We start from the raw sequence: 141948 nt of genomic DNA on the forward strand, positions 1-141948 counted from the left end.
ACATCCAATCTAAACCTCCCCTGATGCAACTTGAGGCCATTGCCTCTCGTCCTGTCACTGGTGACCTGGGAGAAGAGACCAAACCCCCCTCATTACATCCTCCTGTCAGGGAGCTGTGGAGAGCGAGAAGGTCCCCCCTCAGCCTCCTCTTCTCCAGACTGAGCAATCCCTCAGCCGCTCCTTGTCAGACTTGTTCTCTACAAAACATCTCTGCCAGCTCCAAGCTCGTGCACCAGCACAGCCGGCCAAGCCGGTCCAGGCTGAACCCGAAGCAGACGGCGCGAGCGGCCAAGCTGCCTCGGCTGCTCGAGGAGGGTCCCGCGGGTGGGGTTGGGGTGAAGGTGCAGCACCCGGGGCTGGCGCAGGCTGCAGACCCTCTCCAGGCACGTCAAAGCTGAGACGGGTGCTGGGACGGGAGAGCGCCTTGTGTAAAAAAACCAGAAACTCAAAGCGTGAGCTATCCCACTCCAAACCTCAAACAGTGTCGCAGATCATCCCTCGCCCCGCTGAAGTTCTCCCTCTCCCCTCAGGTGCCTCGATGGAAGGGGAGAGGGGGAGCAAACACCGTTGCCCCCATCCCAGCTCCTCGCACAGCTGAAAAAACCAGTCTCGCCCGGCTCGCTCTGCCCTCTGGTAGCTGCTGGATTTCCAGCAAGGTGCTATTTCTGCGCGGTGCCTCGCTCTTCTGCGCCGGCCTTGGGCAGGGGCACGGCCAGGGGGGTGAGGAGGGGGTAGGGGGTCACCAGAGCCCACCCTGGCTCCGCCGGCATCCCTGGCGCTACACGGGCAAAGCCGTATGCGAGTCATTCGTGTCCCTCCTTGGCCAGCCTGGAAAATCACCAGGGTTGGAGCATGGGCAGAGCCCGGGCAAGGGGTCTGCACGGGCTGGAGTGGCCTGGGAAGGGCAGAGCCCTGAGGGGGGCCGTTTCTGGCCACCCAGGCTCAGGTTCTGATAGCTCCAGCTGAAGGCTTTGACCTGAAGGCTTGAAGGCAAAGGCTTGGTCTGAGACCAAGCCGTCACCCATGGGCTATGGAGAGAGGGGGGCTCTTCTGGAGGTAGCTGGAGACCTCCAGCCCCACTGCCAGAGACCCCCGAGCGACGAGACGAAGCCCTTGCCAAGCATTCGCCCCGAATGGCACGCTCCAGCACTGGCTCCGGGGCACGGCCGAGGAGAGGACCGAAAATCCGCCGCCGGATTTCATCTTCTGGTAAGGGATTTCATCCGTTGGTAGCGGTGGTGAGGTGGGGGGACAACAAGGGTTCACTCGCTTCTCGGGTTCATCACCCACATGTGGGCCTGCCCGCGAGCCAGCTAGCACGGCGGGGAGACCCGAGGCCATCGCATGGCAGGAGGAGACAGCGGCGATGCCGAAAGTGGGAAAGAAAACGATGAAGAGGAGACGGCGGCAATGCCGAAAGCAGAGAAGAAGGCGACGAGGAGGAGATGGCGGCAATGATGAAAGCAGGGAAGAAGATGACGAAGAGGAGATGGCAGCAATGCCAAAAGCGGGGAAGAAGACAATGAGGAGAAGACAGCGGTGATGCCGAAATCAGGGAAGAAGACAATGGAGAGGAGATGGTGGTGATGCCAAAAGCGGGGAAGAAGATGATGAAGAGGAGACGGCGGCGATGCTGGAAGTGGGGAAGAAGACAATGAGGAGGAGATGGCGGTGATGCCAAAAGCAGGGAGGACGACGAAGAGGAGATGGCAGCGATGCCGAAAGCGGGGAAGAAGGCGACGAGGAGGAGATGGTGGTGATGCCGAAAGCGGGGCAGAAGGTGACGAGGAGGAGATGGTGGTGATGCCGAAAGCGGGGCAGAAGGTGATGGGGAGGAGATGGTGGTGATGCCGAAAGCGGAGCAGAAGGTGACGAGGAGGAGATGGTGGTGATGTTGAAAGCGGGGCAGAAGGCGACGACACGCCAGCTCCCTGGTGCCGGAGCACCCTCCCGGCTCCCCGCTTCGCCAGCCGCAGGATTTCCCACCCGGACGAGCCGAACGCGGAGTTTCTGGCAAATCCAGCCCGCGAACTACGGCGAAGCCCGCGTTAGGCGCTGGGGTCCGGCCGCGGGGTGCGGGGCGGAGCGGGGCGGGGGCGGTGGCGGGGGGGGGCGGAGGCGGTGGCTGGGGGGGGGGGGGGGGGGGCACATGCGCCGTACGCGCACTGCGGAGCGGCGCGGAGAGCCGCCGCAGCCCTGCACAGCCCCGCCGAGAAGGACCCCCCCTCCTTTAAAACCCCAAACCCACCCCCAAAACAGCGGAGGTGAGCGCGGGGGGGATGCGGGAGGGAGGGGGGGGATCGTGTATGTGTCGTGTCCCCCCCCCCCCCCGGTGTGTGAACTTGCATGGGGGGGGACCCCACCGCGGGGTATCGGGGGGGGGGGGGGCGATTCGCAGCGTTTTTATTCGCGTCCCCCGTGGCTTTGCGTCGTTTTGGGGGGGGCTTCCTTGCGTGGAGGGGGGCCCCTCCTCTCGGCATCCTTGTGTGGCGGGGGGGGGTCCGGGCCGCTTTGCATCCTTACATTGGCGGGGGGGGGGGGGTCCGGGCCGCGTTGCATCCTTGCACTAAGAGGGGGGGGTCTCCATCACTTTTGCATCCTTGCTTTGGGGAGGGGGGGGGTCTCCACTGCTTTGCATCCTTGCTTTGGGGGGGGTTTCCACCACTTTGCATCCTTGCATTGGGGGGGGGAGTGTCAGCACTGCTCTGCATCCTTGCACTTGGGGGGGGTCTCCATCACTTTGCGTCCTTGCATGGGGGGGGGGGTGTCCGGGCCTCTTTGCATCCTTGCTTTAGGGAGGGGGGGTTGTCCGAGCTGCTTTGCATCATTGTGGGGGGGCCCCTTGTCACTTTGCACCTCTTCTTTGGGGGGAGGGGGATCCACCACCGTTTTACACCTTTTCGTGGAGGGGTGGGGGTCAGGCTGCTTTGCACTTTTTTATGGGGGGAGGGAAGTGTCCCCAAACCACTCAGCTCATTTGTATCACAGTGCTCAGGGCCTCTTTCCATCCCTGCATTGGGGGGGCATTGCTTTGCACCTTGTATGGAGGAACCCCAGCAGCCTGGGGGGGGGGGGTGTCAGGCCTCTCTGCACCCTTTGCATGGCAGGGGGGTGCAGTCACTTTGCATTCCTGGGGGTACCTGGCTGCTTTGCACCCCTGCATTGGGGAGGGGGGGCATCACTTTACATCCTTGCATCCTGGGGAGGGAGGATCCACCGCCGCTTTCCATTTTTACATCGTTCTGGAGGAGAAGCTGGGCCCACGGTCGCCTACGCAGGGAGAGGCACCTATAGCCAGCGTAGGGCAGGGCTCAGCACCCCCCGGCTGGGGAATGTGGGGGGCACAGGGCACCCCGCAGGCAGGCACACACCCCCCAAGGGCGCAGAGCCTGGGCCTCCACGCTCCGTGATTCAGCTGCTTGCAGGGAGCTTTAATTGTATGGCTTCAAACTCGAGTTCTTGCTGCCTCGCGGTGGTGTCAGCGTGATAAAATACCGATGGATTAAGATGCTTTTTAGCGTAGTTTGTGGCTGCCTAGTCCGCGGCTGCCTGCCATACTGCAGCCGGATGCGCTGCCGGACCCGAGCCGGAGAAGGGGAGCGCAGGACCAGGATGTACAGGCAGTTGGGCAATGGCAGAATTCATAATTCATCTTTGAAACTTCAGCATGCCAAGGCACACCCTTCATTTGCTGTGCCTGGATTTTAGAGAAGTCACTATTCCTTTCTTTTTTTTTAAAAAAAAAAAGGTATTTTGCCAGCATATCTGTGTCTCGGTAGCATCCCCTGTGACAGGTTGGTCGGCTGGTTGGAGCCAGCATCGCTCCGACAGAACTTCGTCTGGCAGCTGGGAGGTTAATGGGCACCGTGCTCGGCTGTCGCAAACGTGGGGCATGCTGAGGGCTCTCGCATGGAACGCCCGTGGTGCAACTTCATCCCCAAATGTCCGCTCCTTTCCCCAGAAGCTGAAGCCCGCTGAGAAAACTCGAGATGAAGCATATTTTGCTTTGAGCTGTCATCTCGCTTGGCCCAGTTCTGAGCCAAAGATGCTCATCCTCCATTTTATGGCGGGTGACAGATCGGCCGCGGATGCCAAGATCTTGACAAGTTACGAACAACAGCCCTCGAGCCAAAAAGTGTGAAAATTAAAAAAAGAAAAAAGGCAAGAATGGTTGTTTTTTTTTGCGGAGCTGCTCATCCCAAAAGCCACCCTCCGAGCTGCGCCCCATGGGCAAGAGCCGCAGCCTTTGGCACGTCTCCAAGCGGAGGGGACACAGCCGGCTCCCAGGCAGGAGCTGGCCCCGCTCCCCCAGGTCCCAGCGGGATTTTTGCGGGGCTGGATGCGTACAGCACCGGGCGAAGCAGCCACGGTCAGCCTGGGAAGACGGCAGGGAACGGCGTTTGAGCTGGCTGGAGGGTGCTGGTCCCGAAGCCAGCGAGCGCTGGGTTTCCAGCGGGACCCTTGGTGCTCACCGAGGGTTCCCCGGGTTTATCAAAGCGCCTTCTATACTGGGGAGAAGAAGGGGGGTTTGTTCAGCAGGCCCCTGCTCGCGCAAACCCGCCAGCCAGCCAGAGAGATCCTTCTGTTAATGAGCTGAGCACAAAAAGGGGAAGAAAATGTCACTGAAGATTTTCCTTTGGTGATAAAGAGCCCATTAAAAACAAACACATGATTCCCGGGCCGGCGGGGATCTTTCCCAGCCGAAACAGAGCCGGGATCTGTGCTGCTGTTCCCACCATGTTGTCCCCTGGCTCCTCCGCTGAAGATCAAGGCCGGCATCGCTGCTCCTGGGAGCCGTGCACGGAGCACAGAACCCCAGAATGGTCAGGGTTGGAGGGGACCTCCGTGGGTCACCCAGCCCAACCCCCTGCCCAAGCAGGGTCACCCACAGCAGGCTGCACAGCACCGCATCCAGGCGGGTCTGGAATATCTCCAGAGAAGGAGACTCCACAGCCTCCCTGGGCAGCCTGGGCCAGGGCTCCATCACCCTCAGAGGGAAGAAGTTCTTCCTCAGGTTCAGACAGAACTTCCATCTGATGCAGCTGAAGGATGCTCACGCGTAGCCTCGTCCACACCTTTCTCGCTTTGGTGTTAGGGTATCAGGGTGCTGTGTTTGCGTGGATGTGGTTCGTACCCAACACAGGGATGAAGCTGAAGGGTGGTGGTGCCGGGGCTGGCAGCAGCTTCTGTGTGGTGGGACGGACCCGATGAAGCTGCCTGCAGCTCTGACCAGCACGGTGAGGGGGACACTGAGGGCTCCCCATTTCTGAGAAACCAGACAGAACCCAAAATCAGCTAAAACCTGAGGAAAACTGTCTGAAAAGCCCACTTGCCAGTTTACAGCGTTTGCTAGTTGCTTACCTGCAAAGAAACATCGTTTAGGTAAAAAACCATGAAGGAGCCTGTTTGCTTTAAGCCCGATACGCAGCAGAAGGGGGTTTTTATACAAACCCCAAGGCAGCGAGGCGGTCGCATTTTTGGCATCCTCCTAAGCAGGCTTTCTGGCGAGGGCTGGTGCTGCGGAGCCTTCAGAGGCGTGAGTGGTTTAGAGGCAATTTAGTCAAGCGCTGTTCCTCGAGCTGAAACGTTTTGCAGGAGAAGGGGAGGGTGGGAATACTGTGGCATTTACTAATAAAACTCTTCAGGAATATTTTTAGCTGCGATTTAACATTATGCTGCACTTTGCCGGGAAGCGTTTGCTCGCTGAAGCCTCCTGGCAGTTGTTAGCGGCGGTGGAGCTGCCTTTGGCCGAGTTAGCGGAGGAGGAGAGCTGCAGAAGGACCGGAGCAGAGATGCAGGCAGCACTCCCAGCCAGGGCAGCCGACGTCCTTTCCCTGCAGGGCACAGGTCACCAGCTCAGACCCAGCCTGGGGAGCGACACAGCTCTGCCCCAGGGCCAGCCAGGCATCCAGCTCCCTCCTCTCTTTGGCTGGAGGGCCTCACCCTTCCCCTGTGGTTGCAGCTCCATTCTTGGCTGACAGCAAATATTCCTCCATGCCACCCAGGATCAGGGCTGAGACCTCTCAACTCATTCCACGTGTGCTGCCAGAGCAGCAGGTCCACAGCTCCGGCTTGCAGCCTCCCCCAAGCCCATACCCTGCAGATGGAGGACCAGAAACAGCATCCCACCTCCTGGGGCTCCTCCATCCCCAAGGATGCGCTGACCTTCTCGCTCTGGATGGGGCTGGGGTGCTTTCCATCACCCCAGACCATTCGTAAAGCCAGACTCCTCCTGGGTGCGGAGACCTCAAGGTAGGGGCAGGCAGTGGCATTGCTTCTCCCATGCCCATCAGCCCCAGTGCAACCATGAGAATTTACTGGCACTGAAGACCTGCCCTCTGCTTTCTTTTAAGCAAGGGGAATGCTCGAGATCCAGCCGGTTTTAATATATTTAATTAACCTTTGGACAACAGCTCCGGAGTGATTATCAGCTTCACACAAAGCCATGACATTTGTCATGCCGGTAGCGTTCACAGTCTTTCGGGCTAGCAGCAAATTAAAAAGTGGTCACAGATGCGTTGTGTAAATTAGAGCAAGGAGTCCTTGTGGTGCAGCTCACGCTCCATTTTGTGCGAGGTACAGCAGCAGATCTGGTCCGGCTCGACTGAGCAGGTTTCTCCACATTGCAAAGAGCCGCCTGCACAGTTTTTGCTGGTTGATTTATTGTTTGTTTTTTTTTTTCCCCCCCAAGACCCCAAAGCTTCAGCCCCTGCAGCCTACAGGCTCTGCTCTCCCTCCTGAAGCCCACATCACGCGTGGGCCCACATCAACCAAGCAGGGAAGAAGACAAGGAGAAGTTGAGGACCACCCGAGCCAGAGGTTGCCCCTCAACCATTAGGTAGCTGCTGGTGGCCCTGTCTGTCCTCTGCAGATTTGTCCTGTTGCTCCTCAAACCCTCCTGCGCTGATTCCCAGCACGCTCTGTTGCCAAGCTCTGCAAATCCACAGCTCAGAAGCCTGGACTCAGCAGCGGGAAAGCCGCCTTTTGCAGCTACCGCTTATTTCTGTCTGCTGAGAAACGTCACGCAGCCCGGGGCTCCTTCCCAGCCCTCTCCTGCACCAGCCACATCCTGCCAAAGTTCCCAGGAGCAGCTCCTTCAGGCACCTGTGAGCCCAGCCAAGTGTCACCTCCTCCTCTTGGCCTTCTCCCCAGCTCGAGTCAGATTTTTTTTTTTTTTTTGCTTTCAATATTTCAGGACTACCCCGTGTCTCCTCCTCCTCCTCCCTCTTGCTGCCGCCACAGCTCTCCCCCACCTCACCATTCCCAGGGTTCCCATGCCAAAACATGGGTCACTATCCTGAACAGGCATTGCAAGGTTCTTCTTTTGATATTTACTATAAATTTTGTCTTTTGTTCCAGGATAATAGATTTCTGATACATCACTTTAGGTTTTTTTGTGCTACTCTGGCTCCTGGCATCCGACCAAAGCTTTTGCTTCCTTGCAAAAGCCTCCGCTTCCTGGCAGCAGCGTCTGGTCCTCGGGGCTCAGCAGCGCCCTGGGGACCCCGATTCGGGTAAGAGCTTTGATTGCAAGGGCCGAGCAAGCAGGCTGCCCCCGAAGCTGGGCCCAGGGCTGCGCTCAGCTGCGGGGGCCGACCCAAGCTCCCAGTCTTTAAGGGTTTGGCATGGCTGTGCTCACTGCACCCACATTGTCCCCAGATCCAAGCTCAGGGTTTGTCTTGGCCATCGGACACACAATGAATTAGGTTTCCCTTGGCTGCCTTGTGCCAGCCGAGCTGCTGCTTCACACGCCGTCCAGCCGTTTGGGTGCTGTGCTTCGGTACCTTCCCGCAAGGTATTGAAGATACCTCCAATGGTTGATTTGAACATGAGGAAGAACTTCTTCCCTCTGAGGGTGAAGGAGCCCTGGCCCAGGCTGCCCAGGGAGGTTGTGGAGTCTCCTTCTCTGGAGATATTCAAGACCCACCTGGACGCGGTGCTGTGCAGCCTGCTCTGGGTGGCCCTGCTTGGGCAGGGGGTTGGACTGGGTGACCCACAGAGGTCCCTTCCAACCCCGACCATTCTGCGATTCCATGATTTGTTTTTGCAAGCCAGCAGTGTGCAACACAGACATCCTTCCCAGCTCTGCTCATCTCTGCCATGACTCTGTTCCCAGTCCAGGCTTCTCCTCCAGGCAGCACCCAGCCATAGAAGGTGAAGCCCAAAATCGCCTTCTGTCCCACCTTGGCCCAGTCACTCGCCTTGGGTGACAGCAGGGGGACTTCTCTCATGCAATATCAGCAGGGCACTGGGGCTGAGACTGCAGGTGTCAGGCACTTACCAAACCAAACATCTGTCCTGGGGTTTAGCCAGTACCTGAGAAACATATTGTCACCCAGCTCAGCCCTCCAGAGCTTGCAGGATCCTCCAGGCCACTTTGGACTCTGTTGCAATAATCCATCTTGGCTTTACGAGTCAGAGCTCCATCCCCTGCCCAGAGGGAGGGGGGGAGCGGGTCTGGGGGCTCAGTGGAGGTGAGGAGACAGTTATGTACATGAAAAACTATTTTAAAGAATGTAAGGGGCAATGGCTGGACACAAAGCTCCATTTTTTGGACCTTCTTACAAAACAAGGTCTGCTTTTCTGCCCCTGACAGACCCCAAGGACTTAAGCTGCCAGATGTGAAGGCCACAGAGATGAAGGATGACATCTGGAAGGGGTCATCTGTGAGCCATCACCTGCAGGTCACACTGCCAGGCTGGTCTGCAGGAACAGGGGGGTTGGCAGTCACAGTCTGGGGCAGCACTTATTCTCCAGCCCTGCTGCGCTCTTCTCCTGCATGGTCTGGGAAAGCAGGGGCAGCTCTTCAGCAGCACTATTCTCCTTCTCTGGAGATATTCAAGACCCACCTGGACACGGACCTGTGCAGCTGGCTCTGGGTGACCCTGCTTCAGCAGGGGGTTGGGCTGGGTGACCCACAGAGGTCCCTGCCAACCCCAACCATTCTGGGATTCCGGGATTCTGCACCATCAGCTGTGGTGTTTGGGGTGCTGCAGTCGATTTGCCGATTGTTCTTTGGAAGAAATCAGCTTCTTAAGGCAGAAGATAAAGCCCTACCTAGTTTTATCACCTCCCCTGCCTGAGCATCTCAGCCGATCTTCCCTCGGGCAGTGGGGAGCTGGACACAGTTCCCTTGCAAGCTCCTTTGCTTGGTTTGGAAAGCAGGTGGGAGGCTGCACCTCTGCCAGCTGATGCCAAGCTGGGGTAGGATGCAGCAAGCATCAGGGTGGATTTGCAGCCGTGGAATGCCAAGGCTCATTGCGGTCTGGAGAGGGCTGCAAGCTGGCCCATGGGTGGTGGGGAACTGGGCTCCATCTCTGGGGGTCCGTGCTGCTGCCCCAGTGAGATGCCAAGGAGGTTTGACAGCTGTAGCATGGAAATGGCAATGTGCTACCGAGGGCAGCAGCTTTGTGCTGTGGAGAAGCAGGCGCTTTCCAGTTACCATCAGCTGTCACCACTGCCTTGCGCCTGCGACACTTCCCAGTGCAGAAAGATGTAGAGTTACCAACTCCTTCAGCAGTTGGGGAGAGAAGACGAGCGATGGGAGAGCCCCAGCCATGTGCCTGTGCCATGACAGCAGCTCCCAGCAAGCCCCTGGCTGGTCCTGCTCCTCCTGCCTTTCACCTCCAGGACATCCTTGCTGAGTTTGTGGCTCCCCCTTCCTCCTCCTGCAGCCCAACACCGGTGTTTTCCCACCAAGGGTTCCTCACTTCGACTCAGGAAACCACAAAGCCTCGGGTTTGATAGGCATGGTGATGATGGGTTGATGGTTGGACTTGATCTTAGAGGTCTTTTCCAAACTTGATGATTCTGTGACTCTAAGCGATACTGGAGTCTGGCTGATGTTCCCAAACCCAGCAGAAGAGACGCCCACCCTACAAACACCCCCCATAGAACTGCAGAGAAACATGAAAGCTCCGTTCACTGCAAGAAAGTTCAGCTGGTGGAGGTTGTGCCTTTGAGTACCTGCGCCCATGCAGCAACCAGCACCCAAAGAAACTGGGACCATGGCATTAGAAATAAAGAAGAGAAGCAAACTGTGCTAAGGGTGGTTGGAAAAGCCCATATAACCACCTAAACCTGAGCAGGGCTTTGAAGATGAAGCATCACCAGGGCTCGCACTGTTATCCCAAAGCGGCTGAAGGGTGGGATCAGAACCACCATGCCGAGCCAGGCAGGGCAGCGCTGCTGGCTGTAGCTGGGGTCTCCACGCAGCCTCAGAGCCATCAGCTGCACCTCCTAACACACTCTCAGCTAGAGAGGGAAGAAAGATCCGAACCCTTAAGGGCTGGCATGTCTCCCGAGCCACAATCAAGGAAGAGGGCAGGAGGGGAAGGGCTCATCCCCACCTAGAAGCCTCCATCACCAGGAAGGCCAGACACACCTATCCCCAGGGAGGATTTTGGGGTCTCCTTTTCACACCCTCCGCACCAGAGCAGGCATTTCGCAGCAGAGCCCAGCCCAGGGCTGCCTGGGCATGGTCAGACATCTTGCACTAAGCCTGGAGTAGCCCACCAAGGTGGAAAACCCTTCCCAATGTCCAACGTGAGCACAGACACTGAGGCCGGACATCCCATCTGCCCTGGATCAAGTCTCCCCCCTGCCAGCAGCCCTGGTGTAACCCCTCCAAGCTGTGCTTTTGCAGCACAAGGATAAGGTCACAGCAGCACACATCAAGCAAGCACTGGAAGCAAGACACTGCCCTTGCTGGGGGGCAGCAGGGCCAGTGGCCACAGAGAGGGGAGTGGGGGAGCCGAGGGTGACCCCAGCACAGGAACTCACCATCACCCCCACCCAGGGCCAGCAAACAGACCCAGAATCCAGTGACCAGGAGCCAAAGGGGCTGAGGACAAAGACAAGGCTGCAACACAGGTCCAACACTTGCCCTGAAGATTCTGCCAAAGCCAGGACTTACCCCTGGTGCCAGCACCCACCCGAGGGACCCACCTGGAGCAGGAGATGCTTGCAGGGATGAGGTCCAGCAGAGCACAGCCAGGAGCAGAAGTGGAAACCAGCAAAACCCTCCAGACCACAACTAGCACCCCCAGCTGAGCTTAAATAACCCCCAGGCCCATGGGTGGGGTGTGGGTCCCAGGTGAGGCCACTCAGGGCCATCAAGGGCTAATCGCCCATGGGAAGACGGCAATTTGACCCTGCAGCTGCCCAGATGGGGCTTTACTGGTTGCATGGTGATGCCCAGCTGGGCTGTACTGAGGGTATCACAGCAGTCGCTGCCGAGCCTGGTGCACACTGTGTCTTAGCGGTGGCCCATGGTGGGGTCCAGTGTGGCCGTATGTATGGAAGAAATCATGAATTGCTCTTGGCCAAACTCTGTCCATGTTCAGGCTTCTCCCCCTTGCACCGGTGAGTCACCCCCACGCCCGCCAGATCCCTGCTCCTGGGAGCCCTTTCCTGAAGGTCTTGAGGACCTGCCACCAAAATCAGCCCCTCGAAGGCTTGGAAATTACCCAAAATAGCACGAGCAGGAGCAGCGGTGGGCATAACTGAGCATGCCTTTGCCTGCAGACTCGGGCATAGCCCATCCCCACCCAAAGTGTTTTGGTCCCCTGAGTTGGGACAGGCCTTGAGATCGTGGGGTTTAGGTCAGAAGTTGGGTTTTCAACCCAGAAGTCGGAGGTTTGGTGCTGCTGGTACATGAGGAATGCTGTTCCAGCAGGTTGAGGTGGCTCTTGGTGCGGGAGGGGGTAGCAGGATTTTCTGAGCCCTGTGTTCACAGAATCACAGAATCCCAGAAGGGCAAGGGTTGGAAGGGACCTCTGTGGGTCACCCAGTCCAACCCCCTGCCGAAGCAGGGTCACCTACAGCAGGCTGCACAGGACCGCGTCCAGGCGGGTCTTGAATATCTCCAGAGAAGGAGACTCCAGAGATGCTCCAGTCCCCTCATCTTTCTTGCAGCTCTCTGCTGGGCTCTCTGAGCAACCTGGTGAAGTGGAAGATGTCCCTGCTCGTGGCAGGGGGTTCGGAACCAGATGATCTTCAAGGTCCCTTCCAACCCTTACCATTCTATGATTCTATGATTCTATGATCTTCCTTGAAGTAGGGAGCCCAGAACTGGACACAGCACTCCAGATGGGGCCTCACCAGGGCAGAGTAGAGGGGGAGGAGAACCTCCCTTGACCTGCTGCCCACACTCCTCTTGATGCACCCCAGGATCCCGTTAGCTTTCTTGGCAGCCAGGGCACACTGCTGCCTCATGGTCAACCTGTCGTCCCCCAGCACTCCCAGTCCCTCTCCACAGAGCTGCTCTCCAGCAGGTCCGCCCCATCCTGTACTGGTGCATGGGTTCCTGTTAGCAGCCGTTAACTGGGGGGGGGTGGTGGTATTGAAAAGCAGCTTCTCCAATGGCTCGGCCAAAGCTGCCCATCCTGGCTGCCCTACCGTAATGTGAGAGCCTGACTCCACCTTGGTTTCTTCTGCGGCAAGTTCCAAGGCTTTCTGGGGGGAGATGAAAGGGATCTTTCTTCTCCAGGGGTGCTCTCCCATGGCGTGATCTCAAACACTGTGACCAGACCGCAGACCCACCTTCTGCCCGTCTTTTCAGATCTCAAATCTTTTTTTTCTTCATTCCCCTCTGGGGTCCCGACGGCGGACGGAGGCACGGGTGGCCTCGATTCCTCCCGGGCCCCCTGCGCGGGGACAAAAAGCCCCGGGTGCCAGTGGCCGTGTCCCAGGCGGGTGCGGAGAATGGCTCTTTGTTCCCTGTTTCTAATTACTGGGCCCAAGCAGCTCGTTAACCGCTCTGCCCCGAGCCCTCACGTCCCTGCAGCCACCGCTCGGGGTAAACCCCTGCGGGGACGTGCAGGGGCTCAGCCTCTGAGCGCGGATTTTGGGGTGACGTGTAAAACCGGATCAAAGCGAGCTTGAGGTGAAGCTGGTGGCACTGCTCATCTCTTGAAGCAGCCCGGGGTGGGCTCAGAGGGTGCCCTGAAAGGGGGGGTCATACGTGGCCAAAGCAGGCGTCCAGCAGCAGATATCCAGAGCTTCCCCTGCAAACTCCATCGCAGTCTAGTGAGGCCTCATCTGGAGCACTCTGTCCAGTGCTGGGCTCCCCAGTTCAAGAAAGATGAGGAGCTGCTGGAGAGAGTCCAGCGGAGGCCTGTGAGGATGATGAGGGGACTGGGCTGGGGTTGGACTGGGTGACCCACAGAGGTCCCTTCCAACCCCGACCATTCTGTGATTCTGTGATTCTGTGAAAAATAACCCGAAGGCAGAAGCCCCTTGGTTTTTTTGGGACCCAGGGGCTTTGGGAAGTGCTGGAGGATGCATGGTTTGCTCCGATCCCAAAGCATCACGCAGGAGGGTTCAGGGCTGGGGTCCTTCCCAGGGCACCGCGATTGCCCTGGGGCAGAGCGGAGCCCAGCCGTTCACCCCCGCTCTTGTACGTACAGATCTGGGAGCACAATCATTCCTTTGGGAAGCTTGATATGAATGATGCTGAAACACGTTTTGGACTCTTTCACGGAGGGAGCTTGCATTTGCATTTGAAAACTGCTGAGGAGCTGGTGGTGCTGGGGGGGGGGGGGGGGGCTGTCAATGGGAAACTGTTCCATCTAACGCGGGCGGGGCCAAAAAATGTCAGCTCTGCAGATTTCTGGCTCCGCTCGTGGTCAGAATTGCTGGCTGTGTTGTCGGTGCCCCCCTCCCAGCTATCGGTGGCTCTGCTCAGAAGCTGCTTTTCCTGCGCTGCGGGTGGATGGGGGTGCCTGGGGTGTGAAACGGGGGGAATTCCGCTCGCTGCGTTCAGGAGCTGGGAAGGCTGTTCGTGTGCCTGGGTCCTTGTGAGCCCGGGATCCAATCTGCGGCAATTTCCATGCTAAAGCCATCAGTTTGCACCGGGAGCGGAGCTGAGGCCCGATGCGCTCGTGGCACGTAAGACCTCCTTGTGCAAGCCTGCGAGGCCACTGCCCGCTTCGTGCCTATCCGTGTCCCCGTCCCAGGCCGCAGCACCCCAGGAGACACCACCATGGTCACAGAATCACAGAGTCACAGAATGGTCGGGGCTGGCAGGGACCTCTGTGGGTCACCCAGCCCAACCCCCTGCCCAAGCAGGGTCACCCAGAGCAGGCTGCACAGCACCGCGTCCAGGTGGGTCTGGAATATCTCCAGAGAAGGAGACTCCACAGCCTCCCTGGGCAGCCTGGGCCAGGGCTCCGTCACCCTCAGAGGGAAGAAGTTCTTCCTCAGGTTCAGCTGGAGCTTCCTCTGCTTCAGTTTGTGCCCATTGCCCCTTGTCCTGTCGCTGGGCACCACTGGAAAGAGTCTGGCCCCATCCTCCTGACCCCCACCCTGCAGATATTTGTAGGCATTTCTAAGGTCCCCTCTCAGCCTTCTCTTCTCCACACTGAACAAACCCAGCTCCCTCAGCCTCTCCTCGTAGGAGAGATGCTCCAGTCCCCTCATCATCCTCGTAGCCCTCCACTGGACTCTCTCCAGTAGCTCCTCCTCTTTCTTGAACTGGGGAGCCCAGAACTGGACACAGCACTCCAGATGAGGACTCACCAGGGCAGAGTAGAGGGGCAGGAGAACCTCCCTCGACCTGCTGGCCACACTCCTCTTGATGCACCCCAGGATCCCATTGGCCTTCTTGGCAGCCAGGGCTGGCTCATGGTCAACCTGTCGTCCACCAGGACACCCAGGTCTCTCTCCACAGAGCTGCTCTCCAGCAGGTCCACCCCAAGCCTGTACTGGTGCATGGGTTAATAAATATTCCTTTTTTTCCTCCTTTTTTCAGCCTATTTTATGCCCTTTATGTCAGCGGGGTAACCTGCCGCCGGCACCCCTCACCCCACTGTTCCCGTCCTTTTTCCTTCCCAGCTCCCACGGGTGCTCTCCCTGGAGATGAGCCCCTTGGGTGCGGGGCATCTCCCTACATCTCCTTCAGCCCTGTGGAAAATCACCCACCCCCGGTTCTGGCAGGGACGGTAGCGGAGCGGGGGGCACGCGGGGATGCTGCGGAGAGCGGGGACGAGCTGACCGCGGCAGCGCGCGCAGGGAAAACCCCGGAGAGCTTTGCGCCAAGCTGGAAATAACGGCATCATGAGCGCTTGGGGGCTTCTGGCCACTGTTTGGGTCTGGCGAGGGTTTTCGGGGCTGCAGCGTGTAGGGGTTTTGCTCCTGGTTTGGGCACCGCTCCGGGAAGGCGAGCGGGAAAGGGGTCCCCGGGCATGGCAGCTTGTCAGCAGAGCATGAGGATGAGGAGGGGGCCGCAGCGTGGTCCTCGCCCCTGGCCTGGTGCTGCGCTCAGCAGCACCCGGAGGTTTGCGTCCACGCGGCAGCTCCTGCATGGCAAAGCCCTGCTGCCGCCGCGGGAGCTGCGTCCGCCGTGTCCCGGTGTGGAAAGGATGAGTCCCCTGCGCAGAGAGCAGGGGGGGGGAGAAAAAAAATAGGCAAAAACTGTGTATTTTCTTCTTTTTCTTTCTCCTTTACCCAGGAGAGGTGTGAGGGCTCGCCGGCAGCATGCCGCTGGTGAAGAGGAATATCGAGCCGCGGCACCTGTGCCGGGGGGCTCTTCCCGAGGGGGTGACGAGCGAGCTGGAGTGTGTCACCAACAGCACGCTGGCTGCCATCATCAAGCAGCTGGGCAGCCTCAGTAAGTCACAGCGCAGCTGCCCCGGCGTGGGCCAGGGTAGGGGGATGCTGGTGGGATGCTGGTTGGATGCCAGTGGGATGCTGGTGGGATGCCGGTCAGATGCCGGAGGGATGCTGGTGGGATGCCAGTGGGATGCTGGTGGGATGCCAGGGGGATGCCGGTGGGATGCCAGTGGGAGGCTGGTGGGATGCCGGTGGGATACTGGTGGGATGCCAGTGGGATGCTGGTGGGATGCCGGACGGATGCCAGTGGGGTGCTGGTGGGATGCCGGTGGGATGCCAGTGGGGTGCTGGTGGGATGCCAGTGGGATGCCAGTGGGACGCTGGTGGGATGCCAGTGGGATGCCAGTGGTCGCTTGCTCCGGTTCCAGTCACGGAGAAACAGGGGCTACGTGAGAGCCACGTGGGCTGCAGCCACTCCTAATTCCATGGGAATTATCCAGCTAATAAAAAAAAAGGGAGGGGTGCTCAGGGCCAAGCTCAAAGTGGGGACTTGGTGACATTTTTGAGACCTGTTTTCCTCCCGTAGCTGGTCTGCACGGTGGGGCACGGAAAGCCTTCGCGAGCCCCTTGCTTCTCAACTTGGCCAGAAACAGGAAGGTCGGGCAAAGATGAAAAAAAACCCGACCTGTTCTTTTTAGTCTTAGAGCTTTATGTGGAAGAGAGGTCTATATGAAAGGTCTAAATCCTCGGCTGTCTTCCTACCTGGGGACTGAGTTCAGCAGAAAAGGGGAGGATGAGAGCATTGCACACGCCAGCGTGAAGGTTTAATGGGGGCAACCTGTTTCACTGCTGAATATCGAATTAAAATAGAGAGAGAAGCACGGGCTCTTCAGAGCTCCCCCTCTTTTTTACCTCTCCAGAACCAGATTCTTCTCTAAATTACTCCCAGAAAAAAACAAAACAAAACAAAACTGTCTTTAGGGAGCTGCTGGAAGCAGCCGGTGTGAGCAGCACCCACGGGTGCTCAGCCCATGGCTGCCTCAGCCAGGGGAAAAAGAAATCAAATACAAATGGCCGAGCCGGGTGAGAAGCCGAGCAGATATCAAAAGTGCCTTGATCTCGGGAGCCGTTTGGTACGTGGGGTTGGAGGAAACCCTGAGGAGCTGGGGTGCTGAGACGGGATGGGTGCTGGGGCGGGATGGGTGCTGTAGCCAGCGATGCTCTGCCAGGCACTGCGCTCAGACCTGTGATAATAATAAATAATGAAGAGCTAAGCACGGCGATGCGCTGCAGGAAAAGAACTGCGAAAGTGAAACAAATTGTGGCTTCTCCCTGGTGCAGCGCTCTCCCCGCTGCCCCGTTCTCAATTTTCCACCTTCGGGGCTGGGTTCCCACAGATCATGGTGCACGATGGTGGTTTTTTGGCTGCGTCTGCTCCCAGTAAGACCCAAAAGCTTTTGGGGCACAGCCTGCCATGGTTCAGTGCCTCCCGCGGGTACCACTCTCACGGAAAAGGATGCTCAGAGGACGGGGCAGGAGAAGGGTGGATGGTTTGTGCTCCCCTCCTTTTGTGCCAGGTCGGGGGGAGGATGAGGCTCAGCTTCCAAAAAACCAGTGGTTGAGGGGAGAGGATGAGGGTCAGCTCCCAGAAACCCAATGGTTGGGGCGAGAGTCCCACAGAGCCGGCGGGGAGACGTGCGGTCTGGGCGAGGGGCTGGGAGAGGGCTGCCTGCCTGCCACCCTTGCCCGTGACGGGCACGCGTTGTCCTCTGCCAGGCAGGCACGCGGAGGACATCTTCGGTGAGCTGTTCAATGAAGCAAACAGCTTCTACATGCGGATGAACTCGCTGCAGGAGAGGGTGGACCTGCTGGTCATCAAGGTGACACAGCTGGACTCCACCGTGGAGGAAGGTGAGGACCTGGGGGTATTTTGGGGTGACGGCTGGGTGCAAGCGGGTGGGAGACACATGCCTGGGGCCGGACCACCAACCGTTCCCGGTTTGGCGTGCTGAGGTCACCCCTACATCCCGTTTTCTTCCCGCACCCCCAGTTTCGCTGCAGGACATCAACATGCGGAAAGCCTTCAAGAGCTCCACGGTGCAGAACCAGCAGGTCGTGTCTCGCAACTCCATCCCCAACCCCGTGATGGAGATGTACCAGCGCTGTGACAAGCCTCCGCCACTCAACATCCTCACACCCTACAGGTAGGGTGGCTGGCGCGTCGCTCCTTGGTGGGACCAAGGGGGTCTGGGGGGGGGTCCCGGGGGGCCCTTTCCAGGAGGGACATCGGAGGTGCACCCCATTTGCTGCTTGGTGGGGGCTGAGAGGCTGTTTTCTCTGGTTGCTGTGCTACTGTCCCCATTGCTAGGTTGCTTGGGACGAGTGACCCTACGCTGGGGTACTGCAGGTAGCGATCGCTGTGTTGGACATATTCATGGTGGGGCAACAGCTTATGGCCGTGATCGTACCAAACCCCCCTCTGTGGGGGAAGGAGGGTCATCTGTTGCTGATCATAGAATGAGAGAATCACATAACTGGTTGTGATTAAAAAGGTTGGAAAGGGGACCATAAAAGGTTGGAAGGGACCTTACAGATCATCTCATTCCAAACCCCTGCCGTGGGCAGGGACGACCCCTTCCAACAGACCAGGTTGCTCAAAGCCCCGTCCAACCTGGCCTTGAACACTTGCAGGGATGGGGCATCCACAGCTTCTCTGGGCAACCTGGGCCAGGGCCTCACCACCCTCATCGTAAAGAACTTCTTTCTTAAATCTAATCTAAATCTCCCCTCTTTCAGTTTAAAGCCATCACCCCTTGTCCTATCACCCTTATAAACAGCCCCTCTCCAGCTTTCTTGCAGGCCCCTCCAGGCACTGGCAGCTGCTCTAAGGTCTCCCTAGAGCCTTCTCTTCTCCAGGCTGAACAGCCCCAGCTCTCCCAGCCTTTCCTCGTAGGAAATATAACCCCCTTTCCTCCCTCCCCAATCGCCCAGGGATGACAAAAAGGATGGCCTCAAGTTCTACACCGACCCCTCCTACTTCTTCAACTTATGGAAGGAGAAAATGTTGCAGGCGACGGAAGATAAGAGGAAGGAGAAGCGCAGGCAGAAGGTAACGGGCAGGCGGGGGACACCGGGTGTTCCCCCCCGTTGTGGTGGGTGCATCTCATGGGGCTGGGCGATGCTCCCTGGGTACCACTCGTGGTCCGGAGGAGCCGGGCTGGAGATGGAGCCACGGCTTGTCTGTGCCCGCAGGAACAGCGGCTGGTGGAGGACTCCACCCGGGAGGTGAAGAAAGTGAGGAAAGCCCGCAACCGGCGCCTGGAGTGGAACATGATGGCGTATGATAAAGAGTTCCGACCCGATAACAGGTTCTCACCATCCCCCTATCACATGGCGTCATCGGAAGGATCACTGTCCCCAGATAATAGGCAGGTTTCACCTACTACGCGTTTAGCTCACCGGCTCCTCTTCGCTTTTCTCTTCTTCTCCGTCTCTGGGGGGGACCTGCTGCCCGCAGTGGGGTCGGGGTGGTAAGCCGTGAACCCGTGGTAGCTTCCTGGGCAGCTGGTGGCCCCGGGGTCGCATCCTGGACCTCGGGAGCAGCCTTGGTGTTGGGATAAAGTCGGAGCGCTTTCCACTTAGCAGGTAAGGGAAGGGACTGGTTCGGCTGTGTCGGTGCCCTCCTCCCCTCCGCTTTCTTGGACAGCTGTGTTTTTGTGGCCATTTTGTGTTTTGTTGTCTCAACCCCAAAATACCCCCAAAACCCACGTCCCCCCCTCCCAGGAGTACGACCGTTGGGTTTTCCTGTGCCGTAGATCTTACGCGTCGGACGCGGCTGACCACTCGTACCCCGCAAGCCCCAACCACCCCGCGCAGCTGCTGGCCCCAGCGTCCCACCTCACCCCGGCGGAGCACAAGGAGGGGGTGCTGGCGGCCGCCCCCCCCCAGGAGCACGTCTACCGCCCGGTGCCGGCACCCGGCAGCCGGCAGAACAGCCTCAACCGCCTCCAGCAGCCCCACGTGCCGCAGCCCCCTGAGGCTATCCTCAACGGGCCGAGACCTCACTTGGTCAAGGATTACGGGTAGGGCTTCAGCCTGCCTCTACTCTCCCGGCGGAGGGGGCAGGGGGGCTTGGGGGGGGGGGGGCTGACCCCCCATTTCTGGCCTGAGGTAGCAGGGAGAGAGCCTTCCTCTGTGGCCGCCGTGGTCTGGTGAGACCCGAGGCCAAATCAGTCGCGAGCACTTTTGGGGTGACCTCGTCCCAGAGAAGGGGGCAGGGTGGATGGAGGGGACCGTTTTCCCCTGCGGTGTTGGCTGCCTTCAACAGAATCACAGAATACCAGAATGGTCGGGGTTGGAAGGGACCTCTGTGGGTCACCCAGCCCAACCCCCTGCCCAAGCAGGGTCACCCACAGCAGGCTGCACAGCACCGCGTCCAGGCGGGGCTGGAATATCTCCAGAGAAGGAGACTCCACAGCCTCCCTGGGCAGCCTGGGCCAGGGCTCCGTCACCCTCAGAGGGAAGAAGTTCTTCCTCGAGTTCAGCTGGAGCTTCCTCTGCTTCAGTTAGTGCCCGTTGCCCCTTGTCCTGTCGCTGGGCACCACTGAACAGAGTCTGGCCCCGTCCTCCTGACCCCCACCCTGCAGATATTTATAGGCATTGCTAAGGTCCCCTCTCAGTCTTCTCTTCTCCAGGCTGAACAAGCCCAGCTCCCTCAGCCTTTCCTCATGTTAGAGATGCTCCAGTCCCCTCCTCATCCTCGTAGCCCTACTGTGGACTCTCTCCAGTAGCTCCTCATCTTTCTTGAACCGGGGAGCCCAGAACTGGACACAGCACTGCAGATGGGGCCTCACTAGGGCAGTGTAGAGGGGAAGGAGAACCTCCCTCAACCTGCTGGCCACACTACCTACTTCCCACCACCTCATGCCCCATAGCCCATCGCGCTGGCAGAGCCCCCACCTCCATGGGGACAGAGCTTACATGGGGGTCCAGAGCAAACCAAGCCACAGCTCAGCCGGTCGGTGCCTGGGATGGATGGTGGGACCCCAGGATGGGTGGTGGGTGCTGTCGTTCCTCGTACCGCTGACACGGCTTTGCCCTCCCGTTGCAGCCCGCAGCCGGTGCCGATGGCGGAGTACTTCGTGCCGCCCGCCCCGCCGCCCCCGCCGCCCATCATCCCCTCGGCGCAGACCGCCTTCGACAGCCCCATCTCGGCTCCCCCCGCGCTGGCCCCTGGCTCGGCTGTCCCCCCATCGTACGCACCCTCGCCACCCCCCGCACCCCCCGGCCCCTACTCCGCTTCCCCACCGCAGGCCGGCCCCATGGGACCCCCCGTGGCACCCCCGCCACCGCCGCCGGGGCCCCCCGCTGTCACCGCCTCGCCGGCACACTCGGCATCGCCGCCAGCCCCCGCCGTCGAGCCCCGGAAGCCGCCGATCCCGCTGATGCCCATGAGCGATGCCCGCAGTGACCTGCTGGCAGCCATCCGCAGGGGTGAGCGGAGGGGGTGGCAGCAGCAGGAAGGGGGTCGGAGGGGGAGATGGGTCCCCAACGCTGCCGCAGTCGTGGCAAAATACCTCTTGGTGTAGAGTTGGGTGGCACTGGCTTCGTTATGTGGAAGACGAGCCTTGGGTGGCCAGGTGATGCGTGAAGATGGTGGCACCCAGGTGGGACTGGGGAGGGAAAGAAACGCAGTGCAGGGGATTAGAGGGAGGTGGGGAAACCCATGATAGAACAATGGAATAATTAAGGTTGGAAAAGACCTCTAAGATCATCAAGTCCAACCATCAACCCATCGCCACCGTGCCTGCTAAACCGTGTCCCAAAGTGCCACATCTACACATGTTTTGAACCCCTCCAGGGATGGGGACTCCCCCACTGCCCTGGGCAGCCTGGTCCAATGCCTGACCACTCTTTCAGTACAGAAACTTTTCCCAATATCCAATCTGAACCTTCCCTGATGCAACTTGAGGCCATTGCCTCTCATCTTGTCACTAGTTACTTGGGACAAGAGACCAACCCCACCTGACTAGAACCTCCCTTCAGGTAGTTGTAGAGAGCGACAGGTGGGATGGAGACCCATAGGGATGACTGACAGCTCTTGTGCACGTGGCCTCCTTCCAGGCTGTATCGGATCATAGAATCATCGTATCACAGAAAGGTTTGGGTTGAAGGGGACCTTCTGGGCCATCTAGGCCAACCACCCCCCCGCCATGAGCAGGGACATCTTCAACTCGATCAGGTCGCTCAGAGCCCCGTCCAGCCTGACCTTGAACACTTCCAGGAATGGGGCATCGACCACCTCTGGGCAACCTGGGTCAGTGCCTCACCACCCTCAGTGTAAATTCCGTCGTTGTAAAATTGTGTTGGAGCGCAGATGATGTGCTCCGAGGCTTCTCCCATTTCCCCTTTCTGCAGATCTTCAGGTCGAAAGGCAGATTTAACCTTCAAGAAGGTTCAGCCTCTTCAGGTCGAGTGGAAGCAGAGGAGGAGCTTTACTCTATTATCTATAGCTTTGTAATCGCATGCATTGCATGATTATCTCATATAGCTTTATAATCGCCCGCAGCCTTCTGCAAGGGACCTGCAGGCATCTCGTTTCAGCCAACACTTTAAACTGGGGGGATGCCGTGCATTGTGTGCACCCATGGGTGCTGGGTACGTTGCCCCTAAAGCCTTCCCCCTCTTCCCTACCTCAGGAATCCAACTCCGGAAAGTCCAGGAGCAATGGGAACAAGAGGCCAAAAAAGAGCCCGTGGGCAACGACGTGGCGACGATCCTGTCCCGCCGGATCGCGGTGGAGTACAGCGAGTCCGACGACGACTCCGAGCTGGACGATAACGAGTGGTCGGACTGAGGGGCCCCGGGGCTGGGCTGGCGCGGAGCTCCCCGGCTCCGTACCAGGTGTGTATAGGCGCCTTCCCCAACCCTCGACGCCAACAAGCACGGGCAGCCCCGCTCGTTCAGGAGCTTTGCTTTTACACCATGTTGAAAACCCTTCAGGCAGCAGCAGCGCTGGTAGGATACACCTCGGAGGCAGTGAGACCAGAAATTAGCAGCACCTTCACATTTAATGACTTCGAAAATGCTCTGAAGGTTAAAGAGGATTACTCCAGATTTACACCTGGAGCAAGACCAGAGACCGGCCCTGAGCATGCTTTGCTAGAGAAGGGAAAACCCAGAGGCAGTAGCGCTTTTTCAGCTCGGTGTTAAATGCGTTAACGAGAAGCTCCTGGAGAAGAAGCTTGACTGCACGGCTGGTGTCACCATGGGCACGCAAGGATGGCCGTGCACCGGGTGTGGGGATGTTCTGCTGCCTGCATTTGTAGGATCGGGCAGCTCCAAGGGCTGCGTGTGGGCAGGAGCCTCCTTCCCCAGGAAGCGTTGCACCACGTCTTTGTGACATTTGAGTAGGGATGGTCACCATCGTGCTGGTGCTCCTTGGAGAAGACCAAGGCGTTGGTGACCTGAGCCTGTTTCCATCCTTAGGACCAGTTTTCTGGGAGAAACTGGCAGTTGAGTCGGGATGGTCACCATCATGCTGGTGCTCCTTGGAGAAGACCGAGGTGTTGGTGACCTGAGCCTGTTTCCATCCTTAGGACCAGTTTTCTGGGAGAAAAGCGTGAAGGCAAGGGGGAGCACAGTGCCTGTCCGGGCTTTGAGAGGTGCGATGTGTGCTGTCCTCGGGGAACAGAGATGGCCAGGGAGCTTCCCCAAGCCCAGCTCTCCTTGGCCTTAGGGCGATACTGTTTCAGTGTTATTTCAAAAAAAAAAAATTAGACAAAATGCTGCTTTTAGGTAAACTCTCAACTTGCACCGTGCAGCCCCACAAACTGCACCCGTACAATTGAGATCGACTTGGATCCAGGCACTAATCCCCTGCCCCGTCCCTCACCCCAGAGGTAGGCACTGATGGGGGAGCCGCGAGACCCCACCACGGTGCTGAAAATACCAGTTTGCTCATCAAAATAGAGCGTGACTCATTGAAGGCTGCGGAGGGAGGAGGCACGGGAAGGCGGAGCGAAGGGGTGGGGAATACTGAAAATATCAGAGTCAGGAGTGAGAGCCTGCCGAGAGCTGGGAGAGGTTTGCCACCAGCAGAACGTGGGCCAAGACCAGCCATGGACTTGCCTGACACAGTGTCCCGAGGTCCTCTCGTGCGTTCCCAAGTACCATGAGTCCCTGAATAGGGGAAAACTGAGTCCCCACCTTGCATCTCTTCTGGGGAGAAGCTGGGCTCTGAGCCCACCTCCCCCAGTAGCCACGTACGTGGTGGCTACAAAAGTAGTGTTTTGACTATCTATGAGTGCCCAGACCTGTGAAGAAGGTGGGAGGTTATGGCTGGGACTCAGAAGGCTCAAAGGCTGATGCTTAAATTCACCCTGAGAAATGCTGATGCTGAACGATGCCCCAGGTATCTGCTCGTTTTCCTGCCCGTGAGAAGCCCTTCATGGCAAGATGCCATGAACCCCCCTGCCCAGCTGCTGAGAAGTATCCTCAGGAGCCCCGCTGCCTCTTGACCAGTTCAAAACGGTCTCTTGTCCCTTGGAGGTGACACCCCCTGCATCTGGGGTGCTTGAACGGAGGAGCAGCGTGGATGTGGGAGAGGGCAGGGGTGGCTGGGGACAGGTTGGGCAGAAGGGTTGCCCTGCCACAGGCCATGTCCCTGGATTTGGCTCCCCACTTTCCTTAGGGAAAGCTCCCCTTGCCTTCAGCAGGGCTGACTGTCAGAGCAGGAACTGCAAGTAAAATCCTTGGATTTAACCCCAGAATTCCCCATCTGGGCAGCACTGATGCTGTTTAAGCTGCTCAGGTGCTCATCCAGGGCAGGGAAGACCCAGCAGTATGAGATTAGCTGTGTGGATCCTTCCAGTTCCCACATCAGCTTCCCGGGAGGCTCTGTGCCCCCCATTTTACCGAGCTCCTGCCGTGGGTGGGCAAGAAGCAGCAGAGCAATAGGACACGTGGCATAGCTCATCTGCAGCACCTAAGGAATCAGGATTGACCGAAGGAGGCAGGGAGACATGGTGTCCTGCAGGTGACCAGGAAATTCCCAATGCTCAGTGGTCATCAAGAGCTCTCATTTCTGATGACAGCCCTCCGAAATGCAGAGAACCAGCTGCCAAGGTTTTGGCCAAAGCCTGGCATCTCTGCCCGGGCAGCGAGCTCCTGCAATGGGCTTTCCTTGGCAAGGCAGCTGGGGTTTGACCTGGAGCAAGTTCAGAAGAAAGCCTTGTAAAAATTCAGAGTAACATTTAAGAGTTACCTGATAGTATTTATTGTGGAGTGTTGTTAATATGGATGCAATCATGATACTGTGTGTATGTGAAGAGAAATTTGATTTATGTGGATAATTTATAGAGAGTAATAACACTTTGTGAGAGAGAGACGAGCAGAGGGCTGTCAGAGCTGACCTGCTGCGGTGGTCAAAGGGCTGCAGAGTTGGCTGTGGGGACCCAGGTGGGACTCAGGGACAGCCGTGGAGTCCCACCGGCACATGAAGGCAGGGAAGGGGCTCCGGCTCATCCCCTGGGTCTGTGACTGTCCCAGTTCCAGAAAGCTGAGCTGATCCTGGTGGGAACTGGAGAGGAGCCAAGAGCCCCTAGAAGACTGGGTCCCTGCTTTTCATGCACTGGTTGCTTTGTGTGTCACACAGAACTCTGATAATTTTTGTAGGACTCCATTGGTGTGTCAGGATTGTCCCTGTAGACCCCGCTTCCTTGTCATGTCACAGCAACTTTGCTATGCTTGGGATTGGCAGCAGTCAGCCAACCCGTGCTGCTATCAGGGTCAACGCCATTGCATGGGAAAGCGCTCGACAATCACGGAGCTCAGGCCTTGCCTGCCCACAGGTCACATCCGCAGAGTGGATGCACAGCTGGGAGCCTCAGGGTTGTGGGGGGCAAGGCTCACCCTTGTTTCCTCATACTTTTACACCCTTACACCATCCTCTCCTCCTCAGGCATCCCAGCACACCCTCACCATTTGTGTTCTGCTTAAGGAAATTCCCAGCCCCTGACATCATGAGCCCATTTCACATGCTTAACTCCAAAGCAAGTCAGCAGGACCATAACTTCCTGGCATTGCCCATTGCTTGAAGACATCACAATGCAGCTCTTCCAGGGATCTGAATTGCCTTGGCTCCACTGAAGCTGACTTGATACCAGGGATAGGGCTGATCCATGGGTAGCATCTCCCCAGCGAGATGTCTATATCGGAGCTCGTTGCTCAGGTTTCTCATGTAGCTGGTGGAGAAGTAACCTGTGTAGTCAACACTGGCTGTAGATGTCCATTTCTGGTCCGATTGTGGTGCGTCTTGCTCTTCCCAACTCTCTTGTGGCAGCACTATGAGGCAGGCAAGCACATGATGGCACCAAGAGCCCCAGTCTCATGGCCACTCTGCTGGCAGGCCAACATCCTCAGTGCCTTTGCTCGAGGGACTCAGCCACATTTTGAGGATGACCATCTTTATTTTAGGTGCATTCATCTATTTTTTACCCAGGTGACCTATGAAATCCAGCACAAGTGATACCAGCTGCTTGGTTGGTCTGGGTTAGCTCGGCTGGAGTTGGTTGAGCCATGCTAATTAACACTGGCTGTCTGACCCGTATGCTGTGCACTCAGTGTTTTGTACATATGTGCCTATTTCTGTATACTCTTCCAAAAGTAGGCCATGCTGCGTTACACAACCTGAAACGCTCAAATCCCCATGCAGGCTGATGTAAAAGTGAATATTTAAATATTTTATCTAGCTTGGCAACCATTAAAAATACAATTCAGGTCACAGATGACTGAATTTCTCCTCTCTCAAGTGTGCCAGAAGTGGGCTGAGGAGATTGTCCTGCACCTTAAGGTATCACGTTCCATGTTAAAATACAGCAGCGACATTTCATTGCCAACAGATAATCACAGAGTGCCAAACATTTAATAAGTCCAACCGATCTCCTGAGAGTTCCTCTTTCCATTTTATCCGCTTTCTCCTATTTGCCAGTTTATGGGCATAGACTAAAAATAATAAATAAGACTGCCAACAAGAGGAAGTATATTCTGTGTGCGTACAAAGGAATTGGGCCAGAGTCAGTGAAAGAGTAAATAAATCAATTTGATTCTGCTTAGAGGTATTAATGGAAGGCTATAGTCCTTGAGGTCCATCAGGAGCCTCTTAGACATGTCCGATTTATCTGAAAAAGGACATTATGGGGGCCACTGTGCCCACAGTACACCAGTCATTGCCTGCGAGGGCTACATCAGGTGTGAAGTCTGGTCTTGCTCAAGTTTCATGAAGGTTGGTGGAAGTCTAGCAGTGTTCGAGTTCTGGCATTGCACCTTCTGCGTCTCCTTGATTTTGAATGAGCATTAGAGCTAGCTGTTGATGTTGGTGGATCTTAGAGGACCAGCGTCCTGAAGAAAGGAGGAGGGATTGGGTAGTTTCTAACACACAGGGCAGAGACCTTGACAGAGCACTGGCCCAGGCTGCCCAGGGAGGTGGTGGAGTCCCCTTCTCTGGAGATATTCAACACCCGCCTGGACAAAGTCCTGTGCAGCCAGCTATAGGTGACCCTGCTTTGGCAGGGGGGTTGGACTAGATGACCCACAGAGGTCCCTTCCAACCCCAAACATTCTGTGATTCTGTGAGACCTAGGGAGGAGCGAGCATCACATCCTACAAGAGCTCTTGCTTTTGTGGCTAGTTTATCCTGGGAAGGTTTTATTCTGGTGACAAACGTAAGGCTGAACACAGCTTCTCCAAAGAGCTCCCTTCATGTAAGAGCCCTCAAATTTCCTCCCAGCAATTTTTTCCATCTCTTTCCGCCTTTCAAGACAACCAACAGCCTGAACAGAAGCTCTGCAGACTCCTGCAGGAGCTGAGCCTGAATTAACACCTCAGCTTTAATGAGAAATGGAAGTTTAGCTTGGAGGGAGGCAGGTTGTAGCGCTGGAGGTAGTATTTTGGAGGGTGCTTTCCAAAGGGTGCATGGCCAGGAGGAGCACCGTGCCATTTCCTTGTGGATGGACATTGGAGGACTGTGGGAAGCACCACCCATCACGGGATGTCGGCAAGGGGAGCATAGGCTGTTCCTTTCACCATGACTCCTGTTTTTCTGTAGTAGTAGTTGTTATTTAGGGGTAAGGTTTTCTCGGCTGGCATGTCACTTTACAGATTTAAAAAAATAAAAGGGCAAGGACTCTGCCCCGAGGAGTTTACAGCAAAGACCATATAACCTGCACTGCACTTTAAAAGCCTCAAATGCTCACTGACCCATGAATTTACCCTTAACTGGGCAGCAGAACCTCGAGGACTGTTGTCCCTTCCTTAGGTGACCCCATGACTAGCACCGCGACCGCATCCCCCCGCTGATGGCAGCGGTGGGGCTCTCCTGCCCCTCCACTATCCCCATGCAAAAGTGCCTGAGCAAAGCACAGGAGTGCCGAGACATGCTGGTTTTGTCTTGGAACGGGTAGCCATGCCCTCGGAGTGGGCCTTCCCCAATCCCCACACAGCTGTGCTCCTCTGGGATGACCACACATGTGGTAGAAGACATGCCCTGGCACACCATTGCAGTTCCATGTTGGCACACGGAGCTGCGCATGCAATTCACGTGAAGCCCTCCTAGCTCGTAGAAGGTGTCCTCCTCCAGGCCCAAGTCTAGAGTCAAAGGGGTTTTTTTTGGTGAATCTGATCTTACTTTAACAAACCTCAGGTTTCCTAGGACCACTCTCTCAAGCTCTGCGTTCTCCAGGTGAGAACCTTGCCTGCATTTTGCTGGGGGAGGGAAAGAAAAAAAAACAACACACAGGCAAGAACTTCAGCAAGGGGTTTGCTCCAAACCCTTCAGTACTGTGCCTACAGGCAGAGTGTAAGGAGGACAGCAGGATGGTGGACAAAGGAGGACACCATCCTGGTGTTGTCACCAGGCTGAGCCTGCAGCAAGAGATGGGCTCTTGCTGCGGGAAATCCCCAGGCAAGACCTGGCTGGGTCATGCTTGGCCACCATGTCCCCTGAAGGCAATCTTGATGTGACATTATCAATATTAAGATCTGTCTTACATTGGTACAGGACCCTGAGGCCACAGATGTCTCCATAGCACTACCTGATGGTAGATCACTGATGCTTCACCCTCCCATAGGCATCCCTCCTCATAGATCTCTTCCCACGGGTGCCACCTTCAGAGCAGCACCCAGAGGTCTCTCTGCAGCCTTCTGCTCTTAGCAGGAACAGGCTTAAATCTGCTGTTGGCCGTCGTGTTTGGGAGCTTGTGAGCCCGGGGGGTGTGAAAGGAGCCTTTCCCCACACAGCGCTCCCACCATGGCAACACCATGGGACTGGGTTGGCCCTGGGGGACTTCCAGCCCACTGGTAGCTCTAACACTTCACTGTGTAGAAAGTGTTAATTGTACAGAGAGGAAGCAATAAAATAGAAAGGAAATAACCTGCCATTTTAGGTTGGTTATGCTCCTGCCACTCTGTGCAGTAAAACCCTGTGCAAAGCTGTGATGGGGAGAATAAACCCATTCTCCACGTGCGTGTTGGACTGAAGTGCAAGGCATGGGGTTGAGCTGTGGCAGAAAGGAGCCGAGTTGGATCTCGGGGAAAGCTTTCTTGAGATAAGGATGGAGAAACTCTGAAACAGGTCACAGAGGCTCTGCCGTGGGAGGGCTTTGAGAAACACCGGAGAGGAGCACTGCCCATGGCCCTGTGCTGGGCCAGGAGATGGTGGAGGTGCCCACAGGCTATCTCTTCCAACCTGGCACATTTTCAGTTCTATCTTGTCCCCTCCTCCAGGCCTCAGCACTGCTACTTGTGGATCTGTCCCAGGGGCTTACAGCCCCAAAGCATTGCCCAAAGCCAGGGCCGCCTGCTTGTGTTCTCCCTTAGCCCCTCTTCCAATTTTGGTGTTGACCCTCAAATACAATGAACATAAAACACGCTGCAAAATAAACACCTCAGAGGGAAGCATGTGAATTAACTGCAGAAAACCAGAACCCACAGCTGCTACTGCTGTATTTCAGTAGTTAGAAGGCAGCAGCTCCATCAACCTGCTCCTCCAGACCATTCATGGTCTGCAGACCACAGCATGTAAGCCATGTTCGTACATTAAGGTGAACAACTTAAAGAGTTATTCTTTGATTTGGGGTAGCACAGTGGAGGAATCCAAAATTAAACAACCACCCCTCCCCAGAACTAAAAAAATAAACAACTTACATGGGACTTCCAGAAGGAAAATCTGTTCTGTCTCCTTCCTCTGGACCTTGAGGGAAGGTCAGACCCAGTGTTGCTTCCAGGCTAGCCACCAAAAAAATGGAGTAGTTGTCACTATAACCACTTTCAAAAATCAGTTCTGAAGAAACCAGTGTTTAAGACCAGAGCAAGCAGCACACCAGCCCATGGTGCAATAATGAGATAGGTCTCCTGCTGCTGTAGCAGGTGCTTTTGTCTCTGAAGGCCCCACCTCAGCTCAAGTGTTTCAAATCCCATTGATTCTCACCTGTTCCCAGTGCTGGTGTATGCCTGATTCCTCAGCTGGGAACGCTTACTCCAAAGAAAGACACTTCTTGCCATGAAAAAATCAACCATAAAATTCTCCTGTGAGAAACAAAGTGGATTTTGAGCCCACTGACATGACCATGTTGCATGCTGAGGAGCTGCTGATTTCCCATTAGCCGCAGGTGCAGCTTTGGCTGCCAGCTCTCCAAAAATCATAGTTATGAGCATCAACACCCCCCCTTCACCACCACCACCAAAGTTATTTTTATACTGAGATGTTTCAGGTCTGCCTTTAGTTCTGGCCAGTGTTCCACAAATGGAGCCTCTCTTTGTGGTGCCTTTCATCTCAGATCAGAGCAGGTTAGGAAAAAGAAAGAAAACCCCCACCAAAAAGAAACTTTTTTCCCTGAAATGCATTTTTGGGAGCGTTTCGGGGCTGATGGCTCCTCATCTTAGTAGACTTTGTTCATTTTGGGGCTGCTTGACTTGCCCGGGGGAACCAGGATATCCCTGGCGTGAGGTTGGGTTGATGCTGAAGCCGAATGCCGTCCCCTCGGCGTTCGGCTCTGCCGTGTCACGTGGGGGGCTCGGGTCCGGTGTTCCCGTCGGGAGAGCAGCGGCGTGGCAGCTCCTCACCGACACAAGTGCCTTTTCTGGAGGTCCCCATTGCGTGGCCAAGGAGCGTCGGGCTTCACAGGGTGGGTGGGCTCCCCGAGCTGGGGAAGCGCAGAGCGTTTCCGAGCATTTCTGATCCACAGCCTGTCCTCACCTGGGTGGAAACCTCGACCTGCCCAGACCCCGAGGTATCCGCTGGGATTCCTCCTTCCCTGCGCACGGGGTTCTGCACCCGTGGCTCTGCAGGGATAGTTTTGGGAGCAGCTTTTGCTCTGATCTTGGCCAACCAAAGGAAGACTTGGATGGGGACAGCCCGCAGGGCTGCGGGGAGGGGACAAACCCTGGCACCACTTCGCTGTGGGACCTGCGTGAGCTGGGGGTTTTGCTCCATTGCTGCCACTGTGGGACGAGCATGCAGGCTGGAGAGCCTTCCTCCTCCTCCTCCTGCCCCAGCCCAGGGCTGTTGGGGCAATGCCAGCGGCTGTGGCAGGACAGGAGCCACCTCGCTGCCGGGTTTCCATTGCCTTCAGAGTGAGTAGGAGCAGGAGCACCTCTGGGTGAGACTGGGCGCTGCGGGAACGGTGTTTTGGGGAGCACCGAAGGCAGGCAAGGATCATCTCCTGTGCCCTGCACCCGGCAGCCCAGGGATCAAGGCTAGACCGATAGGGCTGGGAGAACTTCAAACACCCCCAAAAGCCCTCTGCACCACCCAAACTCAGCAGCTACAAGCTAGGAAGACCCCGTGGGGCACTGGGGCAACCGATCCTCCTAAAATAGAGCATCTGTGAGCGGCCAGGTTGAGCCGAGCGTTTGAAAAGCAGTTTTCTCCTCTTCTGTCACCGGCCGTTCACAGATAGAGCCTGGAGCTAGGGCTTTATGGAGGCTGGCTCCAGCTCTGCAGCGGTGGCACGGTGGGGACAATGAGGTGCCAGCCCATTGGCACCTTGCAGTTGGCTTCCCGGAGTGCTCGGCATTTTAATACCGTTTTTTAATACCGGCAGAAGTATTACCAATATTTCTTTCGACTTGTCATTTGGTAGGAGCAGCTGACAGAAGACAGGCATCTCTCCCCTGGGAGGGTCACCCATTACAGGCCATGATTTGATTTCCATTATTATAGAGTTGACATTAATGAAGAAGGAGATGTTCACTGTCTAATGGGGTCTTTTAACCATGTGCACTTAGTCAGTAGGTGAGTAGATGTTGCTGCCTGTATCTATCTACTGTACCCAGTTGCTACGTGTGAACAAGTGTATTTCTCCCCAGTGTTGTGGGTTCTGCCTGTCGTGACACGATGACGGAAAGGTAGGGACTACGTCGGTCGCGACGCGAGCTTTCTTCTGTACAGCGTAGAGAGGAAACCTGGAACGATCCGAAGCACTGCTTGTAACTACATTTGTTCAAAAAAATGTCATCCTAATCCCAAACTGTTGACACTTTATGCATGTGGTAATTAAAAAAAAAAATAAAATAAAGATTTTAAGAGGTTAAAGTAGACCTGGGTTCGGCTTTTTGTCAGCTTGCCCTCGCTGGGTCCCTTTGCTGTGAGTTATCGGCCCTGCGATTCTCCCGTCTCTGTCAGGGGCACGGGAGGAGCGGCAGAAAGCTGCGATGTCTCTGTAACCCCTCATTCGGAGAGCCCGACTCTCAGAGATCCATTCATTCCCATGGGTATTTAATCGCTGGCCGCCTGGGTGATTGGACTGGCTGGCTGATGGAGAAGCCTCCATCCTTTCCGTGGAGGCTCTGAGCGGCAGGAGCTGCTCCTTCCCAGCCCGCACCATCGCTGTCTCAGGCAGTTCTCAGCCTCAACCAGCTCGTCGCAATCCAAGCGGAAACGCAGACCCCGGGTGAGGGAAAGCAGGAACCTGTACAAGGCTCGCCTCGGCTGGAATAAAAACACAGACACGCACAGCGTGGCACGTACCTGGGACAGGAGCCCAGATCTTCAAATGTTTTAATTTCTAACACCCCCTCCCCCTATTTTTGGATATCCTCTTGACAAATCACTTCAACAGTTTTATTTACAGTAATAAAAATAAGTTACTCTTACAGATGAATGTATAATATTATACACCATAGAGATACAGTGCAATAACAGCATTGATTTGTTTTCACTCGTTCATAAAGTGCATTGAAGGGGCTTGATTTAACCATTACTGAATGATAACTGTACATTTTTCTTTGAGATCAACTTTCCCGGTCAAGCTAAAAGACTAATGAAAACACTGACATCAAAATAAGTTGCTGTTTTATTTGCTCTGAAATGGCCTCATTCCTGGGAAGCAGACCAGACGAGCGCAGGACTGGGAACGGGGACGAAGGGCTGCAGCAGACTCCAAGGGACGCCTGCCCCGCCGGCAGCGGCCAGCACCACCTCTCACCCCTAGCCAGATACCGCCTGGTCGGAAAAAATAAAGAGCTTTCCCTGGGCAAACCAGAAGTTTTCCAACTCCCAGATCCTTCAAGAAGGTCATAAACCTGTGCTTGTGATTTCAGTGCCTATAGACACGATGTGCTGTCCAACATCCAGCGTCCTGCCCGCTGCCGCGTGCTCAAATTGGGAAGGAATAACCTGGGTTTAGACACAATTACACCGAGCAGAATCGGTGAAGGCAACTATCACCCTTGGAGCTGGAGGCAATTTATTCACATCCCTCAAAGTCAAGGAGAAAAGAGCTTTGGGCCATCCGTTCTGATTTGGGTCTTCTTCTCTACTGGAAATCCATTTTATCTCCTCTACTGGAAATCCATTTTATCTCTACAACGCTTTGTACTGCGCAGTTGTCCAACGGGAATGGGAAGGCTCCGCTCCCGGGGCTGCAGGGACAGCGGGAAGAGCGGCTCTCGGGGGGTTCTGCAGTAGGCAACGGCACGGTTAACAGAAAAGGTACCGATGGTATGAGCAAAGCCATCAGCTGTACGGCGGCACGACCGCCTCGCCGAGGGGAAAGGTTGCGCGTGAACGAAAGGAGTTACAAGGAAATACCATGTGCGTTGAACAATTATTCCTGACAATTAGAAGTGAACGGTTAATTAATTGTTAACAATTACGTGCGTTGTCGATGCTGGTCAGTACACATCAATACAAGTGATTGCCAAGATGGACAGCTTTTCAAAGACCTCCCCACCCCAAATTTGATGCTTCTGCAAGAAAGAGGTACGTCATCACCTCCTGAGAACAGTAATGGTTTCTTGGGGTTTTATTCAAAGTTCAGTTAAAACTCGTTGTTTGAGATTAACAAATTGTGGCTGCCACATCAGGACTGAGATCCTTGAGAAATTTACTGCTGGGTACTAAAATGAGGTTGGCTACAAAGAGATGTTTTCACAGCCCAAAGTCCCAAACTGAACAAAATGGAAAGGAACAAAACCCCAAACAAACCCTAAGCAACTTTGTTGGTGGAGTCTGTACATTTCATGAGCAATTTATTTTAATTTCTCAGTTGAAACGCGCTGGGACAGGGACAAGGGCTTGCTGCAAATGCAGAAGCTCACACCCAGCCCCAGCCCTTCTCAGGGGACTTGGGGTGTCCGTGCAGCTGTGGTTACGTCCTAGCCGGTGGTGTCCCTGGCCTTTGCACAGTACATTCGAGGAATGCTTTCTCCTTCTTTCCCCTCCTCGCCCTTTGCTCATCCCCTCGACTAAACCAGCCGACCGCTGACCCAGAAAGCGTGTCATACCTATACTCTGCTTGCCACCAACGTATGGCAGAAAAGCCAAAGGCAAGCAGAAACCTGTAAACAAATCAACCAAGTAAGAAGCGGCTTCATTTCCTCCGCCATAGGTTCGGGGCTGATTAGATACCTCGTGTAATTGCTCAGGACCAATTTTCTGCTTGTTTCTACTGCTGTAAATCTAGACCAGCTCCTGCAGGGTCCAGGAGCGATGTGAGTGTAAGCAGGGCCAGGCTCTGGCCCTTCATCTTTTATCAAAAGCTGTTTGCAAAGCTCAGTTTTTGAAGGTACAGTGGCAAGATCTGGGCCCTTCCCCAGGACAACGACACGGAGGTCTTCCCAGGTAAATGCTGACCGGGCCTCTCCTAGCAGGTCCAGTTCCCACCTGGAGTGGCCATACATCAAAGGAGAGCTGCAAGCTTCCACTGGCTAAAGAGCTTGTGCTTTGCAGAGCTACCACTGTCCCCTTGTACCTCATCTGAAAAGCACAATAATCAAATCAATGGCTTTTATAGACCTCAACTTTTCTAATGACTTGTGACATAGGAATCCCAGCCGCAGAAGTCATACCAACACATTCAGTACCAGAAAATGGAGAACGATGGGGCGTACTCTGGTTGCTCTGTGCCCTTCTCATGATGCCCAGGAGCTAGACAGGGGCTGCGTGGCTCTTTTCATCACGTTTGCAGAGGTTCTGGATCCTGGATGGATCCAGATGTGCTGGAAAACCCTCTCTGTTTTCCAGCGCTCCTCTTATCGCTGGTGCCCCAACCACATGTGACACCGTTACATTCACAGGAGCTGCTCCTTGTTCATAGCAACACAACCTCACGCAAAGTCAGGCCCTGTTTTCTGCACTAAACATGTCCCAAAGCCAGTGCTGCAGGACACCCAGCACCATGGCATCCCCACCCTGCACACAGCATTACTAACTTGGTAAGGATCTTCAGGTTTTAACTTTGCTCTCCTGATGTCCAACACAAGGAGGCTCCAACACCCAACGTCCTCACTGATGTCCAACATTGTCACTCAAAACGTTTTCCAGTAAAAGATTTTATTAAAAAAAAACACCCAAACCCCAGCAAGGCAAAGATGTGGTGGAATGGTCAGAGATTTCCACAACACAGTGCATGGCAGGTGAACTTGTACCTGCTTATCTTCTTCCTCACTTCTACTTGTTCTCCACTCTTTCCACTGATAAAAAAAAGGAGAGGAAAAACAGCAAAGGAAAAAAACACCTAGAAAAAAACACGTTTCCTTATTTTTTAGTGGAAAGACTGCAGAAATGCCAATTTATCAAAATGTTCTTTAGAGGAGATTTCTTGAGAGCTTTCCTGAAGCCTATCAAGCATTTTTAACAACTTCCATGGCCGCCTTTAACAGTTTCCAAGAGGGAGGTCCAAGACCATCACTTGAAAAAAAATTAGATCCGTGTTTTATACTAAATCTGAGCGTGCAACATACTTGTGCCACATCTTGATACGGACTCTGAGTTGGATCAGTGCAGCAGAATAAAAGTCTCCTTAGCTCAAGGACCAGAACTTCGGCCGCAGAGTTTGGCTCTGAGAAAGTTGCTGTCAATGTGTTTGGGCAAGCACGGAGCGTTTCGGTGGGGGGGATCTCTGCCTCCTCTCCCACCCAGCTGGCTGGCAGGGACTGCATCCTCGGCTTGAGCTCCTCTCCTCCCAAATCCTTCTCCTGCTGCTGCAGAGGGCCACAGGGGAAAATTATTTTCCGTTGACCCTTGTATGCCTTCATCAGAGCTGATCCATGGATCCCTCGAACTGAGACAAGTTTCAAGCATACAGCTATACTCTGAAAAGAACATTGTTGAAATCAAAATCTTCAGCAGCAGGGAATTGATGGGAAAGCCAAGAAAATCCAGCTTTTTTCATGCCAAAGTTTCTCTGGAGCTGATTAGTTAATACTGCATTTCATTTAAAGGTACAAAATGAGCTGCCCAGAGAAACAAACACTGTCTTCTAGATAGGGTTGTATAAAAACATTTTCAAAATGTCCGCAAAATTTCAAAAACGGTTTAAACCAACTCTGTCTTGAGTTTTCAAACTGAGGAACTGCAGGGACCTGGCTGCACTTACAGAAACCAGAAGAAGTAAAATGAGCAGAGAAAGGTGTTTATATATATATTACTCTTTCTTGTATATATATTTACTTTTAAATGTTTTCCAATTCAATATTGTGCCTACTGCCTGTTGCCCAAGGTATTCAAAAGAGAAAGGAAATTAAAAAAAACCCCGAGAGACTGGCCACCTTTCACAGGTAGACAGTAAGTCCAAGCCCCAGGCACACTTCAGAGATTCATAGCTTGCTCATGTGCCCTTTGCTCAGAGGAGTGAGAAATTCACTGCACAGATCGAGAGAAGAAAATGCAGTTGTGCCTGCATCCAGCCCAAAAGTGGCTTCGTACCCGCTACAGCCTCACAAAGCAAGAACTTCTCCGTCTTCCACAAAACTGCAGCGTATGCAGGCTGTGGGTTGGGTGCCTTTGGGTTGGGTTGGGTTGTGTTGGGTTGAGCCGTTGGATTGGGTTGGGTTGTGCCGTTGGGTTTTGTTGAGTTGGGCTGTTGGGTTGTGTCGGGTTGTGCCGTTGGGTTGTGTTGGGTTGGGCCACTGGGTTGTGTTGGGTTGGGCAGCTGGGTTGGGTTGGGCTGGGCTGTTGGGTTGTGTTGGGTTGTGCCTTCGGCTGCTTGGCCCACGGTGCGGCAGAACCTAGCTCCTGCTTTGAAGAGGGGCGTATCAGGTGCTGGAGGTCACGGCATCTTTCTCTGCAGGAGAGCAGCATGTTTGGGACACCAGGCTCAGCTGGTGGAGGGGCTCCTGCTGCAACCATGGAGCTGTTCCCATGCCGAGCATCCACCACCTCTGCCCCAAGCCACCCCAGATGCTTCACCCCAAGCCCTGCCATCTCTCTGAAGGTCGCTTGGTTTCTTGGTTGCTTTTTTAATGGAATGCGCTATTCCGCTTCTTGGCCAAAAGAAAGCACAAGATAAAGGACACTTCATCATGGTCTCACGAACACCACAAAGCACACGATGCAGTAGAGGAATGTGAGGGTACCGTCGCTTCTCCAACGAAGCGGGTTGAGCTGGTAGCATCCAGCGCAACACGTGTGACTACGGAGGCTTCCCTCTGGGGGACCCCAGCAAGCCCATCTCTGTCTTTAGATCAAAATCCCACCCCGTGTAAATGATCGGTGTGGGAGGGAGCACAGCTGGGGGAGCGCATCACCCCTTGGCCCCAAAGCCGGCGGGTGAGCCCTTCCTCAGCTTCCCGGAGCCTTGGGGTGCTGGGCTCCCCCGCTGCCCTCGCCACCTGCACACTGGGAGCCCCCCCGCCCACCATCACCTTTATTTTTGGGGACACACACACACACACACGGATTTCCCGGGTCCCCCCCATCCCTGCGACAGCCCGACCCAATGGCCAGACCCTAAAGTGCCTTTCACCCCACAGGTTCTCAAAGTGCTTTGCAAACAACATAGAAACAGAGAGGCATGGTGTCCCCCCCCCCCCAGCTCCCTGCGCTCCTCCGGACACCCCTGCGGAGCCGGAGTGGTCCTCCCCCCCCCCCCCCCCCCAGTTATTGCATAGCATTGCAAGACCTGATTTTAGGGGGACCGGGGTGGGGGGTGCCCACCCCACACAAACTCCTCACGCGTGGGGACCAGCCCCACCATGGGGGGAACCAACACCCACCCCACCCCCGCTCCTGTGGCCTTCCCGGCGGCCGCCACTTGTGGGACGTGTCCCCCAGGGGGGTGGAAGCCCCCCGGCCAGGGTTGGCAAGCCCGCTGCTCCCCTGGCTCCTTACCCCGAGAGGAGACAAACGCCATCGTACGGAGATCCCGTCTTTCTTTTTTTTTTTGGTGTTTTGTGTTTTTAAATAAAAAATAAAATGTGTAAGAAAATAACATTTCTAAAGGAAACCATTATCATTCTTCTCTCTCTTTCTTTCCTCCTTCTTTTTCCCTTTTCCTTTTTTTTTTTCTTTCTTCTCTTTTTTGGCCATCTTTTCATGGAACGAGATGTGCTGGCCAGGGAGGTTCCTCCCGGTAGGAAACAATAACGACAGAGGGGAAAAGGAGGAGGAGGAGGAGGAGGAGATCCAGGGAGCTCGCCCGGCTCCGCACTCAGTCCTCACACATCGCTGGATGTCCTTGGTCTGGAGGAGAACGTGGAGGGGACGCAGCCGCAGCAGGCCAGCCAGAGCGACTTCTGGATGTCGGGGTTGCGGAAGGCGTAGATGATGGGGTTGATGAGGGAGTTGCAGGTGGCCGGCAGCGCCAGGGAGTAGGTGTAGACCACAGGGTAGCTGGAATCGGCTACCAGGGAGTAGATGGCGAAGGGGATCCAGCACAGGGCGAAGGTGCCGAGGATGAGGGAGAGGGTGGAGAGCCCTTTGCGGGTGGAGGTGGCCTGCGCCGTGGCGATGAACTGGTGCTGCACGGCGATCTGCTGGGCGTGCCGGAAGGCGATCTTGCAGATCTGCAGGTAGAGCTGCATCATGAGGGCGAAGAGGAGCAGGAAGGTGACGGCCAGCACCGCCGCGTTGTCCTTGGTGACGGGCCGGAGGATGCTGCAGGCGCTCTGGTCCCTCAGGCAGTTCCAACCCAGGAGAGGCAGCAACCCGACGCCCAGACACAGCGACCACATCAGCAGCACCATGGCGCAGGTGAAGCCCAGCGTGCGCTCGCTGTGGTAGGTCAAGGCGTTGTAGAGCGACAGGTAACGGTCCACCGTGATGGCCAGGAGGCTGCAGACGGAGGCCGAGAAGGCGGCCAGCAGCAACCCCGCCGCCCCCAGCTCCGCTGCCTCGCTGGGGGGCCGCAGCAGGTACCTCACCCCGAAGTTGGCCACCAGCCCCAACCCCGCCAGCAAATCGGCCAGGGCCAGGCTGCCGATCAGCAGGAACATGGGGGCCCGCAGGCTCGGCGTGTAGAAGAGCACGGCCAGCACCAGCGCGTTTTCCCCCGCCACCGCCGTCCCCGTCGCGCACAAGGCGATGTCCCAGGGGCTCACGGACCCCCCGGGCCCCCCTGCCCCGCCGCCCGGAGCCGCGGTCCCCGGCCAGGCGCTGGGCTCCGAGGCGTTGCCGAACCCCGGGAGCCGCTGCTGCTGCTGCTGCTGGTGAGGATGATGATGGTGCGGCTGCTGGTGCGGCTGCCACGGCTCGCCCATGGCGGCGGGGCCGAGCAGCATCGCTGGGGAGAGAGAAAGGGGGGGAGAGGGGAGCGGTCAGGGGCACCGGCCTGCGGGGAGAGCAGCCGAGCCCCGCGCCGAGCCCCGCACCGGGGTCCGGGGACCCCCCGCCCAGCATCGTGTTCCGGGGACCCCCGCCCCACGTCCTGCACCGGGTTCTGGGGACCCCTCCCCCGCGCCGAGCCCCGCACCGGGTTCCGGGGACCCCTCCCCAGCCCCGAGCTCCGAACCAGGTTCTGGGGACCCCCGCTCCGAGCCCCGCACCGGGTTCCTGGGACCCCAACCCAGCCCCAAGTCCCGCACCGGGTGCCGGGGACCCCCGCCCCACACCCGGCATCGGGTTCTGGGGACCCCCGCCCCGCGCCGAGCCCCGAACCGGGTTCTGGGGACCCCCTCCCTACGCCCCTCACCGGGTTACGGGGACCTCCGCACCGCACCGAGCCCCGCATCGGGTTCCGGGGACCTCCGCGCCGAGCCCCGCACTGGATTCCGGGGACCCCCGCCCCGCCCCGAGCCCCGCACCTCGTTCCGGGGACCCCCGCCCCGCCCCGGGCCGCCCCCGCCCGCCGCAGAGCGCATCCCCCTCCACCTCCCCCCAGCCCTTCCGCAGCGTCCCTGGGCAGGAACACCCGCCCCACCCCCGCACCCCCGCACCCCCCCCGGGCTGCGCCGTTCTCCCCCGCCCCGCACGCCCCCCTCGCCAGGGGGAAGCCTCCCCGCTCGCTCCCGCTCCTCCCGGCGGGCTGAGGCCGGGCACAACTCAGCTCTCCGATGCCGGCAGCAGCCCCCATCGCCCCGCGCAGGCTCTGCAGCCACTGCGCACCCCAGCCCTGTCCTCCTCCCCTCCCCGGGCCACCGGTACCTTTCGCCGCCTATTTATAGCGCAAAGCCCCCCCCCTCCTCCCCCTCAGCCCTTTCATTTTTGCGCGCAGCGAGTAAAAATAAATACTATTAATAGGCCAGCCCTCGCACGTATGCGGAGCCGCTGAGGAGAAGGCAGCGGCAAGGGACAGCCTGCGTTAACTTTCTCCTTCCTCCTTCCCCCCCCCCGTTGACAAAGACTGGTGCAAGATGCTCCCAGCCGGCTGCGGGCAGCTGCAGGATCCTGCTCGGCGCGGTGTGGTCCCCGTCGCAGAGTAAATCCCCCCCCTCCCCGGGACCAAGGAGGCAAGGTGTGAAGGTCGGGGAGTGGAGGGGTGGGGGGGTCCTGCCCGCTGCTGGTCCCCATCACCGGCATCACCCCCATTACCCCCATCATCACTGGCATCACCCCCATCACCCCCACCACCCCCATCACCCCCATCATCACCCCCATCACCCCCATCATCACCGGCATCGCCCCCATCACCCCCATCACCCCCATCACCACCGGCATCGCCCCTTCCTGCATGCAGCCCAACCTGGGTGGGTGGCCGAGACCACCGTGGCTTCTCGTTTTACCTTGGCTTTAACGCTCGAAGATCAGCTTGCTTCCCCCCCCCGTCTTTTATTTTTTCCCTTCCCGGTCCTTCCAGCCCTTGGTGTGAAGCCTCATCCCTCGCGGAGCGTCGCTAATAACGTTGGCAGAGAGCTGGCACCGACTCGGCGCTTAATATTCCTGCCCCATTGGATCTGCTGATAAATCTCCGCTCTGACGTCAAAGTCTTCGCTTGCATTCATGATCCGAGCCTGTGAATCAGAGCCACTGTGATCGGCATAACAACAAGGCTGGCTCCCCGCTCCGCACCCGCGGCCACGCCGCCACGCGCCCGCGCCCGCCGCGCCGCTCATTCACCCGCTCTCCCGACGCCGCCTCCCCAAGGTCGGGCCCTGGGCACCCGCGTCCTGCGGCTGCGGCTTTGGGCACCGGCCAGGCCCCGGGCGAGGGTTATTTTTTACCCCTCGTGCCCGAGGGACGCGGGGATCTGAAGGGAGGGGTGCGGGGGTGTCTGATCCGGCGTGGCGTGGCTCGCCTGCTCCGCTCTTCGAGAGCGATGCGCTGGGACAGCGGCGTGGGTGCCTGTGCACCCCGAGGAGCCAGCAGCCGGGGGGCTCGGGGGGTCCCGTGCACCCAGGCTGGGGCAGATTCATCCCCCCCGGGGGAGATCTCGCACTCCAGAGCCTTCGCCCCGCACGGTGTAAAAGCCGGGGTGAGGAGGACCAACACCTTCACGTGGGCAGCCCAGCCCGGCACCCACCCTCCTGAGGCCAGTGGGTGCGGAAGTCTGTCCCCCTCCCCGCACCGCAGCACCCACCCCCCCCAGGGCTTCCTTCCCGACTGTTTGAGCAAGGATCTGCCTGGAAAGGAACAAATCCCCGAGACGCGGTTGTTTGTCCGGCCGCAGACGGTGATTCAGCTCAGGAGCCAGATCTCCATGGGGGGGATGCTCGGCAGTGTTTCAGCTACACCTTCTCCCCCTTTTCCTACTGGTTTCATAACACTCCGGCTTCGCTCCTTCCTCTCCGTCTCTCTCCCAGGCTGCAGCGCAGCCAGCTCGGTGCCGGGAAGGGCTCCCGGCTCCTGCCGCGCCGAGATATTTCGGTGAATATCGGTGCTTTTGGCTGAAGCCGATCGCCCCAGTTAGAGGCAGCTGGGTTCTTAATCAGGCCAAGCCCCGTCCCAGGGGACGTGAATCGTCACCTACCTGGGGCCGCGTGACCGAGCGCTGTTGTGCGCCGGGTGACACGAGCGGCGTGGAGAGGGGCGGAGGGAATCAGAGTGGCGATGAGCTGAATGAATTCAGCTCCCGCTCCCGGTCATTACGCACCGCGGAGCTCTGATCGGCTCCCGTCGGCGGGGCGGAAGGTGGGCTGCGTCGAGCTGCTGCGGCAGCGGGGACGCGATGGTCGCGCGGGGTGGTCTGCGGGGACGCAGCCCACCCAGGGACTCCGAGGTGAGATGAGTGCGGGCGGCCTCAGCCCAGCCAGGCCAACGGGCCAGGAGCACAGAATCAAAGAATCCCAGAATGGTCGGGGCTGGCAGGGACCTCTGTGGGTCACCCAGCCCAACCCCCTGCCCAAGCAGGGTCACCCAGAGCAGGCTGCACAGCACCGCGGCCAGGCGGGTCTGGAATATCTCCAGAGAAGGAGACTCCACAGCCTCCCTGGGCAGCCTGGGCCAGGGCTCCGTCACCCTCAGAGGGAAGAAGTTCTTCCTCATGTTCAGCTGGAGCTTCCTCTGCTTCAGTTTGTGCCCGTTGCCCCTTGTCCTGTCGCTGGGCACCACTGGAAAGAGTCTGGCCCCGTCCTCCTGACCCTCACCCTGCAGATATTTGTAGGCATTTCTAAGGTCCCCTCTCAGCCTTCTCTTCTCCAGGCTGAACAAGCCCAGCTCCCTCAGCCTCTCCTCGTAGGAGAGATGCTCCAGTCCCCTCATCATCCTCATAGCCCTCCACTGGACTCTCTCCAGTAGCTCCTCATCTTTCTTGAACTGGGGAGCCCAGAACTGGACAGAGTACTCCAGATGAGGCCTCACAGCAGCCACTGGTCTGAGCAGGGATGGCCCCGCTATCCCCACCATCTCTGCCACATCCCCTACCCAGCAGAAGGGAGGATGCCACAGCTCCAGAACCCCAGGTCCAGCTGGCAGCGAGGCTGAGCAGGGCCAAGGGCACGCGCAGACACACTGTGCATCCCTCCAGTAAGTGCCCCCAGACACCCAGTTGCCCCAGTCTGGCCCTTGGATCCTTTCATCCGTAGCTGCCTCTTGCACAGATGAGAACATCCCAGCGGGTCTCTGCTGATCCCAGCCCCCCTGGTCTCACTGGTGGTCGGCTTGGACCTCCCGCTCCCTCCAGCATCCAGCCCCTCCTGCAGTCTCACTCACAGAGAAACACTCTGGGCTGATCCCCAGGCCCCACAATGACCCTGACAGACCCAAGCCATCCTGCTGCCTCCCTTCCTCACCTTCAGTTCCTCCCCTCAGCGTCCCACCACAAGTTTGGCACAATCCCAGGATGAATCATAGAATCATAAAGGTTGGAAAAGACCTGTGAGATCATCAAGTCCAACCATCACCCCAACACCCCCATGTCTGCTAAACCATGCCCTGAAGTGCCACATCTACACGGCTTTTGAACCCCTCCAGGGATGGGGACTCCCCCACTGCCCTGGGCAGCCTGGTCCAATACCTGACTGCTCTTGCAGTAAAGCAACTTTTCCCAATATCCAATCTGAACCTCCCCTGATGCAACTGGAGGCCATTGCCTCTCATCCTGTCGCTGGTGACCTGGGAGAAGAGACCAACCCCCTCCTCACTACACCCTCCTGTCAGGGAGCTGTAGAGACCGATAAGGTCCCCCCTCAGCCTCCTCTTCTCCAGACTGAACAGCCCCAGCTCCCTCAGCCACTCCTCATCAGACTTGTTCTCCAGACCCCTCACCAGCCTTGCTGCCCTTCTCTGGACACGCTCCAGCCCCTCCATGTCCTTCTGGCAGTGAGGGACCCAAAACTGAACACAGCACTTGAGGTGCAGCCTCACCAGTGCCCAGCACAGGGGCATGATCCCCTCCCTGCTCCTGCTGCCCACACCATTCCTGATCCAAGCCAGGATGCCGTTGGCCGCCTTGGCCACCTGGGCATGCTGCTTGCTCGTGTTCAGCCGGCTGTCGACCAGCACCCCAAGGTCCTTTTCCACCAGGCAGCTCTCCAGCCACTCCTCCCCAAGCCCGTAGTGTTGCATGGGGTTGGTGTGACCCAAGCGCAGGACCTGGCACTGGGCCTTGTTGAACCTCATACAGTTGGCCTCGGCCCATCCATCCAGTCTGTCCAGATCCCTCTGATGCTTTCCCTACATCCCATCGTGGGATTCAAAAACCGTGTAGATGTGGCACTTGGGGACATCGTTTAGCAGGCATGGTGGTGTTGGGGTGGTGGTTGGACCTGAAGATCTTAGAGGTCTTTTCCAACCTTAGTGATTCTATGTCCACCTGTCTGTCTGAAATGGGAAATTGCCTGTAACGGGGCAGGCGGGCAGCAGTATTACAGCTACCTTAAGGCACCTGTGACAAAAATGACATTATCCGGACATCGTCCGGACATTATCCAGCCATTTTCAACCGAGGCACGCCGCCTCCAGAGCTGCCCCGGATGCAAGCGGCGCTGAGTCTGTGGGGATGCACCACTGCACATCGTGTTTGTAACATCTGAGCATCTGCCTTTTACAGGCGCATATCAACTTCTGAGCTCCCTGGGCACCTGCAAGAATGCTTTGACAATATATTAAGTACGCTTTATCTACATTTAAATTCCAGACTCAATAGCGAGGAGTCAAAATCAAAGCTAACCCAAGTCACCAGCAAAAGCCTGACGCTGTAATGACAGCAGCGAGAGGCCACCAGCCTCACCTGGGGACGCCGCTCGGCAAGGAGAAGGCTTCATCTTCGTTTCTCATCTTCCTCCTTGGGTTTTGGCCCTTGGGAGGAAGATCAAGGCTAAACTCCACCCTTGGTCATCCCCCGGCGCTGCCCCGCAGGGATACTGGGTGCTGCCAACCCTCAGCAGGGCTCGACCTGGGGCCCATCCTGCCTTAGAAACTGGGCTTTTTTGGTTAAAAAACACGTGGCTGGAGATGAACTTGGGAGCTGATGGATCTCTGTCCCTGTCTCTGGCTTTCTTCACTGCAAGTTTCTAGAACTAGGTCTTCCTCGTGATTAGGAGGCCCTGTGAGGGAGCTAATGAACGCCTGGGTGGGTTACGAGGTGTCGATCACCAATGACCCAGCCATCCAAGGCAGAGCCCACTGGTAACCACAGAATCACAGAATGATCGGGGTTGGCAGGGACCTCTGTGGGTCATCTAGTCCAACCCCCTGCCCAAGCAGGGTCACCCAGAGCAGGCTGTAGAGGACCTTGTCCAGGCAGGTCTTGAATATCTCCAGAGAAGGAGACTCCACAGCCTCCCTGGGCAGCCTGGGCCAGGGCTCCGTCACCCTCAGGGTGAAGAAGTTCTTCCTCATGTTCAGCTGGAACATCCGCGCAAGGGCTGCTGTTCGACAGATGTAACGGGCGCTGCAGAGCTCACCGAGAGGAACAACCACAGCACCAATGATCTACAAAAGCGGGCGGCCCGGAGGCGTTTTCCCCACCATGTGTTGGTTTTGCAAACAGCAACCGAAATGCCCCGAGAACCGCAGGCAAGGGGGTCAGCGGGCAGAGGTGTTCGGCCCCCCTGGGCTCCGCGGCGAGCCCCGCGCCGTTGCCGACAGCTGGCAGTGCCGTGGGGCTTCGCCGGTGCTGCGCCGGCTCCACGGCCGTGTGGGGAGCCCGTCTGGGCATCCTCCACTGTCCATTATCACCGGAATAAAACCACACCTGGGACACGTTTGATAAAACAGACGTGATGCAATTCTCGTCTTCCCCCCCCCCCCCCCCAAAGCATTAAAATCAATTTAATTTCTTTTCCTTGGGGAAACGTCATGACCTCCCTGCATCGCACGAGCTTTTCCCACCCCACCTCCCACTCCTGCCAGAGCATCCCACGGCCGAGCCAGCGAACCTGTGAGCTCGTCGCCTTGAAACCCCCCAAGACAGTCATCCCCGCGCTTATCCCGGCGTCTTTTCCGCGGAGCCTTATTTCAGTTGTTCCCCGTTACTCCAACAGTGCTTGAAGGAGCTGTGAGAAGGGAAAGCGTGTCTATAATTAGCAGCGCTGACTAATCAGGGTGGCAAACCAGCGCCAGCCTCCCCGAAACGGGGCCGTCAGGGGCCGCGCGCCGCCGGAGAGCGCGTGAAGCCCTACATTCAAAGGCTCTGCATAATCTTTGTGGCGACGGCGTGGAAATTGGGCCGTTCTCTCGCCACTGCCACTGGGGACCTCTCCCGGTGCTGCTTTGGCTGCTGGGCTGCAGGAGGAAGGACCACGGCTCCCTGATGGGTCTGGGTGGTCGAGGTGCCAACGTCCAACCCAGGTGCTGGAGGAGGTGGACGAAGGCAGGCAGGACTCCGGCTTGTAAGGTCACCCAGCTGTGTTGAAAACCAGTTGATTTGGTGGAAAAACATCTCTCGCCAGCAGCTGGAACGGACCCATTCGAGAGCCCAGCGTGCAGAAGTGACCTCTGCCATTCTGCTGGCAACTGCGCTGTCGCAACCCGACTTTTACCCACCGGAGAGCTACAGATGGAGAGTTGGCTTTCCCAGCACCAGTGAATCACAGAATCCCAGCATGGTCGGGGTTGGAAGGGCCCTCTGTGGGTCACCCAGCCCAACCCCCTGCCCAAGCAGGGTCACCCAGAGCAGGCTGCACAGCACCGCGTCCAGGCGGGGCTGGAATATCTCCAGAGAAGGAGACTCCACAGCCTCCCTGGGCAGCCTGGGCCAGGGCTCCGTCACCCTCAGAGGGAAGAAGTTCTTCCTCGTGTTCCTCATGTGAGCACGGGTCCCGGCCCGCCCCGTGCCGCGGAGAGGTGCGATTCCCACTGAACCACAGGGCAGGATTTTCCCTCCTTACTTCACCGTTCCCACCAGAAGGATTTTGCCCCAAGCCCTTCGACTCCTCCGCTTGCCTGAGCCAGAGGACCGCGTTCCGAAGCACCTTTGCTGGTGGCACCGTACGTCAGCTCAGCTCTGGCGAGCGGGGCTTCTGGGGCAGGGTGGTTTTTCTGAAATAAAGGGCTTTTGCACCCTGTTTTCCTCCTTCTGCCAGGCTGCGTTTGGCTACCTCAACAGGAGCGACTGTGTTTCCCCTGCGCCGCGACTCATCGAGCCGTGGGGAACACTGGGAGCGTGCAGGACATGAGGCAAAATATTAGGGCAAATGATTGTGATAACTAATAATTAAATATAACATAATTTACCTGACGTGGCGCAGAGGTAAGGAAGGCTTTCTGTGGTTTTGGAAGGTGCAAAATATGAAAGAATCTTAAAAAAATAAATAAATCTGGAGCTGAGTGCGGGGCAGCCTTCCCTCTGTGCCGGCCTCCCGGCCACCCGCTGCCGCCGACGCGAGGTTTCTCAAGCCGGGCTTGGAGGAGCTCGGCTGCCGCAGCCACGCCGGGCCCCCCGCAGCCCCCGAGCCCTGGCAGGACGCAGGTCTGAGCACCGGGACGGTCCCAGCTCCATGCAGAACAGCTGTCGGCTGCGCTGGGCGGGCGATACCCCAGCGCCGAGATCAATCCGCGTGCCGGTGGGGATGGATTTGTTGCTCCGTTGCAAGCGTTAAACCCCCGTGCTGATCCCTGCCGATGAACCGGCGCGGGGGGTGTCAGGCAGCCCACCCAGCGGGGAAAAGCACCCTGCAGCAGCACTCAAAGGACCTCCAGCCTCCCCAGTTCCTTTCCCGCTGGGCAGGAAGGACGTCGGGTTTCAGAAAACCCGGGGAACAAGTTCTCAGCTTTGAAGTCGAGCAAAAGGCAGCTCCGACACCCAAGCACAGCTGGTTCTCTCTATTTATTGATTTTAACTCTGGCTTCTGACATTTAAACAGGATCCTACATGGAGTCACGGCGCCGGGCTCCCCTCCGAGCATCTCCCGAGCACGGGCACATTCCCTGCAGTTAGGCTGGGGACCACACCGCCCGGATCCAGACCCCTGGTCTGAAATGTGGGGTGGGCGAGGACTTTGTCAGAAAAAGGTCACAGCTGCTTACTGTAAGCCAAATAATTAACGTAAAGCAAGTGCTTGGCTTGGAAAAAATTCAGCTTGAGCTGGGGAAAGTTCTAACCGGGTAAAGCCAGGTGCCGGGAGCCGACAGGAGCAGCTCCCACGGGCTCACGTCAGATGCTGCGTCCCCCCACCCTCCCGCTGCCTGCGTGCCCGAGCCGGACCCTGCTCAGCCCAGCAGGATGGGGCCCAAAAGGAGCTAAAAATGCCCAGCTGCCCCTGAAATTATGAACAGAAACAACACGGAAGAGGCAGACTTCAGCCCCCTGCAGCCAACGGGCTCGGTTTCTCCCCCAGCCCAGGGCACAGGCGTGAAGTCCTTGCTCCATCACTGACGTATGCGTGAAGTTCCCGCTCCATCACTGACGCACGCGATGCTGTTCCTGCCTGTGAATCTTTCAGCAGGAGCAGTGAGGGCTTCCTGACCTTCCCCGGGTGCTGGGCAATGTTTGCAGGCAGCATCGCTGCAGGCCACGGCCGCCGCGGGCACCGGGCTCGCTGGCAACCTGGGTCTCATCCCAACCGTCAGCCCAAGCCCTCCGCACCCAGATTTTGTGGGTCTGGAGGTATTTTATTCCTTCTGGGCATTGCGTTTTCTCCTTCGGCATCGCTGCTCTGGCTGAGTTTCAGGAGGGGGGAATTTCCCCGGGGTCAAAGAGGCATTTCCAGGAGTGTGAACACCCAGCTGCGAAATATCCTGGGAATCTGCCTTCTCCATCCTCCAGGCTGGGGTTTAAACCAGCAAAGTCCTCTGCTCCCGAAGGATTTCCCTCTGCCCTGGAGACTTCACCCCAGAGCCGCGCTGTGCCTCCCCCCGCAGCGATGCTGGAGGACGCTCAGCTGGGTGACATCGTCCCCCCGAGACTCCCATGGCCAAATTTACACCAGAAATGTGCGTGGCAGAGGGGATGAGCCAGCAGAAATCTAGCAGGGGGGAAAGACCCTCCGGAGACTTTCAACCCTCCAGATGTGAAGGCATCGGGGAGGTCTCCGTGGGAGGTGCTGGGAGCGGAGCAGCGGCTGCCCTGGCACGCGCAGCAGGACGATGCGGGACAGCAGGACGACGCAGGGCACGGGCAGACACAGGGTGCGTGGCACCGGTCACGCCTGGCCCCGGGGACGTGTCCCCCCGCGCTCAGCCCCGGGGAATTCACGCTGCGCAGTGCAGAGCCCGTTTGCATCCAAGCTGCCTTTGTTTGCCACCTGGGAGTCCCCAAGCAGGGTGAGGGCGGTGGGACAGGTGGGGAGGATGAGACACGGGACTGTGCCTTCCCATTCAGTTTTGAGCTGTTTCCTTTTTTTTTTTTTTTATTTTATTTTTTTTCTCCCAAAAGGTCAGCTCTCTTGTCAGAGCTAGAAGTCACGATCATCTTCCCTGATATCAGTGCAATCGTGTTTGATGAGTCACTCGTTTAATGGGAAGAGGCTGCCGGTTGCTATAGGGATGGCAGCAGAGGGGAGAGGATCCCTTCGTTACCCTAATCACCGCTGCTGACGGAGCAAACACAACCCCGTTTCCAGGCCAGACTCCCCTTCACTCTAACTTTTTGACACAGTTCGATACGCCGGGCTCTTTCTGAGGCCAAACTCTGTTCAGTGGTGCCCAGCAACAGGACAAGGGGCAACGGGCACGAACTGAAGCAGAGGAAGCTCCAGCTGAACCCAAGGAAGAACTTCTTCCCTCTGAGGGTGACGGAGCCCTGGCCCAGGCTGCCCAGGGAGGCTGTGGAGTCTCCTTCTCTGGAGATATTCCAGACCCGCCTGGACGCGGTGCTGTGCAGCCTGCTCTGGGTGACCCTGCTTGGGCAGGGTGTTGGGGTGGGTGACCCACAGAGGTCCCTTCCAACCCCCACCATTCTGTGATTCTGTGATTCCCCAGCTGTGGGGCTACAGGGCTGCCCAGGCAGGTCCCTGAGTGTAGGACAAGCTCGAGTCTGGGGACGTCACGGGGCTGGGAGGTGGCAGGGACCAGGGAGGGATATGGGTGAGCGTGATGCTCGATATTGGGCTTGGGTATCACGGGGAAACCGGGAGGTGCAGAGGCTGCAGTGGCTTTGGGGTGGTAGAAGGAGACACCTGTGAGCTTCCCACCACCGGCTCGTTAAATACCCATCCCTCGTTAAGGTGTTTCTCTATATCCTAGGAAAACTCCTAGGAGTGCCGGGGCTGATCCCTTCACGACGCAGCCGGAGCCCTGATGTGCAGAGGGGAGATATGGGCAGCACCGGGGGAGCTGCGGCTGTTTGTCACCGTTGGAAATGAGGCCACCGGGTCACCGACACCAGCCACCAAGGTCACCGGGACCCGTCTCCTTCCGGCTCGGTGATGGCCAGCCTTTCTCCCCCCTGGCTGTCATCACCGTGGGTCACCCAGGGGCATCCGCTCGGTCCCTTCGCCCTTGGCTTCACCTTCTTCTCTCCCGTGCCAGACTGGGGGAGGATTTATTCCCGATTCAGTCACGGAGGAGGCTCCTGGCCACTTCCCCAGGGGACAAGCGGACCCCCACCGCCACCGGTAACCTCCGAAACACCCACCATCTGCGTGATGCTCAGCAGAGGCATCGCTCTCCCCCGGGACACCCTCTGCTTTCCTAGCTCTTCATTAGGGAGTCGCTAATTACCACCATCGTGTTCACCGCAACGCTCTCGTTTTGTGTAAACGGGCTATATTTAGCTCCGCTGCTCCTGCTGGGCACGCAGCTCGCCCGCTCACACTTTTTCCTCCGGGTCAGAAGAATTTGGTGCCTCTTGACAGCGGGGAGGAGAGAGGGCAGAAACCTTCAGCCTTCAGCCGTGCTCTCCAGAAGGCTTCGTACGTGTTCTCTCCTGCACAAGTAGGGTTTGAAGAGCTCCTTAACGGGCTCCCAGCAGCACTGGGTGTCACAAATCCCAGCGTGAAAAATAAAAGGTGGGATAAACAAAAGGAGGATGGCGCTGGGAGAGATCTGAACCTCCCGGCTACCGGCCGGCCCGTCGCCTCTTTGGTGGGCAGCGCTCGAGGCGTTGCAGAAGAACACGTTTTTGGGTGCTCTGATGCCACTGTTGCATCGACAGCGCTGGGGAAGGCTCTCTCCTGCCGCCTCTGCGCTCTCCAAGCAGCCACGGCTCCACCAAGCCCAAACCCGCAAGCTCCCCAAGCGTTTTGGGAGATATTCATACTGGCAACGCCATGCCCTTGGAGGGGGAGCTACCAGGCTATCGTCCCCTCCGCTCCATCAGCTGCTTGGCTCAAGTCTTGTCACTCCCACAGCTTTCCTCCGCGCACGAAAGCCTTAACACAGCTGGTCCCAGGGCAGCTCCGGGGACGGGGACATCGGGCTGAGCAGCTGTCACCGGAGGGGATGCAAAGGGGAAAAACCTGCTTTCAGTGAAGCGACGGCCCCAGTGACGTGGCTCTGTGCTTCGAGTGCTCCGGCCCCGTCTGCCCGAGCCATCGCACCCCCGGGCGCAACACGGGGAGCAGCGCAGGCACCCACCCCTGGCGCGTCAACCCGTGGCAGCGCTGGCTTTGGGCAGAGACCCCAAACCCTGCGCGGTTGCTGCGGGGACTTGCTGGGGCCCCCACCCTGGCTGGGGCCAGCCGTGCCCCTTCGCAGCAGCGGCTCTCAGCCTCTCTGGTTGTTTGCACACAGGCTGCGGGGCTTGAGGACGCTGCGGGGCTCGAGGACGCAGCGATGCTGCCGGTACCACATGGCGGCAAGTGCCTGGGAGCGGGGATGGGTGCTGCTCCGCTTCTGCCAGGACTCTGCAGGGAACTTGGTCCCTTCCCACATTGCCCAGCCTGGGATATGACCACCCTGCACGGGGGACACCCGTCCCACCCGCACCATGGAATGGGGGTGCAGTGGGCAACCCTGGGACATCCTGAATCTTCCTGGTACCAGGAATGGTGTGGGCAGCAGGAGCAGGGAGGGGATAGTGCCCCCCGGTACTTGGCACTGGTGAGGCCGCACCTCAAGTGCTGTGTTCAGTTTTGGGTCCCTCACTGCCAGAAGGACACTGAGGGGCTGGAGCGTGTCCAGAGAAGGGCAACGAGGCTGGTGAGGGGTCTGGAGAACAAGTCTGATGAGGAGCGGCTGAGGGAGCTGGGGCTGTTCAGTCTGGAGAAGAGGAGGTTGAGGGGGGACCTTATCGCTCTCTACAACTGCCTGACAGGAGGGTGTAGTGAGGGGGGGGTTGGTCTCTTCTCCCAGGTCACCAGCGACAGGACGAGAGGCAATGGCTTCAAGTTGCATCAGGGGAGGTTCAGATTGGATATTAGGAAAAAATTCTTTACTGAAAGAGCGGTCAGGCCTTGGACCAGGCTGCCCAGGGCAGTGGTGGAGTCCCCATCCCTGGTGGGGTTCAAAAGCCGTGTAGATGTGGCACCTGGGGGCATGGTTTAGCAGGCACGGTGGGGTTGGGTTGACAGTTGGACTTGATGATCTCAGAGGTCCTTTCCAACCTTAATGATGCTGTGATTCTACGATCCCTTTGCTGGTGAGACACCCATTTCCTCCCACACTTGCTGCCTCCGACCCAGCAGAGACAACCAGGAGGTATTAAGGAGGCAGGAAGAAGCTCAGCCGGCACCACGGCACAGTTTACACAGGTGAAAACTGCTGCAGAGATGCCAGCAGAAAGCAAGGGCTGGGGACGAGCTGCAGGCAGCGGCGCCGGCCACCCCACAGCACCCAGCACCAGCAGGGTTTGTCCTCATGAAACCCAGACCGGGCATCGCAGGGTGGCCACGTGCCAGAGCAGCTACCTGCTGTCTCCGCTGCAGAGACCAGTGTCAAGGTCATTCTCATGTTTTACGCACGGTGTGTACCTTAGTGCTACACACAACCCCTCTGCAACGTTTTCTGAGGAGGATGCAAGTGAATTCCCTTTAACTCGGCCCCGGTGCTGAGCCTGCTGTCCCCAGGGCTGGGACAAAACCACCCCAGAGAGCCCAACCTCTGTCCTTCAGAAGGGATCAGCAATTCCCCCTCTGCTTCACGGGGTGTCTGTCCCCAAATCTGCCTCGCTGGGTGCCTGAGTCCTCCAAACCATGCCCTGTCGGGTCCCTGCATCCCAAATCCTGCCTCGTTGAGTCTCTTCCCCCCAAATCCCACCTTGTCGGGTCCCAGCCCCCCAGATCCTGCCTCAGCAAGTCTCTGACCCTCAAATCCTGCCTCGCCGGGTCCCTGCACGCTCAGGCCCAGGACCTCAGAGGGGACAGCCATGCCCACATCCCCCTCTGCCCTGTGGGGAGGGGGAGATGCTACACGGCCACGCAACTAAACAATCATTAAAGCCTGGCGCGTAATTAGATCTGATCCAAAATCCCCGAGCCTGGGGCCGTCTGTGGCCAGATGGTTGTATCAGCAAGGAAAAAAAATCCCCCTGTTCTCCCCATCAGGTGTTTCTTGAGATGCAGGAGAGGCAAAAAAAGCTGCTTTAAATAGCCGAGCACCGGAGGCAGCTCGCAGAGGTGGAAGCAGGCGGCAGCCACGCTCCCGCTGCTGGAGCTGCGGCTCTGAAGGTCGGCCCCGCACGCAGCCTGCGCCGGCTTCTCGCCGGGATACCGCGGGCGAGCGAGCAGAGGGCTATTTTTAGCCGCTTGGCTTTTTAAGAAAACAAAACCTCATCCAGGAAAAACACTGCTGATCCATTCGGAAAAATAAACCCAGCCCTGATCCCGGTCCTTGAGAGCATCCCGTGCCCTCCGGGGAGCATCCCCGCATCCTCCTGCGCTCACGGGCAGGGGACCAGAACCCCAGCCCCGGCTCGCTGCAAATTTAGAGAAATATAGGGGATTTTGCCCCAGGGCACGGACTGTTTGGATCACCTATCTCTGTTTAGCTGGAAACAGGGAGTTGAATGCTCTGACCAGGGTCAGAGCTGCTGCTTGGTACAGGCCGGGTGCTAGATGGGTGCTGCGGCATCAGCTGGTGCCTCAGCTCAAACCCCGAGTGAGCGTGGAAGCGGACGGCAGCGAGGGTTTGTTTGCAGAGCACCCCTGAAAGGTCTTTTCATCCTCAAAACCTTTCAAGGCGAGTGTGACCCTGGCCGCCCACAACAGCACACAGAGCGTGACACTGTCCCAGTGCCAAGTCCTCACCTTCCCCATGCCCTCATCTGGAGTACTCTGTCCAGTTCTGGGCTCCCCAGTTCAAGAAAGATGAGGAGCTACTGGAGAGAGCCCAGCGGAGGGCTACAAGGATGATGAGGGGATGGGAGCATCTCTCCTACAAGGAGAGGCTGAGGGAGCTGGGCTTGTTCAGCCTGGAGAAGAGAAGGCTGAGAGGGGACCTTAGAAATGCCTACAAATATCTGCAGGGTGGGTGTCAGGAGGACAGGGCCAGACTCTTTCCAGTGGTGCCCAGCAACACGACAAGGGGCAACGGGCACAAACTGAAGCAGAGGAAGCTCCAGCTGAACACGAGGAAGAACTTCTTCACTCTGAGGGTGACGGAGCCCTGGCCCAGGCTGCCCAGGGAGGCTGTGGAGTCTCCTTCTCTGGAGATATTCCAGACCCGCCTGGACGTGGTCCTGTGCGGCCTGCAGAGTTAATCCACAAAAGAGTTAATCCACAGCCGGACGTTGAGGAGCGTTGGCTGCTGGGGGGGCAAACGGTGGTTGGAACCCATCGGAGACGCAGAAGCTGAAGGGAGAACCTCCCTCAGCACTTCCCACCAGGCTTGGAGGAAAAGCAGGGTGGAAACGGATGGCATGAAACCCAAAGCAAGACGGCGTTGCTCATCCCTAAACCTGCGGCAGAGAGGTGTGGATGGGGTCTGTGGGCCAGTGATTTTGGGGTATCCCAGCCGCTCTGAGGAGAGCCGGCTCCCTCCCAGCAAGATTTGCCAGCCCGGCGTGTTATTTTTTTCAGTGTAAGGTATAATTAGTGCCAGTTCTTCAGGAGCTGCCACTCACCATCATGCAACGTTTGCTTTTCTTAGGAATATGACTAACTGGCAAATGATTAAACACGCTCGGGAAAGGAGGAGGGTGAAGTGAAATTGTTTTTTTTTCTTACCAGGAAGGAAAAAAAAACAACCCAAAAACCAACTTCAGCAACTTCAGGAGCCACTTTGCAGTCCCGGAGAGCGGAACAAACTTTGCCAGCGCTCAAGGAGCGATGCGTGAGCCACTCGGGAGTCACGCCGGGACGCTCGGAGCCACGGCCGGGGTGGTGGGAGTCATCGAGACGCTCATAACCACGGCTGCTCTGCAGGGACGCGGCCGCCACAGAAAGTCCAGCCACCTTCCCGCCAACCTCCTGTTTCTCCCTCCCCATTTCCCCATCGCTCGCACCTACAGACAGTGCCGCAGAGAACGCTCTCATTCGCGCTCCCTCCTGGCAGAGCCCTTTTAACTCAGCGAGTTGCTCGAAGCTCATCTCCTCACCGGGGTGGCTTCAAGGAAGGATGTGTCTCCCAGGGAGCGAAGGCGGCATCGCTCTAATTACTGCCCTTTAGCTGCCACCCGCCGCCCGTGCTGCAGCCGAGAGCCGGGCCGCGGCCTCCGGAGAGCCCGCAACTGGATCCCGCTGGGTTCTTTCGGAGAGGTTTTATGTTTTGTTGGAAAGTATTTTTAGAAGAGGATAATGCGGTTGTCAGCTCCCACGGGAACCCTTCCGTCCCCACGTCATTGCTGTTGAAGCACTCGGCTCCAACTGCAGAGGAACAACACGGAGAAACTGGTTTTCCCAAATCCAGTGCCCTCCTCCCGTCGGGGGATGAATGAGAAACTTCAGCAAAACCAAAGCTTGGCCTTACCGCCACGTCTGAGGCTCAAGAAACCGAGAGACCCCAAAAATCCAGATCTAGGTTTATCTTCAGCCTTCTACCTGCCGTGAGAAACCAGGCAAATAAAGGTAAAACCTCCGTTCAGCTCGTCGCTTAACAGCACCTTAGGGGTAAGTTACTGAAAATATTTCCATTTTGCTCTGTCTGGTGGCTTCACGCGTCCTCTAACGCCCTTTCCCGGGCTGAAGACCCGCTCTCTGATCCTCTCCGCCCCGCACTTGGCCCCACGCTTCGGGGCAGACCCCAGCAGGAGGCTGTGCAGGGTGCCAGCCAGGGCCCCCGGCCGTTCCTCCAGCCGCGCCGGCAGCACGCACCAGCGTGGTTTGGCTCTTCTGCGCTGAAGAGATGGCAAAGAATTTTGAAGGAATAAAATGGATTTTTTCCAAACTCGTGGCCTTTTGCTTGGAGAAATATTGTGACTCAAAATCTGAAAATGAACAGTTTAACATTAAAAAAAATAAGGAAAAAAAATTAAAAAGAGGATTTGGAAAGGATTGCTAAGAATAACGCTTTTCCCACATCACCACCACGTGCTCTCTCATGCAATTTGTTGCGTCCTCGCGGGGGAGGAGCTGAGGGTTTGCTGGCGCGAGGGTGGAAGCAAAGGGACCCGGAGGAGTTGCGTAACGGAGCAATCTTCTGGCAGTGATGTGTTTTACCTCAGCTTGTCCAAGTGATGGGGAAGGGGACCTACAGGTGTGGCTCAGACTGGAAAAACACACAGCGACTTGATGGTGCCCCAGTTAGAGCCAAACACCCACCCAGCCGGGTTTCGTCGCCCAGGGACCGTCCGGGACGCAGAGACATGCTGCTGAGACAGAATCACAGAAGGTTCGGGGTTGAAAGTGACCTCTGTGGGTCACCCACCCCAACACCCTGCCCAAGCAGGGTCACCCACAGCAGGCTGCACAGCACCGCGGCCAGGCGCGGCTGGAATATCTCCAGAGAAGGAGACTCCACAGCCTCCCTGGGCAGCCTGGGCCAGGGCTCCGTCACCCTCAGAGGGAAGAAGTTCTTCCTCATGTTCAGCTGGAGCTTCCTCTGCTTCAGTTCGTGCCCGTTGCCCCTTGTCCTGTTGCTGGGCACCACTGGAAAGAGTCTGGTCCAGTTCTCCTGGCACCCACCCTGCAGATATTTGTAAGCATTTATAAGGTCCCCTCTCAGCCTTCTCTTCTCCAGGCTCAACAAGCCCAGCTCCCTCAGCCTCTCCTCGTAGGAGAGATGCTCCAGTCCCCTCATCATCCTTGTAGCCCTCCACTGGACTCTCTCCAGTAGTTCCTCATCTTTCTCGAACTGCTTTCCACCTGCCCCAGCCCCCGAACATCTGGAGTCTCCACGGCCTGCAAAGACTTACAACAGACCTGATGGTTTCAAAATATCGAGCATCTTTCATACCGCCCATCGCCAAGAGAAAAAGGAACAACGGGCTCAAATTGTAGGGGGTGCAAACGAGTCGAGACAACGAAGTCTCGCAAGGTCTGAAATCTGTGCTGACCTTGACAAGAGGTTCCTGGCCGACTACGCCATTCCTGATGGCTTTGATCAAGGTCTATCACACAAAGACCACCGAGATACCAACTCTCGGCTCTGGGCGCAGACAGCCCCGCACAGCAGCGCTTCCAGACATGGTTTCCCTTCCTTCGGGCCGTATCTTCCCTTCCTCTGTTTCTTCGCAGCGCTGCGGTGGCTTGTTGCGGTAGATGCAGCCTGCTTCTCACGGAAGGAAACAAACGCACAAATAGAGTGCTAATTAGGACACTTCATTACAGACAGTTAATCGGCTCCTGCGGAAAACTGCCAGCTATTTTCTTTTGTGTCTACACCTAGGGGTAGACAGAAGAAACAGCTTCAGCTGCATTTGACCGTCTCTTCATCCGTGGCCACGGTCTGGTGGGCAGTAGCAGCCTGAGGTTCGCGCCAGCTGGAGCTCCTGTCCTTTCAAAGTCCAAGCCTTAAAGCCACGTAAACGTCTCTTTCCACCTCTACATTCCCCACACAATATATTTCGCTAAAGCAGCTACCCTCCAGGTAAAAACCAGCTTGAAAAGGAAACGGACTCCAGGTAGATCTGGAGATGTTCCCAACTCCAAACGTGGTGCTCAGCCCCTTGCCCTCCTCCCCTTCCTTTGCAGCTTTCCCTTGCACAACACCTGTGACTGGGGAACCACCAGCAAAGACCCAGCTGGGACCACCTGAGCTGGTTTTTTTTACCCAAATTGCAGTGTAATCTGTGCCTCCACTGCATGCCCCGGCTCTGGTGCACCTCCCTGGGGCTGGATCCAGGTGCAGAGGACGCTTCTCAGCAGCGTGGCACCAAAAGGCATTTCGCCCTCCACAAATCTGAGCCAACGCATCTGGAGTAACGCCATGGGGGCTCTGATATTTTAAGACCTTCCTAACTCCTTTCTTAGCTTGGTCCTCCAGCTCCTCCTCTCAGGGTTTCTAAGCCACCTTCTATTTCCCCGTCCAGGCAGACGCTGGCCCATGGGTGCAGTCCCCATTGTGCTACGTGGGTCTCGGAGAGCATCTGTTCCCACACCCGTCATCTCCCGCGTTCCAGATCCACCTCCCCAGACGTATCCTGGCAAGGCACGAGGTGCCCTGATGAAGGGACGAGTCACCAATCACAGCTTCTGTTTCATCCTGCACTGGCACCTTCCACCTCAAGGCAGCCCCCGGCAGCTCGTTCTTTTTCTCCTTCGGGAGGTGGTCAACACGCCGGCCTCCGAATCGTTTTCAGCAGCTCCGCTGCTCCCTCCGTCACCCCTCTCCTCTCGGGGACCGCAGCTGGCCATCTCTCACCTCCTCAAACATCATGTCCCACCTCACCAGGCCCAGCTAATATCATCACACTTTCAAGAAAAACTTTTTCAGGAGGTAACCAATTCTCCTGCAAGGTCTTAAAGTCAGATTTTCATAATCTTCCACTGTTTTTTGTTGTTTCTGGACAAAAATCTGAAAAACTGTACTGTTCCTGATAAAGATGAACGGGGAAAACAGTTCAGTATACTGCTGAAGTGCCGATAACCACCGCAGTGGTTTGCGTTTGCTATTTGTATTAACAAGTTTTTAAAACATCGGACAATTGCTAAACGTGCTCATTATTAGCAACCCAAACAACACGCTGCCACGGCGCGACTCGTCCTTCCCTTCCAGAGCCTTCTCCCTCCTGCCAGGTGCCATGTGGCAATGTCACACCCACTACAGCGCGTTTACACAAGCCACAGCCCGGTCGGGGAGGCAGCTCGGGCCGCCCGGGCTGCTCTGCAGCCCACGTCGCCCGGTCCAGCGCTGAGACAGATGCCGTCGTATGTCTGGCCTCCAGCAGCGAGCTCCTCACCCCGGGCTCGGGCTGCTTGGTTCTGCTTTGAGACAAAAGCAGCTTCCCAGATGCGACAGAGCCAGCAACGCGTCCCCTCCAACACACGCTGGCACAAAGGCCAGTTCGTTAAAACGAACCTCCGGCTGGTAGAAAGGATCAAACCACTCTCCTTTTCAAAGCGTTGTCTTCAGCATAAAAGGACAAGATGACCCTCGCGCTGTCCCACCGATACTGCTGCCTTTTCAACCTTACCTACTGCAAACTGTTCCTTGCAGACATCTAACCTCACCCGGCTGCTGCTGTCAGCAACCGAACAAAGGCGGGCTGGGTAGGTAGAAACAAATTCTGTAGATGGGACTGATTTTGCAGGAGCGAGAGGGAAGCAGACAGAAGTAGCCCGAAGGTTAATTAGTGCAACAACAGTAAATGCTAGCAGGACTTTACATGTTGAGAATTAATTATGTTTCAGGGGATTGTTTCCTTTTGATGAATGCTGAGGACTACAATGGGAAGGTTTTACTTGTCTCAGGGGCCTTTGTTCGTCTATTTTCTTTCTTGTACCAATCACATATGATTTGTTTTAAACATATCCTAAACTGAGCTGGCACGGTGACTTTAAAAGCTCCTACTGGTAAACTAGACCATGCCAAGCACAAACACCAATCCACAAACAACCTCTGCATCTGAAAGTCAAGCTCACATTCACTATTGCTACTGTGTGACCCAGCAGGACAAGGACCAGACCGTATTTTGGATTTAAAATGTGCTTTTACAGAGCAGCTGTCACTTTCTCCTCTGTTTCTGTTGCGTTCTGACCTAGTCCCGTGAATTCCTACTCACGGGAGCAGGCTTTTATATGGGGAAAACTTAAGGCAAAGTGAACGACACAGAAACGGGGACCTGTCCTGCAATGAACATGAAAAGCTCCAAGCACATGGTGCTATTTTTGCTTTTAAATGCCTCTGTTCCAGATCAGTCAGGTAATATTTGCAACAAAGTCTTACAGAGTCCGACAGCAAGGGGTGAAAGAGGGAGAAGGAAGCAGGACATCACATGGAAAGGCAACGGCAGAGCTACGGGGGATGATGAAGAGATGAAGGAATCCCGGCAGTGCGATAGGTGCCAGGGGAAAAGGCCCTGGGCAACCTCTCCTTGGTTTACCAGCACATCGATTATAACCCATGACACCAAATTATTCACTTCTCTTGGTTTAAAGCGCTTATGCACAGGTTACACACGTGGAAAAACAGCAGCCAGAATCCCTCAGCCAGGCAGCACAGAGGGAGAAGCTACGGAGAGCGGGCGACTAACCAAGTACTTTTATTTCTGCCTAGGACTGAAATTCAAGGAAAAGCCTTTGGGCCATGTGCATTTGATCATACATGACCTTTATTGGAGACAGGTGGGGTCATTTATTATACAGAAGTAACATCACATCATTCTCTTCCAATTTAATTCCTTTTAGTCTCCTTATAAATCTGTAGCAAAAGTGCACTTTTAACAGTTTTTAATCTATAGTATATATCTTTCAATATTATCTCTCAGTCAGGTATTTTATTTGTAAAAACGTCTCGCCAGATATACAAAATACATGTCTCGTGTACTACATTAATTTTTGTATTTACTGTTTAGATTATTTTTAAGTCAGTGCTCTCTTTTTTTTTTTTCTTTTCTCCATTTTTTGCAAGACTTGGTGATGACAGGCTTCTGGTAGCGCCACCAGAGAGGACTCACAGCTTGTGTGTGAACAAGGGGAGAAGACTCTTAGCCAGGAACAATTCTCACACAATAGGAACAAGATGACAAGAACGTTTGCTGTTATTGAATATGCATCTTAAAACGACAGTACTCTCTATAATAAAAAATAATTAAAAAATCCAATGTCCATATTTTATCTTCTGGAAGAGGAGATGTGCCAGGAGAATGGAACACGTACCCAGCTGGAACAGAGTGGTAATGATAAATTTGCATTTTGAAGACAGGAGTTAATTGCTAACATCATGTTTCTGGTCATGACAAGAAGAAACACACATACAGCCACCACAAGGAACTGTTGGTGAAATGCTGTTTTCCTGAGGACAATATTTTGGTAAAATATTTTCTATCCTGTACAAGCCACAGAATTGCATAAGTTAAATGTCCTCAGGAACAACAACCACGGGTATAGACCATGAAGGGCTGTGCTGGGAACAACCACGCTGAGGACAGCTCTTCTGCCACCTAACAAGATGAAGGAAGGAAAGTACTCATTTCCACCGGTAGTTTAGAGCCAGCTGTGACAAGCTTTGGCACGGCAACAGGACTTCTCAAACAGAAAACTACAGAAGATTTTCTGAGATTTCTTACAAACTTCCTTAGTCTTTTCTTTCTCGTTATCCTTGAGATTATAATATATACACACATAACGGATAATTACTTAATTTCAGTCTTCAAAAGACTAACCATTTCTCCTGTTAAGCAAGGCCTATAAAGGTAAAACAATCAGAAGCATTTTTAGGGGGATGTTATGATTCCCAGATCAATACAAACATTACCAGCGGACGATGAGGAACACTTAGCAAGGCAATGTCTGGGTGGGTTGGTTGGTTTTCCTTCTGACGTGTTCATTATCTTGAAGACAAAGAACAACGGGTTTAGTTACATAAATAATGCTTCCCTTGGTTAACCCTTCACAATTAGTGCTGTTTCTGTGTATTAGCATAGATTCAAAATGCTAGTTGCATAAGTTTACCAGGTATTGAATGAAATGTCGAACAGATCCTGTTTCAGAATGAGGGCACTTTTGGTTTACGCAATAGCTCCAAGAAACACTGTAACTTCAGACTTCCTACAGCAACTGGTTGCCAGACATATTCTTCCCAAGGTAACTGCTTTTCTGCTCCCCTTAAATCTGCAGCAATGTGGCTCCGAGTCAAAACTTCTGCTTCAAAAGAAAAATGCACAACAGACTAGGGTGAGTATGGACAAAGTTCTATACCTTCTGCAGGAGAAACAGAACAGTAAAAATAAAAACATAAAAAGAAGCAGCGCTGTTAGTGTTATCTAAAACCAGGATAATGCACAACGGGGAAATGTACAATGCTGCAGAGAGAGGGTTTTGTCTGCTTTTTTATAAAAACTACAGACTTGACATTTCCAATATGTCTTAGCTTTGTACTGCTTCTCAAGTCTGAGTCACCAAAAATATCCAGCAACCAGCTGCTGTTCATATCCTAAAATATGCCTTCAGCTGACACTGAATATTGAAATCATTCTGCTAAAATACAGAAAAACAACGATGGTAGAAACCAAGGTATAGCCTCAGGCCAACATTAAATGGTAAAAATTCTACAATGCTACTTTTAAATCTCTTCTTCAGTTCATGAACAAGTAAGCAGCCAGGTTTCGAGTAGAGGTAACACAGATTTTGGAAGATAGCACGTAAAAAAAGCCCAGAAAGAAAACTGGAACAAAAGCTCTTCTTGTTACGGCAGTCAGCACTAATCCTCCACGCAATGGCAGGGAGAAACCTTTATTCGCCCCGCTGCATCTGTTCTGGTCCTACAGCAACAACGAGGAACTGCTTCTGCTGTCACAAATATGTTCTATTCGGACATATCTTGATCCCTTTTTCCTTTTATTTGTACACATGTATCTTTTGTCTTAGTCTCTTGACTGGTAGAAGAGGATATATCCAGATTCTGAGTTTTTGGAAATGTCTGATGTTAACCCATAGAACTCTTCAATGGCCTGGGCATCAATTTTCTGAAAATTAATGAGAGTTATAATTAGCCTCAGTCAAAACACAGCCCTAAGAGTCCCTTTCCCAGACAAAGCATTATTTTCAGTTCTTGGAGGTGATGCTGGAAAGCCACACAGTATTAATACAGCGATATTTCAATGTCATTGAATCCAACCAAATACAACAAAACACTTTTTTCCACTTAAACCCTTATTCACTATTGAAAAAAATGAAATGAAAATGAAATAATAAACCTCTCAGAAGTGATGCACTCTTAAGGCGGACTACAAAAAAAGGAATCTGTGAAAATCTATCCTTAAAAGAGTACACGACACATACATATTTGCTTTCTCATTCAGACTGGTGTTACCTTTCCCGACTATAGGTTTGTAACGTAAACGAAAAAAAGCAGTCACTGATCAGCAAAGAAGATTTTGGTACAGTTGGGAGTACATAAAGACTGTCTTGAGCAGATTTAACATTCAGCTAAAATAACTCCAGATTTTAAAGTTCTCGACATAAGTGGGTCACAAGAAGTCCTGCAAGTGCTACTGGTAATGATACCGTGAAATCTGTGGATCTCATCCCATTATGATCTTCTGGTCTCATGAGAGCTTTCCTTCCTTAGGATTTGCTGGCACAACGCCTACTGGAATATTATCGCAAGGTTTGTGTTTTAAGAGAAATAAATTATTAGCCGTATTAATACAATTAAATGGCCTGCTTACATTTAAAGTTGTGAACCATGCGCAGGAAAGCAGTTTTTCATTTTATACTCCAACCAGCAAGGCCTGTAGGGCATTTTAAAGGGCTTTTGAAGATGCAGGCTCTACAGTCTTGATCCCGTTCCCGAGAACGACTGGCTTCACGTTACCAAATGTGATTCTGCAGCCCGTGGAGAGCAAGCGTGGGGACCAAACACTGGAATGACACACTCCCCACGACCTGCGTTGCTCAGCACTCCACTGTGCTTTAGTACTTTCAAATACCTTTAGGACTCTGGATCCACAGAGATGAGAGGCTGAAGTAGCCTGAATGCGTTGTGGAGCGGCAAAGGGAGACTTGCCTGAAGTCTCCCTTTATTCCCCAAGGAATGAAGTTGAGGAAGCGAAGGAATGTGCAGAATACGAGAGGCTCTGGGTTAAACACCTGCTTTCATCGAGAGGCAGTAGCGGAGACCAATTTGTGCTTACACCCTACAAGAAAGGGACCATGCCATGACTGCGTCGAGGAGCCTCCTCAGCTACAGAACCGACTGGCAGCGCCCTGAATCACTGCTCGTGGAGCAGAATTTAGTATCACCAGCAAAACCAAAAGCATTGGTTGCTCTAAGCGGCGCTGCCAAACAACCTGCAAGCTTAGGCCATCCTTTTCCCAGCCCTTCTGAAGCACAAATAAACCAGGCACAGGAAGTTTCCAGAAGACACATCGACTGCAGGACAGAGCTGCAGAAATTCTTCTCCCTTCAACAGCTTTGTGAAAAAAAAAAAAAAAAAGCGCGGGGGGACGAACCCCCAAACAGCTGTTTTGTCTTTCTTCTGCATTCAAGGACTTCAGAGAAGTTGAAATACTGTACCGAGGGCTTTTGCATTCTCACGCAATTTATTAACATAACATCTACTACAAACTGTTAGATACACACTTTAACAGAAAAATAGCAAAAGAACATTCTTCAGTCCTTGTAATATATTTAGCAGACAACTCAAACGTGTTTTAAGTGCCCAACTAACTTGCCATGCAATCAAGTCTATTTCCACTACTCATTTTGAATGCAGCTCAAACATTTGATATGGATTAATTCATCCCACAGATATTTTTAGTTTCATCACGGCAAAACTGACTTCCTTTTGCAATTTCACTACCCACAGAAAACACAGTGGCACCGAAAGACCATTATACAGACCCTCTTCTTCCCATCCTTAGCTGACCACATCTATTGTGGACAGCAAAGTTTTACACAGTTGCAGCTTTAGAGTAACAACCAGTTGATGGTGTCACAGCCACTTTTAGGATTCTGCAGCCTCACCTGGCATTAAGATGATTTTTCCTGTTAACTGAGCTTAAATATCCTTTGGTCATTTCCAGACAACTATTCTGGTTCCCCGAACCAAATCCTTTTCTTGCATACCACTCGTAGCATTCAACTGAATGCCGCAGACCTCTGAACAAATACTGAAGATGTACAATCATTCTCCCCCTTTTCTCAGTTTGGAGAACCCCCTGGATGGACACTTTTCCCTCTCTGTTTCAGACAAACATTGTCACTGTGATGTATCACTTAGCTGCTCTAATGACAACATGTCAAACAAGCCAGAGATCATTTACGCAGGTTTCTCAATTAATTTTGCTTGGCGCAGTTTCCCATTTGGACTGATTCGCCTCCTGGATTTGATGCAGTTGCTTTTCACATATGCTGTAGTATGTTTGATTATCATCTATCTCCAATTTAATTGAAAGTTGGCCTTCCAACCAATTCCAAATAGATAAATAAATATGACTTCACCATTTCTGACATTTAGTAGGTAATAAGGATAAACTACTTCCTATTGACAGTTCAGGGCCATCAATTCATATCACTTGCCAAAAACGCAACAAAGATTTTTAACTGTATTTAAGTGAAAAAGGTGCTCTGTTTCAGTTGCGGTATCTGTATGCAGGTACAAGGGCTTTGGACTCATCTTCTAAGTCTGCTGACTAATACCTGTTCTGTTACGCAGCCAGTTCCATATCTCGAATGGAAAGCCTCCAAAGCTTGAAAAAAAAAAACCAAAACCCAAACAAACCACCTGCTTTCAGGTTCTTAAGAGTCTCTGAAGAGTAGAAGGCTTCTGTGGTTAGCCCTAAACCCAGACACTTACACAGAATTCACATTATAGGGGGGCTTTGGGGTTTTTTGCCATTCCATTTTTAGAGGACAACCTCTGTAACGTCATACATAGCAATATATTTCCTGTAGTGTCACCTTATGGTCAACCACAAGCCGTTTGAAAACAGCACTTGGTCAAGCTCAGAGCAGATATTTCAATCTCTTCAGGCAGCAGATGGAACTGACAAAAGTAGTAGGCTTGACTTCACTTTTTCAGTGAATAGCCTACAGCAGTAGTAAGGAACTAATTCTCAAGAGCTGATGACTAAGCCGGGAGAGAGAACAGATGAGTAAAACTGCAGCTACTTCTTCCAGCAGCCTGTAGCATCAGGAGAAGAAGAGCAGTCGCCACTATCCTGTTCTCCTTGATCACCGAATCGCCAGAAATTCAGGTGAGTTCCAGAAGGTCGAGGAAAGAGAAAGGGTGGTCAGCTCAGAGGGAGCCGAGAGGTGAGCTTCACGTTCATCGCACGCTTGGAAGTCAGGAGCAGCTACAATGGACAGTCAGCAATGAGATCCCGCGGGACAAACCCAGCAGGAATCCTTATGCTACACTCTTCGCAGCAGGTCAAGGAGCAACTGTTCATCAGAAAGGGCCAATGACCTCAAACGACTCCTGCAAAACTCTGGTGTGCAACTCTTCATGCCCTCCACCAGTAGGAAAAACAAAGCCTAAATTTCACAGAAAACAAAGGCCACATGCAAACGCCAGCCAGGGAGAATATTCTAGCAGGAAAAGGAATCTTAAACTTCTGGATCTGCAGCTGGGGCAGAGGCAGCGCTACAGGACAGGGCTACATTGCTAATCCTAATCAAGACAGTGAAAACTCAACCATGGAAAACACAAAAAGTAGAAATTTCAGAGCACAGAGCTTTATTTTTACAGCATTTCAGACAAGCTCTGTAAAATAAGATGAACTTAAAGGAAATCGATCACTAAAGTTAGAAAAGCAACTTAAAGGAAAAAACCAAAAAGGCATCCCTCCAGGAGAGAGGAACGGCGTTCTATGTTACTTGTGACAGCTCCTTGAATTTACTGTCCAATAATAGACAACACATATTTAAAAGCTATGCTTTGGCACATCTATAAAAGTGCCAACAGTGTTTGCAGATAAGAAGAAATTCTGTTTTGACCTTAAAGCTAAGATACAACATAGAAGTGACTAACAGAAAACAAATATAGAACAAGATGGTTATTTTACATCTACTTTTAAGATGTAAAGTTTGTGTCCTGGACAGCAAAGAAAGTGAACCCTCGCATTTAAAAATATTGAAGTGAACACTATTTCTAAAATTAGCTGACACAATTACGTACTTTGTCCATGACAGAAATAGAGGAAAATAACCCTCAAAATATAATAGTGGGAGAAAGGCAACTTTTCATTGTCACACAGGCTATCCAAACCACCAGGCAAGTCACCCCCGAGGCTCAAAGCTAAGCAAAGATTATGGGGGTGGGGGGGAAATGTATTACATCGTCCTTATTTCAACCCAAGCAAGGATTTTGCTGTACCTATTTTGACACTTAGCATCAGGCCTTAACTTTGACCATGAGATCTCGGAGGCAACCAGTACATTCTCATCTTTACAAAAAGCAGTTCTGCTATGGTATCTGTTCTACTGTTTGATATTTGTTTAATAATTACGTGAAATACACGGATACAGAAATATTTTTTAATAGTAGTCTTTACAGATACGTTAGTAAAAAAGTTAAGGAAAAATCTGGTCGAGCAGACTGTTAAAACACTATTGCAAATAGCCCAAACATCGCTATATACTCTCAGGACCTTACTACAGTCTCCCAAATCTTTCTTAACAGTTTTTCTACACAACTTGTTGGGGAAAACTGCCTACAAAAAAAGGTCAGAAGTTCTTAAATGCAGCAATGAAATGCAACTAGCACAAAGCAAGTTAGCAACAAAAAGGAGCCCAAAGTTGGGCTCAAATAAGAGCATTTCAGACCTTGACTAAGCCAATTGTGGTATTTCAGCCTGACCAGGGGCACAGCACCCCATGCCTGAGGTGCCAATCCAGCCCTCGGGTTCGTTTGCCCTTCTCCATACTACTTCTGTAATGCAGATGCACTAAAATGCTGAAGTTGACTTTTGAAATGACCAGAATTACTCTGTGCACCGGGTTTTTTTTCATGGGCGCAAAAGCTAATCCCAGACACAAGAACAAAGCTGGAAAGTGATGCTGTCTACACTTATTTTCACCACGTAAAAGCATACCTACCTCTACAATGTCATCATCAAACAGCAACCAAAAGCCATGGCTCTTCACAATGGTGATATAATGTCCGCGATTTGGACCACTGCCAGAAAAAAAAGATTGAAGACTTATTACTCCTGTGCCTATGAAGGCAGGACAGCTGCTCTCCCACATGATTCCAGCTATTACTGGCAGAGTTAGATGTCCCAGCTCTTAATGTTGTTTAATACTATATTGTTTAGGTTCTTAGACACTGTCAAATTGCTTGAATTAAAATTTCTGTCTTTGCTGCTTGCCAAATACAATATATTCAAAATACACAATTTCCTAAATATTTCAGAAAGTTGATCACATATTTCAAAAAACAAGACTAAAAGCCAGTTATTTCAATCACTGTTTTGTTGCACTTGCCACTGCTAAGTATTCTGACCACAGTTCAGAAATATTAATAACTGCCTGTCTGAAATATTTTATTTGCACAGATGTTTTTAATTTATTTCTAATAAGATATTTATATTTATTTATATTTTTAGGTGTTTCATTATTTAAATTAGGGTGGTTTAGCCTATGGCTGACTGCAGACAGGCTTTCTGCGACCGCTTTTCCCACTTTCTGGTGGCAGTTTCCCAGTCCACCTCTGTCGCCTATATCCTGAATGCTTACCTTGAAGGAAAGGGACAACAAAACGACCTAGCTCAAAGGGAGGTGGATCTGCAGAGCAAATGCAGGCAGACTGCCTGAAAAGGTACCGGTTTGAGATACTGAACTATATGGATGGAAAACTATGAGCTATCAATCTATTAACATCAAATTCTAAGAGAACAGTCCAGGCACATGGCTGGGGGGGGAGGGAAATATCCCTGTCACCCAGCTTTACTTTTTAACTTAGGATCCACATAAGGCTTTAAAAAAAAAAAAACCCTATATTTGTATCAGCTTTAGGGAAAAAAAAGTACTTCTCTAGCCTTTCCACAGTTGCAGATATACTTAAACCCATTATCTGTCACAGAATGAAACTTCTCTGCTTAGAACAACTAAATGAAAAGTAAAACTGTAAGAGCAAAATACTTAAAACAGTAAGTTTTATGAGAACTTAAATATTTAGAAAATATAGCTTATCCTAAGCCTTCGGTAAGTTCCTAGTAAGAATGAAACCAGAAGAGTTACAGGACTTCTAAAAGCCCTATATAAGACAACGGGTTTGAGAAGAAAAAGCGAAGCCATTTAATACATCTGAATTATTAATCACCATCATCAAAACATGTGAGTGTAGTTACAGGTATACCAAATTAAGAATCTACAGAAGAAAATGCATAGGACAAGGTCTTAAAATGATAACAATAAATAAAACATAGCACAACTGTACCACGACAGAAATCACCTAGAATTATATGTAGTTTATTTAGACTAAATCTACGCAATATTAGTGTCCTTTCAAAACATTTGTGTGCCGTAGTAACTTATCACTTTAAAACTCACTTCCACAAGGCGGTTATAAATAATTTTTCCTTCCATGACTGCTTTTTTCCTGAAAGTACTTAAAAATAGTTCCTCTTTACTTTTAAAAACAGAATTAAAGCCACTAAAAATTAAAGCCACAAAAAAATTAATAAAAAGGACGGTTTTTAAACTCAGCAGTACACAATTCATTCCACGTGGTGGCACCAGCTGCTAAAAAAACTTCCATGGTTTAGCAAGTAGCAACACGAGAAATGTAACTTTATTCTATTTTAGCTAAGTGTTTTTCCAAGATTTATTTTATTTCATTTCACTTTCCTGGAAAGTAAGGTTAGGGGGTTGGGATTTTTTGCTGGGTTTGGTTTTTTTTAAAAGACTGCTTTTACTTTGCTGCAGCTCAAAGAAACAGAATCACAGAATTCAAACAACCTGTCTGAATCGCCACCGCATTTGACAGCTGATAAAAGAGCAAATCTTAAGACTGTATACTCAGAAAGCAAAATTTAAAACAGTAAAAAAAGTAATAAAAGATGACAAAAATGCCTTTTTTTTTTTTAACTACTTTTGGAGAACTAGCTCTGACGCTGCTTAGCGTGCTCCCATGTTGTCAGCCACCGCACTGTTCCAAAATGGCATACGGATGAGAGACGCGCCTTTTCCGATTCAAGGAAAGGCACTGAAGGTCCACAAAGCACAGACCCAACGTACCTGCCACAGTGAACAACCACAGCCACGAGGTCATACATTCTGTCAGGGTTCGTAGCATCTCCTGAAGTGTTGAAGAGCCGGAGCTCCAAGGGAAAGACTACACGGTAGGACAGTTTGGTGTATCGATGCAGCTGGTCCATGTATTTGAACCTTTTTAAATGCAGAGCTAGAATCATGGGCAACTTTTTCACTCTCATTCTGAACCACAAAAATAAGTTAAACAAAGAACAAGGTATTAGCAGATCACCTAAACCAAAGCTTTGTTCAAGAACAGTTTCAATAAGCAGCAGCTTCTTAAAAGGCACCTAAAATGTTGATGAGGATTTCAAAAGGCTGCTTTTCTCACATATATTCCAGTGAGAAAAGGCAATATTTACTCTGAAAGATGAATTACACAACTGACATCTGAATGCAGGACAACTGTCCACGTCGAAGACATCAACTTTTCATCCCACCAATGGGAGGAAAGAGATGGAATAAATCTGTCTTGCTGCTCTGGCTGTGACCAAGTATGAGATGCGAACCAAGATTTGTGTGTACATTATTCATAGTGAAAGCAGATGGGGTGGTTTTCCGTGCCTTTAAGCTGATTAATGCTAACCGGGGAAAATGCGAATGTCTGGAAGCACCAGATATAAGCTCTTCTGGGAGGAATACAAAATCAATCTTTTCATTTCTCTCTGATAAGGTTGCCACAAAGTTACTTGGTCTCACCTCTTTTCCTTACTCCCTTCCCCATCAAACACAGACCTAAACAATCTTACATTTATCTTTTTACTGAATTCACAAGGTGTGTTTTTCCAACAGCTGCCCATTTTAAGAGAACACATTAGCCTGAATATTTGAACCTTACCTCTTCTGTGCTTCCTGTTTACTGCGGCACTGCTCACAATAGTATTTATATTCACTGCATAGAGTTTCAGTATTACTAAATCCTCTGTGGAAGTGAAAGAAGTCAGATAAACAGGGATATTCAGTCAGACCATCCAGTTAAAGTTACTGCTAATAATGCTGAAAAAAACCCAGAGTACACACAGAAGACGAAATTCTTCTTACTCATATGGCTTATACCTCCCAAGCACATTTTAGGTGTATTTGTCCCAGTCTTGGGATGTAGTATCAATGTTCAGCTGGAAAAATCTGGAAATTAGACCCTCAAATGTTACACTTTCTGGGCAGGAGTCAAACACGACAGGTAACAAACAGTAATAAGGTGACTGTTTTGTTTCCAGAGGTAGCCACTCCAGGCTTTCTTTAGTGGCAGACATTAAATGTTAAGACCTACAGCCATTAGCCATTGACTAGGCAAAGTCTGGATTATCTTTCAGCTCCTAGCAATTACACCTCCATTACCAACTATTAAAAAGCCAGAAGCAACCTGCAGTATCCTAGTAGCTGATAAGCCTTGGATCCAGCAGTCAAACACAAGGAGTAAATTTCTATCCACAAAAAAAAATTTGACCACAAACACCAGGACCAGACAACTGAAATGCAGTAACAATATTAAAATAAAGATGAATTTCTTATGAAACCAAACATATCATGTTTAGTTTTGATAAAACTGGACTATATGACATTACAAATTAAAATCCCCACAAAAGAAAGTGAAAATCAATCTTACATACCACTAAGAAATCATTGTACTCATTAACTACTGATAACCACTAGGAAACTAGCAGCTTCAAAAAGCCACGATAAAATGAACGGCACTCTGAAAAGAACATATTTTACAATCAGTCAAAGCCTACAACAGTTGCAGAACACAGCAACTACGCCAGGCTCTTTCCTTCTGACCAAGGGCAGGTATTTTTTCCACTCCCAAATATTTTCGTTTACCTTAGACAGTGTGTAATAGATGTATTTTGTTCCACATCAACCGATAGATCCAGAAAGTCCTCATCTTTGCTACTAACCTTGAAAAAAATAATAAGAAATATTTCATAGCAGTTTAGAACTGGCAGATTTCTTTTAACCATTTCTGGAATGGTGCAATGTCCTCGTTGCAAGTAGAGACCTTTGTGATAAAAAAAATAAATATATACACACACACAGAGGCCCTTTCTTGAGGTAAACAAAAACTGAAGACATAATCTGATGTGTTGTTACAATCCAGAGAAATATTTAAAAAAAAAAAAAAAAAAAAAAATCCCAAACCCAGGAAAAAACCCACAAACAAAACAAACCCAAAAACCTCTCTTGCAAAACATCTCTCCCCCTTGAGACTTCAAGACACATCTCCTCACTTCACTGACAAAAACAAGTTTTTAACAACTCTGAACTCTCAGAGTTGGAGAAGCTTTAACTGTATTCCACTCTGCTTTATAGACTGATACAGCTTTCTGCTGCATTTCAGAATTTCACAGCAAATACTTACAGGAAATGCAGAAACAGGCAGACGGGTTTTCAATTAAAAGGGTTTAGCAGTTAGGAAACCATCTTTCCATTTGTGGAACAGTCACATTTAATTTCAAAATCCCCGAGACAGAATCTTACTAATGTCATTTTTAGAACTTCTATTCACCATATAGTCATAATTTCAGACTTAAAATGCCAAGAACAGTCATGTCAGTTGTAATCACTTCTCTCTTTTTTCTCTCTACATTTAGGTTTTCTTTTTTTTTTTTGAAATATTAAATCAGACATAGCACATGACTAACTACAAATTCCTGGTCTGAAGGTGGTGTGGTTCTTCTAATTCTAGACTTTGTGCACTTCTTTTGCTCTCAAATAAAGCGGCTATGGACCAGCAGCAAGCAGCACAGACTCCCAGTTCAAGAAATTCAGTCAATCCCAGAGGTAAATGAATAGTGAGCAACTCTCATGTAGAAACACAACACAAACTATCAATCACTGACACAGGAAATATAACATGAAGACAAAAAGGCAGCTCATATCAGCCAGGTGCCGACTGCCTTGATGGAAACAGGAAGGAGGAACAGAAAAAACACTATGCTTTTTCTGAGAAACATACCTTAATGTGTATTGGTTTGAACATAGAGGTGATACAGTCATAAAATAGGCTATGCTCCATATTTTAATAGAGAGAGTGCAATTTCATCTATCCTAATAAATGAAAAAGTGTGCTTAGTATTAGGGAAATTGATCCAGAACCTGTGAAAAACCTAAGAGGTTTGTTTTTTTTTAAACGTACAGCCTCACAGTTAAGACATCTGGTTTCATTGGTTAGTGTTCCTTGGAAGATTTCATGGACCCACGTCAGATCAGTCTTGTCTCCTTCTTCACTCTCAATGCTGCCGTTCTGCAGTTTGCCATTCTGCTTCTCTTGCTTTTTCTCTTCTTGTAGTAAGTCAGCAATAGTGTTAAGTAGGTAGTTTAGGAATTCGTGTGCATCCTGCTGCATATAATTATCAAATAATTCTGAAAAGGAAGAGATCAAGGAGAATGAAAAAATACAGATACTTCATAATATCAAGTTACTGTGCTTTCAGCAATCAGCGCGTGCCCTTCCCCCTTCTCTACCCTACTATGCAATTGTGGGTTACACTGTTAAGAGCCTTTGAAGACTTGTATTTTGGTGTTATCACAACAGATGTTAGGTTACCCTCACCTGTTCCTCAGGTTGCAAGAAACAGGCAGCTGAAAAATAACATAAAGGCGTATCTTGGAACCGTAGAAAACCATGACTGCTTTGGTGGGGGGAGCGGAGGGGCTGTTGTGGTTTTTTCTTTGGGGAAGGAGAGAAATAAAGGAATACAGATGTGCTGCCTTGGGCCATTAGTTCATTAAGTCCAGCATCAAGCGGCAAAAATTCCCTACTCTAAGTTTGTTCTCTTTTCAAGTTCAAGCAGAGATGGTAAAACACCACAGAGAACTTTTCCTCACTAAGCAGCCCTGGGAACTAACCACTAGTTCTCATCGTAAGGGATTTATTCTGCCGCAAACGTTAAGAAAGCAGGCTAAGAGTGGTTAAGTCTCCTTAGAGAGTTCAGATTTGACTGACTCCACGAGGTCTGTCCAGCCCGTGACAGGTCCTAGCACTGACTCGAGGTGTGCTGACTTGCAGCAGACCTCTACAGGACACGATGCCAGCGTGGGATAACTGGAGTGCTGAGACTTGCGTACACACTCTGTACTTGGTCTAAGCAAGTACAGAAACGCAGATACCCAGATAATCCTCCTATGACACAGCACAGTTCTGATACAATCTCTGTTCCTATGCTACAGAGGTGGTGAAATTCACACCGCAAACAGGAGTTCAATAATCTTCCAGAAATCTGTTAAAACTTGATCACTTGGACTCGCTTAAAAAGGAGGTTGTGTTTACAGTTCATATGCTTAAATCTGCATAAAAATTTCATTTATTCATTTACCATTTTCTTTCCTCAATCGGGAAATAAATTTCTTGGGTGGGATGACTCCCACCTTCTTCTTTTGCGTAGCAATACTGTTGAAGAGATCAGAGAGGCATGTCAGGAGGCTTTCCTTCTTTCGAGGCTGCACTTTGTACGCCAAAACTTTTTCCCGAAATGGACGACAAAAATAAAGTGCCTGTAAGACTGAGTTGCAGTAGCAGGTATTGCCGAACTGGTTAAAACAGAACAAAAGGAAAACAAACGTTTTCATATTAGGTCTGTTAAAAAGTAATAACAGGAAGAGGTTGCTCATTAAGAATGTCACATATTGAAAATGGAAAAGTCGTCTGTCAGAGTTCATTTACTGGGGAAATACTAGTAGGCATGGTGTAAAAGACTCATCCTTGTATCATCCCAGCTGGTAACAGCAAGAAAAGGAAGAGAAGACAACAGTCACAGCGATACTGGGCACAAAAAAAAAAAATAGCAGGAAACCACTGACAAAAAAAAAAAAAAAATTCAATTGAGGGCTCATCGCAAAATCAAAACTTCTGGAGACACAGCATGCTGCTAATCCTGATAAGGGAGATCCTGCTGATATGGATGTGGAGGTGCCAATGGTACCGCAGAAGAGAGGGACAAGAAATAGAACAAGGAAGAGACAGCATCCATCAGCATCACTGTGTCTCAGCTGCGCTACAGCAACAAGAGCTCAAGGCACGATGTTAGATTTGCCTGGGTCAGATACACAAAGTACTCCCTAGAGATAGTTAGCAAGGTATATGTTAAATATTTCCTGTTTATAATGAAATATTATGAAAAGTACATGATGCAGGCAAATTCAAAGAGCAGCTGGTTTACATCTGCCATATCTGAAGGCGGTGTCATTTTAGAGAAGGGAGGACAGCGATAACAACTTCCAGAGGCAGCGTTCCGCATTCCTTAACAAGAAGAAACACTCAGACCACTGAGATATTAGCATATCATCTACAAGAAATAGACCATGATTTTTTGAGTTGTTGCTTTGCAATTTCTTATGCAATTATGTTGTACAATGCTGTTGCTTCCAAAAAGTGAAACAAATTCTGGGTTTGTCAGTCCCCAGGTATTCTGTTACTGAGACTCTGCATCTCAAGAGCACCAAGAGCAAAATATTTTAAATAAACAAAATGAACATACAAATCTGACTACAGAACACAGATTATTTTGTTAAGTGGTACTCGGAGAATATGGCCACTACTGTTCACCAAAATTTGGTGTGATTACCACAGCAGAATGATTTTAAGTTAATAATCGGTTTACTGACTGAAACAGAAAATTAACAGTTTAATTCATACAGCTAAAAAGGTTACAGCATCTAATTACATTAACATTAATTTATGCCATATGCAAACAACACAGAACAACTGTTAAAACTTACTGACATGAGGAAAACAAATATGCAAGCTGAACAAACAGGTGAATTAGGATAGAACCTAACTCACATGCTTGTTAGTGACCTACGAAAACAAGTAAGCATCATGGTAAATAAATTTGCATACAAGAGAAAACGGTCAAGAGAACTACTGAAAGTCTGACTAAATATTATTGTTCCCAGATGATGTATCTAGTAAATTTGTCTATAACAACCCCAGAAAATTATGAGACAGAAGAAACTAGAAATTAGCCATCTTAAAAAAAAAAAAAAAAAAAGGTGGTGGTCACGGCACATCTTAAGTCAAAACAGGTGACAAAGCAAGTAGTTAATGAGATTTCAGGCCTGTATTCACGGAGAGCATGAAGTCAACTGGTTAAACATGTCCTGCTTTGACGCTACCCAAACAGAGAGAAATTGTTAGAACCAGACTAAATGGAAGAGTTAATGGAGTTAAAGAATGAAAATTCCATCCAAGTAGCTTTAAATATTCCTGACCAGTAAGATGAAAGATGCTTTGCATTAGTCAAAGTGATACGGTGAAAAATTCGCTTTATGGCATGCTTTAGGTTTTAAAAATGTCCTTCTAAACTGTATTTCAATTCTCTTCGTTTGCTACCACCTTCACATAAAGTAATGCGGAAGAACTTTTATTCCTGAAATCAGTATCTTGCATGTTAGCATTTTAGATATTTTACAGCATGCCAAGTACTTTACAAAAAGACCATGTGATGCATTTTATTTCAGCAATTCTGACTTTGTTCACTGTAGAACAAAATCCTTCCAACTTCAAGCAATTCATGGCTTTGGGAAACTTCTGAATATCTCATTTATTGATCTATCCTTCTCTGTATTAGAGAGTTTTCCACAAATAGACAGTATTACATAGCAGCGTCACACTTGTCAACTGCAATCAGTTTGTGTTTAGCAGTACAAAGTAGTCCGATCTTTCCAATCACGACCTTAACTTTGCTAGAAATTCTGTCCAAGTCGGGGGGAACAGGGCTCTAACCATTTGTCTTCAAAAGAACCCTGAAAAACAAGTTGGCAAGGCAGTTCTCAATGGGCTGATGAATATTTCCAAACCCGCAGCTACATGCACAGATCAAATACATAAATACTGCATAAAGTCTATTGTGACCTAAAACACAAAGGAAAACCAGGTACCAACACGCAGGTTTTAAAATCTTTTTGTCATGGCTTCTCTGGTATAAATAAATATATTAAATAGATGTCAAAACGTAAGGTTTTTTTGCTTAAAACTGACTGTATTCAGAGTCATCGTTACCTAACTTCATAAGAACTTGTAAAATATTACACTTTCAATGTAAAAATTAAGTTTGAAGGCTCATTTTAAGATAGAAGCTTTTATACATGAAAACTGAGATGAAATTCTACAATGAAAACGCTGTTGCGCCCCTCTTGCACTTCAGTTCAACGTTACAGGTACTCTGTTTGGACAGGCTGCCAAGCAGCAGCAGCCAGAGCCTTCTCCCACTCACTCTGCAGCGACTTGAGCAACAGTCTGACTGCAGGCAAGCTGGCTCAGCTCACTGATCCAAACAGAAACCAACTCCTACAAAAAAAAAAAATTTTTAAGCCACCACTGTCCACGGGTTCAACACCCGATTCTGTCTGCGGTGCAACCACAGATTTACTAGGTATTGATGCTGAAGTTCTGAAACTGCCCTCTGTAGAGTGCTCCAATTAACTTCAAATCGTGCAAGAACTAGAAATAACTGAGGCAAAAGCTCTGCAGAACAGCAGCATGAAAATGATCATCCTCAAGAAACTGGTTGCAGGGACTACAGCACAACAGTATTAGTCATATTTTGTCCTTCAAAACAGAGACTGGATGTGGTTATAATAATTCTGGTTATTTTTAGAACGCTATTTTTCCTCTTCGCACTATTCATCGCTCTGCTATTTATGTTACAATTGGACATGCCTTCCATTTTTCTCATTACGGTGCAAACCTCAGCAGCTTTGGAATGGCCATTAACACCATACTTCAGCAACACAACTCCACGTGTTTAGATAGTTTGGTGTCTGAGAACACAAACTGCTAGAAACCCACACAGAAGTCAATCAGATGAGTTTCTAACGAGCTGCAACAAATAACATTTTAGTAGCTATGTTAACCTTACTTGGTGCATCAAAAGATAGATCATCTTTCAGTTTTCAGCTAAATGTACCCAGATGACCGGTAAACAGAAGTATACTTCTGTTTCTAGTGAGTTTTGCCAAAATTGTGTTTTCACATCATAAATAAGATGCCCCAGAACCTCTGTTCACTGACTTCCTATATTCATTGGTAAAAGATGTCACAGGCACAACAGCTGCCCTCCTCCTCCAGAACCACTGGAGATCAACACCAGTGCTCCGCTCTCTCACAGTGAATTTAGGCAGACAATTCCTACCACCCAACAGATCCCAGCCAAGTCAGAGCTATACAAAATGACAGATACAAAACCCACATCTTTTTAGGAGGATTCACTGCTACACAAGGCTGTCAAAAAAAAAAAAAAAAAGTATTACTACATGTAAGAAAATTATCAACCAAGTCAATGTCATTCATGTCCTGGCTATGTCCTGGCATAGAAGAGCTTCCACTAATCCCACCCATAATACATTTTTAGAAAAGCAACACGTTTTCCTTCAAGGTGCCCCTACACTGCAGCATCACTGTAAAATCAAATCTCTCTCTCTCTGGAAAAGCATACGAACAATGTACACCCTTTATTAGCTAATGTCCTTTCCAGCTAAATATTAAAATCCTATGATTAGAAATGTACTTGAGTAGGAAGGTTTCTCTCAAAGACTTTATAATAAATATACATATTTTTCTGTATTTAAGATGAAATTTAGATCTTGGTTAACAGCAAGGCATGGCACCATATTGCAGGACTCTGTGCAGAGGCCTGCTTTAACTCAGAAGTGCTCATAGTTCTAACAGAGAATCCTGTTAAATTCAAAATGGATTAAAAAACAGCATTCCAAACACAGAAGATTCACTTACATTGACCAAGCCAAAATAATGCTCATTCACAGGGAACTGTTCAGGACCAATCTCTTTCTCCAAAGCAGAGGCATTGGCGCCCTACAAAGAAACAGTATGTTTATGTTAGAGGAGAAAAAAAAACTTCCTAAAAAAATCCAACAGAATTCATACTACTCCTGTAAAAACAAAGAAGCTAAGAAAATAAGTTACTTCCATTGAGAATTAGTATCCTGTGTTTCCGATGTTCTTCAAAACAAAATCAATAGGATGTTTTATTATTATAAAAGGTACCATGGTTTCACTTCAAAACTCCACTTCATCAGCCGGAATGAGAGCTATCTGATCGACCAGAAGAGGGGTTTGCATTTGAATTTATTTGAAAGTTAACAACAAGAACTTTGTTCTCCCTTAAGACTTCAGGCTAGTCACAGTGACCTAGAAGCACCAACTTAAATTTAGCCAAGAACGCATTGTAAAAATAAAGAAACTTGTAACAGGCAGAGAACTTCTAAACCTAGAGTACAGAAACCATATGGGCTATAAATCCCAAGAAAGAAAAAAACGTCTTTTTGTGATGTGCACAAAAGGTTTGATGTGGCTATTTGTTGTTTGCATTTCATATAAAGAATTCTTGGAAAAATCTTGCCTTCACTGACACTTCACTTTAGAAATCTTATAATTTTCTAACTTTATTTCTGGAAAGTACTACAGACAAGTGACGTATGATTACAAAAACCAAGAAGAATGGAAAGAAGAATCTTCTCGGACATTCCTCAAACTCAGATCACCTAAAAGTGCTTTGGCTTTGCTACCCTTCATTTAAAGATGATGTATTAAGCTTACAGTGCATTTTGACACATCCTTGAGTCTCCAGCAACATAATGAGAATAGAACTTACCATTTCAGATGTAACTAAAAAATACCACTACACATCCAAGTGGTGCCACATGTCACATAAAACAAAAATTGAAGCATAGCAACATTTTAGTTTCAATTTTAACTTTGTCTACTTCAAAGTGGTTTATGCATCGTCCCATGTTTCCCCCCCCCCTTTTTTTTTTATATCTACCAATATCTGGTACCTGAGCTTCCACTTGGGATTTGGTACCTTCTGTTGCGCCGCTCCATCTGGTTCTCTAATGTTTCTCGCCGAACTTCCAACAGCCCTTAGCTGCATCTGTGCTGCTACCTAAGGAGTTACCACCACTCAGGGAAGAATGCAAGCACTTTGGATTCTTGACTTATGTTTTAAATTGCCAAGGCACTCCACCTATAACCTTCTGCAAGTAGCAAACAGAGATCCTACTGCACAGATGACCATCTTAAAACACTTCAGAAAAGCACTAAACAAACAAAAATTATAGACCAGAAAAATTCATCTATTTCCCTGAAGCTAGTAATGTTTTCTTAATTGCTGACCAAATATTTCACTCATTTCCCTTAGCATTCTGCTATTATTATAAACCACAGACAAGTAGAGACCATATAGACAGTTCCATCTAGATTGTCTTTAACAAAGAAACAACTGAAAATTTTCTAAGAAACAGGAAAGCAACCAAGAAGTAATTTAGTTTAACAGGAGAAGCGGAAACTCTGTAGTTGACTCTCCCACATCAGATTTACAGTGAATTATGGATCTCAAATACAACAGAAAATGAGGAAGGCTCAAAATTGGGTACTATAAAAAAAAAAAAACCACAAACCACAAAACCTTTCACTAGGTGCTGACAGATTTACAAGCAAGACTCTTCACAAGCAGCAGCTACACAGAAATTCTGAGGCACCAGTGCCAGTCCAAGCATCTCCTCTCATTTGTTTCCCTACATCCACTCCCTGCTTCCAGGTACCTCTTTTTCTCTCTACTACCACCCTCCAAAAATCCCAAACCAAACCTAGACATAAGAATAGCTATCTACGATGAAGAACTGCTGACAGAGCTCTCTCCAAACGCTCTTCACTCATATTTTTCCAGCCGACAGCCACTCTGGGTCACAGTGTTAACAGGAGAGCCCAACCTACTCGCTATGTAAATGCACAAGAAGAAGTGATGCTGGTTTTGAAAAACTTTCAGTATTGAAATCAGAACTGACCACTATGTGAGGTTCCTTTACTTTTACATTCTGCATGTTTTGCGATTAAGTAAGGGATATGGGTAAAATCTGCAAGCTCGTGAAGTTCAGCTGAAATGTCTCTGAACTGTCTTCTCACCTCCTCCACGGTCTCCGACACTGTATTAGAGAAACACTGGAGAAGCAGACAGCTAAAGCAGGTACTACAACTTACAGAACTAGTGAAACCAGGCAACCCGAATACTGCACTCTCTAGAGTAACATATGGAATAAATATCTGAACAAAGAAATACAAGCGTAAGAATTGTAATTTTTAACAAAAGTCTGCTATGAAGAATTTAATAACCTACCATAAACCAGTGCTGCAGCTCAACTAAACCACCAGCCCGGATTCCACATGTACCTACCCACTTAATCTGACAGGTTCCATGGACCTTTTATCCAAGCGCTTCCTTGTATCTATTGCCCAAACTTTGTAAATTTGGGTAAGTTAACTGCAGGGACACATTAAAAATTAATTTTTAATTAATAAATTAAACACTAAAGCTAGTCAATCAGCCACAGAAGCTAAATTAACCTAACGTTTAGTTGCAATGTTTCTGAAGTTTCTTGTTAGAGAACATTTTAAATTAGCATACCAAAATCCTGAAAACCAAAACAGGACTCAAAGTAATTGTGGGAGGAATCAAAGTCACAAACTAGTCATAAATAGTTCTGAAGACGCACACTTGCAAATTAAATCATACGTAACATACCGACGAGGCTCTACAAAATGCACATGCCTAGCACACCACAACAAAATAACTACATTGCCAACAGTACAGAGTGATTTATCACGGGAGTCAATGCCCAGGAGAGCTACACTACACGAGGCAACAAGTATGCAGGGAAAAAAAAAGCACGTACGGTGACAGCCCAAACCGGCCTTGGTCATGTTTCAGGATGGAAATACATGAGACGTTTGTGAGTAAGGCTGCATAACTGGAGGCAATGTTCAGCTACTCACAGTCCATGATCTTTGCAACTAAATTTGCAAACAGCAAGTTAACCAGCTGGATACCAAATCTAGTGCAGCGTGATCCGTGTCTGCTGTGACGCAGTCTCATAAGCAGCTTTGTTTTCAGACTGATAGGTGTTCTACACATTGTCCCACCCCCACTGAAAGATTTTTCCATCTGCATAAATACTTCTGCCTCAGATTACATAAATATTTGCTCATAAGAAACAATAGACACTTCATAATTTTGGAAACATAAAAGTCACACTTCTCATCTAGAAATAAATTCTAACAAAAGTGGCAAGTGTCCAAAGTATGAAAATTTGTATTTGGTTATCTGGTGAATCAAGAGAGATGCATCTCTTCTGGGGTGCCATAGACAAACTGTTCTGCATCTCACAGTACTTTACACATCTAAAAACCTAAGAAAAAGCAATTGTGTTTTGCTAAACAATGACACACATTGTTGGAGCAACAAAAAATGACAAGAAAAGAATCACTAATACATACCAACTGAGTTTGCTTGGCATATAAAAGCTAAGCAAATGATGTACACTAAAATACAGCTAAATATAAAGCTTAATGCATGAGATTAGAATTGACTTCTCATTGCTAGCGCAAGACAAATGCATCTTCTAAAATCCCCACGAGTACATCCTTGAGCCCTCCAGGTGGTCCAAGGAACTGTTCTGCTACTCCGGTTCAGGAAGAGACGATAAAACTTTCTGCACACAGCTCTGCGAGAAGGAACCAAATACAGTTTTATACAGTCAACACATAATTACCCGATGGGGAAAACATCCCCCTAGTTTAACTAAAGTGGTAATACTGTTTTACTTACATAATTAGACTCTCAGAGAGATGTGGATTTAACACTTCCATATTGGTGGGGGAGGCGACAACTGAAGTTTCATCAACTTGTAATCAGGATTTGCAATGTTCTAGAAATTACTGTGACTTAAAATGTTGTCCCAGAGGTTGGTCACAATTTTATAAAGCTCCCTTATTCAGTTCACAGCCCCACCAGCAGAACTGACTCTGAATCTAGAGAGCGAGCAGCCTTAGCTCAGTAGGTTTCCCCAGTATCAGTCAAACAGAAAAATGGCAAGCTGCCTGGTCCCTCTGAACTATCACCATTTCTAGCAGTTCAGAATAACAGATACAGCTAACAATGGCCAAGACGACCCCAACAGACCAACAATAAAATATTTTCTGTCATGGCTGCAGTAATTTTACTTTATGCATATTAGCTAATTAAAAAAGGGGCATACCGAAGAAGATTTGAGCTCACTGATGTCAATCAGAAAAGATAAAGAACACCTCTAAAAAAAAAAAATCCCATGTGCTGAATTTTAAAGCATCAAACAACAGCACAGGGAACTGCTAATATTCAAGTTTTCCTCCATTTTTCATACCCGCCCAGTGAGGGCTATCACACCAACATTAGATACGTATGAGATACAGTAAAGATAGGATTAATTCAGTAAAACTAATATTTACTCAAAGAACACCAAAAGGCCTCTAAGGCAGGTTTTGTTGAGCTTGTTACAGCAAAAAGGGATGATAAAGTAAAAAGGGATAAAAGGGATGTGAAAAGACCGGTTTCAAAAACTCTCACCTGAGGTAGCTGCCTAACCAGGTCACCACACATGAAGTGATCCAACGGTATGGCTGAAATTTTAACCGAATAACCCACCAAAGCCAGAATAGGGATATATCAAGCCTTCCAACTTGTAAGCTGCAAGTCTTCTTTGCTCAGTAGAGAAGTCTTAAAGATTTATTTCCAGTTCACCATGCAAGTGGAAAAAATAGCAGTAGACTTCTGTTTCTTAGCCAGATTACACTGCTAACCCATTGCATCACCAAAATGAGATAAGAAGTATGTTTAGGCATTATTGTCTCTTAAAAGCTCTACAAACAGTTTGCAACTATGCCTGCAAAGAAAATGAGTGTTTTGCCTGGTCTAGATTTAATCGATTTCAGCAACTGGAAATGCATAAACGCTTTCTAGGGGGTTAAATACTTCTAAGCCCTTAAACTTACTTGAATTTGTAATTATTCCTATAGACAAATGGCTTATAGATTGCATCACTTATCTGACAAGAAACATAAGAAGAAATTGTTGTTGGAAGATGAAGTTATCACGTTTCTATCTACTAGACATAAGTAGCTTGATGAACAGAGTAACAGCTGCGAGTGATTAACAACAGCCACATAGCTCAGGACAGGGACTACCAGGAACGGATGAGAGAAATCCACATGTCCGGCATCCACATGGTTCACACTTCAAGTTAAAACTTTTTCCCTTTTCAGTACTACGAATTTTACTAAGTTTCAGTGAAATCCTGATCCTCTGCAAAACCTGGCTGAGAATAAACGGACTATTATAACAGACTAACCAACGTTACCAGTCCAAATTATTTATCCCGAACTAACACTTTCACACGTCGAAGGAATTAACACTTCCATTCATAAGGATCTACGTTTTGCTGCTACGAAGGTAACTCTGCAGACATGGGAATGGTTATAAAAGCAATGTCGTACTATCTCAACAAGCATGCAAGCAGACCTTACGAGCAGGAAGCAGCTGCTGCTCTAGCTTCGGGAAGAAAAGGATCAAAATTAGCACAACATTGGGTCAGTATCCTTGCTGTTATTCAGAGCTCTTGTCAGAAATAATCAGGTCAATGCTGTACTGCTGCTTGAGCAAACAGTGAGCAGAGAGGCACCAAAAGCTGTGAAATGAGGGAGGGAAAAAACCCACAAAGCAGACGATGGGAAAAGGTTACAAGTGGGAAGATCCCACTGTCCTCTCTGCAACAGCCTTGAGATTTGGCGAGGGGAAGCAGAGCAGCTGATGGCATTTACCATTGCTACGCTGCCATTCTATCAAGGATTAAGGCAGCACATGGGGAGGGCTCAGGCAGCTGTCCCACGCGGTCTGGAGGGTGCTGGTTTCACATCTGCTTTGACTGAATGGTGGAGTGTCTCACATTAGCACAATCCGCTAGCTATTAGCAACTGGGTGTATTTTCTAAACTGTAGAGGTAGATATGCGATACATTTATGGGACAGGCTTGAAGAGAGAAAGAAGTACGGTAAGAAAACGAGAAGAAACTACAGTGAAAGCAGAGAGATAGTAAGTGAAGATACAAAAAATTATAACCACTCAAATAGTCATTAAAGGTGGCTACAGTGCACGCAGCATTTCTAACATGCTCCAATTACACAGTGTTTTTAAAATTACGCAGGAAAATCCACGCAACAGCACTGTCAATGGATTTATAAGCATTCTGTAGCCATTCATTACTAGCTCAACATAATGAGACAAAATACTACAGATTTGTTTGGTCTCTTGGAAGGACATGGAAATTTAGAGACACCTAACCAGACAGTACACCTGTCAAACAAATGCTGCTAGAGGTTTTTAAATGCTAACAGGGATGAAGCAGTTGCTTAAACTACAAGAAAAGGAAGTAATCAGAACCATGAAGCCCTTCTCGTCTTTGCAAGAAATACAATCACAAGCTTGCAGTTTGTTTCTTTTTTTCATACTAATGATCCTGACAAAATCTACAAGAAGTCTGAATAGAGTCAGGGCTATGCTTATTTCGGGGCGCTCTGCCATTTTAGATGCTCCATTTGCAGTTCATTTGCAGACAGCAGAAGATTTTCAGAAGAGAAGTCCTAAAATCTGGATGTATTATGTGTTACTGCTCCTGAAATTCCAGAATAATTCCTATCTGTGTATCACAATGTTTAAACTGTAGTTTCCTATGCTTGCCCATACACCTCAGCTGCTTTAGCCCTATCTAAAATACACACAAGACTAATCTCATCAGCAGATTACTTTTAACAAGCTAGAGAGAATCAGTTAATTTAAAACACTCTGCATACAGTCCACGGAAATCTGAAGACACTGCCTTTCTTCAAGGATAAATTACTATTTTTTTAGCTCTGTGCAAAAACATTAATTTCCACATTATATGCTTTTACACAAGCCTTTTATTCCTCTCCCATTGCAATTAATATCATTCAGTTCAAATGCAGTAATTAAGGCATTGCCACTTAAGCTATCTCTAAACTTTTATTACAGCTGCATGCACACGCAGAAGCTGCGTGGCACAGTTGGTACGACAGCCTGTTGAAATGAAAATTCCTCATGATATATTAGCTTGGGCTCAGCACCATGCTAACTCAGCTTCTGGACCGGAACCAGCTTATTGCCACTGAGCGCACGGCACGCACCTGCCTGCAAAAGACATTTCCCCTAAAAAAAAGCAAAATGGGGAAGATGTCTAGCAGATATTTCGGTGTTCAGACCCTATCTGGTACACACGTCTTGCTGAAGTCTCGAATCAATTAATTTGACTCTTTCTTTGTAAACAAATTAGAGCAGGATAAGATTGAGCATTTGAAAAAAAAAGCTGTGAAGCCGTTTTCAAGACGGGCAGAAAGGCCCGAGGGGACACAGCCCTCAAGATTTGAGAAGATGGTTAAACATACTGCACCACTGCAGAGTGATTTTTAAAGAGTGAACAAACAAAAAACCCTAAATTACAGAAAGAACAAGTAGGCCAGGCCAGAGCTACTTAAAACCTTTCAGGCAAGAAATCTCAATGAGACGATGCATTTCCCAAAGTCTGCCTGCACTTACTTTTGCTGTGTTAGCCGTGATAACAGTTCCAGCTTCAGGACTACTAAAATTACCATGTGGGTGAGTGCAGAAGGGAGCCAAACTGGGGCTGTATTTCTAAAGCAGTTTACAGAACACACAGCCATGGTTTTCTAAACACAGAATTAGATGTTGCTTCCCCTTCTTTTAAAACTCCTTGGTTGCGTAGCACTGCAGTCAGATAAAAAGAGTTGTCAGCCCAGCTATCACTCACTATGATTTAGGGTTTGAAATGATCCCTTTTCATGCATGCAGGAAGGCTGCCATCCTAGGCACAACAAATTATGGTAAATTGAACCTTGGATTCCAGCACTTAGCATGCTTATGCAGGCAAAACAAACTGATAATCTTGAAAGGAGCAGGTTTAACAGTGTGGCAGACTTTCCAAGACTCCACACTTCCCAATACTACAGACGTGCAGAACGGCTCAGTGCACACAGGACAGGCTAGCTTTGCCCACCCTTCCACAGGGAGTAAATATTACAGACCCTCTGGCTACGGCCACTATCGCAGAGACCACTGTGAAATTAGGAAATGTTCTATTTCAAAATAAGTTTACTATTAGGAAGTGCTTCAAACCTGAAGTCTTAATTAGAGTGTTTTAAAATAAATTAATACAGAATGCTTTGTAAACTGTTTCATCTCAATGTTTATTCAATGAGGAGCTGGTCTTGCAAGGTCCACAGGATCTATGTCTCACAAAGCAACACAGACTTGTGAAATTCGGTAATTTTATGCTCATTAAAATTACACAGTAAAGTTAGGCTCCGGTAAAATGAACATATGGAAAGGATGCTGGATTAAGGGTAGGAAGCGCAGAAACTACTGCTTAGAGTCTGGACCTTTGTAACATGGTACTGTAAGGAACCTACTTCCCCCTGCTCAGCCACTGTCTCCGAGGTTACCAAAGCATTCACAGCTAGTTCATCCACCCGAGAAGTGCTCCCCAAGATCTCTCCTGACCTTGGGTTTCTCTCAAACAACCTAGTAACACACATAAGAGTAGATGTCTTGTTAGTACAGCTCTCAGATTTTTCACATCTTTTTGGCCCTCTAAAAGAGCAAACACAAACCGATCTACAGGTGGACTCCAGGCCCAGTGTTTACCAGTATTGTTCTTTTGTTAGCCAGTAACCACGACCTTCACACGTCAAAAAAAGGAGGAACAATACTGTCAAAAGTAAGGAAGCGATGCCAGTGGACAACAAAACATAACACTACAGATGTACAAACAGGTTGTAACTGCAGACACTACACATGTAGAGGTTAAATAGGCACAGAGGTATGGCAGTAATAACCAGACACAGGGCCCATCAATAGATCTGAAAGTGCAGCACATAGTCACATCTTGGGGCAGGAGAGGTTAAATGGGTAAATCGCAGAATCTTGGAATGGTTTGGGTTGGAAGCGACCTTTAAAGGCCATCCAGTCCAACCCCCCTGCCATGAGCAGGGACATCTTCAACTCGATCAGGTTGCTCAGTGCCCTGTCCAACCTGGCCTTGAACGTTTCCAGGGATGGGGCATCGACCACCTCTCTGGGCAACCTGGGCCAGTGCCTCACCACCTTCAGTGCAGTAAATTTCTTCCTTATATCCACTCTAAATCTACCCTGTTTTAGTTTAAAACCATTAACCCTTGTCCTACTGCAACAGGCCCTGCTAAAAAGTTTGTCACCTTTCAAGTACTCACTAGGAAGGGAGCTGAGAAATATAAAATGTGACATAAGACACAAAACATAATGATCTACAGTGCAGCCCTTTGTTCTGGCAACAAGTCTGGGAATCTCCCAAACGGACATCTGTAACAGCACATACTGAAAGCCACTTATTTTTTTAATAGGAACAGGATACTAAGTGCTGTGCATATAAACACTGATGAATTCAATGTACTAAAAGCATTTGATCTAAATCCTGATTATAGAACAAAACAAGAAAAATTCAGTAACATAGAGCACTCCTTGAACTACCTACACGCCATTATTTTAACATCTTTTCCCAAGCATTCATACCTCATTTTTCATTGTAACAGCTCTGTAGAAGAAGTCCTCTAGTATAACTAATATCTAGTTTCAACTAATGAACCATACACTGCCCATAGTTCCCTCAGTACTCCATGACACAACACAGTTAGGAGCTCTCATTTTCCCAGGGACAGTGAAGTCATGAAATCATTAAAGTTTACAGCCAATCTGAGATGAAAACAGACAGCAGAACAGCAGCAAAACTCATCCATGTGGCAGCTCAGGACTCCTGTAAAATCCTAACAATCACTTAGGGGAAACCTGTGTACTCTCCACCTGAGCTGGACGTTAACTGCAAGGCTGGCTGCTTAGCACAGGCTTCCACCTCCAAACTGCTCTAAGGCCTAGATCTGGAGAATGCATCGGTAACCACCCATCAAATGGTACGTGGAAAAACCTTGCACGAAGTGACCTACTAACTGGTTTGCAAAGTGTTATACATGGTTTTTTCCCCTAAAACAAAGCTGGTTATTCTCAAGCTGGATTTTAAGCGCAAAGGACTGGAGCATCTCTTCTACGAGGAGAGGCTGAGGGAGCTGGGCTTGTTCAGCCTGGAGAAGACAAGGCTGAGAGGGGACCTTAGAAATGCCTACAAATATCTGCAGGGTGGGGGTCAGGAGGATGGGGCCAGACTCTTTCCAGTGGTGCCCAGCAACAGGACAAGGGGCAATGGGCACAAACTGAAGCAGAGGAAGCTCCAGCTGAACACGAGGAAGAACTTCTTCCCTCTGAGGGTGATGGAGCCCTGGCCCAGGCTGCCCAGGGAGGCTGTGGAGTCTCCTTCTCTGGAGATATTCCAGACCCGTCTGGACGCGGTGCTGTGCAGCCTGCTCTGGGTGACCCTGCTTCGGCAGGGGGTTGGACTGGGTGACCCACAGAGGTCCCTGCCAACCCCGACCATTCTGGGATTCTGTGATTTGTTTCCATCAGCTTAACAAGTCAATTAAGAAGCAGAGCCCTGCTGGAAACAGAACTCTGCTTAGCTAGCCCTGCTGTTATCTTCCCACTTCCTTGGTGATACCTTCCCAGCTATAAAGGCAATTTCTATGATAAAGCTTAAACAAAGTTCTGCAAAACCAGGTGAAACAGCAGTAAGGCAAACACCGTGCAACAGCGACATGAAAGCCCTGCTTGAAATGAATAGTGTAAATTATCCAGGTGGCAAATGGAAATGTTATTACTTACAAATGATTCAGTCACCTCTTCTCTAGCACTGAAGTTAATAATTATATCCACGCTGTACTGATTCAGAGGAGTAGAATAAGACTACCACCAAACTGGATTTGAGTTCTTCAGGCATGTCCTACTGGTTTAGCAAACAATTAGACATGAATCTAGGGGAAGTGTCCCTAATTAGCCAGCCAAGAAACACCAATATTTCTGCTAATAACTTACTAGACTATTCACAAAATTAGCTGCCAGAGAGGAAAAGATCAGATCTATGCTTCACCCCTTGCTCCATTTTAGTGGTCTGCTTTGCTTCTCTCCAACTGAAAAAGTTATTGTCAGTGCAACAAAAAACCCCTGACTCTTGACTCAAAAACGCAGTTCCACAACTGACTGTCTCAGCCCCCCGGAGAACAGCAGGCACATTCTGGACTAAACAATGCAGTCAGACCCACAGGAATCCAGCCCTCCTTGCCCTCTCTCCTCAGTCAAGAGAGGATTCGCATCTGTCCATGACCATGAGTATGCCACAGAACTACAAAGATATCGCTTTTAAATATTTTTGAAACAGGAGCTATGAATTTTTCATGAAGGGTAACAAAATGCCTCAACAGTGCTTTCTTTTTCACTCTCCCAGTTAATTTTGCAGTTGCTTGCAAAAAGAAAACAAAACGTCCTAGAGTCCATGGTAAAGATACGGACTGGGAAATAAAATCAGGTCAAAGGAACACAGCAGAGCACCAGAGGTCTTGCTGATAGCTCTTGGCTATGGATGTGTCTTGCCATATGGTGTCAGCAGCCTTACCAAGCAATGAATCATATTCAAATGAACAAGTATTTTCCTACGAGTTTCCAATCTTCGCAATGCCAACAGTTGCCACACGAATGTTATGCAATCGCTGAAAGGGGGAGGGTGCTCGCTTGAAGGAAACGCAATGATCACGAGGCATGGGAGAGACGATCCACAGCACACAAACATGGATGTTATTTCAGTGAGGGGGATATGATTAAAGTTATAACTACATTACTGTCTACTAATGAGATTGGGCATTGAATTTAATTTTTAAACAGATATTGCAGATGAGTGGAGTGTCTGAGTCGGAAAGCCAGCAACACCATTCCCTGTGACGCTGACTGACTGGGGGTTGGAGAATGTCATAAACCTGTATTTCAGTTTTCCAGCCTGAAGCACAGATAGTGACTAGAAGTGCTGGTAAAAACTGCATATTTTACTCTAAAGACGTAAAGTACTGTACAATCACTACATGTGAGCATAACCCTGAAGAAAGTAGTTTCCCAAAGGGACTCTGTTAATGTAATCACGTTTTTATAAAGGCGGCCTAGGTTTTTCATATTCTCATTACGACAAATCAAATTCAATAATCATTGAAGTAGACGCAAATAAATTGATTCAATTTTAAAATACAGCACCCAGACCTTAATTTTGCTGGACTAGCTGAAGAAAAAAATAGTGAGATTGACAGCAAATTTAGCCAAGATATATATGCACCTAAAGCACTGATGCTGAAACATTCCATAGCATTTCATTAAACAGCTATGTAAGAAATTTAGAAGCAATTTCATACAATTATTTAGTGCAAGCAGCACTGCTCAACATTTTCTGCAGAGAAATGAAACAGTAAGTCCTCCACTTGAAACCAAAACAGTAAAGAGAACCTGCTTTCCCAAAGATGCAGTACTGTAAAAAGCCTCCTCTTGAACAAAACCACAGTACTTCAGAAGAGCCATCAGTAGCCTACAAGTATCTGCTCCGCTTTCTTCTATCATTCCAACCAAAACTAAGGTAAACGCAAGAGCAAAAATTAATCCAAGATAGAGTACGGATAGCCAAAGTCTCTAAAAAAATAAAACCACCACTGGAATGGCTGTGTTCAGGTTTGGCTAAACAACTCGTCAGAAAATGCACTGCCTTACATTTGCCCTGCTAATCTGAGGCTCAGTCAGCTGATCTCAGGAATGCATCCAAAATATTATACGGGATTGTGTCAATCACTTGCCTCTGGGGTGCGGAACTCCACAGCGAAGTCATGATTCAGCCACCTCTTGTGACCTTAATTTCACCTGGGGTTGTGATGGGCAATTAAAAACACGAACCATGTTGAAAAAAAATCTAGTGAGATTAGTGAAGTATGAAGTTCTGGAAAGTCTTCTGTAATACTTAAAACTAAGATCAGGTATCCATTGCCACTATTTGAAAAAAAAAAAAATTAATCTCTCTTGTTAAGAGTATTACTATGGAACTCCAAACACTCAGCTTTGTACAGCAGCACTGTGGTTCAGTTCAGCTGGATCTCAAGTCAATCAAAACCGGTAGGCAGTACCTACAGCGAAAAGAAATGGAAAAACCCTGCACCCTTTACACACGTGTGAAACCAGACTCAGCACGTTGGTACGCAAGAGCCCCTTCAGACACCGGAGTCTACTCTCTAGCTTGCTACTGTTTCAGCTGAGATCTAAAACTGAAGTTCAACCACTTGGAGCAATTAGGATGTGGGACCATGAAAAACAAAACACTAAAACTGAACATCCTCAGCTGGATTCTAAGTAGGATTTCGGCAATTCCAATGCCTGTTGGAGTTATAGTGATTAAACTCTTTAGAGTAAGAATCTTTGTGAAATGTTTAGACGGCGTATCATTAACAAGATGCAGTATTTTCTTATGAGTCAGCTGTGTTTTAGTGCTAGACAAACCACTCGCTGGCCTCTATTTACACAGCAATGCAACTTCATTAAAAATTCTGCATAATCATGCAATTATCAGTCTCCCTCTTGCTAGGCTGTCATTGGCAATATGGATGATACTCTGTTACATGCATCCATATGCAATGATTACAGAGCTTCTATAAACTAGCATAACGACCTTTAAATGGAGCCCAGTTATCACAACGAATGACTGTGACCTGTGACCTGAGCCAGAAACAGAAGTAACGCTCCGTAATTCCCTCAGCTCCTCTCTCTCCGGCAGCAAGCGCCCACCTGCCCTGATCGCCTTTCCACTGGCACACCCCCGGCACGGAGCCCGTCGCCTTTCCGCAGAGGGCTCTGTGCCCCTCCTTTCCCCCGGAATGGGGGCCCACTTACTGCAAAACCCCCAAAGCAGGGCGCTGGGCAGCCTGGCTCCAGCCCCGGCCCCTCCTCCCGGCCCGGCCTCCCCGCTCCCGGCCCTGCCTTCCCGGGGGGGGCAGCCGGGCGCCCCGCCACCCCCCGCAGACTCCCCCCTACCCGGACAGCCGGCGGTACCTCCCAGAACCTCTCTTTTTTAATTACTTTGACTAATTCTTACTGCGCCCGGCCGCGGCGGGGCCCTCCTGAACCCCTCGGCGCGGAGCCGGGGCTGCTCCCGCCGTCGGGGCCCCTGGGCGCCCGGCCGGCCGCGGCTCTCACCATGGTACAGATGGAGGCGAGTCTCCGGACCGTCATCAGTATTTCCATCCGCCCGACGCGGCAACGCGCCCCGCGGCCGCCCCCGCTGCCGCCGGCGCCATGTTGGGACGCAGCCGCCCAACTGACAGCGGCAGCCGGAGCCGCAGATGGAGCAACCGCCAAATGGGGCCGGGCGCCGGCGGTGCGGCGGCCAAACGGCGCCGGCTGAGCGCCGCGCCGCGCCCCGGCGGGTTCCCCCCGCCTTTCCGTTCCCCTCCCCGCAGCCTGTCGCCTTCCCCGCCTTGCCCTCCTCGCCCCCGGACAGCCGGAGCCTGCCAGGCCCCCTCGCTTCAGGGGCCGGGAGGGCGGCGGGTTGCAGGCCGACGTGGCCCATAAGGCTGTGGGGATAGCAGGGAGCGAGCCGTGCTTCAACGTCCCTAGGCCTGGGGAGGTGGCTGGAGGCCCCATGGCTGGAGCTGGGGGACGTCGCCGGACCCTCCAGCGAGGGAAACCACAGCCACCCAGGAGCACTGAAACGCTTCGAAGGTGCCTGCTGAGACTCTGAGATTCCCAGGACTCTTTTTCAGTGGTTGTGAGCACCCACAAACGGGTCTTGATGACGATGGTGGAGCCGGACGGTGGTTTTGGGGCAAGTGGCCCTTTGCTGTGCTGCACCACGCGTCCCTGTTCCAGCACAAAAAGGGCTCTTTCAGAGCGCAGTGCGCCGAGTGACAACGGTGTCTATTGTAAATGCAGGAGGAAAAGGAGAGAAAAACATTGCCGAGTCGCCATACAGCGCTTCACGCAGTGCAGACACGTCAGAGGAAAACACCCCTCGTGCAGCCAGGGATGGGTTTGTGGTCTGGCTGACGAGCATCTTACAGATTGTGGCAAACCTGGAAGGAGCCTGGCTCATGTTTCATATTAACGATAAATTGGGAAGTGCTGACGGAGGCGGCTGGAAGCCCTCTGTCCACGCTGGGCATGAAGCACGCAGTCAGCGGTGATGGGACCGTTGCCACACGCCGCCCCTTCCTCCAGCCCTGACCTTGTGGGAATATCTGCGGGAAGGGAGGACCGTTCAGTTTCCAAAGCACTAACTTTTTTTTTAATGAGGCCAAGAAGTTTCCATTCTATTTGAGTTGCTCCCCTGCAGCGATGTTCTCTTACACACATACACACATTGTACTTTCCACATCATCCACTACAGGCTCCCGAGGGAGAGTATTCTGCAATCTAAAAAAAACAAAATCCCTACAAAATATGCTAAAAGTGAAAAAGGGTTACAGGGTTTCCATGCAATAAAATTAGGGACAGGAAATACAGAAATAGTGGCATCTGTACTGTGTTTAACCAAACTGAACTGTATATTTAAACGGTCTCCTCCCTTACAACCCAAAATAGAATCAAATATGATTTATCACGGCTATCGCAATAGCATCTGAGGATGCTTCCTTCCCCTTTGGCCTCGGGATCAGAACAGCTGTGTGCCGAGTACAATTATGGTGCTAAAATGGCAGCCTTGTCCCCAGACAACATCTTCTGAGGTTACTGCTGAAGGAGGCGGCTGAATTTTTAATGATTTTACCCACAATCAGGCTCTGCACAAGGTGGAATCCCAAGCACATAGAGGAAGGCTCCTTCCTCGTGCGCATCCCAGCCCGTGCTGTTCCTTTCCCATCTCCTGGAAAGATGCTTTTTATTTGCCTTTCCAGTATTTAGTTACTGGGAGCAAAAAAGGTGGCTAAAACACTACTTTTGCTTAGTGCAGTGTGAGAACTGGCCTTTGGGCCCCAAGTTTGCAACAAAGAACAATGACGGTCAGACAAAGCCGCAAAGATCAAGCCGTTGTTGTTTGGCACGCATGCGGGAGCGGGGGACGCGTGCACGAGCCGCCGGCTACCAGTTTTAGCACAGCATCTGCCAAAGCAGCCGGCATCGCCCCAGCACCACGTTGAGCATTTCTGCTCAGAATGAGCTGTACTTCTCCAGCCGTGTTGCCACACCGTCGCCACACTGTGCAAAACTGCACGGGAGGTAAACGTAACCCTTACAAAGTGACTTTTAGAAGAAAGATGATTTTTGCCAGTGCTAGGCAGAAGGGGAAAGAGTGACAGCAGTCGCCGTTTCCCCACCACGCTGGGATCTTAGCAAGATCGCTCTGGCTCTGCTCAACTGTTACTCCTTTTGTAAAATGTATGAGGAATAATTATATCCAGTTTTAAAAGCAATTGGACATCCTCATATGAAAAGCACTATGGTAATGGCAAATATTTTTATTTTTAGAATGCTTCATCCCTGAAGATGTGTAGGAGTGCCAACAACAATAAAAATAGAAAATCTTATTAAAACCATAGCCAAAAGCAACAGAGACCAATAAATAAATCTGTAAAAAAATTGGTGTGGAAATAACATAATCTCCCTGCAACATGCAAAGGCGCATATCTTCGCATGGAGCAACCCAAGGAGTGGTTAGTGAAATCTCCAGAATCATCCAAATGTTTTCAAAGTTGCTCTGAGTTTTGCAAACATTCTCCCTCTAATCTAAGCTATTGTTTTTCCAAGAGAATTTGAATTTACAACATGGTTTTCTTAGCTAAATATAAGTCCATTGTGCACAAACTATGAAAATCTCTTTTAAAAACAATTCTTATTCTACATGCCAAGGGTTATACAATCTCAAATAGTGTGAATCCTTCTGCATGGCTTCACTCAGTGAAAAGACTCTTCTGACAATCTAGAAAATCAGATAAGGATCAGATTTGAAAACCTCTGACTGCGATTCCATATCTTACGCAAATTCTTTCAGAATTAGAGCCTAAAAGTTATGATGGGGGTGGGGGAGCTTGAGAATAGATGTAAAACTTCTCAAGAATATGCTGCTTTTTTATTACTACTAAAAAACATTCTCTCTGGACAGAGATTTCTGCACACAGTGGAAACAAGCTTTGGTTAGTAGCACAAGAAGCCTGGGCTAGCACGTAAGAATTTTAGATTGAACCATATTAGCAAAGGAACTGGAAATCGGTTGGTCTGCTTCCAAGATGCAGCCCAAAACTGCCTTCACATTTGTTTCACGCAACCAGAAGCCATCACAGCTGCCAAAAGCAGCAGTTCAACATTTCCTCCACCACTGGTCTTTCATTCCTGCCCCCACACATCTCCTCTCTCGTGTCAGCACCGGCATCCGTACAAGCACATGGTGAACAGCCTTTCCAGTCTCTCCTCACGCAGCAGCTGCTCCACGCCCGTGATCGTTTTTGGTGCCCAGCTCCGTGCCTTCGCAGACCCCACTGTATTTCTGAGACGCAGAGAACTGCGTGTCGCACTGGCGACGGGGACGCTCCCAGGGTTTACGTCAGCAGCAACAATGCTACCTTATGTCTCCTTCTCCATTCCCCTCCTGAGGATCTCAAACATTTTGTTGGCTTTTTTTGCTGCTGTCGCACACTGAGCCGATGAGTGTGAACTGCCAGTGATGACTCTGAGGCCTCTTACCTAATTTATGAGCGCCACGTCCAAGTTCAGCATCACTTAAGTGTAGTTTATATTCTTTTTCTCTAGATGCATTACCTTACATTTATCTAGACTAAAGCTCGTCTGCCGACTTTATCTGCACTCACTCGCTTTTGCAAGGTCCTGCTGGAGCTCCTCAGCACTGGCACAACTTTTGGTTACCAAAAAGGACTTCACTTGTGTTTCTGTTGATTGTGTTGCCTCTCTTTTGGAGCAAGCCAGCAGATCTGTATTCTTCTAGGAATGTCTTTGCTCACACAGAATGTTCTCCATGATCTTGCTTAACTTATCCGGCTTTTTTTCCTGGGCTGAAACTCTTGTGGCCAGCTAGAAGCTGATAGATATATTACTGTTTCTTTTTATAGGAGGACTATTGTGATGAATACTTTTATATTACTCACTAACATATGCTTTTAATAGCAAATGGTAACAAATGTTCCAACATCCTACGCTTAGAGAGGTGGACAGTTACATTCTGTTGCTAGCTAATCCCAAAATTTATAGTGTGTCCAGGTCAATAACACATTTCAAAGTGCCCGGTTAATTGACCACAAGATTTGGAGCATTTTCCTATTCCTCCTCTCATTTTCCCTGTTCTTACAAAACTTGTGTGAGATTAAAGCACCCTGGTAATGAAATTTCCTGGAAAAGATGTTTCAGTGTTTGAGTTTTTGCAAAAATCTGGAAGCAAATTTACACTGGAAGATTTGAAAGCCATTCACACAGGAGCCATGTCCCAAAAGACACATGATGTGCCGGCTCCTGCCCAGTACCATGAGCTGGGTAGCCCTCCAGACATTTTCTTCCATCTCTTCATCAGCTGACTGTCGTGATGGTCAAAGTAATCACACTTGGTGCTTACGCAGCAACTCTGCACAAATACTGCTTCAGGAGTAGTTTTTCAGAGGGGAAACAGAGCCTCAGAAAAGTGACACATCCATAAATCTTTCTGAATCTTGTGCTTATTTCGCTGGACTGCTGTGCACCAAAGCTGGGTTCTTCTAAAGCCGGTTCACACTCAGCTCGTCCTCTGTGATGCTGGCGTGGAAACTGAGATCATTTGACAGCCTGGCCCCAGTGCTTTGGGAAGGGGCGGTAATCTGGAGACCTGGCCCGATTTCCCATCCTCTTGTGCTAGCTCGCGGCCATCCCCCTGGCCTTTAAAACCTGCTGGGTTTTACACACTCACGCACACACACTCGTGTGTGTTGTGATTGAAAGCAATGGCGTGAAAGCAACTGGGCAGAAAAAGCCTTTTTGGTGGCTGCAGCCTTTACACAATGAGCCATGCCTACCTTCTGCCTGCTAGGAGCGTACAGAAGACAGTAAAACTCTGCATCCTCAGGTCTCCGCGATCTGTGGGTGGATTAGCTGCGGTGCCACTTGCTGTTAATATCCATGTCTGCCACACAGCGTGACAGAGTACACGTCTCAGAAGCATGCTGCCTGCACCAGACTCGCCTCTTCCCACTGCTGCCTAAAGCTACTCCTGCCCCTTGCAGACCTCTTCGGAGAAGTTTTTCGAAGATGAATGCTCTAACTCTATTTTCTGGAGTTTAATTTACATCTGTTTTATATTATTTGCAATTTTGCTTTATCTGGGTCGTTCCCTCTCCACTGCTCTTCCATTTTTCTTCCCTCCCCATTATCCGTGATAGCTGAGAGTTGATTGTAGCTAGTGTACGGTTACATGCTGTCATCCCTACAGACCTCGCAGCCGCCAGCTGCCTTAAAACTACTCTGGGTTTTCCTATAGAATTCATTCTTTCTTCATTCCTTCTGTCTGGCTCGCCCCACTGAAGGATGCCGAGTCCTTCCTCAGCCTTCCCAAGTCTGTCGCCAGCCCTAAATTCACTTTTCCATGTTTGGAGAAACTGCAGCGTTCCAACCCAATGCTAACGCACATTCCAGTGGGCCATTAAGACTAACAACATGTATAAACCAGCAGATCAGATGTATCCTGGAGGATACGTATGTGAGCTAGTATTTTGGAATAACCCACAGCTGCCTGAAAACCAGGGGGGAGGGGGCTGGGGGGGTGGGAAATGTGTTGTTTTCCTGAAGAGGAGCATCCCATCAGCTTCGGCACTCTGAAGGGGCCCAACTGCACGACACAATAGGACAGGGAGAACAACAGAGCACGGAGTTGGAGCCAGCTGAAAATGCAAAGAAACTAGACAGGCAGAACGGGATTATTCAAAGTGGAATTCGAGCAGAGCATGAGGCTGGCTGTATCTCACTGAAAATGCTACTGTGATGACTGTAAAACAGAAGAATCTCGTTTTAGCACAGAGCCAAGGGACAGCACATAAACCAGGCAGTGGGGAGAGATAAAGCAGGGAGCGAGTGCGGGAGCGTGGTGGATGGAGGCACACGCTCGGTGCCCGGCTGGAGGAATGTCATGGTTTCCTTGTGATTGGCTGGGGAGTGGAGGAGTCAGTTTTCACGGGGGCTGATCAAAAAGTTCTCTTTTGCTTTCCATAGTTGCTGTCTGAGCAGAGGCATCGGGAAGAGGAGGCCAGTTGCTCTAACATTCCTCAGGAAAGCTACTTAAATGAAATGAGAAGGCTTCTCTATCCAAGGATATACAGCCAAGAACAGACGCCGAGAAGCTGTTTTCCTTCTTTTCTCCCCCAGCTCCTACTGGAGTTGAACAGCTCTCATTTCTGGCATGCGTCTCATCTCTCAGGATACGATGTCACAGTATTCTACTAACTTTCTCTTGCTCCCCATACCAGAGTATCCTGTGTTAGACTGCGTGCCCAACAAAATCATCAAGCTCGTGGTACTGGGTGGCAGTAGCGTTGGGAAGACAGGTAAGTCCGCAGGTGTAGCTCCATGCTTTTTCTTGCTGCTGTACTTACGAGCTCATTTGCAGCTCAGATAGACCCAAGGCTGTGAAAACTCTTAACTGGTGCAGCCTGAGCATTTTAAGTTACTACTCTTTTTTATTTTTTTTTTAAAATGGACTGAATAATTTCTGAGGAACACTTGCTGTAGGTCTGTGTGAGCAGCCAGCGTGAGGTGGCAGTTGAGAGGGCACTGTGTTGGGAGTTTTGTACTCACAAATGATTCCACCTGGTCTTGTGCAAGTTATTTAACTGTGTCTAAATTTATACACCCCAAAAATGGGACTAGTGGGTTTTATTCTCCTGTTGTAAATGTTTTATGCTCTGCAGACAAATAAGAGCATATGAGATGTGTCTTCCTGTATTGTTCTCCAAAGCAGAGGAGAAGAAAAGAGGCTAAAGCGAGCATTATTGCTTTGGAATATATGGTTCATGATTTCAGAGATTATTAAGGCCAGATCTGTTTTACTACATCTGAGATTCCACAGGACTTGGTAAAATGCTTGATTGTTTTGGATTTGAAGGAGCCACATTTTCATGTTATTTTTAAGTAGTTTGTTAAAGATAGTAGCACAGTCAATTTCATCTGAGGGTACTAAAGAGGTGACCCAGTATCCACTGTGAGAAAAATAATTATTTTAAATGAAATCTATGATGGTGTTATTTGCAGAATAAACCCTTTTATTTAGCTATTAACTAAGGGGTTTTGCAAATGATTAGGAATCTGCTGAGATGAAAGCACGACAGGAATAGAAGTTACTGTTGCCACGACAGGATTTTAAGTCTTATAAAGTGACCAAGAAAAAGGAAAAAGTTCTAATCCATCAGTGTAAGAAAGCACCGCAGGTTAAGGTGAATAAGAAGGCCCAGGGCACTGCAGCATGACCTATGTGCGCTGAGCACATGCAGTTTGTTTGCTGGATGTGATTAGATACCGATGCTGGGTTTCATGAGGAGGACTCAGGATTTTTAAGGCTGGGAAGAACCATTACATCCATCAGCCTCACTTCTACGACACAGAGGTCATAAATGTGGTATTGGGATTAGTTTCAGTTTACTGGCTTGTTACTCTTTTTCAAAATTATTCGAAACCAAAAATCAGATTCTTACACCTGCAATGACAACAAACCAACCTCTGCATACTACACTGAATCGCCACACTCAATCTCAGGGATAATTTCTGACACAAGTTGCGAAAAACTCTGCATTAGGTATCACAGCCTGGCCCCAGATCTTTTTCTGTGAGTGCGGAGAGGAGCATTTGCAGAATAATATGTGAGCAATTCAAAGATTAATTTGGTTTCATATTATACTGACTCTCCCAGTAAGATATTACATGTGTTCTGTAAAGATTGATTTTGGTTCACATTAAAGACCCATATTTTTTTCATTGTTTTACAGCCCTGGTTGTGCGCTTTCTCACGAAGAGATTTATTGGAGACTATGAAGCCAATACTGGTGAGTCCGCTTTCTGCTGCAGTACCACAGATAGCTTGAAATCTACTCTGTTCTGTGACTGGTGTGTATTACAGGAAAGCCAAGCAGTGTTAGATGTCCATAAGGTGCATATTTTCAGTTAATAGCCTCAAGCTATGAAAGCAATAAATCAAAGGCTCATTATTTATGATCCTTTTTAGCTGTTTTTTTCCAACTTGATGGAAAAGGATCAGAGTAAAAGGTTTGCTTGGGGACATACCTGTACTAATATGCAGACTCGAGGAACAAATTGCATATGGACTAAACCGCAGAAATCCAATGCTGCTCTCTCTGCAACCCCAGGGAAGCCAGAGGAATTCCAAAGCACGTAAAAGGCAGTTCAGAACTTTCTCTGTGTGCTCCCTTTTTTCAGTGGCTTTTGTGACAAGGGAGACTTCCAAACTGAAGTCTTCTTTCCATACGATAAGCAAAGTGACCATGCAAACTGCTTCTGCTGCATTGCTTGTTTAATCCTGACACCTCAGGGGATGTGTTCATGTGAACTCTGTAATTCACAGCCTGTGTTCCAAGAAAGTGCCAGCTGTACTGGCCGGTGTTGTAGAAAGGATCTAGGTACACTGTGCTCATACCTACTAGCACATCCCACACGTAGGCCATCTCACAGTTTTTGGGTGAAGGAGGACAGGACTCAAAGCAGTGATTGCCTCACTTTGGAGATGGATGCTGAATTTAGAATGATGGGTTAGGAAAGGAGATGGTAGTACAAGACACCTTTGATCTCTGCCTGTCTGATGAAATACAATCTGAAAGCTCCTCCTTACAGCTCCCTCTCACTGACCCTAAGTAACCTTGATGGTTGGCTGCACTATTTCTCTTTCTTTTCCTTCTTCTCTTCTATGGGAGACTGTATATCAAGTTAGACTTCTGAGCTTTGTAATGAATTGCTGCCAGAGACATTGCTGAGAACCACATGCTTTTCTCATTAAGCTACCAGCCCATCAGCCGTGCTGTGGAAGAAACAAATATGCCAGAAATAAGAAACAGGTGGCAGTGTATTTGCGATCATTCAACCATGCTTCTCCTTCACTTGGGTCTGAGGCAGAGCACAGTCAGTGTCTGGAAGTACCTGCTCTTTTTTCTGCAGTGCATTACCCTATAGGAATAATATGTTGTCTGGTCTTGGTTCAGGGGTGCAGTATCTTCCCATAAAACAGTATGATCTTTTCATCTTAAAACCGAAGTGCTCTAAAAAAAAAAAAAAAAATCCCAGAAGGGCTATATCACCTCACAGAGTCTGTATTAAAACATAATGTGATAATGTTGGATTCAGATTCAGCAAACTTTGCCATACTAAATTTCCTTTTATTGTAAATGTTTCTATGAGCTCAGACTCTTTTCCACTGGAATAAAAACACCTGCTTCCTTGAACTAAAGATGATTTTCAAAAGTGATGGCATTATTGTCACTAACTGACCTCCCTGTTAATCCGAATTCCTTACTCTCCAATAGACAGGATTTCTCTTTGAGTTGAAGTCCGTTATTTTATCTGCAGCAGTGACAATTGTATTTGGACAAGACAGAAAGGCTGTACACAACAGCCTTGGATATAGCATTTCTTCACATGTGCATGTGACTTGGAATAAGTTCTAAAGTAAAATGATGATGACATCAATCTCTGAGGCTGTCCTTATCACAACTGTGGATAGTTCGTAAGATCAACACTTCAGTTTTATTCTCACTTAACCAGCACTCCAGTAACAAAATAAAGTTCAAGCCCAGAACAGTGATGGTCTTATTAGAGCTGGATCAGTCCTAGCTGTTTTGAACTAGCACTTGGCCCTGAATGTGTGTCACTGATTAACCAGAAGTCAGATTCAAAGCGTCCAGTCTTTGGGGGGTCCAACCAAACTCTGACTACTAAGGTCACACAAATCCCAAAGAGCATCTAGGTGTTTTGTATACAGTCATTTACTCTGTGTCCAAAATGAGAATACTTTCCTTTTTTAAAAACTTTCAGAAAAATGCAATAGGAAACAGCTCACTCCTTTTATGGACAACACCTGGATATCTTGGTTTGAGATTAAAAATATATGCAGCCTACATTTTAAAAAGTTAACAATGTGGATTGAAAACCTGAATGGCATTTATGTGCCCACTTTGAGTATTTGATTCAATACGAAGTGCCACCATTCCCCGATACCACCCCAGGCGTACATTCAAAACATCTGACCATATAGCAAATACAAAACCACTTTACTTAAATCAAGACCCACACAACTGCTGTGGTGCCATTCATTTTATACAAGCAGCTACATATCATAAGCCTCAAAAATCTGGATTTCAACTGTTCCATTTTGCCTTTATGTACTCTTTCGTCTTTGTCACAGTCACTGACTCTAATGATCTTAATTTTCCACCAGGTGCTTTGTATTCAAGAAAGTTCACCATAGATGGGGAACAGATCTCTCTCCAGGTGCAGGATACTCCCTTTGTTTCGTTGGAGGTAAAACATCTGCTCAGTGCATGGGTGCTTTGCAGCACAGTTACTGTCTCTTGTTCGTTGCCAGCACTTCCATCTGTAAGTAACTCCGCTTAGCAGAAATATACCTGGGCTCAAACCCAAATGAAGACTAATGGGGGTACCATAAGCCCCACCAAAATGAGCCCTTGAAGAGGTTAAATCAGGCTCCTTGAAGAGTAAGTCAGAATTAAAATAAATCTATTTCAAACACATTACTGCACCTCAAGCCTAAATGGCAGTAAAATTGTAGTCTGGCTCGCTCCTACCAAGTCTTTGATAGTTTTATTTCCTGTCAAATGGTTTCTGTCTCTGCATGGCAGAAAATTCACCTGTGTGGAAGCTGAACTTAGAACTTTCTGCACACCCAGAATCCTTCCTCTCTAGAAAGGTGTTTCTTTCCAAGGGGACAGGTCTCACAGCAGTTGTCATTTCCACCTAGAGCGCTTTTCAGTGCTTTCTTTTTTTTTTTTTTTGTTAATTTTATTCATTTCTTATTTTTTAAAGGTGTTAGCATTTATCTCCACCTCTTTCTATCAGTGTTTTAGATATTCTAGATAGAATATTTGACTAGTAACCTGTTTCTAGAAACATTTTTCCAAGCAGGATCTAAGAATAAGATGTCTTTCTCTGAAGATCCGCTTCACATGCAGAACAAGAGGATGAAAATAGTGTCAAAGCAGCAGGAAATTTAATGAAATTTGTTCTTTCATGAGAGTAATCGTTCCTATAGAATAGCTGTGATAAAATTAGGTATCCTCTTGTCATCATCAAACCTAAACTTCTAGGTTTGGCCTTAATCTTAGTCTAAGCTCTGTCTTAGCCAGATACATGTCTGGATGGGAACACCACCTTCTCTCTTCCTCTGTCAGGCTGGCCCTGGACAGCTTTATGTACTTTGTTTTGTCTGCATGGACCCATGTGCGCATGGGTTCATTTCTGTGCTGTACAAGTGTTTCATCCTGAGCTTAGAGAACAGGAAAAGCAAAGCTCCCACAGTCTCGGTTTCCATTTCCATTTTCTCTGATGACTGGAAGTGGATTTCAGCAGAAATCTTTGACAAAGTTCTACGCTCTCTGCTGCTGCTGGGGGGTGCGCAGAGCAGTGGAGAGGAACCCTCATTTGCTCTGGACATTAAAAAGCAAACAAAAGCTGCTATGGAAGTCCCCCAAATATTCAAGTGGGACTTAACTGCACAAAGGCCCTATGCCAGCTTGCTTAGAGAGGACCTGCAAAGAGAAACTGTTGGTGGTGATTAGGCACAACTGGGACTGCCTGCTAAACACTTAACAAAGGGAATCCCCTCTCTGTTCTATGCCATGGAGAGAGTGAGGGAATTTACTTCCCTCTTTCACACCAGATATATGTTTATTTTCCGGTTTCTCTGTTTTAATTAAGACTGTGCACTAAAGTTCTGTGACTGTAGCCAGAGCTCCACAAAATTTAGTAATGCCAACAGCGGAGGTTTCTTAGTCTGAAACGATTTTAATTTAGTTAGAAAGGAGTTTCATTTTCTTTGTCCCAGTCAAAGGTCTGCACTGTTTCAACAGTTCCCACAGACGCGCATATCTTCGCCTGTATCTCTGTTTGCATCAAATGATGTATCTGAAACCATTTGGAGGGACTGTTCCTGAACAGAACTTGTTAGGACTAAGAGTTGGTTGGATTTTCTGTTAAAATCCTTAAAAAAGAGAGTTTCTTGCACTCTGCAGGCTGAGTACAGTGTTTGAGGAGGAAGTCACATGGAATCACTCAGGATTCTAGCCACATGGGAGATGTTAATGTTTAAGAGAGAAACAGAAGCAAACAGATAACTGGTGTTGTTAGGTGATTCATTGCTGCTTGCTCTATACATGGCAAATGACTGTGTGTTTCAAAATTCATTCTGGAGCAGAGATTTCCATTTAAAAAGTAGCCCATTAGCCTTTGATTTTCCTGAATAAAGCATTCCGTTGGGGATTATCCATCCATCTCACTACTGGGTGGGCCTAGCTGCAGTAACTGAGAAGTTCTGCTCATTAGGGCTCTCTCAATGTACACCTTCTCCAAAAACATTTTCAAACGCTTGCCAGAGCAATTAGTTCTTTTTCCCCATGAAAGGAGTTTGCTGGTGAAAAGAGGCTAGCAGGACATGAAGGGTGGCTAATTATCTACAGATTGGATACAACCCAGACACCAACAGCACAAATTGCCCCTCTTCCCACAATCTGCCCTGTCCTGGCTTGAGTTCACTCTCGTTAACCTTTCAAACGAGGCTGCTAGTGAGGATCCCTCGTCATTCCATGTGCAACTCTGCTGGGTTTTTGGGTTGGAGGGTTTGGGGGAGGGAGAGGAGTGATAAGAGCATCTGTTAAACAAATTTCCCTAATAACAGGATTTAGTGAGCCGTCAAGGGCAAAGAACTACTAGGTATGATAAGCCAGTGTCTCTATGGGCAATATTGAAATATTTACAAAGGGCAGTTAGTTAGCAGAACTCCTGTTGCAAGTTGTAAGCCTAATTTATACTCTGAGCCTTCAAAAACTCTGCTTCCTTCTTCTCACAGAAGAGCCTTGTCAGCGGTCCTTTTTTTACTGTCTCATCTACCATAAAAGGACTGATCAGTTTTCCTCTTTCTTTTCCAACTCTGCTTCCTGAAGTTAGGCTTTATAATTCATACTTAGGTGTCTAAATAAAAGTGATCTTTTTTTGGAGATTGTTGAGCACACACAAATTCTGTTAAAATGAATGTGAATGGCAGATATATATTCTATAGACAATGGAACATATGTTCTAATAGTCTTACTGAAGTTGATGAAGATTTCTTGAATAGAATTTAGCAATCATAATAAAGTTTGGGCTCTGTATTCATGATGTTGAACTGCCCCTAAAATACACAAAAACTTCTAATTCCTACCAACTTCATCAAGAGCTCAATACTGAATATGCTTAGTGCCTTGGTGGATATGAAATAAATTACAAAGTTCCAGAAAGCCTGTAATATTTACAGGAATGTCAGTTCTTACAAACCAAGCATACTGGCCATAACTGCACAGTGATCTCCCTATCTGGTTGGGTTACATGCCAGCACGGATAACAAAGAGCGGAGGATTAGCTGAGAACAGCTTCATCTTAAAAAGTAAGTTGATCTCTTTTCAAGCCCCACAGTATTGTATTCAATTTTATATTCCCAATGCTGGTGATTGTTATGGCTGGCTGAGTAGGAGTGGTGATGGACTGAACAAACGCGTGACCAACAAAACCATAATATAAACCCAGTGCTGCTCTACAAATGAGTAATGAAATTTCACCTCGTTTTCAGTTCTAGTAATGGGCTATTTGTAACAAATTGCTTTTTGAGAGTAACTTTGCCTTTGATTATCTGGAGATTTACATGGCAGAAAAACCTGTTAGGCTTCACCAGAGCTAGTGAGAACCCCTGTTCATGGAGACATTGAATACAGAATTGGGAAAAGCCCTAAAAAAACATTTTGGGGAGCAACCGCTCACCTGAAGTAGTGTGACTAGCCTGCTGAATTTTATAATGCTCTTCCCATGCCCATCAGAATTTTATCCACAATAAAAGAGCTGGTTTCTGTCACACTGGTTTAGTACAGTAGAATACAGAACAAACTTTTTGATATCAGTATTTTCAGCCAATTTGCTCTGACCCCTCTCCACATTACTGCTTACCTGTAATATGTTACTGACACGGTGGAAATTTCTCCTGTTGCTGGTACATTCCCCGGCAGTCAGAGAGGTTCTGCCTGTACATTGAGAAAGAGCCACCCATTAAAACCAAGCTCCGAGTAGCTAACAGTGCTGTATGACTGTTTGCTCTGTCTGCTCCCTGTTCTCGGTTTTCTAACCTCACACCTCTTGGTTTTGATGGCAGGATGACACTGACAGCATATGCTGCCAAGAGCAGATAAACCGTTCAATCTACTGGGCAGATGGCTTCGTTTTTGTTTACTCCATCACAGACTATGAGAGCTACCGAGTCATCCGTCCCCTACACCAGCACATCCGCAAGATTCACCCGAATGCTAACATTCCCCTGCTTCTGATGGCGAACAAAGGAGACCTCCTGCGAGCCAGGCAGGTGTCCTCCAAAGAAGGACTCCAGCTGGCCACTGAACTGGGAGGTACTTACTATGAAGTCTCGGCCAGGGAGAACTGTGAAGGAGTGCATGAAGCCTTCCAGCAGCTTTGCCAGGAGGTCAGCAGGATGATCGGGAGCTGCAACGGAGAGAAACGAAGAGGCCTCCACCTTGTCCGGCCCAAGTCTCCAAACATGCAGGACTTAAAGAGACGCTTGAAACAGGCTCTGACTTCCAAAGGGAAATCTGCCACTACACTTTGATGCAGCCAACAGAAACTGTTTTCCACAGCCCTGAAAAAAAGGCAAGAAAATAAGCTGGTAATAAGGGGCATCGCTGAAATTCAGCAATCAGGTTGTGCAAGAGGCTCTTTCATTTTGTCTTCATGTCTTCCTTAAAAATCCCGTGCTCATTCAGCAAAGGAACTTAGAGAATTTTCTCTTTGCGGCAAGAATTTAGAAACTGTGATTTAAAAAATAGATGTTCCCAAATTATTTCCTTTCTGAAAGGGACAAAGTCAAATAGTTTAGGCTTAAAATGTGGATTTTATTAATAAAAATAATTAGATCCTAATTTTAAGAGAAATTACTTCTGTTGGGGATGGTTGTATTCCCAAACATAGGCAATAAGCTACAGTGAGACACAAGAAGAGTGATGTGAGCTATACTGAGCAAGCAAAATTTACCAGATTTTCTTGGTCACAAGACTGGAAAAAAAAAGGCAAAAAGTAAATGAAGAGCATAAATAGTGAAAAGTAGTAATTGAAAGCTTTTAAATTGCAGTTTAGAAAGTGTTTCAACTTGGGGAGAGATTTCTTCATATGCAAGCGTTAGCCTTACAGTGTCTCTTTAAATGAAGATTTTAAAAAATCACTATTTTTTCAGGTTATTTTTCTTTAAACACATATTGACTGTTTTTGAAAGTGATTATATGGGCAAAATACATACTTGTAGCAGCATTTTGTAGTCAGTTTCTCAATGGCGTGCTTCTCATTTTTCTGTAGGTTTCCTACATGTCAATGAGAGAGGGACAAATAGAGCAGTGTGGTTTAAAGACTGCAAAAAAAAGACTGTATTAATCAAGAACAAGGAGGTCACTTAAAACTAACTTTTTTTTTCCCGAAACAAATTAGTTTTCAAGTTCAAGATGCTGTTTTAAAGAAACAAGGCCTTCACATAAAATATATTTAATTCATTAGGGCTTTTTTTTAAAGAATAAAAGGTTTAATGATGCCTGAAATTTCTGGCTTCAGGAATTCATCATTTTAGTATTTGCCTTAAGACCCGCTTTTACTCAATACGTTGCAATGCATCCAAATCACCAGTCTATCAATATGTATTTTACTGGCAGCATCTCACTGCGTTGTGTCTCAGCATGTACAAGGGACAAGGGGTTTTGAAGCTGTATCCTCTGAGCTGGCCCATTTTATGATAGCAATAACAACATGAAGCATCCATCATCCTATTCCCAACAAGAGTGAAAAGAAACTGGGTTGGACCATGCAAAAGCCACGATGCAACAATCTTTTCTCTAAACAGACCGTCTGAGCAATTCACGGGACTGTGAAATGAAGCAAAGCTCAATGATTTACACTCAGGAACACAGAAGGGAAAGCCCTAGCTTGATGGAGACAGAATACTCCCAGCTGCGGTTTCAGCTGGCAATACTGAGCTAAATCAACCTTTTACTTATTATGAGCAGCAAAAATGTAAATTGAGTCTGATGAGTATTTCTATAGCTCAGGGCTTGAAAATGTATTTTACATTTTTCCTGTTACCGTATTAGACAACTCTAGTCATGATTTTCCTCATCACCTGGATTTGCTCTACCTACAGCTCACTTTGTGTTTTATTTATTGTTTTCCACAGCTGTTCATCTGAGAATGTCTTGTGTTCTGATTAATTTAAAATTCTTTTATTCACACAAAAGAACTGCACCTTTTCTTAAAATTAGTTTCCAGTGGTAGTAGGAGGGGAGAAGGAATGTTAGATCATCCAAACAGGGCCTCAAACAATATCAGAGGATTTCTACTTTAGCTTGAGGTTAATTAACAATTCAATGTTTGATCAGTGTCATTGTCCATTGCAGGCACTTCAGTATGGCATTTACTAGCACAGAATTTCAATAATTTAAATTACTAATAGTATAGCTCAAATGTCAAATCTAAAGATTGAATAACATGAAATAGAGCAAAAACTTTGTGAGAGACACACAAACTGAAAATTATTTACATTGGAAAAATGATCACCAATTTTGAATAACAATTAAATGTTTCACCATCCCAGTACTGTATAATAAGGGCTAAATTTGCTGAAGACAATTTGCTGACATTTGTTTTTGTAAGAGCCTAAGCAAATTAGGTGCTCTAGCTTGTTAAATTTGTTTGTAACTTACTCTTTCAGCTCTAATCCTTTCTTATCTGGGAAGGGATTTCAACAAATTTCAAACCTGTCAATGTTTTATTTTCAATAGCGATTAATAAAAACATGCAAGGTCTTTCCTGAGTAGTGTATAAAATGGCTCCTTTACATCTCATGTCTTTAAATGTTCCTTGCTTATACTAGACTAAAAATGTATTTTTTTTCCCCTTCTTATAACCTAATACACCCTGCTTTGGAAGTGTACAGAAGTATTCCTACATTTGTACTCCTACATAAGTAAGCATTTCCACATTCCTGTGGCACTGGTGGGGAAAAAAAAAGGCTACATTTTAGCTAAGGCCAAAAAATACTGCAACATTTAAATCTTCTCCTAAATACTAACATGTGGCAAACATTTATTCTGCTACAAAAACTTGAGTATAGTATTTCCTTTGTTCATTGACCAGCAATACAAATCCTGTAATAGCTTTGATACTGATTTTAAGCCAGGACACACCATCTACAGAAGACAATAGAGCTCAGCATTTTTATTGGCAGTGCAGTACTCAAGCACCAGAACACACCACCGTGCCACTGAAGCTAAGCCAGGCTGAGGAAGGAGAATGGTAGCATGAAAAGCAGGGAGAAGAGAATGTTATAGAATTAAGTGGCTAAAAATAATCATGTAAAATATCAAAGATTAGTCATGTAGAACCTGATCCTGAATTAGAATCTTCAGGCTGCCAGGGAAAAATGTATTCTACCAAACGTTTAAAATGAAACCTCTAGAGAGAAGGTACGTGACATAAAGTCAAGAGAGGAAAGGAAAAAAAAGATTTGAGAGTTTGGGGTTTGGTTTTTTTTTTATATCAAGGCAGATTCTCTTCTCAGTTATATTGGTTAAGTCCAGATTAAATCTACTGGAAGCAATTGCAATGAGCTGGAGAATTCACTTTTTTTTTTTTTTTTCTTCCCCATCCCTCTTCATTCTCCTGAGCAGTTTAAATCTTGTGCACCATCTGGTTTTCAAGATGGTTTACAGCTGGGTTTACTTGGGCACAAAGCAGTTGAGTTATTTGCCCCAAGGTTACACAGCTGAGCAAGTACTTGAGAAGAACTCAAAAACTGTGTCCTTTGTAATTCATTCCCAACCCTTCACAACAACTACCAGACCATACCACCACCCTCAAGGTATGCACAAAGTGCAGTGAGTTGTATTACACAAAAATGTAATTAAAAGTTGGGAAAAGTTATTTAAATTACAAGCTATGTTAGGAACTGCCTGAGCAAAGTATTACTGACATGCTGGCACCATGCGCAATTATAGTAATACCAAGACTGGCTGATGAGTTATTGAAGATATTCGTAAATGGTTATTTTCTGCAGTATTTCTGTCACATGTTTCCAGTGGTTCCCCACAGAAATACAGTGCGACTTGGGAGACAGGAAAATCCGGCTCCATTTTTAACTTTTCCTGGGACTTGCTTGATGATCTTGGCCAGATCTCTTAATCAAAGTGAATGTGTCCGTAAGTACAAGGAAGAATATTGACACATATTTTTCATGCACTTTATCATCCACAGGAGAGAATCACCAATGAGAAATAAAGGAATTGCCCGCACTTGCAGTAGGGATGGCTTAAATCTGAACATTTGACTTCAGACCTTGATTCTGGATTCCTTAAACTCCCAGTTGTTTGGGTTTCACATTTACACTTGAAACAGAGAAACAAACCAGAAAATTCAGATCTTGATTTCAAGGAACAGCTCAGGCAGAAATATTTGTATCCAGGGTACCTGGCTACTCACAGGATTTATGTCATGTGTACAAATGAAGAGGAAAGAGTAACTTTCTGAGACATCGAAAGAAACTTGGTCTGTACCAGAAAATAGTTGTCTAACTTTTACAGGGTTAACTGGAAGGCTGCCAGCTTTTTGCTGCTGCTGGATTTCCCTCTGCCCACTAGCAAGCTAGAAGACTTTGGGTCAAAATCACACTGCCTCTGGTAGAGCTGCAGCTATGTTTGCAGAGGCAACGCATGACCCTGAAGCAGCAGGACATGATGACATATTTGCTAGTATTTAGTTGTCTGCGTATTTTCAGAGTTCTTAGAAGCTGTCCCTGTCTCCTTTGGGGCTAGCACAGGAAAGCCGTGCAACTAAAAAAGATCTCCAGTGTCACGCGAAAAACCTTAAAAGCAGGGAATGGTGCTAGAAAAGACAATCCAATCTATCACCTCTGGAGACAAAGCAAGACTCTGCCTCTAATAATTTTTCACGCCTGTTCTCACTGGCTTTGCCCTTCCTTGTCCCTCTCCATTCATGCCTTTGTGCTTGTTTAATTTAGCAAGCAAAAACTTCTGCAGTTGTTCTTCCTCAGGCTTAGAAATATATTTTTTGCTGTTTAAAATTTATTTCCAAATATTTTAACACCAAACATGGTTTATAGCAAAAGAAGAGTGTCTGCTTAGCCTTTTGACCTTATTTACCTAAGGCATTTTAAAGCATGTCTTTAAAGAAGTCAGTACACCTCTGTATTTAGACAAACCTTTGAATTCATGCCATTTCTCCCCAAGTGCTCTTACTGGCTTAGCCCAATATTTCCTTCCCTTGTTTTGGGCTTACAATGTTGAGCCCGTTTGAGTTGTGTAGTCATTGCTTACTTAAACCTGCTTAGTTCTTGTAAAGTTGTGTAGTCATTGCTTACTTAAACCTGCTTAGTTCTTGTAAAGTTTTGCTGCTCTTCTCTGAAATCTCTTTGGTTTAATCCAGCAAGTTCTCTAAGCAGCTGTGCAGCGGTAGATGAGCTCAGAACAGCTGGTGATTTTCTGCTCTGTCAGATTTTTGCCCATTATCGAAGATTTTGGAATAAACGGCAGCATGGAGAGTGATGCAGCAAACCCAGTTCTAGTCTCCTTTCATCTGTCGACCTCCTTTGGTGACAATAATATTATCCATCACAAAGTGGACAAAGTTTATCCTAAATGATAGTGTTTCAGCACGGGTTCCTACAGATGGAAAAAACACCAAATATGAAGCAGAGAGATGAGTTGATAGGCTCTGTAAACCCTAGGATCCAATTAATTCAGCAGCTGTCAGACCAATCTTCTTTTCTTTAGAAGATACATTTTTTACATTTTCCTTTTTATCCAAATGGGTTTCAAGACACAGCCTCTGGATCTCATCACGCAGACATTTACTGTCTCCTCTGCAGCAGGTCAAGGGGAAGCTGCACGTTTTCGAAGTATGATGGGTGAAAGTATGCATGCCTTGTGCTGTTATTATGGATGATTGTGGAGACTGTTCCTAAGGATAATGTTCGTCTTCTTTCCGGGCAATAATGCAGAACGCTAGCAACCAGTAACTGGTCATTTTGAAAATATTTTAGTTTTGTTTGCTGGATCTGGAGACACACTGTACCTTCTTTGCTAGTTAGAAAGCTCACTAGATAAGTAGGGGTTGGGCTTTTTCTGATGTAGCCTTTGAATTCTCACAAAGAGAGTTGAATTATGTCACTTTTTGACTGTGATCCAGGTTTCCAGATGCCTGCAGGAGCCACCCCTCTTCACAGTGTTCTGCATTGTATTTCGCTTCAAAACTCTCAATATTTTCTTATGCCATGACGGAAAAGAGAAACAACTTTGGAACATCATGCTGAAGTGCAACAGCCTATTCTCTTGCCTCCCAATTTTTTATGAAGATCATGGGAGTCTGAGTTGTTTTTGCATTTGTTTGGGACTAGAACTCATACTTGTGCTCTGTAAGCAAAGGTCTTTATCATTTCACATGAACAAGAGTCTTCATTATTTAACTAGCAGAACAAGTATACTGGCACACACCTCAGCAGTTCTGTGACTGTCAGTAAAGAGCACTGGGATAAGGAAATAAGAGAGGCATAAAATCTTCAAATTATGCTCCTGTGTGCATCTGATTTTCAGTAACAGAGACTGACTCTCCCTCAAGCACTGGGAAAGGTAATGGGCTGGTGGCAGTGCTTAATATAGAGAAAGCAGTGATGGCAATTCTGGCTCAGCTGTCTGTGTTCCAGTCCCTCCATTTGGGGACGGTGAGGGAGGTCAACATTTGTGAGAAGAACCTTCCAAGTGCACAAAAAGGTGTCACTGGGAAACCACGGGTTCTCTGAGGCACAACCACAATGAGATTTCTGTGAACTACACATCTGGAGGTGCTCTGCTGAAATGCAAAACCAGAATCCAGGCCTTGGAGAGCCGTTAGCATTTCCCTTCTACATCCTTTCAGAGCAGTGCTGAAAGCCCCACATCTTTATCACATTCCAGCCCACGTGGTTACATTACGCCTATGTCAAAGTCACTTCTCCTAAAGGACTACGGTAGTATTGCTGGTCTCAGTGTGGATACTGGTACAGCTCCAGCAACGAACGGAGGGTTTGAGTTGCCATTCTTATCCACCCTTTTAACTGCCAAGACCACCTATGAAGTCCAGAGTCCAACAGCTAGTACCAAATACCAAATATATCTGACTTGTGTTCATCAGTCTGTGCTGGAGAGCAGTAACTGGCTCTCAGGAGAGCCATAATCTGCCAAAAGAGCAGCTTTTAAAACCCAGAATACATATTTGTGTCAGGACTGTGAAATGATACATTTTATATGTAAGTGCTATTCTGCTAGCATTATTTATTACACAGCTTTAAAGAAAGCAAGAAGTTTTGTTTCTAAATCCTGAGTGCTAATCATTGAGATTCCTCATTTTATCTATTTTTGTATTTTTAATTTTAGCCATTTGCACTTATGAACCTCGCACTGGGGAATGAAGCGAAACAAATGGAGCGAAAGGTTCATCTCTTTATATGTTTGGCAATGTGCATTTTCCCCACACTGCAAATACATCTCACCACTGGAAGAACCAAGAATCATGAACAGGGCTGAGAGAATACGTTCAGTCTGCAAAGCCCAGACACCCCTCAATCCCTGTGCTGTGGCTACTGGTAAGAGCCACTGGTAAGACAAGGATAAACATCTAAAAAGCACCAGTGCTCACCACCCATTTACACATGATTAGCAAGGAGCTTTAAAACCAAGGCTTCACAGGATGAGGAGAGAAGGCTGTCAAAGGGTTAAACGTTTCCTGCCTTTAATCTAGAATCACGTAATGTGGAATGAATGTTTCAGCTCAAAATGTTTCCTCACTCTGACAGTTTCATGGTGTGAGGTCAAAGTGTGGGAGACATGGGGAGAAAAGAGGGGGAGCATGGAGCAGTGAGCTAGTAAACCCAGAGAAACACACAGGCACCCAGAGAAATAAAAAGGATGGTTTCTCAAGCAGCTTCAACCCAGCTGGAAGGAGCTGTGGTGGAGCCATAGGCGAGGGGTGTATGACTTTAAGCACTTCCTGCTCCGGGCTGCCTCTGCTTCTCCCTTGTGTTCGTGCTTCTGCTCTGGGCACAGTTCCCACGCCACATTGCAAAATACGCCTTGAGTTTCTCACAGTATCTCTGCCCAGACACAAACTGCAGCCTCAGTCCTTCCTGCACCCTGCAAATTCAGGAGGTGGGACTCCTCTGGGGGTACTGCTTGCTATATTTATTTTTCCTGCCTGTGTGGATCTTTTCCTATGCTACCAGATCTCTTTCGTACACCAAAGGGCTCTACCCAATGTGGCAAACTTCAAGTTAAAAACTCCTCAGATTTTGAATTAATTTGATTTTTTGGACCAACCTGATCTCAGATCACTTCTTACACAAAGAGAGTCTGGCCTGGTTTGATTTCATTGGCAGGCCTTCCTACAAGGACAAAGTAATCACTCATTCATGACTATCACGACATCAAAATATATTTCTACAGATCAGTGCACCACACGTCTGTCTGCTTCACTTGTAGTTCCCACCTCCTCTGCCATGGGCAAAAGTTTCCATTTGGGGAATTGTTACTTATCTACTTTCTTTCCAATTTACATAAACTTCTAATCACTGATAAAGGATTGGGAAAAAAGGAAAACATAAACAATGACACAAACACTTAAGTAAACGCATTTCGTTACCCATCCCCCTTAAGGCAAACACAAGAGTCTCAAACTCCCTGTTTTCACCCTGGGTTACACTCAGTCAACCCCAGTTCCTTGCTTCTCTTTCTTAAACACACCTGAGCGAGGGCATCACGTGCTCCTTTGGCGGGCTGATGTTTTGGCATGCAGTGGGGTGTTGCGCGGGTGTCAGAGCTGACAGTGACAGGCATGTGGCACTTCAGGGCCATCTCCCCCATGGGTAACGTCTGCAGCCACTGGCACCCACTAACTGGGGGTTTGCACCCTACAACCTATTCCCAATACACTCCTCTCAAGCAGCAAAGATAAGGACCCCTCCCCGTCCCCAAATGATGGCAGTAACACAAAGAGATGTGGTAGATCAGCCTACTGCTGAGAATAGTAAATTCTGCATCTTCCCACCAAATGATAACAAATGTCTGAAGGGAATCAGCTGACAAATCCTCTTGCTCAACTCTACTGGCCCCTAAGCTGCACGAAGAAAACAAACTCCTTTCATGGCAGGAAATCCTCAGGCCAGTTTGTCACCAGGCTTCAGAAAGATTTAAGTAACAGAGCTACTAACAGTAGATTTTGACTGGTGAATGATACAGCCAGAAAAGCTGGTCAGCAAGCACTTCTGTGGGCTGACAGGTACAAATCCTATTTTAAGGCTATCGGGCAAATGTACGTTCTAAAGCTTTCCGGGTAAAGATGCAGGCTCCTCCAAGGAGGAGGGCTCTAGAACCATTTTTAGGAGTTCTATGTGAAAACAATTTCTTATGATTCAGGAAAAGGTCAGACTCCTGCCCACAGATCCAAACATCTTATTTCTAAAACGGGCCACGTGAAAATTCCCCAAGTCAGACCTACCAGTTTTCAACATGCAGCTTCAGCCTTCGAACTGAACTGAAAGATCCTAAGTCTCTTTTTTAATGCTCCTATGTGTATTTTGGAACGTCCTTTGTGGGACACTACTAGTTCCCCTAGTCCCACATCTTCACACTCCCTGTCTCTTGGGCATGTTTTCCTGCCAGTGCAAGACACAATGTAATCGAAGGGACCAAGAACACCGCAGGGTGTTGCTCGGGTTGTCCCACCCCTATGCTTCAGTCCCAATAAAATTAAAATTATGCTTCCTTCCTTTGGAAAGTTTTTGGAGATCTATTGATTAAAACTCCTGTGTGTAAGCCAGGTGTCACACTGTTTTCAGTATTTTATTGCTGCACCCTTGTGTGGAGAAGAGCTGATGGTTTGTTATTAATAGAGCAGGAAGCGGGGATTAAACTTTGCTCTCTAATCACAAACAAAAGCAACAAGAGCTACAAGAGCTCTGTAGCTTCTGGGTAAACCTAGGAATGAACAACTGTTCCTAAGCAAAGTGAATCCCAGAAGCAGAAACCCAGATTGATGTCTCACAGGGAGCTGAATTAAAACAAGGTCAGCCTTGGCAGCCTGCCTCCTCTTCACCTTGTGAATATTCTCCAGGGGACGGATCTGGAACATAACTGTTTTGACACTGGGTTTCCTCTTGCAAACGCTCTGTGCAGGCTCCACGTCAAGCAGCTGGGATTTTTTTTATATGTGCCTAAGCCACATTTTCAAGTGCTGTAAATTGCCATAGCACCATGAGAGTCTTGCGGATCAAAAGAAAATCAGCTGTCAGTTTTTATTAGCTGAGGATTCAATCCAGCCTAAAAATCACCCACAGCAAAAACCATTTCTAGGCTAGGAAGGTAGTTTCACACACAGAGGCAAAGTAGGGCAGCCGTCTTTTCAAAGCCCAGGTTACCTCTGCAACTGCAGAGAAAGCTTTGCAGAGGTAGCCTTTGTGTCTACTGGTTGTCTCCATTAAGTCACATGAAGGAAGTTGTGAGAGTTGGCTAAACAAAAGCTCTGCATGTTTAGTGGCCCTCTGATTTGCTTTCAACTTCTCATGCATATTTTGCATTCACTTTCCAGGAACAGCCCAGTCAGATTCATCCTAGCACGAGAGTTGCTAGTGACTAGGGTTGATGCCTTTAGGATATCAGTTACTCTGTTGTGCAGCATCAGACTACTACGATGCACGTGGGAGTCCTGATCCACCTGTGGGCTACCGGACTATCAGAAATGGAACATGATATTGCAGCAACAACCAAATAGATTATTTATAGATGCAGCAGTACCTTCTAGCATGATACAGAAGGTTGTGAGCTGTTACTGGCTGTGCCGGTACACTCAGAGAGCACAGCAATTGCCTCCACAGCCATACCAGCCCTGAAAGCAGCATAGTTCTGTTAGCACAAAGCTCCATTCTAGCTAATAATCCCCGCTTAACTGAAAAAATGTAGCACTATGCTAACACAGCCCTGCTGCTTCAGTTCTGGAGCTGGTTTGGTCGGCATTAGCTGAGGACTCGCTGCCCTGCACTCTATTGTGTGATGTGGACATGCCCTTAGAGTTATACAGCTGGGTATTTGTTCTGGAAATGCTCGTATACTCACCCACTCGGCACAGGAACAATGCAATGTGATTTTTTTCTAAGTGGTCATAATTAACAAAGCACAACCCATATAATCATAGAGCACTGCTCAACATCATTGGAGAAATACACAGAAAAAGAATTACCTCCCCACTGCTTTTGAATAGCACAAAAAAGTAAATAATCTTACCACAAGAATTCAGAGAGCAAAACAAAGGCTAAATTCATCAGCAGTATCATCTCCCTGCCTTTAAAGTTCAAGCAGTGTTTAACAAATGCTCTATGGTATAAGCAGCCTTTACAATTGCTGCACACTTACTGTGCTGTGATCTGGAGATGTGACAGACACAGTGTTCTGTAAACATCTGAGCTCACCAAAGCGTGTCCGTTTGTTCTAACATCAGTGCTGGCAGTAGCTATGCCACTGCAGTGCATGCCCAGCAATCCAGGTCTAAGAAAGAGCTATCACATAAACAGGAGTCTCCAGTTTTTTCGCAGGGCATAAAAGCAATTAAAGACATACTGAGCAAACCAGTCATGGAAAATTTAGGTCACACTATTTAAATTCAGTTTTATGTTTATGTTCCTGCTTTAGTGTGTTTCCCTCCCGATGCTTTACTGTTGTTTCTAGTGATGGCAGCTACAGAAGCATCGAGATCTTCGAGTGCTCTTCTGACTATGAATGTCCAATTTACCTTTCAATGTTCCAGTAAGTCCAGATGCCCCAATAAAGATATCACCATCCTTACTGTAAAGTAAGGAGCAGGAAATAAAATGAACTATAAGGAGCCACTCAGCCTAGGCCCATTATGTGAGGTTTAAGAAGTCCAAAAATTAAAAAAAAACCCACATAAATTCAGTACCAGCATATTTCAAGCAAATGTAGAGCAAAACTGAGCCTTGCCACTGTAAAACCTGTTTTTCTAATACTAGTATTTCTGTATGCATGAGATTTTCCCTTTTATTTCAATGGATCAGCTTGTTGAATAACTTCTTTTGCCTTAAAATTTTAGTCCGTTTTAAGGAAGATACTTTAACCTCAATTCTAAGAACCAAGGAAAAAGAGCTTGCACACTGCCTAGCGCTATAGCTATGGTTCTCAGATCACTGAGGGTGAAAGCCCTGACAAAAGACCTGCAGTTGCCCTGCAGAACCACATTGTCTTTTTTCAGATTTTCAACTGAAAATGCTAGGCAGGTGCATGGCAATCTGCAGCAATTTCTTTATGGCTAGCAGCAGTCTGTAGCTCCACAAGTCTGGGAATTGGTAGTCTAGGCTACAACAGGTTTTAAAGGAAGGAAAACAGCAAGTTATTTTTGCATTATACTAAGCCAGTTAATGTATTATACAATAAATGATTATTCTCAGTTCTTCCTTTGTACCTTGTTTCTTTAACATCTTCTCTATGTATTCTGTGGAGGCAGTTACGTGCCATTGAAAACTCAGTTTTATGTTGCACCACTTCTGAGTGACAGAAGGGCTGTGTGGAGGGGTATGCTTTATACCAGACTTTAGGGCCAGCACTTTCCACTACTGAAGTCCCAAACTATGCGCTTTAGCTGCCCCCACTCAGGCATCCAAACAGGCATCTGGGGATTTAATGAAAGAGGATGGCTCTTATCAGATGTCCATAGCTATATGGATCCACACAGGGATCTAGGCTATATGGACATCACTGTAGAACTCGGCAAAATGTCAGCTGGGAAATCAGTAGTTAAACCACAGAAAACAAGGCTTGGTATAAGGATTTTGCTGTAGATAGAAAACTATTTGACAACACAATGGATCAAAAGTATTTGGCCTGGGCCAAATATGAGAATTTCTGAAGAATCAGACTTGGAACCAATCTTGTTATATATTTTTATGAATGACCCTGGCACAAACCATCAGAACATGCGAGTAAAACCTGCTGATGATGTAAAGCTGGGAGGCACCATCAACATACAGGAGGATCAGAGTGCCCTACAGGAAGAATGGCATTCCTCTGGGGAACTGAATCATAGTAATAGAATGCAAGAGCAAACACCTAGGGACTGAGAACAAGAATTTCTCCTTTAATCAGTCAGAAGCAGCACATGAAGAGAAAGGCCGAAGTATATTATAGCAGTGTATATGGATATCAATGCGTTGCAGCTGTGAAACAGGAAATGTGATCTGAGAATGTGTCGGACAAAATAATTTCAACAAAGGCTGAGCGTACGGCACTCTACATGGGCTGCCTGAGACCTTCCCCTGAGTACTGCACACAGCCCCGGTCACCTGTGTTAGTTAAAGGACAGGTGCAGGCAGCCAAATTTCTGAGGGTAGGAAACCTGTCGTATCGGAGGAGGCAGGAGCTGTGGTTATATTTTTATACCTCTGACCTCCAAAGATCCTAGAGCAGGCTACAAATGTAGTTTTATGTCCACGGAAATGTTAGCTCAGATGTGACTGGATGGGGTACAGACACAGTTCCTGCGCCCCCGCCGGAGCCTCCATCTTCTTGTTCTTGCCCCCCAAGGCTGCTTCTCTCCATCGTGCTGACACAAACATTTCTGCAGTCACCTGGGAATGGAGTCAGAAAATCGATCCACCCAAAGAACAATGCCGCAACGATAAAAAGATCATTTTTCAGGACGAAGTCTCTAGACAGCTGAATACGTCTGGACTTCTTTGAAATCTGAGATTTTCTCAGTCAGTGGTGGCTTGGGAATCTCGGGAAATTGCATTTTCATTGTACAGGCAGGCCTTCACAAAGGTGCCCTATTTGGCCTTGCAGAAAGTGTACTGAGAAGAGACAAAGTTACTCGCTACGCATCCATCAGAATGGTGAAGAAAAATTTGACAGCTAAGGAACAACTTTGAGCCGAAATTACTGAAGAAAGTGGCCGTGAATTCCCAGTGGTCTGTGAATTAGAAGCTGGTTTCTACCCGCGGGAGCAGGTGAAGTTCTGGAAGAGCCTTCCAATGGGGATAAATTTTAACTGGTTTTAAGAGGAGGTTTGCCCCTTAGGGATTGTACAAGACAGCTTTTAAATACTTCAGAGTGTTCTCTGTGTCCAAGGAGGTCCCTGCCAGTGACCTGGCACATACAGAGCCAAAAGTTAAGCACCGTCCTCCAACTGTCTCTGCCACAGAATACAGTAAAATGCGTGGCAAAGCACACCACATTTCTCTACGCAAATAAAAAATCTTAGCCATTTGTCTCCACTTTGTACCTTTGCAATACAGTGCAAATTTTGCCACTATTGTTTATCAGCACTTCTCACTCCAATGTCTCCAGAGATATCAACCACACAACGTGCAAGACAGGAGAACAAGGCTTGAGAGACTTTCTTTCTTCTTGGAAGGAACAAGTCCCAACGTCAGTGGGCGAGGGGCATATCTTTTACACTGAACTGTTGCACAGCATTCATCCCCATAGCATTCTTCACTTAAATATTAAAGTTTTCCATCCTGGGCAGATTGACTGCAAGGGTTTTAAATACACAGAAAAGAGGAGCTGGCCGCTATGGCTGAAAAGAAATAGTTGTAATAAGGATGACTGATCCTAACAGAGAAATTCAACTGAAAATGATAGATGAGGAATAAACCAGGTTTTTCTTCTGCACAACCCTGAAGCTGCAGCATAAAGTTGGGATGATGCAGAGGTTTCCTTTAGTGCTCGCCTACCCAAGAAGCATGGCCATGGCCTGGTGCATGTCACAAGTTCTGGGGCTCCACTGAAATCCCACTGTCCGCAACCCTGCAATGACACCTACTGGTAACTAATCAAAGAAGTTCCTGCTTACAAACAACGTGAGCCTGTGTGCTTCCAAATATAAGAGATTTATTTCTCTATCCCAGCTTTCCATCATCAAGGTTCTCCACAGTGGTTTTGTACATTCTAGTACAGGAAGCTGGGCTCTGTCTAGCCTGGCTTATTTGCAAACCACTCATTTACCATTTCTGTCTTCTGTAGTGAGCTGAACAAGCCATGCTGGAATATGTCAGTGTGCGTGCCTAATGTGTGTGGGCATTGGGACCTCATTACTCCTCTCGCCTCGGGCCAGGTCAGTCAGATGTGCAACGGCATGGACCTTTCATGGACCACTCCTATACTTCCACACTAACAGTTCTGTTATCCTACAGGACAGGAGTTGCCCTTACACTGCAGTCCTCAGCACCCAGCACCTAATTAACTGCTCTCTGAAGGCCTTGGAAGGTGACCCTCTTTATCTGCAGCTGTGAGTGATAACACCTAGAAGATTACCCATGAACTGGTGAAATGAAAAAAGTGTCACTTCAAATACAATAATCCCACTGCAGACAGCAAGGGAAACAACAGGATTTCATAAAACTCTTGTTTTAGAACATAACACTGGCAAGTTTCAGAGCCAGTGATAACACATTTCCTTCAAAAAACTTTATTTCCTCACCTTAAAAAGAAGACTTTGACAAAATATATTCACCAAATCTCTGGAGGAGTGATGGTATGGTAAGCACTTTGCAAACTAAAGGAAGGCAGGAGATGTGACCAAACTGTGAAAAGTCTCAATCCTCAGCTCAGAGTTAGCATTAAGCTTTCCAAATTTGAAGAAATAACATGGCAAGAAAGCGAGGAGTGGCGAGGGAGAAACTGCATATATTCCGAAAGCTGGATGGGTTTTAATATGTATTCTGTCAGTCCGCTGGAACACTGCAGAACAATTAACGCTTGTATAGGGTGCCATAAATTACAGGAAAAATACAAGCGAAGTAATTAGACTCAGGAATCCCACATGAGATTTTCTTACTGAATTCCTCGGATTTGTCCCAAATTTTAGATTGCCTCTTTGTCTTTTTCTAACATATTTCTGGGTGGCACTACAGCCATGCATGAATAATGGAAGTTCCCTAAATTATTTCTAAGACTGTTACAGCTGATTGAAACTATTCGTTTGCATTAAAGAAAATCTGCAGCGAGAATGTTCTGTATTTGTAACTAGGTAAAGAATGGGACAGACGGATTATCTGTTGGCACCCCTGGAGAGTACACAGCCTAGATTAATCTCATTCACTTTGGATATCTACAGAGTAGACATAAATATCCGAGGGCTAGTTTTCCAACTTCTCTCTACAACTAAGAGAAATGAGTACTTGAAGGGCACACTTTGTCTCATCCTAGACATCTGGAAATGGCTCTGGCAGGGTGAGATGAATTGTGCCTCAGAGAAGAGCCTATTTTTCCCTTATATGGAGACACCATATATATCCACCTTATACAATACATATAAAAACCTTGTATAAAAGATCCTGTAAGGAAAGTCTGGACAACTATCTGGTATGGCAAATATCTAGTACGGAGAGATGAACTCTCTCCCCTCATGTTAAGAGGGAGACTTTCTTGCAACAGCCTTTGCTGTATATAGCATGAACTTCTACTGCAAAAGCATAATGAGAGGCCTTGTTAATTCCTTTTATGAAGGGATTGCAATTTTTTAATTAAATTTTCAACTGAAGTAGATATTGCATTGTGATATGGTCACATTAGCCCACACATTTTAAGGCTTATCTTTACCTCTTCAATTAACACAAATCGACAAATGACACCAAGACTGGGCACCCAAAGCCCCCAGCGTCTCTTATAGTGGCACAAAACCGCTCAGCCAAGGGTGTGCCAATGAATTGTCACAGTGGCAGCACCAATCCTGATGAGGGGTAAAACAACTGGAGCCCATTTTGTTTGCATCATATTTGTCTTTTTTTTTTTTTTTATCAAATCACCCCATGGTTAAGGGGCTCTGTTGTTTGAGACATCAGGAGCAAAGTCAGTTGCAGGCGTAACTCCCTACACCAGTTCCTACAAGTTTTTCCTTGCATTAAGCATAGTGATTCTGGAAGCTATGTAAGTACAGTCACTGAGGGGCAATTCCTGCCCAGCGTAGAAAGCCTTCACAGACTGCAGAGCATCATCTGAGCCCTTAATTTGGGCATAAGTAGCGTTTTGCTCATCCAAAACTTTCTATGGTAAAATAATATGTAGAACACATATCATTTTATGTGTCTTCAGGAAACAATTTAGATTCCAAATGGACTAGTTTGTCCATGGTTAGACAGAGAGCTAATATAGCATTTACTTAATTTGGCAAATTTTTAAATCTTCCTTTAATTAGAGCTAAATGCAGTCTGTTCTTGAAATTCATTTATTTATACTACTTGGCGTCCCCACTGATATAATCAAATGAGAACTCTGCCTGCAAATGTTTTTCCTCCTGCATTTAGAGCTCATGGCATTCCACAACACTTTGAGGCCAAAGTCTGCGACTTCAGAGAACCAATTCTTTGGTAGGAGTGACTTCTTGTGAAAATATTTTTGGCCCAGAATGACAAGGCTTTATGTAGCTCCCCACAGTTCCGTATCACTAAAATACCACAAGCTCTTATGGAATGAAAAGGAGTCACAAGGCTAAGCCAATGTCCTCTGGATCACTGAAAATCCAAGAAGCTGATCCACTTTCAGAGTCTGTCCCAAGAAAAGATGGATTTCTTTTTTGTCCCAAATCACATTGTCATTAAAACTTGCCTAGCCACACAAGACGATAGTATCTTGAAGGGTGAAAGAATAATGCTACCTGGTACCTCAGTTGCATGAATTGCCAGAATTCAAATGCATGTTTTCACAGCAACATTCAGCTTGCAAATGAGCAGTCGCCATCAAAAAACACTCAAGCTACACAGCGTGATTTGATTAGCTGTACAGAAGGACTGGATTAACAGCCCTACTGAATTAGCAGCTGATGAGCTCTTACAACTTGAGCAGCTGGATCCCCACTGTGTGTAGCACTTGAGCTTGGATTCCCCTCTCCAATAGCCTAGCTGGTGCAAGCTTAAAGGACCAACTAATTTGGAGTACAGCTTAATATGGGGACAGGGCGTGGGTCAGTGTTACAGCCAGCTCGGGTACCTGCACAAACCACTACCGTCGTTTCAGGGATCGCTGGATAAATGAGAATGAAAACAGAGTATGACAGGGAGCTAGCTGTCTTAGGGGGCTGAAAAAATAGTAAGTTTAGTCCTAATGTCACTTCAATGAGAGGTGAAAAGTTTTTTCCAGAGATCTACTAGATGTGAATTTAGTGTTCTCAGGGTTTAGGAGGCAAATATTCTTCACACAAAACTCATCAAGACAAATGCTGTCAAAGAGTGAAAGCACCTGGGTGAGGGAAAAACCCGGTTCTTTATAAAACTACTGCAGAGGTGTTTCTCTTTGGATCAGTTCCTGAAGCACGTAAGTAGAGGGATGCTCAGTTACCATCCCTGCGCATGACTGGGATAACCAGGAGACGCCAGTCTCATTAATTTACACACAGTACCAGCATTCTCACACATACACAAAAGCTGCAGGGAAGATGAGTATGTTTCTTATTGCATAATGCCCTGGAACGTGGCAGAAACCTCCAAAGAATCTCTGTGAAAAGTCTTAGAGGCAATACAGCAAAGCATCCTGAGGCATGCTAGAAAAACAAAGGCTGGGACCTGATTCAGAAGAACTGGACATTACTTGGCAAAGGCCAGTACTTCACATCGTGCTGCACGCACCTCCAACCCTTTTTGGGTATTTTTTTACCTTCAAGCCCCAAACCTGAGCATTATTCTTTTGCTTTGTTGTAGACAGAAGGGTGGTGTCCCTGGATGCTGCCATATACACAGCATATATGCAGTTTGAGGACTTCCCCAGGGTGCAAGACTTGGCACAGGAAAACCTGGCATGCAGAAGTCTCCTTTCCTCAACCTTTTATAGTCATTTATACCTCTGTAAAGAAAGATGAAACAAATGAAATTTCACCAGTACAGCACTGTGACATTTTACAGCCTTTCAGCGATGTAAGTAGCAACACAAAGTTTTGGAAAACGGAACCAAAGCTGCTGGATGCCAATATGCAATTAATCTGTTTTTATTGGCTACTTCAGGTTTTATTAACATAACAGAAGAATCAGGGGATCAGAGCTGAATCAAACACTTCACACCAAGAAGATTCAGAATTTTTTTCTAAAATCTTGTTATTTTCGAGCATACAATAGAAACCAAATGTCTCCTTCAGGGTTAGGCCAGAAGCCACCCACAAAAGATAATCATTGCCAAATATAAAGTGTCCCAGTTCTTTTTCTTCTGTCAGCAAACAAAACACCATCAGCTTGTTTACACAGAACAGTAACCGGCTTTGCAATTAAGCAAGGCAAAAATTCAACAACTGTTTTGCATTATTTTCCATGCAAATGGAGCATTTATGGAGCCAGCAGAAAGGCAGAGGCAGCCAATTCTCTGCAAGGAACAACGCACGCGGCAGGTTAAATTGCACTGCTTGTTTATATACGAAGAGGAACCACAATAAAAGAGCAATGCAGTGTGAAGGGCCAACCATTTCCATTTTCCTCTGAGAAGCTGTTGGTATGAATTAGAAGCTGTTAGTCACTGCCATGTGTGGGTGCAGGACACGGAGAATTATCAAGATCACTTTCAGTGAGAGCTTTTCTAAATCCATAAACAAATTTATTAAAAAGCTAGCTTCTTATTCAACGCTGGAACTGCAGTGCAATGAATAACTGTTTGGCATGTAATTGACCCCGATACCACCCCTGGGCAAGGCACAGTGACTTGTTCTCTTTGTAAGCTGCTACCTGCTGAAGCCAGGGTTTGTCTTGATCCCTGTCTCAGAACACATCAAGCACAATGTTGGTGTTCATATAATAGAGAATGATGGTTAAAATACCAGAAAACTACTATAAATATGGGGGAAACCCCACTTGACATCAGGACAGTGGGGTCCTCCGTCAAAGGTAGATCAGCCAATACGGGAAATGACAGCTCAGGTGACAGTCTCTTTACTTTTGAACATTTCCAAACGTGACGCATTAGGAATTAGCTTATCATGGAGAGATTTAACTGCAGGCTAAGATCTAAGCGCAGCCTTATGTTTGGATCAAACTGCTGGATTAGAAGTGTTTCAATTATTTCTAGCCATCTTTCCATAAAGCCTCAGTTCTGCATATTTTTATGTGGAAGCAGGACTAATTTAAGATTATGACACAGCTAGGCTTTGTTGATCTGCATAGTAAGGGCATATTGCTATTGTTTGGAGAAATGCTTGTTCACCCAATTAAAAAAAATCCAACATTAAGTAAATCAACACGTTGTTAAGAAAATTTCCGTTTCAAAAGATGAGATCATGTAACCTTAACTTTTTTGTCTGTTATTTACAGTGAGTAGGCAGAATTCTTGCAGTTGTGCTTTTTGCCAACCTTCATATATTTAGCCAGAAATCTTTGTTTCTGCAGTCTTTCTGTGTTGTCATGGAAATTATCACCACGTCCCTAAGACTAGGGTAAGAATTTTATGACAAATTACAGGAGATAGGGAAGGAGAATATTTTGGCATAAGACAATACTTACAAGGAAAAAAAAATCACAGAATATTTCTGCACCCTTAAAAGGCATCCAATTAAACATTACTCTCTATTCTCTGCCCACTCTTTACAACTAGGCAAGTACATAATCTAGCAATCTGCAGAAGATTTTTTATTGCAGGATTCAGTACAGGGCAGCCCATGGAAGACTGGCCAGGCCATCTCAGGCTGCTTTGAACCATTTATCCTAGGCATCTGGCACCAAAATCTGAGAACAAAGCATACCAGAACATAAAGATCTCATTAAGATTTCTGACCATTTTAATATCTGAATCTTTCAGACTATATCTGTCATAGACACCCTGTGCAATCACCAGTCTTTAGACCTTTATAAATTTGTTCCTACATGAAAATCATCTGAATGGTACCCAACATAGATTTTTAACAACACGGGAAACTCTTACTGCATAAGAAGAGGGATGTCGAAACTGATTTTAGCAGATGAGAGAAAGATGCTTTCCCCTCTGTTGCTCTACTATAAACTTTGCAGAGGTGTCCAAGGCATCTGGCAAACAAAGATATTCTAGTAGGCTGAGACCTGTTGTTCCAGGCTGTGTTCTAGGCCATATATGCTGCCCTACTAGCTCTAAAGCGTCAAATGCAAGAGGATTCTTTAAAAAGGGCATTTTCTCAAGGAGGGTAATTCCCCTTCTATGAAGGAACCATGTTCACATGCAACTTCCAAAGCAAAGGGATTTGGCCAGGCATGAAAATTTTTGTCTTACCACAGTCAGTCAGATAAATAGATCGTTTGGGCTGAGAACGGCTTTCAGGGAGTCATTCTGAGCTGCCAGACCTAAAGCAGGTTTCTGCTACTCCACAGATCAGGCAAGCTCCAGAAGTCAGAGCACAAACAGAGCCAAAATCCAGCTTTACCCTCACCAGGCCTATCAGACATGAGAACCAAAAAGTTGATTGCAATAAGATACTAAACGATCTATCTCTTTCTAAAGCTTCAACCCTTCCACCTTTAATGGTTACCTGGACTCACTGACTAGAATACTGAAGAATGCAAATTTTCTGCTACTTTCCATTTAGGGCATAACTAATTGACCTACAAACAAAAATAGCAGTTCTGCAGCTGTCTAGAAAACAAAAATACCTAAAATGATTCATATAAACAGAACTGATATTTCTGATACTTTTAAAATGAAAAACGAATGGAAAAAATGAAACTTATAAAATTGTCCAGATATTTTTGCCTTCTTTGTTTTTGCTTGAGAGACATTGTTGATTATTTTTGTTTTCAGACTACTTTTTAAAATTAATTTAAACTTTTTTTTTTTATTTTGCAGATAGCACAACATAGCAGCGTGTGGAATCACAGTAAAGGTGTTTCAACCTTTTGTTGGTTGCGTATACGCGGAGCACAACTTTGTGTTGCATGCACTGGAACAGGCTGCCCAGGGAAGCGGTGGCATCACCGTCCCTGGAGGTATTTAAAAGATGTGTAGACGTGGTACTTGGGGACATGGTCTAGTGGCGGACTTGGCAACGTTAGGTTAAGGGCTGGACTTGGTGATCTTAAGGAACTTTTCGAAACTGAATAATTCTATGATTCTATGTCTGAGCTGCTTTTAGTCCAGTTTTTGGAAAACCTATAAACAGACTGAATGAATGAGATCCTCAATAAAAAAAGCTCTTAGTAATTAAAAGAAAGTATTTTTACTGTTGTCTTTTCTGATATTCAAAACTGTAACTACTTCAAGAATTTGGAGTTTCAAATTTTGATTTTCCTTGCCACTTTCTAATTAGCAAAAGCACCTCTTTCATTTATAAAAGGAAGGATTTTTCACACTAAAAGAGATCTGGCAAAGTGAGATGGTCCTAAAATAAAAACCAAAAAATCCCAAGGGCTTTGAGTTTCTCTTTTCAACGCGATTTAATGTGCTCAAGTAGCAATTTCAACCATCTACCAGTAGAGGGAAGACGCTGACAATAATTTGAAGACACAGCCCTAAAGCCACAGCAAGCCTGTGGTTAATTAAAGTGCTAAAGCTGAGAGAAGGAGCAGGATGCATTTGAAGACCGTCGCTCACTAATATGTAAGTATGATAAAAATTCTCCAAACGGCAATCATTGCAGCTGACATAAAAGAAGGAAGCTCACCGCTGAGGGACGAAACCTCCTACTTGAAAAACAAAACAAATCCCTTACTTTCTTCCTGTCGGACAGTAACTAATTTCAGTCCAATTATTTATTTCAGAAGAATAAAGCAACTTCCATGTCTGAAAACCACACAGAAAAGTGGTTCAACACAAAACACCCTAGCCCGGGTAATGGTGCCAGCTCCAAAGAAGCTGCACCGTTGGGGTTTGGGCGGCTTTGAAGACTCAAATGGCTGGTTAAAGGCCTGCACAGAAGGACCAGGGAAAGACAAACAAGCCTCAAAGGCACAACATCCCCTCCGCCCGGACCTGATAGCATCCTTTTGCCACTTCAAAAGAGGGCAGGTCTGTTTGATATTCACTTTTCCTCCTTGAATTTGGAAAACATGTAAACAGAGAGCTGGGCCAGCAGCCTTGAGCTGAATGCAGGATCCGCAGAGGGAAGTAGGAGGGGTCCAGGGCACAGCTGGCCAGGCCTGGCTGTTGTCAAACGGGAAGGCCTATCTGCTGCTGGCCCCTGTAGATCAAACAAAAGCTACAGCCCCTTTGAGAATATATGACTATATACATTTGGGAACTTCCTGGCCTGGCACAAGGTTACTGTATAGGATTTCATGCCAGACCTCCTTTGCTAGCTGTCAGGATTTTGTTGCAATTCTTGAGAGTTGTCCAGCTTCTCTGAATGACCCCACTCCTGGAATTTGTCCTCAGCCTTCGTAATAAGGAGTACACTTTAAACAGCCAAAGAAGAAAACCCAACAACTGTAAGCCTAAAGGATGCAAATCCAGGAAGAACGCAAAAATAACCCAGTGTTTATTTTTTGTAGGTTAGTGAGTATTTTATGAAACATCTCATAGTTGGGTGCCTGACTCATGATCCTTAAAAGCTTGAGGATGTCAAACCTGTAATTATTTACCACTGGAAAATCAAAGAGAAACACCAATTTTCATAAACCTCAAGCTTCAGAGCGCAAGCCAATCTCTCCTTGCACCAAGAGCCTCTTTTTGAAGTAGGTTATTTTAGAAAGGCTCTTTATGGAAATTCCTCTGAAACACCCTGTCCTGATGTCTGCTGGAGATGGCAAACAAGAGCAAATTAGCCACTGGTCAGGTGGCTTAGCAGTTCCTCAAGCAGTAAAGTGTGTACCGACTAAAATATGTGGTCAGCGAAACATTGTGAATAACTCCTCAGCAGGCTGAATGCAGCCACCCGTCAACCCTGTGGTGCAACTCCTTCTGTTGCTATTCTTTCAGAAGAGCTGTGAGTTGATATTTCTCCCCAGAGCGCTTCACCAAGAGAAATTTCTCATCATGCCACAGACTATTTCTCTGCAGCCTTCACTCCGACTGCCAGACTGCCTTTAAAGTACCTTTTTACAGGTCTCATAGAACTTTCACAACAGTTGTTGCTCTGCAAAACAAATTCCTTTTGCCCTCCCGCCCTTGCTCTGCCCTCCAGTCAGATCCCACCTCCTTTCTTCTCGCCTAAAATTGGGGTCACTTTGCCCGTTTCCTGCTATTGCCATTGCAGAGCAGGGCTTGCAAATCTCATCACTGCTACGAAAAAGACTCCAGGGACCAAAAAGCTGAGGAAAAGCCTCTTTGGTTAGTGAAGTGGGTTTTTTTCTTCCTCAAATTTTTGGAATTCAGGTGGGACGAGCTTCCAGACTCATCTCTGAATGCAGTCACTTGTGCAAACAGGGCTCTACCGCAAAGCAAAGAAGGATGGAAACAAGAGATCTAAAGACTCCTGTCTGTGTGCTCTCAGGCTTCTTCACTTTGCTTTATCAGGGTGCCTTACATTAAAAGGAATCGGGCAGTTTAAAGGTCGTGTCAGTCTGCAGCTGGCTATGAAAGGCTCACCATGAAAATACTTCAAGAGTGAGTGAGTGACTGGGTGGAGATGGCCTATGCACAGCCCCGCTGCAGCTATTGTCTGGCATTTTGTCTGAATAGGTTTGGAAGCCCCTTCCATGAAGAGCTGATCTTTTCTCCTCCTCTGCTACTTACTTCTCCCACTTTCATGTTTTGTACTTCAGAGCTGTGCTGCTTTGCTAGCCAGGGTCAGCACAAGGTCATGACTTGTGACACGAGGTTAATGTAGTTGTTAAGTAACAACATGAGTCTTTTCAACGGCATGAATATTCCACCCCACCCTCTCCCAGACACACACACGCTCTCTGTCTCCCGGCTGAAGCCCCCGTTGAATACTTGTTTAATGGAAGGGTGAACATGTGAGTCTCCTGGACAACATGCAGTGCAGTTATACTTGTTTCAATTACCACATGCCCAGCAAAATAAGCTATTTAATATGTAGCATTGAAAGAATTCCAGTCACTTCAAAAAGGTGGGCAAATATCCTGACTGCCTTTTGATGGCTGAAAATGAATGACAAATATTGACTGTACTGTTTGACAATATGTTGTGAACAAGAATAGAAAAGTGTAGGGTGATCCAAATCTCTAAATTTGCTAAATATCTGCACTATTCATTTACTTTAAGGGAGGCTGCATATGCTTAGGAAACAGCTTGGGTGATCTGGACGAGACTTTTGGAGATGGAGATGTGAAAATCATGGAAATGTATTTCAAGTTGGCAAATTTTTGCAGTCAAAGCACTTTGATGTGAAGGTTGTCTTTGGAGGGATGAGAAGCAAGAGGGAGATGAAAGAAGGTTTTAGGAAGTGTTAAGCCAGGATGCACCAAAGTTTTTTTTCTACACTTTTCTGACAAACTGGTAACAAATGCATTATTGGACCAGTATCTTAACAGGCAGTTCCCATTTCTGTTTTCTGAACTCCAGATGAAGATATTCCATGTAGTCTATAATTGTCCAACATAAACGACAGCAGGACACTGGATCAGATATTAGCATCATAATATGGTACAAGGCCCCTGTTTGATAACCACACACAAGTGTGAAAGGGGCTATAGTTAGGCCTGGGGAAGAGAAATCCTACCGACTGTCTGCTTTGCTAATGACACAGCTTTGTCTGTGTCTCTGAATTCTGAAAGGGATCTCAGGATAGCTATTTACCTACCTCCCTTAATCTGATGGGAACCTTTTGATCTCAGCTGGATCTGACCACTCAGTTTACAAAGTACAATTAAAGACAGATAAAGCCTCTTGAAAACAAATGATTTAAATCAGAAGATCATAGAAAAGAAGCCCAATGATCTGAAGTCAAAAACCTGCAACTTTAATGACTAAGATATTAAATCCAAGATCACCCCTGAAAGAAGAAAGGGGCTGCGGCAAGCTATACTTAATGTCTGGCTCTAAATATGAATCAGAGCAGCAAGACAAAGCAAACAGTAAAACTTCCCTCCAAGAAAGAGGAGTGAAAATCCAAATCTGTTAGTTTAACAGACTTCTCTACCTGAAATAATCACACAGCTGCAGACTTGCAAACTCTTACTACTGTGTGGGATTTGTAAACCATCAGGCATTTCACGGCTACATTTCACAGTTTCACAAAGCTACCAGGAAAAGAAAGCAGATCTCTTTTCTCCAGAAAAGTAGATGTCAAAGCATTTAAAAACGGTTATTGTTGTCAGAATTGGGAATACAATGCAATTTTGGGCTGCAGTATAAGTTGCAAAGCTATGGCTATGCTTTCATAGCCAACACTAACCAGCAGAAACACAGACATTCAGACCTGAATTCCTCTGATGCAAGACCCTCTGGAGGGTGCTGTACTCAAGAACTGCTGTCTCATAAGGTGACACATCCAAGCAGGGCTATCCCAGTCATCAGAAATCCCCCATGTGTCAAGGACAGGAAAGGTTTCAAGCTGTGTTGTTTTTCTCTTCCGTTCAGTTGTTACCCAATTGATGGGTGCAGTGGTGAAGCTATGGAATGAGTCCCAAAGGACCGGCACCTCTCAAACACAGCCTTGCTTTTGTTTCAGACCTCCAAAGGACTATTTGTGATGAACAAAATGAAATGAAATGAATACATTCATTTACTATTCTGTGTACAGCCTAAAGTGTTATTTCAGAATCTCTTCTGTGTTGCTTGCTCAGTGATAGCTTTATTATTCTAGATGGGTCTGATGTTTCACAGAAACCAGAGGTACCAGGTTTTGCTTTAGACAAATGTCACTAAAGTAGCTTTAAAAGCAACTGTCATGGTTTTATGTGGGTTTCCATGAACTTACAACATCTGGCCCATTATAAAGCAGCCTACAAAACATCTGTGAGAGGCCTCAGAGGAGGCAGTTGATTCCTATATGCCACAGATGCATAGACAGCAGGCGAGTTAAACACAGCAGGACAATTAGGGGCGCAAGGGAACTTGGGCTTTTCTTTCCTAAAGATGTAGTGAACCGTTTATGAGAGGGAATGGTCAGAACCAGATACGGTGCAAACTACTCCTTTCTTCCCAGCTATGCTGACTTGCCGTCCTGTTCAAGACTCACCAAAGGGCTCAGATCCCAGGGTCTCCTCTCTGAATTCCAGCTAAGAGTGACTAAACAGGGCCTGGATCCACCAGCCAAATATTACCTCTAGCCCATGATAATTTTTTCTTCCCTATCTTTTCTCTGGAAGAGCAATTCTTCTTTGCTATTTACTTTTTTGGCAGAAAGTAAGAAAATGCCCATCCCGCCCCGCCCATTTCTGTTGCCAGATTCCTCCTCAAGACTCTCACTGTTGATCTGTGATCCCTGCAAACTATCAGCATTGCATGCAACATGCATGGTATTAAAAACAAATTATAATATGTTTTATCCAAGTGTTGATTGTTGGGGATAATATTTGTGTCAAGGATGTAAACACTAAGCAGGGAAAGAAATTACTTAGAATGACCTATGTGTGTTACACTGTGACGAAAAAAAATTAAATGTAGGTAGAATAGTAAAACTTATGAAAGTAGAAAAAATCCTCTGAAGAGACATTTATCCCTAACAGTGTTCTGTGTCTGAACACTGATGTTATGTTGAATGGCATCTTTCATAACGTAGTAAGATGTCACCAAACTTTTGAACTAATGCAATAATTTTTTTTTTCATAATGAGGACAAAAGCAAAAAGAAAATAGCTTTTCATTGTGAATACTTTAAGTGAAGACAAAATTTTGTTACTGAAATAAATTTCCAAAATTAACATATGGAGATATGGATAACTGGATAATGTATTATGCATTAATACAACCAGACAGGAGAGCTACAGGACGGAGCCCAGTACGAAAACGTGCCAGCAGAGGGTACTCATACTTTGAGCATCCCAGCGCTCGTATGCACTGTAATGCTGCTGAGGGCTGGAGGCACAGCACTGGAGGACAGTAGGGAACCCTCAAGAATAAGCAAAGTACTGAAGTGAGGGAAAGAATGCCCACAGCTGCTTACAGCTCTGCTTTCACTAAAGAGCTTCATTAGGAGCAGCTGTGAGAGATGTAGCAAGAAAAAGAAGGTGAATCAAACTTTGAAAATGTTGCCAAGGACAATGATTTATAGGTTGTTTCCAAAAAGCTGCTATTTAACCCTCAGTCTTGGAAGACAAGCAGAAGGTCATAACTGTTACAAAACAGCTGGATTGATGAAACTATAATGAACGTATTTGTTACGCTTCCGTAGCTAAAATGTTACAGCTAAGGGAATACAAGTCCAAGTGTAAGTAATATTATCAGTGTATACATGCTCGTACCAATATAGGATTGGAAAACAGACAACAGAATATAAGCACACTTTACCTGCGTATGCTTGTATGCATTAATTGATACAAAAAAAACCCCCACAAATATTTTTGCTGAAGCAGTGACGTGACTACAAAATATGGGTTTTGAGCAGGGCTCATTCTCCACGAGAACCTAGCTTCCACCACAAGGGTCGATGCTGAGCTAGGAGCAGCAAGGATACTCAGAAAAAAGACAGCCCAGAAAGACAGCCATTCCTCAGGGAAAAGGGAAATTAAGCACTGAATTTTTTTTATTATAAAGGCAGCTTGAGAGCAGAGAGCAATAAGAAAAGTTCATGCTTCAACTGTCACATGATCTGTACCTTTAAGACCAACTTGGACTTTAGCTGCCATATTTAGGGTAATCTCATCTTAATTTGTTGTAGTCTGACCACAAATGGTAAGAGCTCGAGGAATCTTTATAACTTAGCTTGGTGTCATATAAGGACAGGTATCTAAACTGCTCCTTAACTTACTACCCAGACTTACTTGCAATGTTGTTTTAGTCAAGCAGAGAACAAACCTGTTGCAGAGCTATCACTGTATTGAACAATTTAGCAAATTCTAACTTAAAATTAGCAGAACTTTGTTGAATATCCAGTATGGGAAAGAAGAGCAGGGAAGTATATTAGTAGCAGCATTTTTGTTTGTGCATAGACAACTAAGCATAATTAATATAGCTGTCCCTTTTTAAAACTGTATTATTATCTTATCTGAACCAAAATACTACTTGGATTCCAGCTCCCGACCTTTGTTTTTACTTTGAATTGCAGAAACACGACAGACACGCACTGCTTAGTACTAAGATACATGGAAGCAACATCTTGACACCAAGAATCCCCAGGAAAGGTAGTTTCCTTATCATGTATTTACAAGACAGCCTTTTAAGAAGTAAAATTTCATAACCAATATTTAAAAATACAAAATTGCTGAGTACCAAGTTGCTTTTTACCTTGTTTTGAACCCTAAGCACCACATTAACTGCTACTGTAACATCACTACTGCAACCGAGAGTCATATCAGAGATAAATATAGCATGCCTGTCTTTGACTTGGGGCCTTATCTGGCAAACACTTCCAAAAATTCCTCACATAACCTTCCACTCCCCAGCAGCAAATTGAATGATTCAGGAAGCCTTCTTTTTTATAGAAAGCAAGACAACTGCTGGACCAACTTTCACAATTATCAAAAGAATGAAGAAATATACAAGCTGATGTTAATAAGAATAAAGAATTGAGTTCCATTAAACACAGACTTTCTTTCTAGTGCTATAGTGACTAAACTTCTCTGTGCCTCAGTTTCTAAATCAGTAATGCAAACTGTAAACTGGGAGAGTGCCAGGAGGCAAATCTGCAAATTAATATCTGCAAAGTGCTTTTTGATGATTAGATAAAAAGAAATTAAGAAGGACCAAGTATTACGAGTAAAGAAGGCAAACTTGCCAGTGGACTCATCAGCAGAGGGGAACTTCCATGGAAGATGAGGAATGTAGTTAGACCAGAAACCAAAAGATGTCAATGCGAGCTGCAAAACCGAAAGAAAAGCACCTCCAACCACAGCAGAGACTTGCTGTATCCATGAGATGGAGCGGCCAGTTGCAAACATTGTTTTTGGTAATTCATTTTTTGAGATATATTTCAGTACTACAGTTGAAAAAAATTCTTCTTAACTAGCTAAACGCTGGTGTACAGATAAATAATTTGGATGTCCCTCACTCAAGCAGGGATGTGGCATTTATGAGTTTGCCTTTTTTACTTTTAATATACAAGGATCATTACTTTGGCCATTGAATCTTCTGAAAAATGTAAAATGGGTAACACTAAAAGTGAGTGCTGACTTCTGGTCTTGATAGTGAATAGACTTAATATCAATTCCCTTCATGTCAGAAAACACACTAAGATATATACCAGACAATATTCCCAGAGCAGCTGATTCTTAACTAGATCTTCTCTGAGGAGGACCAACAGTGTAGCTATTGCACTTCTTACCAATTCAGAGCAGGGTTCCAGATTTCAAACAAAAGTGAATGTTAAGGTGGGGTATGACCAAAAGAGCAGTTTCAATTTGGGTGCAAGGTATGTACTTCAATGAATATCATATGATAGATCTGTGTTCTGTCTCACCTGACATCTCTTGAGTTTTTATTAAAATTATTATTAAAGGTATTTCTTGAGTACAGGCAGCAACACTGGTCTTCCTGTAGGCACTAATGAATCCAACTCAGGAGAGAAGGACTGCTATCATCAGCTGGCACCGAGCAGCCTCCTTTCAGAGTTAGATCCATCACAGGAACGTGGTGGTCAAAACACAAATGAAAGCTCTTCCATTGAAGGTCTTATTTAAAATACCTGACTGCAGTCACAGATGTATTCTATTTTTTAAAGTAACTGCTTCATATCAAAGTCAGATTCCTTCATTTTTCTGGTAAAACATATTTTCATCTCTTTCAGTGTTTTGAAGCTCATGCAGGTATGGATCACTGAGCTGGAGGGAGTCATGCCTTACCCAAAACTCTTAGTATGTTCAGACTACAGAGTCTTAATAATGTGAGCCAGACAAATTATTCATAGTAAAAACCCCTCTGACTTAGTAGCGTTTTTGCTAATATTCTATGGAAGATGTGTGTTTTCTTATGTTAACTCACCACTGGAATGTATTTAACAAGGTCCTTCTTCCTACGTCATGCATGGCTGAAATTCAAGGCAGGCTGCTAAAACTGGTCAGAACAGTCTTTCGGGGCTGCTTACATTGTTTGACAAGACGAGCCTATAAAATACTGGTCAATATTCTTGTGTACAGAAAAAGTTGGTTTCCGCAAATCATGACTTCAGTGTTCAGGGAGAGAACTGGCTGGAAGAGAATTAGTATTGGAATATTCTGTGTCAAACGGAGGTGCCTTATTTTTACTGAACTGACCACCACCTCCTGCATAAGAATTCAGCTTAATTGGGAAGCACAGCAGAGGACTTCCACTACTGCACAGACTCATAATTACAGTCAAGAAAATCATGTACTACATCCATGAAAACTCTCAGAAAACCTGAGGCATCTGGGCCAGAATTTAAGGTGGCAACTCTGCAGAATTATATTTCTCCAGAAAGGAGCCTAAAGTACATTACAGAAGTGTGTATGACTCAACAGCTGGGTCTGCCAAAAACCAGCCTGGTAACCATTCCAAGTTGTGGCAGAACTGTTTTAAAAAATAAAGTATTCCTAGGAAAGGTTTATACTATTTTCACAGCTATATTATTGCTGTGAGCCTTTGATTTCTATTCTAGAGTTCACCTGAAAAATGACAAGTGATCTTACAAGTACAAAGATTATGGAAAGGCCTATAGTCAGGGTTGCAGTGTCCTTTCGTAACTAGCATCTGGGACACAACCACCGAAATTCTGCGTGCTGACCACAAGCTCTCCCTCTCACACTATCTCCAGTGGCACTGCTACAAGCAGAAGAAAACAGCTAGAGTTGCAGGTCCCCTGGGAGGGTCGGCAGAGTTCCTAACTGTCAGCTAAAAAAAAGTAACCTCATGATTCGGACATGGAATAGCTCGGTCTAGCAATGTGAGAGAGAGCTCATACCAGATGCCACAATGGCATTTTCAGAAAAGTCCGATTAATGGCATAATTGTACTTTAAGCACCTATACTGCTTATTTCTCTGATCTCTTTCGCAGTGCTGTGGCAGAATGGATTCCTGTGGATTAGCTTGTTAACGGGTAATCCTATATAGTGGGTATCTTTGCTGCAAGGCAGTCTTGGCTTCCCACCCATTCAGTCAGGAATGTTTATATTTAGCTATTTTCTGGAAACAGCGCTCCAGCTGCAGCACATAGCAATTACTTTGGATGGATCTTGTTTTTCCTCAGGACATGTCTTTTTCTTGGTGTGGACTGAACAGTCTCACTAGAAGTATGCCACTTTGCCCGAACAGAGGTTTGAAGAACAAGTATATTTAACTAGTATGGGTCCAGATCTGTGTTAGATCTCGATGAGACTTGCACCCATCCCATATTCATTTCAATCCTTTCAAGTGTGTGTTGCTGTTATTAAAAATTGATTGTCATAAATACCAAAAGTATTCTCGGGCAATTTTAGTAACTAAAAGCTCCAGGGGAAAAACAAATTCCAAGAGGTGTCAGTACATTTTGCCTCTCTTAGATCCTGACGTTGAGATGCTTCTTCAGTCTCTAGTAGGATGGTGCTATGTACTATTAAATACATGGACACTGAGTCTCATCTTCCATTACAGAAGTGGGTGCAAATCAGCCAACAACGCAGTAATCCCTGTGGAGATATATTCTACGTATATATTTAAATTGCTTTGGCACCTGCTGTGCTGAACAGCTTGTAGCAATCTGTCGGTAGAGAACTGATGAATGTAACCTACCGGTTTTTATGAGGTTTAGGATCTTCATTTCTATTCTTTAACATTGTATGGCCAAGCAGATCACAAACAGCACCTTGTCCTAGAAGCAGCCTTGCTGAAGCAGACAGCACACCCCGTAAGACCGGAAGGGGACTGGCCCTGTCGTTGTCCAAAGAGTACGCACTAGCAGTAAATTCAAATTGGAAGGTGATTAAAGTCCCCAAATTCATATCTACGGTGTAGTTTACACATATGCTGGAGAAATAAAGGTGCTCTGTCTACTGCCTTGAACTAATTAATGAACAAGACTTGAACGTACTCCAGAAATACCACGCTCTGCTCTGTACTCCATAGCCCAGACATATTCATTGCTGTAGCTACTAAATTTCTGTGGCAGGGAGTTTACGTACACTATGAGTAGTGCTGCAGACTTCCTGTGACTCCTGCTTCTCCAGGAAGACTGCAGCAAGCTGCCACAGTCTCACTTAGGACTTTAAGGGGAAGAGTTTCCTGTGAGGGACAGGATAATACCCCTTGACATACGCAGCCTTTTCCTCTCACCCAACTGTCCAAGAAGCAATGTTCATAAACACGGCAGAAAGTCAGCATTTGTTTTTAAACAGTTAACAGAACAGAAGTGGCTAGAGGTCAAATTCTAAACCATGCAGAAATCCATTATTTAGTTAATACTCTATATCAGAGAGCAGCAGTACCTCCCAGGCACAAAATTACACAGACAGTATTCCTGAACTGGATCCAGTCTACTTAGTATCTGTTACCAGTTTTAACTAAGAGAACAGTGTTGCAATTACGGGCTATAAAGTAAATTGAACATCATACTTGCTTTATAAAAATAATTGCTAGAAACTTGCGGGTACCTTATCTCTCTTCTTCCAGAAGTTAAGAAGGGAGGGGAGTCAAGGCATTTGGGCTCAGCATCACAAATGATCAAATCCAATCCTGTTAAAATAATAACGAAAAATTCAGTGGGACCTGAAATTGGACTAAGGAAATGTTATTTTACCTATTGCTACAACATCTTTCTTGATAGGTGTTAAATTTCTGAAGTCTCATTTAAAATACTGCAACAGAAGCATTATGATAAAAAGAAATCCATGTTGGTTACAAAGCAGCTGCAATATTTCAACAGTATCATTTAAAAATTATGAAGTAGCCATCAATTTTATTCACAACAGCAAATCAGGAAAGGGATTGACTTCACGTGCCTTTTTTTTTCCTTATATTAATATCTGCTCCACTGTAAAAAGCCAGATGGGTTATTCCCCTCCTAAGAAAAGCCAGATGCCCTCTTTATATCTGCCAACACACACTTTTCTATAAGCACAGAATCAATCTGTTTCTAATGAAAACATTCTACAGATCCATCAAATAAAGTACTCCAACATTGTTAATAACTGACCACTGTTAATGAAAAAACATGAGGAAATATAATGTAAAATAGTCCTAAATCATTACTAAAACACACAAGATTCTTATGCTGTATTTCTTAATATTCTGCTTGCTCCCATTTGTAAATTTCAAACACTGAGACTCCAACTACTTCCTACAAATATACATTATGCAATACATATGGAGCAATAATTTGCAGCAAACATAACAAAATACTGGAAAAGGAACAAAAGTGCTATAGAATCTGGCAGAATGAATCCAAACAATGTGCCTTGGATTTACCAGAATCCTCTGTGTCTTCATGCATGCGTACTTCCATTGCTCCGCTTTCCACAAAAGGGAGATTCCAGGCCATTTAATCATAAATTCCTGGGATGACTCTCTCTCCTTGTTTGTAGGATTTGTTTTTTAATTGTGTTTACATTCTTGTGTGTGGGTTGGGAATTTAGGTTTGTTTGTGATGAAACATCAAAGTTGAGTCCCAAATTAATACTGTGTAGTCATATATTCTTTGCACCTTCCCACAAGAGGATAA

At 48.0% G+C, this 141948-nt stretch overlaps 4 protein-coding genes across 10 annotated transcripts; 2 read left to right on the forward strand and 2 right to left on the reverse strand.

Moving 5' to 3' along the window:
* The first annotated feature begins 1188 nt into the window (after positions 1-1188).
* Positions 1189-26578, forward strand: LOC104338522 (actin-binding protein WASF3-like). Of its 3 annotated transcripts, none has more exons than XM_075435601.1 (9): positions 1189-1209; positions 15452-15610; positions 17329-17463; positions 17603-17756; positions 18544-18661; positions 18805-18980; positions 19368-19634; positions 20663-21045; positions 22251-26578. In XM_075435601.1, the coding sequence occupies exons 2-9, from the start codon at positions 15478-15480 to the stop codon at positions 22406-22408; spliced, it is 1524 nt and encodes a 507-aa protein (XP_075291716.1). In that variant the 5' UTR covers positions 1189-1209; positions 15452-15477; the 3' UTR covers positions 22409-26578. The 3 variants fall into 3 exon arrangements, with proteins under 3 accessions (XP_075291716.1, XP_075291717.1, XP_075291715.1); XM_075435602.1 differs by lacking the exon at positions 1189-1209 and adding an exon at positions 1803-1824; XM_075435600.1 differs by lacking the exon at positions 1189-1209 and adding an exon at positions 2167-2264.
* An 11371-nt stretch (positions 26579-37949) lies between these two features.
* Positions 37950-42243, reverse strand: LOC104338512 (G-protein coupled receptor 12). Of its 3 annotated transcripts, XM_075435492.1 has the most exons (3): positions 42174-42243; positions 40990-41217; positions 37950-39551 (listed from the first exon to the last, which is right to left on the reverse strand). In XM_075435492.1, exon 3 carries the CDS (start codon positions 39547-39549, stop codon positions 38488-38490), a length of 1062 nt encoding a protein of 353 aa, XP_075291607.1. In that variant the 5' UTR covers positions 39550-39551; positions 40990-41217; positions 42174-42243; the 3' UTR covers positions 37950-38487. The 3 variants fall into 3 exon arrangements, with proteins under 3 accessions (XP_075291607.1, XP_075291606.1, XP_075291609.1); XM_075435491.1 differs by lacking the exon at positions 42174-42243 and having other exon boundaries at positions 40990-41645; XM_075435494.1 differs by lacking the exons at positions 40990-41217; positions 42174-42243 and adding an exon at positions 39960-40030.
* An 18346-nt stretch (positions 42244-60589) lies between these two features.
* Positions 60590-93412, reverse strand: LOC104338511 (ubiquitin carboxyl-terminal hydrolase 12). Of its 3 annotated transcripts, none has more exons than XM_075435524.1 (9): positions 93250-93412; positions 78933-79013; positions 74518-74731; positions 73338-73564; positions 72023-72099; positions 71040-71123; positions 70187-70384; positions 68045-68123; positions 60590-62966 (listed from the first exon to the last, which is right to left on the reverse strand). In XM_075435524.1, the coding sequence occupies exons 1-9, from the start codon at positions 93295-93297 to the stop codon at positions 62865-62867; spliced, it is 1110 nt and encodes a 369-aa protein (XP_075291639.1). In that variant the 5' UTR covers positions 93298-93412; the 3' UTR covers positions 60590-62864. The 3 variants fall into 3 exon arrangements, with proteins under 3 accessions (XP_075291639.1, XP_075291640.1, XP_075291641.1); XM_075435525.1 differs by having other exon boundaries at positions 74518-74591; positions 93250-93405; XM_075435526.1 differs by lacking the exon at positions 93250-93412 and adding an exon at positions 79997-80088 and having other exon boundaries at positions 74518-74591.
* Positions 93413-99097: 5685 nt separating this feature from the next.
* LOC104338510 (ras-like protein family member 11A-like) lies at positions 99098-110117 on the forward strand. The gene is made up of 4 exons (XM_009944558.2): positions 99098-99560; positions 100995-101051; positions 103451-103533; positions 107423-110117. Exons 1-4 carry the CDS (start codon positions 99416-99418, stop codon positions 107888-107890), a joined length of 753 nt encoding a protein of 250 aa, XP_009942860.1. The 5' UTR covers positions 99098-99415; the 3' UTR covers positions 107891-110117.
* The last annotated feature ends 31831 nt before the right edge of the window (positions 110118-141948 follow it).

Source organism: Opisthocomus hoazin, chromosome 14, assembly GCF_030867145.1.
Source record: "Opisthocomus hoazin isolate bOpiHoa1 chromosome 14, bOpiHoa1.hap1, whole genome shotgun sequence".
Taxonomy (NCBI): domain Eukaryota; kingdom Metazoa; phylum Chordata; class Aves; order Opisthocomiformes; family Opisthocomidae; genus Opisthocomus; species Opisthocomus hoazin.

Bases quoted from the DNA above. Each gene is read 5' to 3' on its own strand.
- LOC104338522 (XM_075435601.1), top strand. From the start codon at position 15,478: ATGCCGCTGGTGAAGAGGAATATCGAGCCGCGGCACCTGTGCCGGGGG. The intron at 15,611-17,328 runs GTAAGTCACAGC...GTCCTCTGCCAG, and splicing joins CAAGCAGCTGGGCAGCCTCA to GCAGGCACGCGGAGGACATC. The intron at 19,635-20,662 runs GTAGGGCTTCAG...CTCCCGTTGCAG, and splicing joins CACTTGGTCAAGGATTACGG to CCCGCAGCCGGTGCCGATGG.
- LOC104338512 (XM_075435492.1), bottom strand. From the start codon at position 39,549: ATGCTGCTCGGCCCCGCCGCCATGGGCGAGCCGTGGCAGCCGCACCAG.
- LOC104338510 (XM_009944558.2), top strand. From the start codon at position 99,416: ATGCGTCTCATCTCTCAGGATACGATGTCACAGTATTCTACTAACTTT. The intron at 101,052-103,450 runs GTGAGTCCGCTT...ATTTTCCACCAG, and splicing joins AGACTATGAAGCCAATACTG to GTGCTTTGTATTCAAGAAAG. The intron at 103,534-107,422 runs GTAAAACATCTG...TTTTGATGGCAG, and splicing joins CTCCCTTTGTTTCGTTGGAG to GATGACACTGACAGCATATG.
- LOC104338511 (XM_075435524.1), bottom strand. From the start codon at position 93,297: ATGGAAATACTGATGACGGTCCGGAGACTCGCCTCCATCTGTACCATG. The intron at 73,565-74,517 runs GTAAATGAATAA...CTTCCTTTTCAG, and splicing joins CCGATTGAGGAAAGAAAATG to AATTATTTGATAATTATATG. The intron at 70,385-71,039 runs GTAAGGTTCAAA...TTTGTGGTTCAG, and splicing joins AAACAGGAAGCACAGAAGAG to AATGAGAGTGAAAAAGTTGC.